This window comes from Ciconia boyciana, chromosome 10, assembly GCF_034638445.1.
Source record: "Ciconia boyciana chromosome 10, ASM3463844v1, whole genome shotgun sequence".
Taxonomy (NCBI): Eukaryota; Metazoa; Chordata; class Aves; order Ciconiiformes; family Ciconiidae; genus Ciconia; species Ciconia boyciana.
This window is the reverse complement of record NC_132943.1, coordinates 29,902,089-30,030,677: the sequence shown is the minus strand read 5'-3', so window position 1 is coordinate 30,030,677 and position 128,589 is coordinate 29,902,089. Positions and strand designations below refer to the sequence as shown.

Genomic DNA, 128,589 nt, shown 5'->3' with positions numbered 1-128,589 from the left:
CTGGAGACCAGATCCTCTTCATCTTGTTTTCTGGTTTGAGTTTGCAGAACTGTACTTGAAATATAATTTAAGGGGCATAGAATAGAATTTTGTCTTACGTTGTTATGTTTTCTGAGATTTAAAAAATACATACCTGCTTCATGACCAAAACTGGTAAGTTGGAGTTTGGCGTTATTTTGAGGATTAGCATGTGGATGAGAAATGACGGTTGCTGAGGTGCTGCGGGGCCCCGGTCAGCTCTCGGGCAGGATTGTGAGGCCAGGGCATGGCTGTGGGGACCACCTGGGTCGGTAAGACGCTGGGAGTTGCTGCTGCCTTGTTCGGACACAGACAGCTGCACCTTGGGGAAGAGCTGCCGCTCCTGCCACTCTGCTGTGACCGGTGCGAACTAGACTGCCTTGGCTGGCACCGACCCCCTTCAGGGTTTGCTCTCTGAGAGCAGCTTTTCCCCAGTAGCTCGAAGGATGTCCTCTGTTTAGACAGCACTACGCCTTGGACACTTTGCAGTAAGTAGATAGTTGCTGCATCTTCCTCTCAGCATTTGTTTTGAGAAGTCTTCCCCTTTGCTTTCTGACATGAGAGTATGTGCTACAACTGTATTTGCTTTGCTAGTCTCCATCTCCAATGTGTTTGAGGTTGTGACTTGCAAGGGAAAAGCAGTCGTGTCCTACTTGAGACCATCTTCCAGGTTCTGGTTTTTTCATAAGCAGTCTCACTTAATGCTGCCCTGATCATCAGAATAGCTATCAGCAGAGATTGATGAGAAGGGGACTCAGTAATTTGACTTTTCTTTTTAATGAACAGTGGCCCAGCCATTCTAGACAGTGTAATTAGAGGTGCGTTTCAGTGCCTGATTGTAATTCAGGCCGAGGGATAAGCAGTGACAGCGAATGATATACTCTTCCGTGCTAACACACGCTGCAAAGGTTTTGGGGCAAAGGATGGAACTGGTTTGTGCTTTAATATCTTGCCTTCCTGGGAGATAGGAGTACACTGAAAGTGCCGCATCCAGACATTTGTCAAGACAGAGCGATGACGGAAAAGATCAGAGGCTTCAAGTAAACAAAAGGAGAGTCCGGCAGCAGAAGTTCAATCCAATGCGGCTGGAGAAAATCTACCTCAAGCTTGTCCATTCTAGGGAATGTTCAAGGTTATGGGCCTGCGGCATTTGGACGTTATAGGGGTAGTAGTGACAAGGCAGTTCTGGGCTGTTGATGCAATTCTGGCTGTGCACGTGGATGTCGCAAAGTTGATCCTAGAAAGCGCTCCTGTCTCAAGTAGCACTTGAAGTCAGAATAGTAAGAGGTGGAAGACTTGATTGTTACGAAGAAAATAGTTGTTAGAAATCTGCTCTTAACAAAACAGCAAAAGTAAGTTGCTACTTGGTGTAAGATTTGAGGCCGCGATGAGGAGTAAGAAAGTGGAAGTTAGGAAAATGTGGGCCCTTCCCTGGGGATGACTCCCTGGCAGCAGCAGTTGCCTGGTCTAGCCCCAAGCCGGGCGTTCTCCAGTGTGGGCTTGACGAGAGATGGGCTGAGACTCCTCTGCTGACTAAGGCAGAGACCAACTGAATCACCTGGGGTTTTTTTCCAGCATTTCCATGAACAACAAAGAAATGCTGCTCTTAGAAAATGATTGCATGGCTCTCGGCCTATAACTTTACGAAAACAACCGGTCATTGTTCTAGTGCCACATTTCGAAACGCAAATAGGTTTTGTTTGAAGTATCAATTCAGGAAGAATGTGGTACATCTTTCTGTGTATTTTGACAGTCCTCTCGAGCTCCAACAGTAAGTAGCCTTTTAATAGTTGGCAATTATTTTCTCAGGAAAGCTCATTTAGTTTCTACTTGAAAAGCAGGTGACATTTTGTTACAAGAGCAAGTGTTGCTCCTGTATTCAGTGAAGCAATTGGAAGGAGAAACTTTTCTCAAATTCGGGAGCTGGCCTGCAGAGGTGAAGACAACCTCTCTCTCCCCCGCATGGTCCGTGGGGGGGGCATCTTCCACACTCCCCCCTGGAGCCTACACCCCAAGCGCAGGGCTGGTGCTCTGCAGCTGTCACGTCTGAATTGGAGGTATGAGATGCTTGCTTTAAGGGGCTAGGACGCGGTGGTTGTGTTTACTGGCATGAGGTTCAGCCCAGGAATGGCTGCCTTGTTTTACTGCTATTGCCAATTTATGACTTGTGGAAGGTGCCAGTGAAGAGTCTTGGTACCCCTGAATCTAGTAAGAAAATTGAAGTGGTGTACTAAAAATGTCCCTGAAAGCAAAGTAGCTTTCATATTCAGATGTATTCCTGTGCTTCTGCAGGGGAACAGTGGTACAAACTTTGACAAGAACTCCTTTGACAGATGTCCTTAGGACTTGCATGTCCTGTTCACCCCTCGCATCTCCCTTGCAATGGCTGACATAGCCACCAGCGTGGAGGGGAGTCCTGTAATGTGGACTCAGTCTGGCTCTGCTGCCTGTTTCTGTTCAGCTTATACACCAGCTTCAGGTTCTTGATTGTTAACATTTAAAATTTAAAGCCTTTGCTTTCATGCTGTGCAACTCTTGGTGGAAGAAACCCCCTGTAACCAGCCTGCAGCTGTCCCGGGGGCTCTTGCGAATATGATCTGCGGGGCCCTCTGTACTGTGGGGCCTACCAGAAAGCTGATGCTGGTTAGGCTGCTGATACAGATGTAAGTGCTGTCATGCTGATCAATATTTTCTCACAGCTCCCCTGTATTCTGCAAGCCCATGGTTCCTGGGAGGCTGTCATGGACTACAGCCACTTCCAGCTTCCCCACTGCAGCCGCGGTGGATGCAGTGGGCTTCACAGCAGGAGAGAGTGCTTGGTGGGGGGGGGAGAGGGTCTTCCGGGCCGCAGACCGGTGCTGTGAGCCCAGGGAGGACAGTAAGGCTTGCAAGGAGTGCAACTGGCGTCTGACACAGCACCCTCCCCTGTCTCTATAGTCCTTCATCAGAGCATCTCTGTGGTACCTGGTAAAACAGGGTATGGCTCATGCTAAAAAGAATTTCACAGATGCAAAAACCCCTTGATTTCTCTTGGTTTCTAAGTGTGTTGGAGCATTTCTCTTTGGGCTGTGGCTTTCTTGCACTGAGGCTTTGCATGTGCTGAGGGCAGCAGTGCTCACGAAGAAATGCATTGGGCCCAAACTCCAGCTGAAGGGGTAGCATCAACCTTGCCTCACTCAGCTGGTGCCAAAGCATCAGCAAGAATAAAGAGCCTGATTAACGTCAGATTTGGGCCAGGACTCTGCCAAAGTTTGATTTCAAGCTGTGAGTCTCAGTTACAACACTGCCGCGTTGGCAGAGTTGGTCCATGTTTGTGCCAGTGGAGTTTGTGCAGAACTGGACCCTGGAAGTGTTCACGAATATTTCCCAAAGTGACTATTGTCACCATTTCTACATGGGGCACGTGGTACCCGGTTACAGCTTCCCTGTGTCTCTCCACAGCCAGCCTGGTGGTGCGGGGCCCTTCCAGTCCTGCGAGAGCTGGCTGAGGGCGGGGGACCTTGAAGCTATTACCGTTTTTGGGCAGATCTTCAAAATAATGCCTTTGTCAGATTTTATTTTCCATTTGCTAATAAAAAATGTTCTTTGCCATCACCCCATTAGGATGAACCCAACTGGGACGGGCAGAGAGGTTTCAGGAGTGATTCTTTAAGTGCCTAGAAACATACAAATGGGTTAAATCCAAGACACATTGAGGCATCTGGGGTTCTTCTCTGCACATTCCTGCTGCCCGGAGGTGCAGACATTTAAACTTGCTGCCTGAATCAAAAGACATGTATTAGCATCAGTAGAAGATATCTCCCTAAGTGTGTAGACTTCTATAATTTGTGCTCTCAGTAATTTGCATGCATTTGCTACGGCTGCTTTAGTAAAGAGCTTTTCCAGTCTAGCTGAGTGTTCAAAGTCAGTAAAGCCACTTGACTTATATCTGAGAGCACTTGGTTGTTGGGTGGGTTTTTTTGCCCCAACCAGTTTAATGCCTTGTTTAATCCTGCAGAATTTAATTTTTCTGTTAACCAGCATTTGCTCAGTGGAGCCAGCCAGTTTCCTCTGTTATTAATCTCAATTTTTCTGCTCTCCCTTGGGTCCTACTGTTTAATATAGCTTTTGGGCGGTTTTTTTCTCCTCTTTTTTTGCCCAATGTTTTTCCCATTCCGTACAATGTTTTTGTCTTGTCTTCTCCATCTCCTTTCCCCTCAGACTGCAACTAAAATTGTTGCTGAAAAGATTCCGGTAAGCAATATTAGATTCCTAGAACTCAGAATTGTTCCTTGTCAGACCTTATCCTCTTCACTCAGCTCCTTTATCTCTACCAGCTCTGCCCAGGTACAAGGCCTTGCTTGGCAGAGCTACTCCTAATACACCTAATTAAGAAATTAGAATCAGTCAATGTCTTGTACAAATATATATGTTGTCTGAGGTAGGCCCTTTCAAAGATGATGGAGATGAGGATCTTGACAAATAATCTCTCTTAGAAAAACTCGGCAAAGCTGCTGCGATATTTTGCATGCCTTGGAAAGCTGGCTGCCTGTAGCAAATTTCCTGTGATGACACGCCAAAAAGATGATGCCTTTATCAGACACCGTTTCCCATTAAAAATGCTTAAAAAGCTAGCGGTCTTGCTCGTATGGTTCCTGGTTTGCTGTGATGTCGGCTGCTTTCACACAGCCCCGTGCCGTGGGGAGCAGAGCGGTTCACGAAGACGGCGCTGTGTCTCTGAATACGTCCCTGCCTTTGGGCAGACTCTGCCCACAGGCAGCACTGCTGCCATCTGCCTTTGCCAGGTGACAGAGAGCGGGGCTGGTGGGTGGCAGCTTAACTCTTACTCAATTAATTGAATACTTGCAGGCACTCTTTTCCTTAATTTCCCCCCAGTAACACGGGATATTTCTTTCTACCTGTCTCTTCCTGCTTCTTCCTGGATTTTGTGACTGCTGTTCTTAACCAGTGCCAGAATCTGTATCTGGCTGCTCTAAGCTGAGTCTGTAAGAGACAAGCCACACACGGATCTTCTAGTGGCTCTAAATGTAACCTAAACTGTACAGAAAATGATGGAGGATACCAGCAGAAAAGAGCAAGTGAGTCCATGTGACTGAATCTCTTCAGTATCAGTGGGTGACACAAAAAGACACGGTCCTTATCTTTCAGTTCTGGTGCCTGCATGTGTTTTGGAAGCTCATCGCACGGGCTCTCCGTTGTCCCACACACCTCTCTGTCCCTGTGGCACTTGGCAGCACGGGTGGCTTCACCATCACCTTGCATACTCTTCACTCCGCCGCTTCCTCCTTGTCTATGTGCTGCCCGGCGGCTGTCTCCTCTGGTGGACGCCCTGCAGATTCTGCTGTCTTACACCCCAACCTACTCCAGTGGATCCGAGCTCTTGCTGGCAGCTCTCTCTGGTCTGCTTTCATCTCTTGTCCAAAGCTCCAGTTTGCAGTCCGTGGAGCTATGACAGACAGTATTTTTCATCCTCTTGCTGCCTTATCAGCCCCCCCAGCCCACGTTACTCACCCTGTCCTGTATGGGCGGCCATCCAGGTGTGAAACTCCCTGGCTGGAAAACTGGTGGTTTTTAAACATCGTGTTCCCTCCATGTTACGCTCTGGTCCTGTAATTGAAGTGCAGCCCATGGTGCATAATTCTTAAATACATCAAAACTATAAAAGAAAATCCTCTTTGTACTTTGGTCATCTCTAATGCCATAAAAATAAAGCCATATAATTCATAATTCAGCCTTGTTTTCCCTCTGCCTCCTGTTTTTCCACCAGCTGTTTGGGACGTGATTTGCAGTGGAAGGTGTTGTTTGATGGAAGGGATACACTGATGAGAGCAAATGACTTCAACCTCTTGCACTCGGAGTATTAAGTTTTATGGCTTTCCCAGTGCTATAAAACCAACACATCCTATTTTATTTTTCATTTTGGACATCATTCTGTTTATTTTTCTTGCAAGGTTTTATACAAAGATAAGCGTTCTCAGAGGTTTTTGTTTACTCTGGGAAAATGGCTTGGCAAAGGAAAGTATTACTGTGCAAGGCTTGCATTATGAAATTGGTTTATGGCTGTAATTTTTATGTGAAAGATGACAGACTGTTAACAATCAAGAATTAAGTTTTCTACTTCTATTTTCAAACAGGTAATTTGCTAATTATTTATCTAGGGATTATTCCTTGCTATTGGCCTATCTGAGTCCATGTCATACTTACAATAATCCTGCTGTCATGATCTATGCAGGAGAGAAACGCCGTTCCTGGGGTAGCAGTGGAGAAGGCAGGCAGTGGCGAGAGGAGAGCAGCGGTCCGAGAGCTGCCCTGCTCTCCTCTGCAGTCACCCTGGCTGCCTTGCTGGGGGATGCGTACGGCATGCAGTGGTCAGCAGAGACCCATTTTCTTACAGGATGTAAGCTAGCCTTAACGCTGTTAACCGCAAAGGTCGGTCTGTCCCAGCTGCAGAGCAGGACCCGGGTGGAAGCCTGCCGGGTTGCTGTCCAGGTGGAAGTGGCCTGCTTGTGCCCACACAAATGTGCAATGGTGGAAGAGCATCGTCATTGCAGATTCAAGCATGGCTAAGGCAGGACTGTAGTATATTCTTGCTTGAGATTCAGGCTATTTTCTGCAACCCAAGACCGGGACCTGAAAACCATGTTTTTGAATCATTTTAACTTCATGGTTGTAGTCTACGTTGAGTCTCAGACAGCACCACAACACAACGGCCACCTGTCAAACTCACTCCCTGATGGCAAGACCTCTCTGTTGGATCAGAAAGCTTCAAATCAAAAGGTCTGAATTTCCTTTTTTCTTTACCGATGAAAACTTCCTGGCAGTGTGACAGAGCCCACCTGTTTAGTCCCCGCAGGTCTGAACTACACCCAAACGGAGCTGTGTCCTCCAGACCAACGCTGGTGCCGAGACTCCTCCCGCCTGTGCCAGCCTGGCAGGGCTGTTTGAAGGGACCTCAGTCAGAAGCACGGTCCCCAGCAAGCGCGTGGGAACTGCTGAAGGTGGTGCCAGGCGCTGGGAAGGAGCAAGCGGCGAGACCCCAGGCAGACGGCCAAGGGCAGGGCAAAGGTGCTGCAGCTTGCCGCAGAGGGAGACTTGACCTACCTTGTCCATCAGCTTCAGTTTTGCATTCCTGGTTTTATTTCATTGCCCAGACTCTGCAAGGAGCAGCAGGCCGTTGTAAGAGGGTTTTGTGATATAAGTATTGCCTGAGTTCTTAATAATCAACTCAAAGTCGTTCCTGACCTGCGCCAGGTTTATTCCAGAGGGGCTGTGCCAGGGCTGCCGGTGAGCGCCCGGCAGAAACGACAGTGACAGCGCGTGAACTGCGGGGCTGGGGCTGTGCAGGGGACGCTGAGGAGCAGGATGGGGCACTCAGTTCCAATTGTTCTTTTCAAACCCAGAAATTACATCCTGCAATATGTGGTATAATCTGTGCAGAGGCTCACATGTGCAGAACCGATGCTCCCCAAGCTGCGTGAGATAAGGGAAAACAAGGGGAAGTGGAATATCTTTATTACTTTTTTCAAGGGGAGATTCTCTTTCACTTTTCATTTCCTCTTGCGTTTCCTTTCTGTATTTGTGCTTTAACATTAGGTTTGATTCTGTCTTGATAGCATTCAAGTGAAGGCTTACATATTTCATCAGGGTTGTCTCTTTTGTTTTCAGGACTGAAAGTCCCAAACAATATGAAGCAGTCACAGCCATGTACACATCTGGAGTCCTTTCATCTGCTCCAAACAGGCACTTTCCTTTATTCCTATTCACCCTCATTACTTAATTTCCTAAAGAGGCTGCAGCTCTTTAATGCCTGAGTGACGTATGTCAAAATGTCTCGCTAGGCTCTTCCACTATGTGATAATTCAGTATATCCTGTTTCCAGAGCTGAGGAAATACATTTCCTTCACTTTAGCTCATTACTCTTTAGGAAATTGCTTTTCTTCAATTATCCTGACAACCTGGATTTTGACAGCTCCAGACTTGCTGGGTGAAGCTCCTGCAGTTTCTGCAAACACTTTTTTCCTTGAGGCCTCTCTGTCTGTCATCTATCATGTCCTTCCTAGAGAGGACCTTTTATGTGGGACTTTTCTTACGTCTGCCGATGGAGGCTGGGTGTCAGGACACAATTTACAATGCTGATCCTGAAGGTTTACAAAAGACTGGTTTACTGTCCCCTCTCCGAGAAGGTAATGCGTTGCTTTGCAGGCTCACGGAGATCTCCATAGGTGAACTTGTATTACCCATTCCTGTGCTAATGTAATTTTTATGACCAAGTTTTATAAAAAGAGCCACCACTTGTGTTGTCTGGAACAGGATCTTAAAGAAAGCATTAGCAAAGATAAACTACAGGGAGCACTCCTCAGCACTTTCTAATCCAAGAACCACTTAACCTATCTGGAGGAAAAACCTCAGATTATCTTGCAGAGAGCTGTCACGAGAGCTTTCACTTACAACCAAATACAGACGAGCCCAAACTTTGACAGTCTGAACCTCACTCTCCTTCCTCCTCTGCGCTATTGCTTGTGCATGCAGAAGATGGGCTACCCCTTTCCCACACCTCGTGGTCCCCGGGTCCCCTCCCTGGCGGCAGCTGGGGGAGCTGGCACGGCCCTCGCTGTGCTGGTTTGCTTAGTAACTCCAGCAACTTCTTGCTGGTCCTGTCCCAGCGCTTTGTGGTGTGCTCTGACGTTGTCTTGGGAGGCTCAGGTCCAGAAGGAGGGTGGCCCCATGCTGAGACATCTGGTTATCTCATGGCTAAACCAGAAATGTCCTGTGCTCCTGCACGTGCTTCTTGATGCTGTAGGCTGCTAATAGCACCTTCCTACCTCTCAGGGACATCTTGAAGAGAAAGTATGTGACTGTGAGGAGTTCCCATGCCATGCGAGGGAGGAGGCAGCACAGATGGAAATCTAGACCAGTTCATAAGAAGAAAACACTATACCAACACAAGGAACTATTTATACTTAATGGGAATCTTGCATTTGAATCCTAGACCTTAGTAAGCCCATTTTTTCTTCAAAACTGCTTCACTTCTGCAGCACGAGGATTGTGACTGCAAACTGCCCAGCCTCTCCTAGGGGCTGTCCTGACCCAGTCAGTCGTCTGTCTGCTGCAGGAATCCCATTTGCAAGCAGAGAGATTCTCCTTCTTTTCAGTTTCCATCAGCTGTAGGTGACAAGTTGGAGAACGGCAGTCCATAGCCTCCCCCAGCCTCTCTCGGGAAGTAAAAGGCTCCTGGCTCTTCCCTTTCACCATACCCCACCAAGAATTACATGTTTTATGGCAAAGTTTCCCCTTCTTTAACCAGCCCTCCGCTGGCGACACTGGGTAAGAAGCGTTTATTCCCTGGAGACCTGCAGACACATGTTGACATTACTCCCTTCCTAACTGCTGCTCTGAACATGTATCTCATTTTCAGGTGTAACGAACCTCTCTAAGCTTCTCCTTGTCTCATCTTCGACTCTGAATATTTTTTGGCAGTTTCCTGTGAGAGTCTGATGGGAAAGAAGCTTTGCTAGATGAGCGTACTGCTTGCTGATTGTTTTTTTCCTCTTTTGTGATGAAAAAGCTCCCGTTGGGTATGCATCGCCTGGGCTCTCCTTCAGGAGAGAAGACAGACTAGCCGGTGGCAGCTTCAGCATTAATGGGCTCTCAGGTAAGTGGGTCCCGTGGTCCTTTTAGGGACACGGCAACTGTGCCTGCCCGGCACTGCAAGCGGCACCAGCTGCTCTGTCCTGCTGGTGTGGCTCTTCTGCAGGCTTCACCAGCTTGCCTTAGGTTGGTCCTGGGTTTCGTAGCTGTTTTCTGGCTGCTTTTAAGGCAGTCTTAAACTCGCAGGTGTGCTCTCCTGTTGACAACTCTTTTGCAGTTAAAACCAGACACCAAACTGTGGGGAAAATGAATGGCACCTGCAAATTACATGCATTTAAATACTGAGCTGCTTCATTTGCAAGTGCAATCAGGTATTTTGGTATCTGAGGTCTGTGCCCTCACGCATCTGCATATCTTAAGCATATAAACAGCTGGAATTTGCTCCGCAGACCTGCTCGGGTTGGCAGGCAGGCGTGCTGGTGTGGCTGTGCACAGCGTGGTGGAGACGGCTCCTCTACGCATCCAGCGCTGTGCATGCAATGTTGGTGATCCCTGCCAAAAAAAGCAGCTCCTGCTCTTCCTCTGTCCTCCAGTGGCTTTGGGAACGGCTATCTGTGGTTCCCTCCAGCACACCTGATTGTTGCTGAGGACCCAAGACTCACCTTGGACCTTGCCCCAGGGTACCCTAGTCCAGCTGAGATCCTGCACCACAGCCAGAAGGTGAGATTTAGGTCTGGGAGACCTGCCTGGCCCTCGCCGAGCTCAGCACAGCCGTGGACACTTACCTAGAGGACCCACATGCCCTCAGCCAGGGGTGCAGTTTTCTGGAGCCCATCAGGCCCTTTAGATTGCCTCAGCTCTGCAGAAGGGCAGCGTGTGTGTGGTGTGCAAGCAGTTAAATCAAGCAGGGATGTGTCGCTCATCCTCTCTCTGTTGTTTCCCCCCAGCTAATCTCAAGTCATTTTGAAAGCTCATATTTTGGTCTCACTGTATACAGCAAACATAACAGCTCCGAACCCTCATCCCGGCAGCACGCGGTAGCACCATTGCTGTGCTTGCCATCAGCATGCACGGCTTTCTGCCACGCCCTGGGGCTTGGGGCAGCAGGCAGTGCTGGCTCTCGTGCTCCCAGGCTGGTGAGGGGCTCAGACAGCTCCAACGCCCTCGCAGCCCATCCAGCGGAACCTCACATTGGGAAATACGGGTGGAGGTCACTCCCCAGCCCCATGCACCCCTCAGTGATGGGCAGTGACAACAGCCGCTTCCTTGAGGAGTGGGGAGAGGGGAGCTTCAAGGTGGGACGGGGAGTGGGGGTCGCATCGCTGGCTGAGGCAGCAGCTTGGTGCAGCCATGCCCGTGGCAGCCCCGAGCATTTGCTCATGGGGCTGCTGGGGTGAGGGACATGGGGATTTCCTGGAGAAATGGAAACGCTGTTCTTTTTGAATCCAAAACGAGGTTTTAGGCACCTCGTCTGCCAGGTTGCTTTGCGGGTAGCTGGAAAGTCAAAGGCTTGCGGCACCGCTCTGTCCCCCGGGCTCTCTGCTGGCCTGCCGGGCGCTGGATGCCCCAGGGACACAGCTGTCCCCAGGGCTCAGTGCAGGGGCCGGCAGGGTGCGGGACCAACACTGCCTCTTCAGCGTTATGAACACATGGAGTACAACACATGGCAAATCCTAATTTTAATTCTAACATTTCATTGCTAGAGCAGCTGCTCGACCCCCACGCCCCCCTGCCCTCCATCCCGTAGGGGTATGGCTGCAGGGCTGCCTGCGCTTCCTCCTGCAGCTGAGGCTGGCGATGTCTCCTGGTCCCTGTGGGGCAGCTTTGATGCCCAGTGGCAAGCAGAGCAGCCCTGTGCTTGGCCAGGGGATGGCAGCTGCCCTCCTCTTGCCCCAGCTTCCTCCCATCTCAGAAAGGCCTGAGGCTGCTGTCACCTCCGTGGTCTGGCCATGAGCAGTGCCGTGCAAGGCTGGCGTTCACAGCCTCACGGCCCAGCCCTTGTGCTGGATACAGAGGAAAATGTGTTTCCGAAGCTGAGTTGCTGAGAAAATGCTGGGCTGAGTGCGCAGGTGGGACGGGCAGAGCGAGCTGCCGTGGAGGCGGCTGCCCTGCAGGACAGATGGACGATGTGAAATCATTAGACAGGCGAGTGAGCCGTGATCAAACGGAGCAGAATTACCTGCAAATGCAAAAAATCAAAGCGTGTCAGGGAAAGTGGGAACACAGAAGGGATAAAGAGCTCAGCATTAGCCTCCTCTTGGGAAGAGCGTCAGGGCAATAATAACTTGCTGGGGCTTTGATTTCTGGTGAGTGCCTACGACGTGAGTGATTTGTTCGCTGCTGGCGGAAGATTTTGTTGGGGGTGAGGAGACCAGGGGGAGCAGCCCACGCTCGTTGGCTCTCTCCAGATAAGGAACCGTTTGATGTTGCGGCACCTCTGCCGTTGGAGCAGGGAGAGCTGATGGGCTGCTCTGCATGGGCGCTTCAGTCCAGCTGGCAGCACGCAAGGTCCTTTATTACTGTTTCTTATTATTATTGTAATTGTTGTTATTATTATTATGACGACAATTATTTGTTATTACGGACACCTGCCAAGACACATAGGCCATTTTTTCTGCCTTCCTAAATGCCAGCACCTATTTTGTTAGCAGTGAATCTGTGGGCACGTATCTGGGCAAGCCACAGCCTACCCTGCCTGCATGCCGATGTGGGGACATTCATGGGGGCTCCTCGGCGTGAACTGGCCCAGGCACGTGGGGGCGTGTGTGCACATCCATAAGACAGACTGTCATTTCTTCACCTTCTTGCTCTTTCCTCCACACTACCATGCTCAGACCAGGCAAAATCCAGTTCCATTACGTGGAGAAATGCGTTTCTCCGTACCCTTTTGGATGCCCAAGCCTTGGTGTCTCACAGGGCTGCGAGCTGGGTGCGTTTGTGTCAAGCTTCTGATACATCTGTGGAAAGTCAGAGATAAAAGACTTTAAAGTGGTGATGTTTCCAGATGCAGAAAAACTGACTAAGACCATTTGGCATCCTCTGCATGGGACTCCTGCCCTGGAGCTTCAAAGGCAGTTTGGGAATCAGGTGCCCAATGCTCTTCACAGGGAGGGTTGATGTACATTTACATCCATGCCCCACACCACACAGACAAGGGTAACTGGGGTCAGGCCCACTTAAAAGCCAGGCAAGACACTGCAGTGACTTAGCTGGCACGGGATTGAGCCTCAGGTCAGGAGAGGTGTGTGGGTGGAGGGATCCATGACACAGCCTCCATAAAACAAGGTGAGAGCCAACGCTGCTGCGGCAGGCAGACAGCCAGGGCGCAGGCAGGAGCACCGTTGGCGAAGCTCTTGCAGACCCTGATTTACACTTGCTGCTGTCTTTCCTGGCACAAAGGTGCATGGATGAGGTGGGTGATGTCTGGCTTCAGTTGATTCACAAGGTGGAAGCAGGCAGCCAAGGTCTTCCGCAGCGCCTGAGGTCTGTGTGACGGCGCAGCACCCTGCTAGCTTGGCCATCAGCCCTCCATAGGCCCTTTCCAGCTGCAGGTATGGCATGTGGCACCGGCTCTGAAACACACCGCATGCAGTGGCAGGAGCACTGCGAGACCGCGGGAAAGTCTGGGTCGCTGATGAGGCTGTTAGCGCTCTTTCAGTCGTCTTAATGTACAAGTCCTTATGAGAGGACTCTGGCTTAATCTCAGCTCAACTGGAAAAATGCCGATGACTGGAAATGTCATCAGCTGCCTGTGGGCCAGGCTGGCCCTGAGCTGATAAGGAGCAACGCAGAATAAAAATGTCAACACAAAACTGGAGAAACACAGAGGCTGGTTGCATCTCTTCTCCATCCTGCAGGAAGCAGGGCCCCTCTGCTGCCAGCCCTTCCAGCAGTTAGACTTTCCCTCAAGTCTCAGCAAGAAACTCGGCTCTCTCTCAGAAAGAAGAAAAGTGGCTGATCTCATGGCTGCAGAGAAAAACCAAAGCTCTTGCCCCATAGACTCAAACAAAGAGGGTAAGTAAACCCAATTTTTGTTGCTTGCTTTAACTTTTTAAGGCAAATCTTGTGATGTTCTGGGTTAGAACCTTGTTTTCTTGAAGCTCTGGTAGATAGATGGTGGGGGAAGGAGACACAACCAGAAGGAGAGCCAACCCACCTCCCTCGTTGGCCACCTGGACCGTGGGCTTGGAGCACCACCTGGGCACAAGGTTTGAGCAGCAGCTCCTCTCGCCCCTTTGGGGTAAATGCAAAGCGTGCACTCCGGTCCCCACTGTGGCCCTTGGGCAAGGAGTAATGCCAGAAGTAACACTCTAATGTTCCCTCTCTGGAGGGAGGGACGTAAATTCTCCATGGGGAATGGGGTGCAAAGCTCAAACCTTGCAATTTCCAGGGCAGAACAGTGTCTGAAAATGTCACCCGGGCCTTGAATCTGTCTGTGTCCCTTCTCCACATTTACAGAGAAAATAAAATCTAAAGAAGTTTAGGGAACTATACTCACACAGCCAGCAGATTATAAGTAACCTATGAACTCATGAAAGCAACCTGTGAAGGTTTCCATCTGTGTTTTAGTGAGGAATCTTTGAAAGAAAGATAGGAGCCGGGGAGAAGAGAGTCAGAGGGTGACTTACAAAGGCTGCAGCTGGCATCAATGCTGGCTTTATGTCTCTAAAGCACCAGGTTTAGGATGGACGCATTCTTCACCCCGCTGGATTCCTTGGCCAAACTCCGACCCTGGGATTTGCCTGCTCTGCCCAAGGCACCGGAGCCACCTGGGTTGGTCTCCTCATACTTTATCATACCAGCCCTGGTGTCAGCTCTGCCCTGCGAGGCCCCGTGGGGGGCACCGTGCATCGTGCGTACGTGCCCAGCGGGCAGCGAGACGTTCGTGGATGGTCTTTTACAGGCTAGCCCTTCTCTGGCCGGGCGTGCCGGGACGGTCCAGTGGCAGCTCCAACAGACCTCCCCGACGGAGTTTCCCGCAGCTCCCTTGGTGACAGCGTGGGCTCTCATGCCTACATTTACGGGATCGTCTGAAAGATTAAACCCCCAAACCCTCTGCCGCGTTCCGGCCTCATCTTCGCCGACACGGGCCCCGTGGGCGGCGGGGCGGTGGCTCCTGGTTTACAGCGGTGTCGGGGGGACCCGGGAGAGGGCTGGCAGGTCCCGGCCGCGGAAACGTCCCACTGCGGCCGGGGGGCCCTTGCGCGGGGGGCGGCCGCCGCCCGCCCGCTCGGCGCGGCTCTGCGGGCCGCAGGCCCGGGCCGGGCCCCGCTAGGTGGAGCTCGGGGCTCGCGCACCGGCCCGCGGGCCCCGCGGCCGCCCGCCGCCCGCCGCTGGCCCGGCCCGGCCTTCCCCCGCGGCTCGCACCGCCCCGCTGGCCCGGCCGTGCTACGGCCCGGGGCCGGGCCGAGCCGAGCCGAGCCGAGCCGAGCCGTGGGGGAGAGGGGGCTGTGGGCGACGCCTGCCCCCCCCCCCCGCCCGGCGTGCGGCGCCGGAGGGGAGGATGGAGCGGGCGCGGGTGCTGCCAGGCCGGCACTCGCCCCGGCATCGCCTGCTGCCGCCCCGGCCGGGCGCCTGTGCCACGCCGGCTGCCGGCCCCGGAGCCCGCGGGAGGCTGGGGGCCGGCGGCGGCCAGGCCGACCCCGTGTCCGGACCCCGCCGGGGCAGGCGGGCGCCCGCGAGGGCGGGGCTGCGGGCTGGTCTCCAGCCGCCCTGGCTGGTGCCTGCTCTGCGGGGCCCAAACGGGAGCGCGGGGCTTGGGCGGCAGCCGCCAAGCAGCGGGCAGAAGGGGGGCTTGGGGCGGCGGAGGGAAGTGCCGCGGGGGTGAAGGTTAGCGTGGAGAAGTCATCCTCGCTGTGGGCCGCTGCCACGTGTCTTTGAAGCGCTGTGGCGGGGAGGAGGTTTCAGGAGAGATGTGAAGGCGCACGGAGGGGTGGCCCCGCAGGCATCGGGCTCCTGATGTGTGGATGGCGGAGAAGAGAGAAAAGCTTTGCTAGAACTCTTGGTTTTTGAACGGGTAATTTAATCAGTGGCATTAAGTCCTCCCAATTATTTCTTGCCACGGGTACCACCTATTTATTAATTTACTTCATATAAATCCATCAAGCAGTTGTCACACAGCAAGTAAACAAAAGCACCCCAGAGTTTTGATGGGACCGCATACGAGTAATCGCAGACGTTAATTATCGCTGTTAATTACTTGCTTTGCAGGCTCGGTTGCGCACAGCACCGCCTGGTGCCCTCGGTGCTCGAAAGCCAGGGCGATGGGGCCGAGGCGTGGGGCAGCAGGGCCGGAGGGCAGGGAAGCCCGGCCGCTGGCAGGACGCTCATGGAGGGACGAGGGCTGGGTGTCGGTATGTCCAGGCCGGGGCGAGGAGGTTGTGGGGAGGCCTCTGGACACCCGTGGTGTGACCAGGAGCCTGTTTCCTCACCTACCAGGGTGATTTGCTTAATCAGCCTTGACTTCTTGCTGGATCAGCCGGCTCCTCTGGCAGGGCAGCGTGGGCAGAGGGGCTGCGAGGGGCTGCCCGGGGAAAGAAGAAGGTGCAGAGGCTGGAAAACTTCCCCTTGGAGGGAGCCGTGAAGGAAGTTTAAACTAATTTAGCATAACAAAGGGAAGGTTCAGAGGTGACTGGATCATCATGTCTAAGTACTTACTTAGGAATGGGACTTCTGGGAGCAGAGGGCTGTTTAATTTGGAGGACAAAGGCATAACAACATACAATGCCTGAAAGATGAAGACAGGCAAAAAAAGGGGCCTCTCCCTGGTTAATGCTTAAGGTTATCTACTAATGTACTCGGGGATGGTAGAGTTTCCGTCCTTCAATATCTTTAAATCCAGATTGAAGATCTTTCTAAAAGACACGCCTGGGGTCAGACAGAAATTATGGACTTGTGATTCTGTGGCCTGTGTCTTGCAGGAGTTCATATTAAATGATTTTATCTGATCCTTTGGCCTCAAGATCTGTCCCTCTCCTTGCAATAACTAACAGCTGCTGCAAACCTGCTAAATCCATCTGGTAGTTTGTAGATGACCGTGACGTGGTACACTTTGTGTCCGCCTCACCCCAAAACATGGTCCTGATGTACAGCCGGGACCGCTGTCCCATTGCAGACAGCAGGGCGTCCCTCGAGCCCCCCTTTTCCCTCAAATGGATTTCAGTGGTGCAGCATTTTCCCCACAGTAGTTTTCTGTCCAGGGATGGCTGAAGACTTGCTGCTGCACAATTTGATGAAAGCGTGTTTTGTGGTCTGGGCTCTGCTGTTTGCCGAGGACTACTGAGGTATACGGCACCATCTGCAGAGGCTGTACAGCTTTGTTTCTGCTGAGCTCTGGCTACTCTGAAAAGTGACCGTCACTGAAACAGTGGGAACCAATACCTGCTTTTACAGAAAACTTTACAGTTTGGGAGAAGGAGTCCTCTCTTGCCCCCAAGAAATGTTCAGGTTTCTGTTGGCCAAGTCCAAATTTGCCTGATGAGGGCACGAACCTAAAGCTCTCGGCTGCCAAATCCTCCTGATTTAAAGCTGCTGCATGGTTTGAATTTCTTCTCCTTGGAGTCCTTGAGTTGCTCAGCTGAGCGTTGTGTTAATGCTGGGCTTTGAATTTGCTATTCCTCCCTTGAATTGCTATGCTCTGTTGCCCAACCATGCGGTAGTTCCTCAGCTGATGTAAATCAGTTTAGCTCCGCTGCCTTTGCTCCTCTGTCACGTACCCTGGCTCACGCTGTCTCCCCGCAGCCCGGCCCTGAGGCAGCCACCGCAGCAACCTCGCTTGCCCCCACGGGCCCTGCATGGCAAGGTGAGGTTTAGCTGCAGATGCCAATTAAAGCCCAGTTGGCTTGGGCAGAGCTTTGGTGGAGTGGTGCTCTTGTCATCTCCGTCCTGGGGCCAGGACTGGGCTCTCGTATCTCCCACCCCATGGAAGAGGCAGGTGAAGTGTTGCTGTCTGTCAGCCCCCTCAGTGCTGGCGGTGTGGAGGATTCGCCCCGGGGAACATGGCCACGAGCAATACGTAAGAAGGCAGCGTCCCTGCGCTAGGTCCTTTACTTCAGCAGGCTTCCTGGTGGATTCAGACTTCCAGCATGACTCAGGGTATTGTAGTGTATCCTTAAGATAACGTCTTTTGCTTGCCAACATGTAGGCTGGCTGCCAAAGGTGGGGGAGGAGATCTGTTGTGAGTCTTCTGTATGTGCTCATAGTAAATAGATACATGCCAAGTTGATTGCACTTGCCTTTCTATTTCTCCGCTAGGAATTGAAGGCAGGGAAGAAGTAGTTCCCCGTGGTCTGCCCCAAACCACTGCCCCACACCGCTTGGTTCCTCAGGTGCCTGCAGCCGCCCGCCACTGCTGCAGCCAGCTCGCACCCCAGAAACAGCAGCATCGGGATCCCGTTCTGGCAGCTTGGTTCGAGATCCCTGACTCACCGACCAGGATGCTCTCCCACTCTGCGTCTGAACATACTGCTGGGTGAGAGAGGTGCTGGTGTCCCTGGTGATGGGTGAAGGGAACCGGGGCGCAGCAAGGCAAAGTGACACGGGGTGCTGCTGGCCGAGGTCAGAGCTGCCCGCGGCGGGGACACCCTGCCCAGGTCAGCCCTCATCCTGCAGAGCTGAGCAGCGTGCTGGGCCAGCTCAGCCCCACCTCATGCCCTTGGCCCTTGCCTACTTGCAAAACCCCAGGACAGCATCAGTTTTTGATCTACTGCCTCGTTGCCAAACCATTAACTTTTCCAGTTTAAACGCTTAATACAATGGCCTTATTTTGAAGACTGCCAGCTGAGCTGCCTCTGCTTAGGACTATCATTTCCAACTGTTCTCTGGCAAGATGCTTTCTCAAATGATTTAAAAAAAAATAATCAAAGTTGTAACCACATCTGTGGCTGCCTTTATCTCTAGGAGCAGGGAAAATTAGCTCGGAGGCCGTGAGGTGCTTTCTGAAATGGAAGTCTTCTCCTGCAGACGGCACAGCTCCTGGCGGCGGAAAGACCAGCCACTAATGTGGCTCTCGCTGAAATTTCTGGCACTGGTGTTCTGCAGCTGAGTGAAAAGAGCAGCCTAAAAGCCACCTGATTTAGGCTGTTATCCTAAATCAGCTGTGGGTTCTCTTTATGCACACCACCCAGCTGTGCTGATACATTGGCAGGCCGACCCAGTGAGGAGATCTATAGTGTTAGTGAGTGGTTTTACTTAAATGCTTCTCTTTTTCTATTAGTTCTTCCTAGGCTGCAATATCGGTCCTCCACCCTTTCCTAGCACAGCCGGCAGAGGAGGAAGCAACACAAATTTTTGCCTCAGTGGAAGAGAACGGCAAAGCTACAGAGCACATCTGGAGCCATGTCCTGTGCATTTCTCCTGAATTAGCAGGCCAAATTGTCCGCTGGTGTAAAAAAACCCACCTCAATGGCATACCAATGAGGTTACACTGGTTTACGGCAGCTGAGGCTCTGTTCCCGTCATCTCTAGGAAAAGTTGATTAGGTCCAGTGGATTGCTGACTTCTTTTATAAAGAAGCTGTAAAAAGTTCTTTTCTTCTGCTAGTGCTTCTCTCTGGGGAGTTGTTGGCAGAGAGAGGCGAGTCTCTCAGCAATAATACATTTCAAAGTTATTATGACAGCAGAAAAGAAACACAAGGATTTGAAGCTGGTAATATTTTTTTTTATGACAGGCCAGAACACTAAAGGGACCCCCCGGCCCCTCCGCACAGACCTCCCCGCGTCTGCAGGGCGCCTGGCTCACTGTGCCATGGGACGGCGGTGGCTGCGACCGGGACCCTGTTTCAGGGCTAATCCGGGGGAAGGTGATACGTGCGGCTCTTGGTTTCGGCGGCTCAGTCCCACCACCGAGCCGGCTCCCGCGCTGGCTGGGAGGGATGGAGGTTTGTACGGAGCCTGCCCGGCCTCTGGGCATGTCCTTTCTTCTGCTGCGGACAGACGGGGTCACCTTCTCCCTCCGCCCTGCTGCTTTAAGGAACCTACTGGTTGCAGTGACGCATTTGGGTAGTGAACAGTGCAGCTGAGCCCGAGCCTTTTGCTGCTGTGGTAATAATAGTGCTTTCACATAGGAAATGAGTGAATTGTCAGCTGAGGCTTCCTCCTTTTGTAATGATTAACCCTCTACTAATGATTTGATATAATATCAGGCGACGTTGAGCGCTGCGATATTGATGTTTAATGTGGTCCAAAGCAAGGGCTCAGGAAGCAATAAAGATTTACTCCAGCTAATGTGCGAGGGCCGGGTTGTCCCTGGGCCCTGTGCTAGCCGATGGCCTGACACGTTTGCTGTGGCGTGGCAGCCCCCCCTAACAGAAGCGGAATTTCTGGCTAATAATTTAATGAAGGCTTCGCTGTATTTCTGATTACTGGAAAAAGCCATGATTCTTTTTTTGCTACGTGTTATAAAATCAGCCCTGCATACTCCATGGAGCCAGGGGAGAGCACCTCATCCCTCTTGCTGAGCTCCTAATCGGTCCTGCAGCAAAGCCTGCCTGCTCCGCAGCACCGTGCCGGGGCTGTACACAGGTGCTGCCCGCGGGCTGGGTGCCGGCTCCCAAAGGGAGGAGGGTGGCAGAGGCAGAGCACCGCACCAGGGCACCTGAACCCTCCTTGCCCCGCGCACGGCTGAGGTAGGTGGAGCTGGCGCAGACTGGTGCCACAAATAAGGTGGCGTGGGAGGAAAACTTGGAAGGACAAATCGAGTATTGATTCCCCCGGCTGCTTGCAGAGGGATTGCATTTAGCAACACTGCCAATGACATTGTGTGCGGGATCTTGTCCATGGCTGGTTTGGTGGCATTAAGAGAATTACTTTGGCCTGATGAATAGGAATAAGAATATTTCAACCTCCTCCCTGGAAAGTAATGGTGGATCATCAAGTGTGCAGCCAAGTTCAGGTCTAGTCACTTGCCAAGTGAATGCAAATGACAGGTTGTTTTATTTAATGGAGACCATGGTGTGTTGGCCAAAACTGTTGTCTCTTTTCTCTGTGGATTGGTTCCCCCCCTTCTAAATCAGACTTTGTCTCTGCTCCCGACTATTTTTTTTCAAGCAGAAGAGATTTTTGCTGACTCTTGCACTGAAATCTGTCTGTAGATTGCACCAAAACTCCTCAATCAGCTGTACTTTATGCTGCGCTATGGGAGGAGGCAGGAGCTGGTGTGCGGGTGGTGGTCACCGCCAGCCTGCAGTGGAGCCGGAGTTCCTCGTCTTCTTCCAGCTCGGAGCTGGCGAGATGCTCCATCGGTGTCACTGCTGCCCCATCCCACCGAGACCACGGGGACATTGTGGAGCCCCACACCCTGCCATCAGGCCCTTTGCTGGCATGGTTGGCGTGGCAGCACCGGGACTGCGATGCACTTGAGTTTGGACAAACCGCTCTCTCTTGCAGCACACCAACACCTCTGCCATTTGGCTGCCGTTCAGCTGGGCGCCCTCCAAAGCCCATTCCTCCTCCTCCGGCACCGCCGTGGCAGTGCCGCTCCCCTGAGCCACTGCTGTTAACCAGAGGTTTGCAGGGCTAAAAGCCCCTGCGAAGGGCCAGCCCCTCAGCTGCTGTACACGCACACGGCCCGAATGCCAGGCAGCTGCGCTGGGCTGCAGGGTCCGGGCGGTGTAAAAGCAGGGCTGAACCCCCAGCTCAGTACAGGGTCCAGCAAACCGAGGCCAGGGGGGCGGGGGGCGGGGGGGCCCCATCCGGTCAAGGCCTTAATTTATGCTACGCTTACACCGACTTACTAAAGTCTTTGAACACAGGCCGTGCCTCACCACGGCTCACAAACTAGATCAGCGTGAGACAAAATACTTACCATCATGAACAAGCATTTTCAGATGGGCTGTGGCGTTTTGCTTCATTCAGCAGTGATGATTTGTAGCAGTCATGGCTGAGGGTGGGTTTTTTCCCTGTTCTTTTGTAAAAAACAGAAAGTGTTTTGCAAAGTAAACTGACATTTTAGCTACAGGCCAGTCACCTTTCAAATGAAATGGCGGTGACTGCTCACCGGCGGTTAATCCTTGCATGGAGATTTTTGCTTAAAGAGCTGGAGGGCGGTGGGGAGTTTGTTTATTTGTTCAGAATCAGGGTTCTTCCCTAATTAATTTTTTAGTTGACAGGGAGAACAGGTTTCTGCTTTGTTTCGCCAAGTGTTTTGATGTACAAGCAGAGATGTCGTGCGGGATGTGTGTTTGCAAAAGAGGCTGACGGGAAAGATCAAAACCGATTTGTTACATTTGCAGAGAAAGAGGCTCCGTATCCACAAAACAGAGCAGGGAGTGACTGAAGGCCCCAGCCACCAGCATTTTGGAGCTGAAATTGTGGCTGCAAGCTGGTGACCAAAGTCCTGTTGACTTTGCAGAAGCCATGATTTCATGCCAGGTGTCTATCATGTCCTGGTCCCCCCTCCCAGTCCCAGTCTCTGACCTGCCCCGGACAATGTAACTCAGCACAGCTCTGGGCCCTTCTCCTGCAGGATGAGCCCAAGGGCTTCTCCTGCTCCAAGGCTGGGCAGAGCAGGGGCTGCTGGGCGGCTTGGGAATGAGCTGTGCTGGGAGAGATGCTAGACAGGTCTCCGACCATTTGCAAACAAGCTGCAAAATCATGCTGACAATAGGCCTGCAAAGCCGCCTTTTGGCTGGAACCATGCCTGGAAAATGTATTTCCCAAGCGGGGACTTCAGCAGTTACGAATCCCTGACTGATGTGGTCGACGGACATGGCAAACACATGACCCGTTACCATGATTCGCCGGGCTGGATCCCGCTCATGTGCTTGTTTAACCCTCTCTGACACCACCCAGAAGCTTCTCCCTCCGAGTGCCGCCAGCGTCAGCCCTTCCTGGCGCAAAACCCCCCATCCCCGCAGGCACGGGCAGATGGGAGCTCCCTGGAGGAGAGCTGGCTCGGCTGCTGGGAAAGCAGCAGTGGAGAGCATGGGAACGAGCGAGGAGCTGGCTGCGCCGCTCCCACGGAGAGCCCAGGAGCGGCTGCTCGGCGCGAAGGCTCACCAGGGCGGTGGCACTGGTGCTCCTTGGGGTGGGGCGGGGGATTGTCACCTCTTTCCTGACATGTGGCTGCTTCTGGAGGCTGTCAGTCCCCCCAGCTCTTTTTCTGCTGCCTAATCCTTCGCTTGCAGCCTTTGGCCTTCGTGGCAAACCACTGCCAGGGTGGGTGAGCTGTGGTGTGGGGTCTATGCTGGGATGGATGGAGGTAGGGTGGAGGTCCTGCTTGGGCTCCACAGCCAAAACCTGTGCTTTCTGGGCATGACAGCATGGCTTTGGGGACCCTCAAGGGGATGGGCACCACGTGGAGATCTCCCTGTCCCACCCCGCTGCTTGCTGAGGACGTTCACCTTCACGGGCAGGCAGCAGCAGCGAGCTGCCATAGTCCTTCAGGAGGCATCCTAAATTGTCTCGAACAGGTCTCTAACAGCACAGCCCTCCTGGTCTGATTGTCATCCACAGCAACACCATGGCTGGGCCTGAAGTTGGTGCCGGCTGAGGTGTGCAGATGTGGAGCTGGGTGCTCTCGCCTCTCCGAAGAGCCACGGTGCCGTGTCCTGACGTTGGCATGAGCCAGCGCTGTGCTTGGTGAGTTCAGGGGACGTTTTTACACAATTGGGGCTGGGAAGGATTGAAGAGGTTTTCTTCTTCTCCCCTTTTTAAACAATAAATAATGGCAAAATCTACCTCCTGCCTCTTTTAAAAACAGCTCCTTTTCCTGATGGATAGATAGATATAATGAGATTCTCAAAGTCGTAAATCTGCTGTGACTTTATTACCTGCATCTGTTGGAGATGATGTGAAGAGAACTTCATACAGAGAGAACTCTTGAAAGGTTACAAAGGGAACCAGTGGTCTTCAGAAAATCTTCATCTAGAGAAAACAGCCAAGAAAACCTGCGCAGAAAAAAGCACTTGAGCTGGATGAATAGGTGTCAGGGCTGCATGCGAGCGGCACTGGCAGCAGGGCACCTTGCCGTGAAAGCGAGCTGAAGCCAGTCCCCCGCGTGGGTAGCCCTGGTGCAGGAGCCGGCCTGCGGCTGCCGTGCACAGCCCTCAGCCCCAGCACCGGGCACGCCAGGGCTGGCCGGCACCCCTGCCCTCGCAAATGGCCAGCCCGCGCTGGCGAGGGGGGGCCACAAACAGTGGCAGTGTTAAAGCAAAAAGCAGATCTCAAATGCGCTGTTGCTTTTTTATTTGCCCTCCGGTGAATATGCCACCATTTCAGCCTCTGCAGGGAGACCGGTGGGAGGCAGCCCCGGGGCTCAGACCCTGCTCGGGGCTGCTGGGTCCACCACAGTGGACAGCCCCGTGGTGGGGTGATGGCACATCATGGCCTCACCACATCCCCACGCTGCCCCACCTTCCCTCTGGGCTCTCACGAGGTCACCAGTGGGTGCGTGACATGGGAATGGGGAGGGGTGCAGGAAACTGGCACAGAAAATAACCATTTTTCAAGCTGGTCAGTAGATGAGTGGGGATCGGACCGGCTCCCAGGTGAGCTGGTGGCAGGTCTGTGCTTGCTGTGGAGCCCTGGGGCCCAGGGACTGGCAAAACCCTGGAAAGATCCCAGTGACTTCCGAGCAGGGTGGCCATTTCTCAGCTGGGACAGGTACCCGCTCGATGTGGCTGCGGCCAAGAAAGCAGCAGGTAAATGGGGATGTCCCAGCCCATGCCTTGCCACGGGGCCAGTCCCGGTGCTGTCAGGGGGACGTGATTGCCAGCCAGGGGACTGCGGTTGCCAGACGTGGTGAAAATGGGCTGGAGATGGTGCTGGAAAGTGCAGCCTGCTCCCGGAGCACAACGAGCTGTCGTGCAAGGTCATGTCTGCAGTGTGATGCAATTAAGTCTTCATGATGTCATAATGCAAGCTGGCAGTTATTTTAGGGGCAGAGAGTGAGGCTTAAACCTTCCTCTCCCCGTTGCGAGGGGGAAGACAAAAGGAGCTTTGCTTGCTGGCTTTCCTGCCCGAAGTAGCCTCTGCTCTCGCTGACACCTCGCCCTTGCTGAGCCAGGGAGGCAATCCAGAAAGCAGAGCTGCAAGCAGGGAGAGAGCAGACGACATCTTTAAGCTGTGGTCGTTGAAGAATATTAACTGATCTTGGGCTTTGTGACTGCCAAAAAGTGATGCTTGAGCAACGTGGCGCCAGGAATCCTGAAGTCACTTTTGTAGCCTTGGAAAATGCAGCTGCTTTGGGATTTCAGCCCAAGATGGCTGTTATTATCCACTGTGCAGAATGAAGCTTCTGTTGGGAGCTTTTACAAAGGCCATCAGTCTTCCCAAATAGTGGTTGTTTTTATCACCTGGCAGTAATGGTACTCTCTGGTCCCTTTAATATCCGAGTGTGTTCCCAAAGTGCAACCGGGAAACTCATTTAGGGCTCGCACCCTCCGAGGGAAACGGCTTACAATTTTCTGCCAGGTAGCCCTTACCGTTGTGAGAATGGGCACGGCTCACCTAATAAAAACCTTGCTGACAGACACGACCTCCTGGAGGTTTATCTAAGTATTTGTTGCGGAGCAGAGCAACATATATCACTGCTGAAATGTGCGCCAAGCAGCAATCCTAATGCACGCCGTGTCTCTGCTGTAATTGATTCGCAGGCAGGACAAATACCTGCTGGAGAATGTGAGGAGCTCTGCATACTCTCCCGGCTAAACCGATATAATGGTGTGTGAAATGGTATTGCTGAAGCCTGTGTCTAAAATCCAGCTTGTGGGCTGGCTGGCTGTAAAACCACATCGCCCAAAATATGCCCATCCCTGCATGCTTTGGCTAGGGAACGCGGGCTCCAGTTCAGAAGGAAACGCATTAAAAACTGGATCAAAAGTGATGACTTTTGCCAATAATGTGTGTGCAGCATCGCGTGTGTGTTGACTTCCGTTTTTTGGCCAACGCTGAGATTTATTTTTCCACCAGGTAAATGTCGAATGAGGAAAGGCTTTGTCCAGTTTCTTGTTTCGGTCAGTAAATGCGGCGGGTGCCCTGGGTAGGAGGCACTGCCGCCTGCCATCTGGGACCCGTGTGTCCTGACCCCCCCCCTCCCAGAGGTGGGGGCAGTGATGGGACTGACGCCACTTAAAACTTAAAACACAGGGAGTTGTGAATTTTAGGGATGGCTAAAGTTGACGGGGTCAGCTTGGTGTGGCATCGTGGTTCCTCTCCCACCCTGGCTGTAAAGCACGGGTGGCTCTGGGCACACCCAAGTCCCCCCCACTAGGAAATAGCCTTAAATGTCATCGCTCATCTGGCACCTCGTATGCGCAGGCAGGGACAGCTGCGGTACTGCCTCCCCATCGCTCAGCGACTGCAGGGTGTGGGGCGTGGAGGTGCCCGGAGAGGTGTGAAACCTCACCGGACACCCCTAAGCAGCCTCCCCAAAAATACGGGCTGGCTGGGGGAGCCAGGCGGGGAAAGGCTGCCGTCTCCCAGCGAGCTGCTTAATTTCATCGACTGCACAGGGCTGCTTCGCCACGTGTCCCCCCGCACGGGATCAGGCGGAATTAGAGACTTGATCCTTGGGAGGTGCTGGGGGAAATGTCTTACGGCGCGAAACTGGAGGAGCTCAGCCTGTTTAGCTTATTAAAAAGAAGATCAAGAGGTGACTTAATTGTGCTGTGTGAAGTACCGTCACGGGGAGAGAAAGGCAGGTATTAAAGGGCTGTTTAATCTAGAGGAGAAAGGCATCGCATGAGCCCGCGCCTGGAAGCTGAAGCCAGACAAATTCAAATTGGGAATCAAACAGACCTTTTAGAAAGTGAGTGTTAATAAAGATTAAACTACCCAGGAGAGCGGCGCATTCCCTCGCCTTTGATATATTTAGACCCAGACAGGATGCATTTCTGCGCCATCCACTGTAGCCAAGCAGGAGCTATCGGGCTCAGTACAGGAGTAATTGGATGCCAGACTCGGCCCTGCGTCAGGGAGAGGTCAGGCGAGATGATCTAATGGTCTCTGCTGGCCGTCGGTCCTCCTGTGCCCGGCGGCTGTGATTTGTGTGCCTGCGGCCGGCCGGCTGACGGGGATGTGGCTCTACCAAGAAAAATTGGTGGGGAAACGCAAGGAACATGGCACTGTGTCAGCAGGGACACAAAGAAGACAGGCGAAGACTGACAGGCGTGTGGGGAGAGTCAAAATGTTAGAAAGGAAAGGCTTTTAGCCAGAAAATGGCTTTTTAAAAAAAAACCAGATGAACTCTGTGGACATTAGCAGACATGTACATTTTTTGTGCATAGCCATCCCTAATTTTTCTCGCAATTCCTTAAAAATAAAACCACCTCTCAAGTTTTATGTTGACCAGAAAATCAAGGTTTTAATAGGAAAACCTCATCTGGGGAAAGAAAAAGATAAACCATATCCCAATTTTGTGTAAGAAGGGTATGGTAAAACGATACCTAACAACCTCAGTGAGACCCAGGAGCGGCTCAGGAACCACTGCTCACTTGACAATGCTACGTTGTGAACTTATTTTCCTCTTTATTTCTATTTTTATTTTTACTCCTGAGGGCTGGCAGGTGAGTATGGCTGCAGAGAGGAGCTGCCTTGGGTTGCCCCTTGTAGTTTTTAATAGCACTGTGATTCGGCGGAGCTCATCTCCCAGTCGGTGCCCCGAGTCGCTGCCCTGGCCCTGCGGGACGGTGTGCTGGGAGCAGGATTTTGAGATGCAGCGCAAAAGCGTGGAGGGACGCGCCGAGCCTCAGACACCCCCGGGCTGAGTGATGGGCTCCTTCAGCAAAGGACGGAGCCTGCGGAGGGCTCTTGGCGAGAAGTTGTTGTTCAAGGTGCTTTTCATAATGTTTAAAAAATGTGTTTGCTTCCTCTTGCAAATGTTCAAACATCTTTAAAGTGTCTGTGGTGCCAAGCTGCTTCTCGCCCTGTTTTAAGAGAAAATAAGCTTTCTTTAAGGAAAAGGAGCCACAAAAAGCACAGCAAGCCCAAAGTTAACAGCGAGCAGACCAAAACTAAATTAACACCAGCAAGATTTCAGCTGCCCCTCCAAAATATTGTGTCTCACGGCAAAGGGTCCGGGAAAAGATGGGAGAACAGATTGTTTTAGTGCATCTTCACGGTGTCTCTGCAGCACAGATGAAGCTCAGGCTGGGTCCCCTTCCCCTTGCCAAGCCTGCAGAGAGGACGCCCAGCCCCCAAAAGTGGACGGTCGGAGGTGCAGGCTCGGCAGTGCCGTGAGAAGCTGTGGGTCCAGCGCCGTGGGGGGACGCACTTGGGACACTGCAGCCCGCCAGTTTGGAGAAGCATCACCTGCAAAACTGGAGCAGGAGCCCGAAAAAGGAGCCTGGTGGCGAGCCGGAGGCAAGGGCCAGCGCAGGAGAGCCTGGCCCTTCTCCGCTGCCATAAAGGTGGAGGTGAGAGCGCGGGAGTGTTAGCCATCGGCCATGGTGTCACAGCTCCGTGCGGATTATGTTGGCCAGCTTCAGCAATGGAAATAGGCAGCTAACAGTGAGTTCCTCTTTGTAGCAGATAATAGTCAAAACAGCTTGAAAACTATTCATAATGAGAGCTCTGAGAACAGCCAATGCTACACACACACACAGCGAATACTGTCATTAAGCGCTCTTTGGATGACAGTCCCAGCAGTTCATTATCCCCCATCACTGCTTGGGGAGGGCGGAGGAGGAGAGAGAGGGGTGAGGGTTTTTTTAAATAATGCTTTTCTTTTTTCTAAATTAATCTCCACTGTAAAGCAGAGCAACAAAGGAGCAGTATAAAGATGGCATCCTGCCTCGCCAGTGCCCTCTGAGGCTGGAGCGTGGGGCCCTTGCAAGAACCAGTCAGGAAAACTGGGCACTTACTGGTAGGGGAAGGGACGGCCTCACAGCGAGCAGGGCTGCAGCCCGGCACGGGGATCCGCTGCCGTGAATGTGAGTTAAAGGTAGGGCTGCAGGGCTGCAGGGGCTGCAGCGGTGGCACGGGGAAGGGACAGGCCGGGCTGTGGGTTAGACACGCGTGTGCGAGTCTGGCACAGCTAACAGCAGCCCGTGCACCTGTGCGGCAATTTGTCACACTCGCTCTGCCTGCCTGCCACGGCACGGCACGGCACGGCACGGCACGGCACGGCACGGCACGGCACGGCACGTGGGATGCCTCTGGGCAGGCAGCCTGCTCTGCTCTGCTCTGCTCCCGCACCCCACATCTGCGTCCCAATGAGTTCACCCTGCGCTGAGCCAGGTGTGCAGCGGTGCCAGGGGCACGTCAAAAACCCGCACAGGGGGACCATGGTGTTCCCGCTGCTGCTGCATGTCCCCTCGGGGCGGGGAGCTGGCCGGGGGCTCCTGCCCGAGCCGTTTGCCACACGTGCAGTCCGTCGCGGGGTGCCCGCAGTGCCGCGCCCCTGATGGCAGCCGGCAGTGCCTGGGCTTTCGTAGCGCGGCAGGTGGGCCCTCGCCACTTGGCACAGGGCACCTGGGAAGGGGCCAGGTCTCCGGCTCTTCCTTTCCCTTTTTTTGCACGGGTGTTTTTTGTTCAGCCCGCAGCTGGTGCTGCCACAGCTAATCGCACCCGTCCCTGCCGGCTGTGGAGGGAGAGCCCGTGCAGGGCTCCGGCCCTTGCGGCACATCCCCGGCAAAGGCTTTGCCACTCGGTGCCACCAAAACACAACTCCAGCCTTGCTTCTATTTAATTAATTTTGTTAATGAATTGTATTTATCTCCCCGCTTTCCTTCTTTTTTTTAAAGATATGGTTCCTGGGTGTATTTTTTTTCCTCTGGAAGTGCAAACAAAAGTTTACTTTTAAGACCCTGGCTAACATTTCTGACCCACATTAGGCAGCTCCAGCCCCACCGCCTGTTCACAGCAAATGATGCACCAAGCGCCAGGAGCTGCCTCCTCCATGCAAGGATGCTGGCGAGCAGGTTGCGACTTCCTCACGTGGATGCAGGGGTTGTCCGGGGCTGCGCCTCCAAAGCCGCTGAACGCGTGTAGGGCCCCCTCCATGTGGGGACTGCGGGGCAGGGGGCAGCCAGGAGGAGCCGGGCGCCCAGCTCTTGTCCTGCGGGGGATCAGATCCCGTAGGTACCTGTGCTCGGAGGAGGCGCAGGATGCCGAGCCTGGTGCGGGCGCAGGGCTGGCAGCGCGGTCCACGTTTGCAGACCGAGCCAAAGTGTATCCTGCCTAGGCTGGATGGGGGCATCGAGAGACGATGTTTTATAATTAGCCTCCTCGTTTGAAAAAGAAGTGTTTGTTTTTGCCAGAGACAGCGTTATGGTGCAGCTTGGGTTGCCTGACCAGAGGTTTTTAAGATGTGAAAATCCCCGTATACCCAGAGGAGACCTCTGTGTCCTGCTCGCCTGGTTGGAGGAGCCTGGCGGCCTGCCACTGCCATCCAAATTTGTCAGGGCATCCCTCGGGCATCAGGAGGAACGCGGCCGGGGTTTGTTAAAACCTGTGCAAATATTTTCCTAGCCTGCCAAGTCACCGGGGCAGCTGCGATGAGTCACTGTGGCTGCGCTGTTCCTCTGCCCTGCGCTTCGTCAGCGCTATTTCTCCTTCATCTCCAGTATCTTGGGGAATCATCATCCCTTATTCCCGAGTCAGGATGCTGAATCTCTTCTCTTCCAGCAACATCACTGCATTCACAACCTTGTCATTGTCCCGAGGCTGATAACCTCAGGCAGAGATGTTCATGTTTTAAGTCATTGAGCAATGTCCTGTTTGTGACACTGTGGATATCCAGAAATACAAGATATGGCACCCCTTTCCATTCTCCCAAATCACCTGCCGAACCCTCCACTGTTCGACCCAGCCTCACCATCCTGCTTAGCCCTTGAAATAGATCCCGGTTTAGAGCAGCTCGGCTGCAGGTCACGTTACAGCCCCCTCCTCACGTGCCACGATCTGGCACCGCTGTGCAGCCGGGCCTGCCAGGGACTGCAGATCGCTGTTTTAATGGTTTTGTCATGACACCCAAAGCATTACACCGGCTCGTTCCCAAGTGTGGCAGTGCTCTGTTTTAATGAGCTTTGGAGATTGCATCGGCAGCGCGGACCCGGCTGTTTGACGGCGGCCAGCAGGGCTAATTAATCTGGTGTGCGCCAGAACCCCGCGCCTGCCTGTGGCCCCGGCTGGGGCAACGCCGATAGCACGGCTGGGCTGCGACTGAGACGTGAAACTGCCTTTGGAAGTGTGCTTAAAGGGGCCTGTTCTCACCCAGCTCTCCTCCTTAAACTGAGGCTAACGCTGTTTCTCATCTCAAAGTCTAACTTCTTCCTTTGAAAAAAGAAAAAAACACCCCACAAAACTATTTTTGAAACAGCGTCCCAGTGAGACTCTGCGACTCGCTCCGTAACGCCACTGGGCCCAGATGAGGATGCTCCTGGCTGGTACCTGTGCCTGCATCTGGCCTCCGCCGAGCTGGCGGGGCCGAGGCGGGGGCTCCCCATCCCAGGGAGATGGGCTAATGTGCTGTGCACCCCCTGCCCCCAAAGCCCCGAGCACACAGCCCTCGGGGGTGCCTGCGGGAAGGGCTGACAGCACGGCTGCCTTTGCCTTTGGCCGCTTCAGCGTGTTTCCTTCTGTTTCCCCCAGCCCTTCGGCGCGTGTTGCTGCTGAAGCTGGAAGGAGCTGCTTGGACGGTACCGAGGTGTTTGTGTATTTGAAGTTCAGAAAAATTGCCGAGATGGCTTTTCCTCTCCAGAAGGAAAGCCAGAGCCAGGGCTGGGCTTTCCTTCCTCCTCCTTTCCCCTAAACCAGAACAAAACCGAGTTTTCAGCTGCTTCGGCAGTTAATCACTGCCTGTGTGTCAGAAAGAGCCGTGGAAAACCCCTTTTGCTCCGTAAAACCCAGCGGCAGCCGCATCCGTCGCCCTCCTCGACACAGCTGTCCCGCCACGTGTTGGCAGGGAAGTGGCACCTTCCAGGCGCTGGGGTTTTCTTGCAGTGACAGCGACGGGCAGCGGTGACAGGGCAGCCCGCGGTGCGAGGCGGCGCGGCTCCCCGGCCTGTCCCCACCCTCAGCCCTCTCCGGGCCGTGAGGGACGGGTGGCCCCAGCGCGGTGTTTGGCTCGGCCTCGGCACAGGGCAGGCGGTGTTCGGGCAGGGCCCCCAGTGCCCGGGGAGCCACCTGGGCAGAGGCTGGGCTCCCATCGCAGCCCCGCGCGGGAGCAGGAGAGGGCTGCGGCGGGGACGGGTGCGTGCGAGCCCGCGGCTCCCGGTCACCCTGGCTGAAGCGGCGCGCATCACCCATAGGAAGCGCCAGGGCTGGTTTTCTGCATGTTTGCAGTATATGTCCTCATACAGCAAAATAAATAAATAGATAAATAAGAATTGCCGGGCGAGACGTGGTGGCAGGGTGCCAGTCCCAGCCCAGCCAATTCATTTGCAGTTCTCATTAATTTGGGCTGACCTTTGCTCACATTTCCACCACAAGCACGTTCAAAACAAGGCAGACGTTTAACTTTGTTTTGGGCAATGTTACTCTAATGTGGCTTTTTTCTGCATAGCTCTCTCTTTTATGGTAATCAAATGTACTGCCAACTTTTCTCTTGCTCTGTACACCAGCGAAGGGAACCAGATGCTTCGTGTTTTCCTCAGAAATGTATCTGAATGTTGTTTTTTGTTTAGCGTTTCGGAGGGAGGGCTGGCTTACAGACAGCATTTCGTAAATCCAGCCCTCGCTGCACCCTGTTTCCCAACGTACGGCGGGTCCTGGCTGTGGCTGCCGGCTGGGTTTGCAGTCTCCCCTCGGCACGTGTGGCAGCAGCCCCTGAGGCTCTGCGGGGCCGATGCCCGGCTGTTCTGGGCTCAGTGGGGCACGGCTGCCGCCGAGGGACACCCCGCGGGAGGGGTCCCTGGTGACGTGGGGCGAAAGGTGTGGGGCTGGGCAGGTCCATCCCGCTGCCTTCTTGCACCAGAGAGCATCCGCAGCCTGGCCTCGTTGTGCAATCAGCCGAGGCTCTCGGGGAAGCTCTGGGTCAGCCCAGAGCCACGTCTCTGGGGAGCCGATCCCCAGTTCCGAGCGGGTCGTGCTGCTCAGGGGGAGCAGCATGTGTGGAGTTGCCTGGCGAGTGCTGGTCTGCCTCTGGAAATGGAGGGGTTTCTCTCTGGCACGCCCGAGGACGCTGGGGTTGTATGGGGCTCCCCGCGCCCACCTCTCCGTGCTGGGTGGTTTAAAACTGGTGCTCGGCGTGGTAGGGGCTGCTCCTCCTTATATCCACCCAGAGCCTAAGTTGTTGAAGCCCACCCAATGGCTTCTTGCTGAGCAAGAAAAACAAGCAGTCGCAAGCAAGATTGTCAAAAATACCTGTGCCACTGGGGCACTTCTGGCCATTTTTAATAATTTCTCTCCTGTACCTCCATCTGAACTTCTGCTGCTATTTTTATAATCGCTTCTCTGCTTTCAACTCCTTATCTTCTTTAGCCTTCCCTCTCCTTTTCACTCTTTATGCCCTAAAATCTTTTCATCGCCTTCTTTTTTTTTTTTTTCTTTTTGGGTCTGATTGGCCTTTATTTCTTCTCCTCTGCCAGATTTATGTGAGTTGTCAAGTCCAGCAGCCGTTTGTCTCTGCCTGATGACAGACTTGCCTCCCCCCCCCCCCAAATCAGATTCATGGCTGTTCTTTAAGGCCCTTTAATATTTTAATGCTCCGACTATAAATTTCATTTTCTTTAAGCTTCAATCCTTCTGCAGGCCTTCCTGCGGCTGGGCTGGCGGCTGCCCCCCCGCTCCCCGGCGTGATTTGCGGCATGTCGCAGGCGGCGTTTGGGGCGGCTTTGCTCCGTGCACAGGAGCGGAGGGCAGGGGAGGGGAGCGTAGCAGGAATTCGCTTTTCCTTAAGCTCAGACGATTCTTCAAAACTTGACAGGAATTGACTTTTTTTTTTGCTTCCAAGCCGTGATTTGTTGTGGGCTTGTTGTGCTTTTTATTAAAATGCTCTCGTGGAGTGCTTAAAAAGGTTGGCTTTACGGAGCCCCAGCTTCCTTCTTTAATAACTGCAGCCTCGGCTTACAGTTTTTCCCTCTGATGTGTCAGTTGGGGGACTTGCTCTCCATCTCAAATGCACCCAGACTGCTTAAATCATCCTTATTTCTCTCGGAGGGAGAGAGACTTTTTGCTCTCTGAAACTTTTCACACCCTAAGTTAATAAAACTTCTCTGCTGAAAGGGATGGATGTGACACTGTGCTGAGGATTTCATGGCCGAGCGCTGGATTATTGCTGCGGTGTAAAGGGCTCCCCAGCTCTGGTAAGCACATTGAATGTCTTCTTAAAATATGAGGTTGACATTCATTTGGCAACGGCTGTCCCTGAAGGAAGGCTGCTGGAAGAGCTTCCCACCTTTGCTGGTGTGGCAGAGCAGGACCCCTCCGGGAAGGGCTTCCCAAGGGGCAGCACAGCCCAGGGCTGCCTCCACGTTGTCCAGCCCGGCCCACCGGCAAGGTGGTGGGGCGAGAGAAGAGCTGCCCCCTCCCTCTGCCGAAGGCCGCTCCGCTTGGGAGTGTGCTTCCAGGGCTGCCAAGCAGGCTGGGCTTGAGGCCAGGGCAGAGTTACTCTCTCTGTAAACCCAAGAGACCAGGAGGGCAAAAATAGCGCTAGAAATTTTGACGGCGTTTGTAAAGAAGTCAGGCAACTCCGTTATTAAGCATGAGATTGGCAGCTGATCCGAAGGGTGACAAAGCAGCCCCGCACCATGCCAGGAGGGACCTGATAGGAAATTATCAGCAACATCTGGGACAGCTATTTCCTCTGGGCTTGTAAGCATTTAACCGAGGAAATGTTGGCGAAGTCCTTTGCAGCCAACACTCCTGAGCCACCAGCCCACGCTGGCTCGTCCCGCAGCCCTCCACCCACCGCAGCAGCACAAGGAAGCAGGGCTATATTTCTTCCCTTGATTTTTGGCACCCAGGCCAAGGCAGGGGTAGAGCTGCTGAGTGTTTAATTCAGTGCTTTCCATTTCGGATATTAGTGGTGCAACAGAGTTATGATACAGGAGCCTAGAGAGGAGTCATTCCCTCTCAACACGTTAAGGATTAGTTATTTTCCTATTAAACTGCTTTAGTCATGGTGAGTTTGTTGCCTTAAATGGGTCGCTGTGTGTAACAAGCATTGATAGGAAAGCTTAATCCTACCTGATCAGTGCGAGTGACAATACGGACCTGATGAATTCAATGCAAATTTTGCTATGAACGCGTACTGACCAAAACGCGGGGTCCCCTCCGTATTTACAGCCACAGGGCTGTGCTGAGCGCCCGCCGTAGCAGCCAAAGGCTGAGAGGACGTGGCATGGGCACAGCAGGGGTGGCACCGGCTGCAGTGGGGTCCCCAGCGCTCGGCTCACCAGGAGTCAGGGCTTGGGTGTTCACCATCGCCTCTCACATTTGGGCGGGTTTGGCCCATCTGGGGTGTAAAGTTGGGAGGAGTGAACTACGTCAGTGCAGCTACAGTAAAGAGTGCAGTCAAACTTCCCCAGGGAGGGGCAGCGGGAGCTGCCTGGTGAGAGAAGGTGCCTTTATGGGTGCCAGTCGTCATGGCGTGGGTCTGAGCGTAGGGAGCCTGGCAGATACGGAGGTGTAAAGGCAACGTGCTGCAATGAGTGGGCTCCCCGTGGTCCCTGCGGGGAGGGGATGTGAGCACCAGCCTCCGTCCTGCCTGCCAAAGTCACTGTCCACGGCAAAGCCGGCACCAGGGTTTGCTCAGTCCCTTTGGATGGTTGGTGATAGCGCCAGGGTCCAGGAGACAGAGGAGCTCTTCAGAGAGAGACAGGGGAGAGAGAGGCGACGGGAGGCTCCACTTGCACCTGCCTGCAATTAATTAATTACGAATCCACTCATTAGCTCAGCCCCATGGCTCCCCCTCACTGCCAAGCCCCCAGCTGTCCAGAGAGCAAGTCATTATTTGAAAAGATTTCCCATTAAACCTGAAAGCAAAGGAATATTTCAAAGAAGAAGGGGTGAGAGAGACAGCGAGGGTGCGTGCACGATTGCAATCAGCTCTCGAGGACGTGCTGGAGCGGCTGGATCCCCCTCTTGGAGCAGGCTGAGAATGAAGAAATCGATTTCATTAGCCCGCTTAGCCGCTGATTACTCTTGTGCCACGTGAAGTGCCCCGTGGTCCCCCACACTCCAGCCTCCGCTGGTGGTGGGTACCTGCGTGGGCATGGCAAATGCAGGTGGGCACCCCCCCCGGTTCCACCCCACCCTGCCGGCCGCAGAGCAGCCCACCCAAATGCAATCCCAGCTTGTGCTAAAAACCCCTAAAGATTTCAGTTTCCTGAAGTGGGTGCCGGCCTTGCCTTTGTGCCCAGGTGGCAGCTGCAACCCCGCTATCAGGCTTTTAACCCAGCCGGTACACACATCTGCTTCGCCACCCATTTTTCTATTACCTGCTTTCTGCTCCTCGCTTTAGCGGAGGCGCCTCTTTAACCGCAGTGATTTACAGGCAGTGTTACGGCAGGACAGGTCTGACACTGATTGAGTCGCTTATCTGCCGTCTCCGTCCTGCTCTCTGACAGCCTCTCCCCCAGGTATCAATCTGCACCTCAATTCTTTATTCCTGGGTGAGGCGAGAGCTGTCAAGGTTGCAGCTACACTGTCATCTTCATCTAAGCTGCCAGCTGCCCTTCAGTGCTTAAAGACCCTCTTTAACACACGCGCGCCTTGGGAGGGGGCCACCGCGTTGGAGGTAAGGAGATGGCAGCAAAATTTCATTTGCTCTGGAGGTACCTGGGGCTTGATGGATTGGCTCTCGTTTGTCAGGGTGCCCGTAAATAAACAAGTTTCCATGCTGTAGGTTCAGCCCCACTGCTTCTCCAGCCGGCTCCCTGCAGCCCTGCACTGGCTCCCAGCCGGCCGGTGCAGGAGAGCGGCAGGGCGCTGGGACCCCTGCGAGATGCGAGGCTCACCCTGGCCTGGGGCCACCATCAGGGTGGTGGGACAGGGTGAGAAAGCGTGGAGAAGACAAGTGTGTGGCAGCAGGCTTGGCTTTGGGGTTTGCCGTGAGTCCCTGCTGTCGGATGCCTCTTGTGACACCCAAGGATGTGGCTGAAGTCAAACCACAGAGGACCGTCCTGGTCCGGTCACTGCCCGCCATCGCAGGGCCGTGGGACCAGGACAGGGGCGTGCTGGCACCTGGCAACTGCACTCCGGTGAGGTGGCCAGGCTGGGACAGCCTGGCGCCCCTGCACGCCCCTGAGGCTGGCTGGAAGGAGGCAGAGAGGGCACAGGTTGCTCCCTGCGTGGTGCCTGTGCCGCCGCGCTGAGTCACCCCCAGCCCCACGTGCAGCCAGGGTGTCCCCACAGTGTCCCCCAAACCCTCATCTCCCTGGCTGCCATTACCGCCTTATGCGGCTGCACTGCAAAGCCTTGACTGCACCTTTCCGCTCAGCACCGAGCCCTCTTAGTCCTAAATGATGTTTTTCTTTTAGCCTAAAACCGCACTCGTCTCTGGGATCACCGGCAGCAGGGTGGCAGGAAGGGACCTGTGTCCGCTCTTGGCTCTGTGCTCGGGTGCTGCTTTTGGGCCAGAGCAGCTTCCAGCCATCCCTGGCTGCGGGAGGAGAGGCCGTGTCCCAGCAGGGACGCGTGTGTGCGCAGGGCCCGCGTTACAGCCCCGCACCTCCTCGGGGTGACAGGCAGCCCGGGGTGACCTGCCCAGGGGGACGGGCAGCACGCAGCAAAGGAGGGCGGTGGGCACGGCCCCACATACCTCCAGCCGTGACTCAGTTTCCCTGGGGGTTTCTGGCTGCCCATAACCCTCTCAGTTTGGTTTTCTTGTTGTTGCTCCTTCATAAATTAAAAAGCCACTGAAACATAATCTCTACCATAATGTTTATTAAATAGTAATTTTAAAAGGTTTTTATACAAATCATATAAACACAGTTTGATTTTTTTTTTTTTTTTTTTTTTTTTTACACCGAAGAATCACAGTAAAAGCTCTTTAAGTCCATAAGTCCTGGCTCAGCCAGTGAACGGTCAAATACCTTGAACTGCAAACCCTGGAGAAGTTCCATTTCTGCATATAATTTCTTAATGGTTAATTCCCATGCTCACCCCCGGCACCTTCACACAAAATGAAATCACCCAGCACTACAGCCTGCCCGGTAGCAACATGTCCTCGCCATGGGAAGGGTGTGGAGGCAACAGCCCATTTCAGCAACGGCATTAACACCGATTTCTTTTTTTTTTTCTTTTCTGAATTTCACGGAGGGAATTGCGATCAGCAAACCTAACCTATTTGCAGAGGAGGATGCAATGAATTGAATGCACAGACGACTTTTTTTTTTCCCTGTTGAAGTTACAATCAAACACAGTTTTCTGCAGAACAGTAAAGCACCCAGCAGAGGTAAGTGAGGTATCGGCTTTGCAGCATTATTGGCCTGCTCCCGCCCGGCAAGTGCACGCGCGTGGGCCCTGCCCCATCTGGAAGGGGCAAGTGGGACACGCAGGGCGGACGCTTCACTGGGCCCATGCCAAGTTAGTGCCAAGATCAGCAGTACTCTCCTGCCCCAGATCAAGAGATATATTAACACGAGTCAGTCCCACGGAATAAGTCACATACACGACACATACAGAGAATTCACGTGCGTGTGCAAACACACTATTTCGGAATATATGTATATACGAACTCTTCTCTCTGTACGCCTACTAGACACCATAACGTCACCTTTTTAATTATATATTTTCACCTATTGTTTGCCTAACTCGACTTTTCTACTGTATGGTCCTTTTCCATTCATCCTTCCCCTCACCTGTGATTTGAAGGGGATAAAATCGTCGAGCAGCAGCAATCCAGCTTTGAAACGGTCTGGTACATTTCCTCTTACTGCCTCTGTTTCTTTTGTACAGTAAAATAACACCCCTGGGGAATTTGTCCACGAAGAATGCCAAAAGAAATAAGGTGATTGAAAGGAGAATCTAAGATACGTTTACTGCCATTTCTGTTGGGCGCACAGTGTGAATTAAAAAAATGAAGGCCTTTGTGTGTGCGCGTCTCTGCGTGTGCATGTATGAACCGTGGATGTTTTGATGACACAGCTGCTGGTATCTGCTTCCTCAGTAACACATGCGTCTTTCTCACAGTGGAGAAGCCTTTTTTTTTCCCTAAAAACTTACTGTCTGATGGAGCTTTTCACGAAACACTAGACAAATGTTCCTATTCCCACTGCACTGAGGAGCAGCTGTGGCACTGTCCGTGCTCATCTCCTCTCCAGATGTTGCTCGTCTCCCCGAACACCTGGCCTCCTGCAGGATGTGTTTGCAGGGGCTGTGCAAACTGAGCTTCACAGCACATCACACCTTCGGCGCTCTGCGGTTAGCGAGGAAAAAAATCTGTCCCCAACCCAAACTATTTGCTAGGCAAAGTGTAAAATCAGGACATGTCGGGTATTTCCAAAGAGCCCCTGGAAAAGCAAACCCAGTGTGCTGGAAAGGTTTCTTGCTTACAGATGTGCAAGCTGATAGGGGCGATCCATCTGCACTGAATTGGAAATGAAGGCATTGGTTTGGGGCCCAGCATTTGAACTCTTTTTCTCCATTAAATTGTTTTCATAACACTCCTCTCCCACGGCACAGTGGTAAGTGGAGAGGTGTCAGCTGCCAGACAATGTAGCCAGACCACTTGAAAGTAGAAGGACCAGGCTTCTTCAGCCGGGCTCTACCTGGTAGAGAGCGGTGAAGAAGAGCGTTTTGCTGGGGAAGGATGAAGGCCTCACTTGTTGTTTGATACAGCACTGATCATCAGATGGAGGAAAAATACTTCTTCTAAGGCACTTGTTCAAAGTAAACCAAAACACAGCTCATAAATAAAACTTCGGGTTTTTGCTGCTGGCCAGGAGCAGCGCAGCTTTGCTCCGAAGGGGATGCGAGGGCAGCCGTTTGGTCCATCGGTGCTGACAGTGCCAGCTCGCACCCCCCGGCTCCAGGGAGAAGGGGAGCACCGCCAAGGCGAGGGGGGCCGGTGGGTGCCATGGCTGGGCTCCCAGGGCTGTGGGCACGGCTCCAGCCTCCTTCCCTGGTCATTTTCCCTCCCTGGCACTTTGGAGAGGCCTTGGCGCTGTGCCTCAAGTCAAACCCCGAGTGAAGCCCCCTTCCCAAAGCCGTGGCCTGAGCGCCAGGAGCCTGACAGGCTCTATCTTTTGTTTGCTGCAATTTTCTCATTATAGCAAAAAAAAGAAAAAAACCAAACAGGGCAAGATCAAGTGGGGTGGGAGGTTCCAAGACAGGCCTTCCTGATGAAGGCCTCAGCTGTTGCAATCCAAGATCTGGATTTAATAAATGGCTCTTATTCACAAATCACTTTAAGGCTCTTCAGCTTCTCTCAAAGAGGTGCTTCTACACATAGGGTTTCCTTTCTAGTTTATTTCTTAATGACTTCAGAAAGCGCTGTTGTTACCATCAACACTAAAGCCAGTATCCCACCTTTCCCCCCTACCAGGAGAAGGAAAGTTGAAGGTAACAACATGCTTCCATTTTCAGGACTGCAAACTGCAGCTTCCTGGACTTAATGTGAAGTACACAAATCCCTACAGCCAAAAAGGTATCTGGACGGGGTCTAAAATGGACAGGGTCTCCATGTGTGTGTGTTATTTCTAAAGACAGGGTGGCTGAAGAGATCCCTCAGCCTTCTCAGCAACTCACCAGAGAAACGCGGTGGGAAATAACAATCAACAAGTTTCTCACATCCAAAAGGTACACCAGTCTCCCTTGCCATGTCCCAGCCACTTGCATCAGCAGAAAATGAAGATGAACCAACAAACAAGGGTCCCGGTCCCCCCTTGCCCAGCACAGTCCAGTATGCGGGAGTGCCCGCTCGGTCCTGGCAGAGTGCGACCCGCTGGCGGGACCCGGCAGCAGGAGCAGTGCCTCCCCTTGCTCCTCCCGCGCCCCTCGTTCCCCATTATGGCATTCAGTTCCCATAGAAAACAGCAAAAAAAGTAACCCCCGCCAGCCCACCTCACCGGGCGCAACACTGAGGGTGATCCCCAGGGCACCCATCAGGCCTCTGAGCAGCACTTCTGGTGGTTCATCTTGACCTTGTGCTTGATGCCGTCGTACAGCTCAAAGTTGTAGTTCTCCAGCGTGGTGGAGCTCCGTGAGGACAGCCCGGCGTACGAGCACGTGCAGTAGAGGAGCAAACCGGCGCAGATGGCCCCAAGGAGGACACCGAGGGAGCTCATTGCTATGATGGTCACCAGGATGGGATCCAGGGTGTAGAGCCAGCTTTTTTCTTTGTCCAGCTTCGGGGTTCCTGGAGAGTTAGTAGAGAACAGTGTGTCGTTCCTATCCGATCCAAAGTAATCTGCAGTGGAATGGGCACTTATTATCCAGGGATCACTGTTTTTTCTGCCCACCTTTACGCATTTCTTACTTGGAGTTGTGATGGCCTTACAAGAGTATAAGCTCCCCCATAGGTATATCTCAGCAGTATGCTCTAACCCAGGTCTAGAAGTAATGCGAAGCACTGAACTGCCAAGAAAGTTAGGCGCCCTAATTCACTTTTGCACCTCAGGCTACGTAAACAGCATGCTAGCATTTTACACTCACTGAAACTCTGGCCTTTCAAGTGCCATTGGGTTCAAAACTATGGAAACAATCTGTCACAGCTCCCAGACTTAATTTTCTCCATTTACAAGTCAAAATGCCACGCAAGCAGCAATTAATGTTTGAAAGATCAGTTCCACTTGTCCTAACACAAATACAATATATTGACTTTGCAAGGTTGCTTGCTGTTGAAAAAGGAAAACAAGAAAAGAAAACTAATGTCTTTGCCCAGGCACTGAGCCACCACTTGAGTGTACGTTCTCAAGCGTATTCTAGCTCCTAACCCCCATTAAAGCTGAAGTTTGTGAGTAATTGTAGCATCTGATACCGAAACACAAGCTGCCCCAGATAAATTGTGGCATTTAGTACCAACCTGGATCATCGTTGTCTTCAAAGTCTTGCTCAGAGATCGGAAAGTCATCCTCCATTCTTGGGAAGTTCACTAGAACAACAAAATGGGAAGCACTGTTTGTTTAAAGAGGCCTTTCGGGGGCCTTATTGCCGCTAGTCACCGGATTGTGACACTACCCAGAAGAAAGCAATAGCTGAACTACTGGAACTACTGCGAGGCTCTTCCTCATGGAAGGAGGAAGAAATCTTTCTCTTCTTCCTTTGGCCAAAGTCAATGAAGACTCTTGCACACTCGAAAGAACAGGATCTGCCCACTACATCACATTTCATGACCCCCGAATGAGGAGCTTTTAAGAAGAAAAGAGAGCGAGCAAAAAGCAAAGAAACCGGATAACTTGAATAGCACTAAAATATTGTCGTTGGTGCCTGCATAATGGCCATAATTCACTATTAACATGCTCATGGGTATTATCCTTACAACTTTGAATAGGATCTTAGTGCCTATCATTACTTGCCACTAATGCTAGATCCATTTAGCACACTCTACTTTTCATCTTTTCCCATGCATCTTACTGGGCACAGAGCTTCAATGACCCAGTTTCTCTTTGGGTTTCAGATAAATTCACAGTAATTTGAGGAAGTCATGTATCATCATTACATGTTTTAATGCAAAAGCTGGTTGAAATGGGGAGAGCGGCAAATGGGTGTCCATATCTAGGCATTTATGTTAACATTTCTCTGATCCAAATTCCTTTTAGTGGTGACATTTCTTTTTATTGTTCAGCACAGATGAAGCACTAGTAACCAAATGCACATCCTGTAATCTGAGCAGAAGAAAGTTATTTTCCTGTGCAGTCTTCCTAGCATTATCTCTACGTATAGTCACCATGTTTTCAGTTTCTCTGAAAGAAAATGTCCTTTCATTTTGATTTGCTTAGATTTTTCAAAGCTGACTGTAACTTGGGGTGCTTAACTGAGAAGGCACCTCAAAATGATCAGGAATGCAGAAAATCACTAGAACACCTTTGAAATAGTTGTGGTTGAAAACCAAGGCTACTTCACGTCTTGCACAAAAACAGCAAGAAGAGTTTTAAGAGATTACTTAAAACCAACCAAAACCAAAGAATGTAACTTGTGCCTAAAAAGCCACATGCAAAGAAATTATTCAAAATCTTATAAAAGAGTATTTGTGCTTATTTGCACAGAGATTTAGGACTGTAAAAGGCCCCTTGAGTTGTCAAATCTATTTTTTTGCTATCCTAGGCAATGGTGTCATGCAATCCCCGCCAGTGACATTTCAAGGTTCACTTCCAGAGCAGGGGGCTCTGCTGAATGCCACGCTGCCCCAACACCACCTCACACCTGAGTGCAGCGGTCCTCCGTGCTGCTACTGATGATACCTTCCCAAATACCCATTCTTTGGGCAGAATTGTCTTTTGCCCGCCGCACTCAAAGGATTAAGGGATTTCTTTGAATTTTCAAGCAAACCTGGCAACAGAAACACACAAAACCCAGCACTTGCCCCTCCCAGGGATGAGCTCTGCATCTAGTGAGCCAGGTAATTAAGCCAACTCGAGGCTGCTGGTAGCTTGTTGAAGAAACATAGGTGCACACCATCTTCTGTAAATCCTCACTTTAGCAGTAAGTTCACATGATTTCTCAACACTTCCAGAACTGACAGGCCCAGATGGCAACATCTTAGGGCTGGGAGAACTGCCTGAGGGCCTCTTGCAAACGTTTAGAGCTGAACATGTGGAAAAATAACTTGCAAGGCAGTTCACACGCGGAGACGTCTGCTTTGCTAGTCTTCCGTCAGAAGACAAGCAGTGAAATTTGCCATCCATGTCACCCACACAACCCTACGGAAACTGTAGGTTGCTTGAACACGAGCAAAGGTGGAAATTGGCCCACGGTCTGCCCAAGGAGCCCATGTGCGGGGAAGGGCCATTGGCAATCTTTTGCCTTTCCGTATTGTAGCTCCTCTAAATTTTGTGTGAGAACAAGCTAGCATTTTGGTGCTTTTTTATTTCCCAGGGTAGCCTTGAGGGAAAAGCCAGGAAAAAACAAAGTATTGGTTAATCAACACTTTCAAAAGAACACCAGTTCTTCCAGCCTGAAAGGAAGGAGCGCTGGGAAAACTTGAAAAGAGAGAACATTTATACAAAAAGCCCAGCCCAAAATCTATTTACTCTTCTAGCAATTTTCTCAATTCCCCATGCTAATACGACTCCAAGTCCTGCTTAAATGATATCTTCCTCCTCGCCCATTCTCTTTCCTCCTCAGGCCCATGGTAGGCCCTTATTCTTCTGCTCCCCGCACGCCATTTCATTGCTATCAGATTGTATGTTGTCACGCAGGGCTCTACGCTGGCTCTGGAAAAATACAACTCGATGTTTCTTTTTCCATACTGGGGTTTCTCGAGTCATTAACAAAATCAGCTCTGGCTGTGTGGCTGTCTGTGGGAATTGAAGCTGGTGGTCTCAGCTCAGTTCCTAGTGGAGATGATTTCCCGTCACAGAAACTAGCCTGCTATTTGTCATCAATTAGGCTCCTTTGTGACAAATCTGAGCAATATTGTTGCAAGTGGAGCAGGCCATGGAAAGTGACCCCCTTGGAAAGCGGTCCCCACAAAAGCCCTGCAAGCTGCCGAGCAGAATGTGAGAAACATGCGTCGCCCTGTGCTGTGGAGAGCTGCTTCCTTAAAGGGCAGCTTTCAGGCGCAATTTACTTTGCATTTTAAAAGGAAAAAACATATACTGGAGAAGGGTAGACAAGAAAGTTAGGGGGAACTGTATTTAAACAGGAGGAGCGCTTTCTCCTGAGTGAAAGGCCCTTTTTAAAGCGTGTGTGCTGAACGAGGCTACGAGCACCTAGCTGGTCACGCCCAAAAGATGATGTTAGCGATGCTGTTGGAAACGGCCAGATGCCGAGAAAAGGCTGTTATCTGTTGGATCTGAGAGCACTGCCAGCTAAAAGGCTAATTTATGGGACCTGAAAAAAGAAAGATGAGATTCTAATCAAAGACAAGGAGCAACTTAAGTACCACGTTCATATGAACTCACATGGAGGGAGAGCAGGAGAGAATTAGTATTTGCAGAGATTAAGGAGTTTTAATGTACATCTGTTTTAAAATAGTGGCAGGTGCAGGAGAGATTGGGACAGGGAGGGGGTTACTGGAATGGGGGGTGACGTGCTTGATATGCCTTGCCAGGGTGGACAGGGGAGGCACAAGAGCGGATGAGGTTCTCCAGTGTCCCACCACAGACATACATTCCTCTTGCAGGAAAGCTCTCCAACCCTGCCCAAGGCAGCTCACCTCTGCAAAGCAGAGCATCATATGGACTGGCACGTACTTCCCGTCACCACACACGCTCAGTGCCAGCCTGCCTGCATGGGCTTACCAGCCGTGACCACTGCCTCAGGCAGAGACCTTTGCACCAAGCCAAGAGCTATTGCTTTGGAGAGGACACCCAGTCCCAGTTGCTGGAGCCTAGACATGTTCCGCCAAGGCAAATGACCACCATCGAGAAAAAAATTGCTGTTTATTGCTAGACTGACTTTGGTTTAAGTCTGGGCACGGAGCACTGCCTCCTGCCGGGTTCCTCCATCCCAGGGCAGAGGTCTGTCTATCACCATGCATCTCTCTACACACAGGCATTTGCAGATGGTGGCCGTGGCGCCTCTCGGGCTCTTGCTAGGTGAACAGAATGAGCCTCTCAGCAGGAGGTGCCTTTCCCAAACAATATATCAAACTTGCAGCGATATATCAAACATATATCAAATTTCCAGACCTTCTTGCTGCCTGCCCGCAGCCTCTCTGGTGCAGGGGAGCCTGGCCTGGAGAGTGCCCTGGGGATGTGCTCCTGCCATCCCCATGCTCCTGCTCCCCACTTCCCGCAGGGGTCCACGGGCTCTGGGGCCAAAGGGGATGCACCAGGTGATGGTGGCTTGTGGGCTCTGCTATCCACTGTCTTTCACTCCCCAGCAACACCCGTGGCTGTGCCTCCGGGTACAAAAGAGGGGTAGCCAACTGCCCTCTGGTCCTTTCCACAGTGGGGAAAAAACCGTGTGCTGCTCACTGCCCCGAAAACAGCAAGTGCCCTCCTACGTGCTCACTCCTCTCTCCTGCTGCCACAACAGCCATCTCGACCAGTGCTATCCCGCCCGGCAAGGGGAGTGTTGGAGGTGCACAGCGGCTCTGCTGCCAAACAGGGCCCACGAGGGCCTGACACATTAAATCCAGCTAAGCCCAGGAAAACGGGGTCAGAAATTACCGCTCCCCAGCCTTGGCAGAGAGAGGCAGAGCTCCAGCTCCACTCTGATCCCCACTTTTCTCCCTTTGCTCATTCCCAGCCCTTTTCTCTCTGCAGCAATAGCGTGACTCCAACACACATCATTTTGTTTTGACATAGCAGAGCAGCCGCTGTGGCCTCGCCTTGACACTGCTCCGTTTGGCAGCGGCGCAGGGCTGCTCCTCCGGCTGGGAGCCCCGGGGTGGGGGGGCAACGCCTCCCGCCCCCGGTGAACAGGGAAGCGCTTCCCAAAGCAGCAGCACAGGCACCAGGCAGAAACACTCCCTCTGAATCCCCCACTGCTCTATTTCCAGCCGAAAATCCACCTCGCTTCTCTCTTCCCCACTTCTCCAGAAACACAGAACGATTTTAGTTTACAAAAGGGCTAAATCCCTGCCAAATATCAAATTAAAACTGTGCTTTGGCTACAGCTGAGCATTAAAGAAAGCAAACAAGCAGCCTCTCCCTTGGCCCAGCTGCCCTCCGCAGCGCGGGAACCCCCGGACCTTATCCTCAGATTGCCTCGGGGCTGCCCCGGCAGTGGTGCACACCGCGGCACCACCTTCAAACCGGGTGGCATCCAGGAGCCTCTCGTGTTCCTTGGGCTTCCCGTATGCAGAGAAGATGGGGAAGCGCGGCTGGGCAGGTGAAGACCCCCACTTGAAAGCACTCAGAGACGTGAAGCCGGGCTGGGCACTTGGTGCGGAGGCAAATGCAAGCAGGCAGCTGCCCTCCGACCCGTGGAACCCTCCAGCCCCGGCACTGCCCTCCGATGCGTGGAACCCTGCCCTCGCCGCACACAGGCAGACGGCCAAAGCGGCTGCCCAAATCAGGGACCCTGCCAACCCTCCCTGCAGCAGCCACGTCCCCTGTTGCAGCCCGACCCTTTCCCTGGCACCTCCCCGGCGCGTCCTGCTTTTGCACCTCTCCTCGGCACCGGCGCAAGGCCAGGGAAACAGCGGCGGCAGCGTGCATGCATACGGCATTACAGTGACATTATACAGCGTGGTTTTCCTCTCCCTCTCTATTAGCGCTGGACTACCTGGGTAAGGAGCCGCTGTTCGGGTTCGGTGCTCCGTGCCGGAGGTCACCAGTCCCAAACCAAGCAGCTCCTCGGCACGAGGGCAGCGCTGCCAGCCCGCTGCCACCGCACAAGGGCTCAGAGCTGGGGGAGAAGCCAGCAGCTCTGCAGCATCCTGATATGTTTATCGCCCTCCCCGTTGTTGCTGTTTGTTTTTACAGCGGCAATGGCTAACGACACTATTCCTCAAACTGGCAGTCACGCCTGCAATCGCTGCTAAGAGCCGCCAAAGCCATTGATGGAAGACCTGTGGCGGAAAGCCAAGAGGCTGTCCAAGCTTGCCTCAGGGCCCTCGCCTGGTGTCTGCATGCCAAGCTCTGCTGCCCTGACATGGGGTAAGCTGGGGCTGGCCCTGGTAGAGTCAGCAGGTTTTCACAGGGTTTCTAGAGGGGCAAAAATCCCAACACAGCCCCGTGCATCATCTGGTTTCTACCTCATTCCCTTGCATTCCCAGTGGAGGCATTGCAACCCGTCCCTGCCCAGGAAAAAGCCAACCTCGCCCTTACAGGCCAGGGGAGAGCAGCCCTGGGTTCCCTGCGCCAAGCGTCATCTTGCAGGCAGGAGGCTGACCCGGCTGTGCGTCCGGCCTCCGGATGAACGAGCACTGCACTTTGCAGCCTGCTCCTGAGCGATCATCCGTCTCGGGCACACTGACATTGCCTGGGCAAGGCACAGCACAGCCCTTCCCACGGCACCCTTTGCTTTGCCAGGCCATCGCTCCCTCTTTCACACCCGTTTGCCACCGGCTTTGCCCCATCGCTTACAGAGAGTGCCCGTGGGCCCTCTCCTGCCAGCCCCACGGAGTCACTTTCCCTACAACACGACAGCAACTGCAGAGATAAAAAGCCTGACAACATCACCCCACATACAGCTGGGGGACTGCATCCAGACCCTCCCCGTGGCACACGGGAGACATCAGGCTTCCACCCCCAATGCCGCTCCCTGAAATATGAAGCCCCTACTGCTACCCCAAAAACTTTACCCTTTTTTTTTAAGTAGACTCTTAAACACCTGAAGTTACCTGCAGAGGAGGCTGCATCAAAATCACACTAAGTTGTATTTATTTTCTTAAACAAAGCGTGCTAATTTTAGCTGCTTTCTTCCCTATGATGTGCTGCAGCCTGAGCAGCACCCAACTCTCCAGTCAATCTGGCTGCGGCACACATACGGAATAATTAAACCCTGAACGATTCCTCCCTTTTTGTCTGTTTACTTAACAGAATTTTTTTCTTCCTCATTGGGAAGCCATCAGCCAGTCTCTCCCTCCCTGTTTTTCGCATGTGCGTATTTGTTTTGAATTTTGCTTGGACAGTCACTGAAGTGTACAAAATGCAAATTACAAGTGTATGGGCTTTGCTGTACAATTAGAGCAAAAAAAAAGGCAAAAAGAAAGTGGCATGGGTCCTCAGCTTTGCTTGTGTTTGACCAGCCAAAGCGAGGGATCACATTTGAATTATTTTTTTTGTTGATAGCCTGAATTCCTAGTAAAGCCAGGAAGTTTCATTGCATAGCTGAGCTGTATGCCAGGGTAAAGAGTATGACAGAAGGAAAATAAATGCAGGAGGGAAAGAAAAACCCAGTTAGAGAACTGGCAGCAAAATGTATTTCACATGAAATGTGATGCTGCTGACTCCTCTAAAGGGGCGAAAGGTGCACCTGAAGAAGATGGGAAGGACAAACGCTGCAGCAGAGGTCCCTGTAACAAGCCGGGAGGACTTGGGTGGAAGGAAGGCAGGGGACGCACACCTCTGCAAACCCTCAGTGCCGCAGCACCCAGGCTGCTCCCACGCAGCTCTCCTCTGCAGTCTGACATGCAGAGGCCTAGCAAGGATTTTACGGAAGAGGAACGTGTTGCCATTTTCATCATTAATTTTGGTAATGGCTTACCCAGTTTTCGTTGTGCTTGGGGACGGAGTGCACGGCTCAGCTGAGCTGGCAGCCAAGCCGGCCCCCGGGGTCCCGGGAAGTCAGATGTCCTGTCTCCAGGGGCCCCGGCCAGAGGAATTCTGCATAATCACATTGAGCAATTTAGCACTTAAGCAACGTTGGTGAAATCCCCAAACGACCCTAAGTGTCAGTCCAGCTGCCCAAAAATCCCACTAAGGACTGGTACAAATGTAATGGATCTAAAAGCCGCTATTAATGGCCCGATCCTGAGTGCAGCGAGGCAGGGTGTGCGCACCAGCTGTGCTGTCGGGAGCTGGGGGTTAGCTGCGGGTCTGCGTGCAGCAGGAACGGGAGCTTCACTTTCCTAAAGTATATGGCCCTGATACTCTGAAAGGAAACATGGAGTTCTGAATCACCACTTTGCTTCAACCGACAGCGTTCTTGTTAGCAAAGAAAGAAGGAAGAAAAACCCCAGATATTTGTATAAAAATATCATCATTTTATTACATTCCACACAATACATCTTCAAAGAGTTTCAAATTTCCACAAGATATTTTTCACACACAGGCAACTGGGCAATGCTGGGGATGTCAGGGCTCGAGGAGCAGGGGAGAACTGGGAATAAAAATCTTGAAGTGACCTTCTGTTTTGTCTTTGGTGATTTTGGTTTGAAAGACAGGGTGCCACATTCTCCTCTCTGACACACCGATGCACGCTTGCTAAAGTCCATGGGGGTGAACCTGGTCGAAGCGAGGGGATCATCTGACCTAGGGAGCCTGAACTGACTTTGGAAACCTGACAGTTTCATCTGCTGACATGGCTTGGCCTGACCTGAAAATGCAGTAAGCGCATGCCAATATTTCACATCTGTTTTAATTTGCAGCTGGCTGAGGGGGGTGGGATTTCACATCACAAACCATATGCACTGCAGCACCAGTGCTACGTAACAAGGAGGCTCGTGAATAAAGCACCCTGGAAGCCCCTCTCTGGGGACCGCTGGGCAGCACCACCGGGTCCCTTCCGGCTCTGCGGAGACAGGCATGCCCCTGCCCCCCTCACAGGGGGTGCTGGAAAGCTCGTGGGAGTCAGGGCCCGGGGGATGCTGCCCCGAGCACCCACCACCCCTGACATGCTCACAATGCCAAATCACCCTGGGTTTTTCTGCGCTCCCTGCACGTTTTAGGCGTTTGCTGCTGCAGCTGAGGGGGTCCCGCTGAAATCTGCTGAATAAAGGGCACAAGGGACTGAAACGGGCTGCGTGAATAAAGGCAGGGAGGGAGGGGAGTGTGACACCCCCATCGACAGAGATCCCCTGGGGAGAGGGTTCTGCTGTAATAGGGGCCAATACCATGGCACCAATTGTGTTTCCACTTTTTCCCCCGACCAAAAGGGAGCTCAAGACTGCAGGGAAGTTAAGAGAGCTGCTCGCCTCGATTCATTTTATGCAATATTCATGGGCAGAGGAGGGGTGGGGAGCACTAGCAAGTTTAGGAGAGGGCAGGGAATCTGATCACTCATCACAAATGAACACAAACAAGATGGAGAACCTTGCTCACTGGAGGTACTTTTTTTGCCTGCAAACAGATTAGAGTTAATGATTCAAACCACTTTTGCATGTCATCATTCAGTAATTTATATAAGGCATTTCCACTACAATATGCTGGGCCATTCAACAGTCGGAGGCGTGTTGGAGGCTCCATCTCGCCTCCCCAGTTAAAGCAGCAGCAATAGCTGGGCCCCCCAGGCGCGCCTGCTAGGCTTTGCTTGCTAAATGTTACTGATGCTTTAAGAAGCAGAACATTAGCAAACGCAAAACTAATTGACATTCTAGAAAGTCAACTGGCAATTTTTAAAATTCAGCAGCTATGAATTGGGCAGAGGAAAAAACCAAACCCAAAACTCAGAAAGGGGAATTATACTTGTCCCTTGAACATTTCTAGCAGAAAGACAAGGAGGAGCCCTCTCCCCCTTCCCTGTGTAAAAGCAAAACCATCAGCACCCAGAGTGAGGATACTTACAAAATAAATAAACCTTCAATTCTCAAGAAACTACAGTATTTAGCATCCACCTTAGACCTGCTGAAGTCTATGTGTTACCCTAAGGCTGGCTTTAACAGATACAAACAAAACATTCATTATGAGCTTCTCTGATATAAGGCAACTTTAAATAGATTCACTTGCGGGTGGGGGAAGAGGAGGGTTCCCCCCCCTTCCAAACAATGGCTGTGTTATAATGTTGGCTGCAGAAAGAATAAGATGGAGAGATCTTACTTTTTGGACGTCTATGAACCTCTCTGGATTCTTCTAGCCATCTGAGGTGGACATTCCTACTGTCCAGCCTGGCCTCTTCTTCTTGTTTTGCACCCGAGACATTAACGCTATCAAACAAGAAACCCAGCCAAAGCTAGATAAGGCAACAAAAAAAAGCATTGCTCTCTTCCCCAAGTAAACAAATCAGGGTATTTACCATAAACATGTCCCAGACCTTCCAGAGGGGAGGCGGGAAGGGGGGAAAATAAAAAATAAAAAAAAAAGGCATTCCCTGTGCAAGTGGAAGCAACAACAAGCAAATTAAAAAGGGGCTGTTTCTAAATATACATTCAGTCAGTCAGACGCACGCGCTCCCATGCACACTTGCATACACAGATTTAGCACACACGTGCACGAGCCACACACACAAGCTTCCAGGCTCACCATCAAGTTTCCTTGCAGGTTGCCTACCAGGAGGAGAAAAAACCAAACCAAACAAGCCTACCAACAAAAAAGTACTCCCCAAACAAACAAACACAACAAAACAAAAAAACCCACCCAACACCCCAAGAGTCCTCGAAAGGTAATCAAAAGGGAGCATTCACTTCTGAAGTGAAGGGGCGGTGTGTCTCTTCTGGTGATCCAAGATGCAGCATTAGTTTAGAGTTTGTAAAAGATTCGGGGAGGGCTGGGGGGACGGAGAAGGGACGGAGATGTCTAAGAGTTCACACGTATGCTAGGTAAGGAAAAAAGTGCAAAACTGAGGCAACGTATTTGAAGTCTTAGTTTCTGTCTGTCTGTCTGTTTTGTGTTTTGTTTGCTCTCTCGTTCCTGTTCGGCTCTCAGCAGCGTGAGCTGGGGTCTTGCTCTAGTTTTATGGTTAGGGTGGGCTCCACGGCCACGGGGGCCCCGTTGGCATAGTGGGAGGTTTTGTAGGTGATGGAGTGATCGCTCTTCTTGGCCGCATAGCGGAACCGGTGGTAGTGGAGCACAAGGGCCAGCGCGACGGAGACCAGCACCACAACAGCACCTCCGGCGGCAATAACGTAATACCAGTAGGCTGGGATGGGCTGCACTGACACCGTGTCCACTGTGGGCTCGGTCCCTGGCAGGAGGGTTGCCCCTGGGGAGGAGACACAGAACAGGGTTGCTAGGTGGGAGGCATGCAGACGCACAAAAAGAAACACACATGCTTTCAAGAGTACAGCACGGAGCAACACGGGTCCCGGGGCCGCCTCCGGATGCGGGGTGTGCTCCTGGGGGGGAGCACAGCCTGGTGTTTGCTGAGCCCGCATATTCAAGTGCCTTTTTCTTCCATTTTAATTAATCAGGCTGCCTGGATCGCAATACAAATTCCATATGCACGCTATTATTACTGTTATTTCTGGCATCAACAAATGGTTTTTTCCCCTCTTTTTTTTGGCCCTCTCCAGATCAGCCGCCTGGTTTTGTCTCCACATGGCAGATGTTGTCAAGCAGTGACAAAACACATCACGTTCCTAATTGGAGGAAGAGCGTAATCTCAGATGGCCGAGGAAGTTACCGCAGGAGACTGGGAAAGAAATTACAGGGAGAAACATTTGTCGTTCTTACGGAAAAGACAGAGAAGAAGATCTCTGTCTGAAAGTGCTCTGCACACAGATCTCGTCTCACTAGGTGCCCCATTCACAGACTTACAGATTTCCATATTATTTTTTAAAGCGAGAAAGGATGGTTATGATTATTTACATGGCACAGGCTGTGCAATTCAACCCAACGCTCACATAAGAAACTCATGCTCTCTGCAGCTTAAGCAAGCCAGGACTATGAATTCATGCCAATAAAGCAAACACACCTAGGGAGGGCTGGAAAAGCACCTGCCTCCCTTGAATTCAAGGGCAGGCAGCGCCCAGGCTCAGCCCAGTGATGGTTAACCCTTCCTACTCTTGCAGCCGCAGCGTGTTGGGAGGCAGGACATGGCTGCAAGGTGCTGCTCCTGCTTCCCAGGTCATCCCAGGACAGCTCGGCGCACATCTGGTGATCAGAAGCGCATAGGGCCTTACCGCCAGTCCGCAGAAGCATGCACGCACACGTGCCTCCAGCAGGCACCGAGGAGAGGAGCGCCGGTGTTTGCGCTCACGCCCACGGCCCGAGAGCGGCTCTGCACTATTCCTCCTGCACACGCTGCTCCCACCTCCCCAGCTCCGCTCGCAGAGGCGGGCTGTAAATAACTTGGGAGAGATGCACTTTCACACCACATTTATTTACTGGCTACTTCAAGGGGGACAAAGTCCCCGGGGAAACTCTCCGAAGGGTTCGCTCTGCTGCGGAACACATTGACCCCCCCACTGCGCTCGCCCTCTCCTCTTGCCCCCCGCCCACTGGTGGGGGGCAGCCCCCTGGCTGGGTGCCAGCAAGCAGAATTTGAGGGGCTCCTGCAGTTTGATGTCAGCATATCATTGAGCTCTGCGCTAACCAAACTCCAGCTTGGTTTCCTGAGCAGGCTCGGAGGATGCCAAGGGGAAAAAACAAAACAGTGCAGGATGCACCCGGCTTTGCTAGCAGCAAGGGCATCTCACAGCACAGCCTCTGCCCTCCCCTCCAAACACTGCCCTGCCAGCAGAGCCATCAGCTGGCAAATTTGGGATGGCGATGGCTTTTCTGCTGCTGGTGGCACAGGAGATGAGGCCAAATGATGGTTCCTCCGCCAGTCACAAGGCTTTCCTTCCCTCCCCATCCCCCAAAACCCAGGCAGTAAAAATAAGAATGAACACTGCACCCACATAGCTACAACAAAAAATCCCCTCAAAACCAAGAAAAAAAACCCACACAGGCAAGACAAATCCTGCTTTTACAGAGCAGGAGGATGGGAACCACCCACATATTTGTCATTGTAGGCAAGAAATTCGGATGTCTCAGGAGAAGCCTACCTGCCAGATACACCACCCTCGCCCCGTCTCACCCCAGCCGCCCCTCGCTGCCAGGAATGGGGGTGGCCCCGTCCCTCGTGCCCCCTGACGGCGCCTGGGGAAGGAGGGTCCAGGCTGGGCCGTGTGTTGGGGATGGTGAAGGCAGGGAGCGTGCAGCCCTCTGACCTTCTCTTCTACCTCCACTGACCACTCTGCCGTAGGGGAACGGAAGCGGCGCATCCCTGTGCCTCCCTGAGCGGCTGCTGCCCCTCACCCGGCTGCACAGGGGGTGTCAGTCTGGGACATCCCATGGGGGCCCCCGCCAGCCCCCCGTTGGGCTGGGCATGTTCCACACCACCCTGAGGTTCCCCGATAACCCACCACTGTGTCCCACTGCAGATCCAGCCGGCTGAGCCTCCCCAGACCCGTATGCATCCCACCACCATCCCCAATGGATCAGCAACACCTTGCCTGTGCCTGACAGCACCGGGGCGTGGGGCCGACCCCCAGGAAGATCGCGGGGTTGCTCACTGTGCAGAGGCCACTCGTGTTTATACTCGGTGACAGTCTCTGCTTACACAGTGCCTTGCTCCAGCGAGAGATTTACAGGCAAACAGCCTCTCACACCACCGATATGCATCCGGCCTTGCCAGTGGAAACTGGGGTGGGGAGAGGGGGCAGGTGTTAGGGATGCTGATGGTTCCTGAGCCTGCAGGGGAGCAGCACTCCCCTCTGAAAAACAGAGGGGAGGAAGGTTTCCATGGCCTGATGGCTGTACGTTGCCCGGCGCAGGGCTGGGAGTACAAAGGGTGGGTCTGGCCGTAGAGGAGCATGTGCCATGGTGCCCAGCCTGCACCCCCTGCCCCTTCCCCATGCACCTCTGCCCTCTGCCTGCCTGGGGATGGAGGGAGGCAGCGTGATGTGCCCCAGATGATCCCGCTTGTGGGAAGGATCCGTGGGGGATCTCAAGGTGGCTGCGGGTTCAGGACAACTTCTGCTTGGCTCTGACCCGCTCCACATGTCCCCATGCAGCAGCTGGGGCTGCAAGCATGAGGGTTGGTGCAAAGCCCCTCCTCAGCCCCCATTTCTGTACCTCACAGCTCTGCTGAGGAGATAGCAGAAGTCTGGAGAGTTCATTTAGCAACTGAAGTCATTAAGGAATCACACTCAGTTGTCTCTAAGCCCTAACAAAGCCAATTCCCAACATTAATGATTGTTCTTCCTTACACTGTCAGCCACTAAATATAGCTGCCCATCTACTCAGCACACAGCGCTGATGTTATCTGCTCTGTTTTTACTGGCTCTGCTGCTCTCTGGAAGTTTTCTCTTATATGAGTGGAAAAGTTCTCTGCTCAGGGAGATGGAAAAAAAAAAATCCATCTTCTTAACTTAATAATTTTTCCACTACCCTTTGCCTTCTCACACACACACACACACACACACACACACTCTTCCCCTTCCTTATTTATTCACTAGGGCTCTCGTCTTAATAAAGAAATGCCTCCTGCTGTTGCTGTCAAGTTTGCGGGTGCTGTGTTCATGCATGGCTTGGGACATCAGTCAGTGGAAATCTGGTTTAATCCCTACAGGGTGGATGATTTCATGTGGGTGTGCTGCTGCGCTCACACCTCCAACCTGGCCAGGTACAGCCCCCTCCTCCTCCCAGCAGGGAAGACTCTACAGGGACCAGTTTGAGAGCTGTGTAGCAGAAACCAAAACCCAAAAGAAGCCAGAGCAAAAGTCATCTGGGGAAAAAAAGGAGAAAATACTTTCCAGAGAGCCTCCTAGAGGGCTGCCTGCCTTGCTCTGCCACTGCCGTGTCACAGCTCGTATTCCTCTCCAAAATCACTGACATTAACCGTTGTGGACAAGCAACACAGCTGGACTTTTCATAGATGGCACAGATGAAAGCGAGTATTACACTTATCTAATCTGAATGCCACAAAACCGGTGTCAGCCTCAACCCCTTAATTGCTACCTGTCATTTCTCCAGGAAGATATCCCTGTCTTGATTTCAGGATACCTGGTGTAGGAGAATCCACCAGTCCCAAAGGCAAATTCTCCCCATGGTTTGTCTCCATGCTCTTTGGAATACATCTCTTATTTTTAGCCTGGTATTTATCTAAGTCCTTGCTTCCAGACACGTTATACCTTTTCTTTACGGGTGAGATGCATCAACTCTCAAATGCAGCACAGTTTAAGCACACTTGACTGGTCTTGTAAGATCCCGACCCACTAGCTGAAAGATATTCCACCCACACAATTCTCTTATTATTTGCCTTGTGATCCTGGAGCCTGTAAGGTGCACATTTTCAGCTTTGCTCCCAAGCCAGGAGAGGAAGGATTTGCTATTATTTTTAATGGCATCCGACTTTTTCAGCTCAACATGTAATTGCAGGAGTGGGGGCTACAACATCTCAATACCTCCTGCACAGTCTTTCCTCTTGAGCTCCCTTTTTTTCTCCAGCCAGGGACTTCTTGCCCTCCTTTTGCCCTCTCCTTCTGTTGGGCACCTCTGTCTTCCTCTCATTTTAATTGCTATCTTGCTTTCTCCAAGCTTCATCTTCACTTCTTCATGTTTTCCCTTTGCATTTTGCTCCTTCCCTGGTCACTCCATCCCTCTGCCCCATCTATTCCTGCCTGTCAGCCAGGGAAACCTTTTCAACCTTTTGCTGCAATTGCTCCCCTGTTGTAAGCAGTGCCAGGATGTCCTCCAGGGAGCTGGTGATGGGCAGGAGCCCACTGGCACAAGCTGGCGAGCTCCTGTGCGAAGGGGAGGTCTGCCTGCAACAGCATCTGCCTGTGGTGCTCAGGGGCCTCACGGTGCTGGGCACAGCAAACGCTGTCCCTACCCAGCCAGCGTGCCCTGGAGAATACGACAGGGAAATGGAGGCATACAGGCAGCAGGGCATGGGGTGAAGGGCAAAAGAAACAACATGACTTTGGGAGAGACTCAATGTGAGAACCCAAAATGAGGTTCAAACTGAATACGACATGTGTGTTATAAGCCCCAAAAGACAAGGAAGCTGTTTGTGAAATAGGTACCAGACCAGGCCCAGGAGAACATAGAGAGATGGTGTAAGTGAGGAAGGGTCGTGAGGCTTTAACTGTCAGCTGAGAATATTGCAGCAGCTTTTCAGTAACACCACAAGCCTGAGTAGCAGATAAATAAGCAGCCTACAAACAAGCAAGCCCAAATTTCTAGTTGTTACACTATGGGTATGACTGTAAAATATGGTGTTACGCCCTGCACATGTCCCTCCTGTTGGTAACGCTCCACAGCCTGCCTCACATCCCAGGGATGGAGTCGCACACATGACTTCAGTCTCGGTGTCTACTTTTCCTTTACCGCCACAGCTCCCACCACACATACCAGAGACAGCTTTGCCCCGCACAGAAATGCAGCTGCTTCTAGGGTAGAACCCAGCCATATCTTACAGCACACCAGCAGAGTAGGGGATGGGAAGAGAGCAGACACATCCAAGTGAAAGCAAAGGGCGCATTGACCGAACTGGCAAAACAACTTTCAAAGTTAAGGGGAGCCCCAAGTTTGCCCTTCATCACAACACAACCCCCAGACACATTCCTGAAGAGGCAGGCAGGAAAACAAAATCCAAAACCAGAACAGGGGAAAAAAAACTCTCAAATGGACTAAGCTGATCTTCCCCGCAAAATCGGATTGCTTTTCTCACCTCGGAGCAAGTCAAACAGCATCCCCACTGACTGCTCAAAGAGCGAGGCAGTTTTTCTGAGTTCCTCACCCTTTGTCTTACTCTGTAGATTTGATCAGAGAAATGCCGGTTTCTATCCTTCAGGCTAGTATTAAGCTATTAAATGCACCATTTCACCTTGTTTTCCTTTTACTGACTGTCACCTTCAGAGCTCCTCATGGCAGTTTGCTCTCCCACTTCTACCTCTCAAGTCCCTTCCCCTTCCAAGCAGACACACCTCACCCTCCTTCGCCAGCAGCTTGACCACCACCACTGCCAGAGCATCTGTAAACTAGAAAATAACCTTCCCCCACACTAACATAAGTCATTGCCACCTCATTTCACCTTTAATTAGCTACTGGTTTTTCATTTATGTCTGTTGATAACTACCCTTTATTCCTCAGCCTTCCCATTTTGGGCTCAGCTGCTCTTCAGGAGGCGGGTGCTTGGTGATGGCAGGTTTCCTAATGCTATTCAGCCCCAAGACAGTGGGACTTGTCTGTTTGCCTGCTCCCTGTCACCTAGCAGGAGTCAGAGGGTGCCACCTCCTGCTGCTGCGGCGTGGGAGGTTTAGCACACGCTTGCCATTTCACTGCTCAGAACGTTTGCTGTTTGTACAAGCACGCACTTCACTTTCCTTCAATGTAAAAGCCCATGCCAGCAGAAAGAAACCACCGAGAGAAGTGCAGTTTTACCTGGAAAGTAGTTCTCACCTGGAAAAGCTGTGATGGGTTCTGCAAAGGGAAAAAAAACACCTAGTATTAGAGAGGGGAATGTTACACACAAGGCCACAGTTCATGTCTTTGTTGATTTGCAGTGGCCAAGAGGAGCAGGTGTGTGGCTGTGCCCCACAGAAGCCACTCGCTGGAAACAGCGCAGAGTGCTAGCCAGCCTCACCAGGACGGGGAGAAGCCCTGTCTCAGCTGAGGAGTGACCAGACACAATAAGCTCCAACTCAGATGCAGACTTCAGAAAAAAATATATCTGAAGTTGAGGGTCATTTGGATTCAGCTGCCTGGCCTGAGTCATCCAAAGACAAAGCCCCACCTGGCCCAGTGATGAAACCCTGAAACTCCCTAAAATTTCCAAGAGCAGCTTGGTTTCTGGCTCGACTCTGGCATCGTTATTCACATGGGAACTGTGTTACTTCTGGGCATCAATGCCATGCTCCTCTCCATGTCTCAGTGCCAAGAAACAAAGGCAAGTGATTTTTTTCTTCTTTCAAGATACTCTGAAGTAATCTATTACAAATTACTGGATCTGAAAAGCAATAATCAGTACTTATTACTGATTACTTGCTCGCAGAAGCAATAGACTTCTGATTATTTTTAGATTACTTCTGCATTATGCCTGTGAGTCACAGAAGCAGACTCTGGCTCTACTGAGTGCTATGAAATCATCACTCAAGTTCAGAATGCGAATGACACATCTGTCAAAGGAAAAAATTATTGTGACTTATTAGCGTTCTTTCACGCTAAAAAGGAATCAGATTACTTCCCAGGATTACATTTGAAAAAACAGTAGCCTGTGCTGGAGTCAGCTATTCTCATGGCCCTGACAGAGAGAGAACAGCACTGTATTTCTACTGTTTCATTATTATTTTGGTGACATCGGAAACGACCCATGAGTTATGTTAAAGTTTGCAGTGGGAGTCCTTTGTTAGAAATTATCTGAAACAAACTACCGTTATCAGTTTTAAGATTCCCACTCAACTTCCTAGAATGGGACAAATAATTTTGTGTAGCAGTTTGGTGTTATTTTTAGGGCTGGCAATGCTTGAAACTTTGTAATTTATTAATGCTTTTGTTTTGAAATATTAAGCTTTAGGTTCATGAGGCCCAAGATACAGTAACACTGGAGCTAGGTGAATTGCTGAGCTTAAAAGAAGTTAGATAGGAAATGCTATTGGTGTTAATCATCAGTCTTGCTTCTCTTTAATGCCATAGAAGGCAAGGGATTAAAACACCACTGTCAAGCCTTAAATACAGAGAATTTGACATAGGGAGTACTAGGTCCTTTGGCAGATGGGAGACCAGCAGAATTCAAAGCATCAAAGAAACTGCGACCGACGGCACTCAAGAGCACCTCTGGGGCAGTCCCTGTACTCTGTTCTATTATTAATGCTGGTTCCTGCACCATCTTCACCATTGCCTGCCTGCACAGGATGGCAAGCGACATGACCAGCCCTTCCCAGGCACAATTTGTCCCATGCCTCCTCCCCTGAGATACACCCCTCAAAAGAGAGCGTCTGTCCTGCTTGGGCTGGGAGGCACCGGGATCCTCCCCCTCCCTTGGTGGGGGAGAGGAGAGCAGCTTCACTGAATGGGGCCTTTCGAAGCCCAAAGTGGAGAGAGGGTCTCCTCCACCTGACTTTTTCCACTGCCTTCAGGATGGGTCGGACACTTTGTGGGTGTTTAACAGTGAAACATGCCTCCCTCAGGTCACGCAGAAGAGCAGGGCCTCACTACTGTAGGCAGCTCTCAGCACAGATCCCACTAATTGAATACTGCTGGTCCCATCCTCAGCTGGATGGCTCTTAATCCACATCCAAGCTAGATGGCGACTAGAGCCATCAGAGTGTGTGCGTGGGTCTGCCAGCTAGAGGAACAGGGCAGGGCAACAGCTCCATCAGCAAACTGCTAATACACACTTTTTTCTCTCTCTTTTTTTTTTTAAAGTCCTCTCTGTCTTTCACATTGAATGAATCCACCTGGCTTTTGGCCTGGTTTGGGGAACGGTGAATTCTAGGACAAAAATTTCTTTTGTTATTCTGTTAACATTGCTGTAAAACCCCTCTGCTATTTCATTTCTTATTAGAGAAGACTCCTTTTGAAGTCATCGGCCCCTCTACATGTGTAATACTGACTGACAGCTGGTTTCTTTTGTCCAGCACTTTCCTTTTAAATTTGGTGTATGTCCTTATCACATAGAATAGCCCTCAGTAACCCTCAGCTGCTCTTTCAGCTTTGCATGGCAGAGACATGTGCTTCCTGCCTCTCACACCAACACAGTCAGAGCCCCCATCCCTCAGAGACTGAGTCCCCCTCATTTCTTTTGTGGGCAAGGAAAGTCCTAGCTGAGATCCAGAAACTCCCGGTAACTTAAGCAGGGGAGAAGTGGCCCACTGGCAGCCTGCAAGCAAAGGCTCTCCAGCCCCGGCTGTCCCCACTGCCATCCCCGACCCCGCGGCCGGACACAACAGCACGTACCCATGCAGTTCTCCAGCGGGATGTCGGTGCCTAGCCGGATGTCATCAAGGGCGAGCTCTCCCGAGTGGCCGTTGCGTATAAATCCCTCAAACACAATCTGTGAGAAATTGGGACAGAAATGTTAATGCTAAGCTGGGAGGCAGAGAGCGGCTGCTGCTCCTGAGGGAAAGGGCAGGAGATCTGCTCCTGGCATTCCCTGCACACCTGGGGATGACCTGAGACTAGTCCTGCTTCCTTGCCCTGCCTCTGCCACCCCTTCCCCAGGGAAAGCTGCTCTGCAGGGATGGGTTCAGCAGAAAGATTGTTACCTGGCCTGGCAGCACTCAGCTTGCAATTTGTTCTTGCAAATGTCTCTTGCATGGAATAAAGACTCAGTGAATCAATGTTCAGCATTGCAGGCCACCCTCCGGCCCTTGCACAAATGATGCAAGTGGCATAACACTGACTTACAGCAGCAGCAGATTTGGCCCATGGTATTAACTGGACTATGAGCAAAAAAAGGAAGAGAAGGACACAAAATGCACAGCTACATTAACTGTAAAGTGCTGTTGCCATCAACATTACATAAGGAGTATTGAAATGTTAGAGGAGAAGGGTCAATTTATTCCTACTTAATCACAGGCAAAATATATTTACAAAAATAAATAGAGTCGTTAGCTCTAAGAACTGCTGAGCGGAGAGACTGGCATTATTTACATAATGATGCTGTTATTTAGCTAATGCCGGTATATTCACGTTTAACGCAAAGTAGTCAGCCAGTGCCCAGCATTCTTATCTGTAGGCATATTGCGTTTACTGGTATTTTATTAAAAAGCCAAACACACACATGCAAACTAGTCACGCAGCTCTGGTGCAAAGCTTTTGCTTTCTATCTCCCTGGCTGCTCTCGAGGGTCCAAATAGTTTCCTAGGGCTACGTATTTCACAAACCTCCTCTCCTCATTTTAGGTGCCCCCTTTCTCAGGGGTGGCTGGGCAGCCCAATCCTATGCCTGCCTGCGAGGAGCCCTCCCTGAAGGGCTGGGTGTCCGTCTGCGCACAGGACAGAACGTCAGAGCTGCTGGTCCGAAGCGTGAGCCATCGGCCCGTGCAGAAGGCAGCAGTCTGGAGGGGTCGGTGGCCTGAGAGCAGCAGCTCCCCCGGTCAGGGTGGGGACTGGGAGCCAGCCAGAGCAAGGGACCTGCTGGGGTGGTCGTCAAAGCGCTGCCTCGGGCCTGCAAGTGAGCGTTTCCTTCTGCTTCGGAGGGTGCTGGATGCCGTGCTGATGCTCATTAACAAGTGACAACAGCATCCCTGGCTCCCTGGAAAACGGCGTGCTGCCTGGAAGGGCTAACCACACCAAGGGCACTCCTGGAAGCAGCAGCCTCTCTGTGGGGCACTGGCATGGCCGTGCCAGCGGGGCTCAGGCGGCTGTGGTGAGCAGCGCCGCTCCCTCCAGCTCATCCCTCCTCTTCTGCTGATCTCCTGACAGTGGGACCGGGCCTTGATCCCACAGCGCTGCACCCAGCCCTCTGATCTGGTCTAAGGCACCCGAGAAGCGGATTCACAACCGAAGCCGCGTTCCCCCCTCCTCCTCCCACGTCAGCACTTGCAGCCGAGGCTGGAGAAGGGCTGTTTGCTGCCTGCCCTGAAGAGCTGGCCGTGCCCCCTCCCCACTTCCCGCTTCTTCTGCCTGCAGGGGCTGGGTTTGCTCCCTGGAGCTGCACGCCTGCCTCTGGTCAGACTATCCGATGGCCACCAGCTGGGGAGGGGGAAAGGCACAAAACGAAATGAAAAAAAAAGAAGGGAAAATATTTGCAAAGTGGAGATTTGAGGAATATGAAAGGCAACAGGCTGAACAAAGGCCCAAGTCTGTGCAGAAAACAGGCACTCTCTGAATAACAAACAGTGTCGTTCAGTTACTATAGTAACTCGAGAAACACAATGCAAACAGCCACATTCCCTAATGATCGATGGGCCCCGGCTCTGAAACACTGAAATAAAGATGCTGGAGATGCCTGCCTGGCCCAGCACACCTTCCCCGAGCATCTTACCCGGTATTCCATGTCGTAGCTCGGCAAGATGATGCGGCCTTCCCTCCACTCCTCCCCTTGGTCCTCCGTGATGACCCACAGCGCCTTGTGCTCCTGGCTGGCTTCCCGCCAGACCCTCAGCATCACCCCACTGCTGCCCCACGCCTGGTACTGGAAGACCATGCAGACAGCACTCCGGGGCAGGTAGATGGTGGGGCTGATGAGCCGGGCTCGCTGGCCTTCCCTCCTTCTGCTGCTCTGCAGCTGCAGGTAATTCTTGCCGTCTGTTCAAAGAGGAAAACACCAGTATATTATTTTCTGCGGCCACTTGCAAGAAGTGTCTCGCCTCCTGCCAGGCAGCTTTGGCAGTGCTGGGCAGGCTCTCACACCCATGCCTGCAGGAGCAGGGTCTCACCCCGGCACCCTGTGTGTGCAGCAAGCCGTGCCACTGCTGCGCCCTGCGCAGCCTGGGCAGGGCACCGAGGAGCACACCTCCCTCACCAGCCACTACCGTCTGGTAGGAGACCAACAGCAAAACCAGAAAGCAGTAAGCCGAAGATCGATATAATTTGGAGAAGTTAAAGAGCAGTTATTGTCAGAAGAAGCGACGCCACAATAATGGCACTGGGGGGGTGTGTGTGTTTATTCTGCTGGGAGCTTGTTCAGTGAACAAGCCTGAGGTGGGTTTTTCTAACTGCCGGTGCTGAAAACTCATCTTGGGATGGGGATCTCAAGCTGTGTTCATCCTGCCTCTTTTCATCCCCAGCGGTAAATACTCCACAATCAGGGTCTAGCTGACAATTTTGTTTCGAGGATACGCATGACAAAATGAAAGCCTGGCTCTTGGTTTTTCTGTAATGCAGCAAAACAGCCCCGAAAGCACAGCACAGAGGAAGGATGTGGTCCCAGTGAGTGAAGTACGCACAGGTGACAAGTGGGTAGCTGCAAACTTGAACGCAGCTGAAATACATACAGCAGGGGATTCACTTGCTTTAATATTACATTTTCAATTGTGCCATGCTTTTTGCCAGTCCTCAGGGAGGAGATTTGGTACGTTTGATATCCCAGGAGAAGTTCAAGGCTGAGGCTGGAATTGGAGATACTTGATCTGAATACCAATAGCATCAAAAGCCCATGGATACAAATCCCTGGGCGCAGCTGATTTGGTCTGGAATCAGTGGTTTCCAGCCCTCTCAGATGAGAAGCCTCCTCAAGGAATTCCCCATTTGCAGCTTGGATGCCTGAAGTCCCTTAGCACAGACTGAAAGCCAAGTGTGTAGCTGACCTGATCCTGCCCCCTCCCATCATGACCAATGGCAGGACGGTCTCTTGGGTTGTTCCGACTGCAGAGCCTGCAGTACAAGGTGACACAGACAGGCCAACGACAGATATTGCTGTATTTTGCATTTCACTCAACAAAGGGATGAACACACTTGCTCTTGCTACACAGTGGGCAAGCGTCACTGGTGCTTCACGCCAGCATGTGTGAGCCCTCCTGCAGCCCAGCGGGGTTACCTCTGCCCCAGGACCACACCTAAGGGTCTGTCGCTTCCTTTCGCCATGTCTTAGCCCGCTGCGCTTGACAGGCAAAGCTCTGAGCAGCAGCCTGCTTCCTGCTTGCCCTGCTCCCTCTGCAGCTTCAGTGCCCACAGCAATGGCAGAAGAGCAGCGTCTGCGCTGAGAACGTTTGCAAAGTGTGCCTAAAACACCTCCAAAACTTAAACCAGAGAGATCTGAATGTAGAGTCCAGTTCCCAAGCAGCGAAAGACAGGTCCTACCCAGAAAACAGCAGCTGACCTCACTGCCGCTCAGCAGTCCGGTGACATCCCAGCCCAAGGGAGATGTATCAGTGGTTGCACAGCCACTGGCCCTGCTGCAAGTTTGTCACTGCCAGAGAGTTGGGCTGAAACCAACCACCGTGAGCTACACAGCTTTCTAAAATAAATTTAGGACAAGATAGCAGAAAGATTTGCCATCACTCTACTCCTGGGATGTATGATCAAAATATTGCAAAAGCGTATCCACTCCATATGAACTTTCACTGATTTTGCTGCGTGAAGGACAAATCTGTCCCTGACCGGCCTCATAAAGAAAGAGCAACATTTTCCAGCAATATTTGCCAGCACCGATGAACTGTACTTGGGCCACTTGGCACTTTATGCCAACAAACAGTAGCAGAAAAAAAGATGAAAGCATTTTTGCCTACTCTTGCTTGAGTGAATCACTTGAAAAAGTACCATGCCGTTCTCTAATGGAGGAGTGTTCTTGTGATTTACCTTGGAGTGGTAGTGGTGGAGGAGGAGATGTGGGAGATAAACAAGTGGAGGAAGAAAAAAGAACAAGCTGTACTCCATGCCTAAGGAGCAATAAGGCATAATAAGTCATCAAGGTCTCCTGAATTAAAATCCTCTTTTTGCAATTCACTACAAGCCTCTTCAAAGAAAAAAGCAACAACAACAAGAAAAAAGCAGCAACAACAAACAAGGTGGAAGAGCAAATCAGACTACGATCATACAATTATCTCACAGCTGAAACGGTCTCACAGGCAAATCCTTAATAAAAGCACCAGCCAGGCTCAAGAAGGATCAAATCCAGATCCTCAAAGTTCAGGGCCAACCTTTGGTGCCAGTATCTAGGCAGCCTGACTGACTGCAGGGATGCGAGCCACCCTTGGATCCACCCAAAGCCCACAGCTGACCGCAGGGGACTATGTTAATTGTGCAGCTGGACACCCCCCACGATCCACACCCCTCACTGGGAGCCAGTGGTACCCAGCCGTGCTGCCTCCGCCGCTTCAGCAAAAGAGCCTGTGTGCCTCTGAGTCACATCCCTCCCACCAGGGATGACACCGACCTCCAATTTGTTCCCATTCCTATCAGGCTGTGAAATCAAAGAAACTCCTGAACCGCAGCCAAAACCAATGCCCCCACCACCACATAGGCTCTTTCTTTCAGAGCTGCGGGAGCCCTCCCAAACCCTGCATCTTCTGTGCTCCATGCCCAGCACTTGCTGGGGCCCACAGAGCTCTCCAGGACCTGCTGGCAATCCCAAGGGCTGCGGGGAGGCTCAGTCTTTGGGTGATGAGCCCAGCTGCTCCCCTGCAAGTGGCAGTGGGTTTAGGTACCACACGCTCCTGCTCCTGGTAACAGGAACTTCTGGAATGGAGAGCGGAGCGCAAGAAAACACATCTTTCTGTGTCATTTGAAGATGAAATGGCTGGATCACTCTAATGGCTAGTTGGATCTTCTGAAAAGCCCCGCAAATTTGCTGAGATTGACTGAACACGGGCACTGTGGAGCTAATTGTTGGAACAGCATGTGGGAGCCCGGTGGTGCCAGTAGTTGCTCTGTTTGATACAGTAAATGGAAGCCTTTGGCACAGAAAGCACCTGAAAGGCTGATTTCCCCTGCTTAAAACATTTGAAGGGAGCCTTCCGACAATGAGCTGATCAATTCTTCCAGGATCAGAAATGCATTTTAATCTCTTTCCCAGAACTTTGCTTTGCAGCCTCTATTCCAGCTAACACGGCAGCTACATCCCCCACCGAACTGGCACTGGTAGTTCAAAGCGCCGGCTCAGAAAAGGCAGGACAAACTTGCTCAGGCATTTTAACCTACCGCTGTTTTTGCAACTGATGCTACAGCATAAATCTCATGGAAGATTTATGGGATCATCTGGATGTAGGGGAGCCAGAGGAGCATGAACACGCAACCATCCCCAGCCAGACGATGGCAGAGTCACTTGTATGTGCACAGCAGTGAGTCCTGGATAAATCACCAGCTGGGCCCTGCAAACAAACCATCTGGCCAACGCAGTTTCCTCTTGGCGCGCCCGTCCCCTCCTGCTAGCAAGCCATCTGAGAGGACATTAGGGGCAGCAGGGAATGAAGCCTCATGGTTTGGGTCAGGCTGCAAGCACGAGCCACGGCAGCCACCCCCTCTGCAAGGTCAGCCTGCCTGTGCTAGGGTCCTGCACATCTCACCCCCTCTCCCAAGAAAAGCACCTTCCCTCATCAGTCTCAGCAGCACATCTGGAGGTTTTCCAGCAAAACATGTTGGGCAGGAGGTACACAAGCAATTACTGCGATTTCACATTCCCTCCGCATTTCCCCCTTGCTGGACATCGTTGAGTTACAGCTGCTGCTCCTGTGGAGGACCCATGCTGAACTGCCTTCACTTATGTCCCTCCAAAGGTCACCGCACTCTTCTTCATTGCAGAGCTTGTTTCATGGTGTGTTTTAGTCGCAGCGCCACAGCCCACCAGCAGCCAGCTCTTGTCTGACAAATCCCATAGGTGACATCTCTGCTCTGGGCCCTGCCTGCTGCCTGCACAGCCCCAGATGCCACCCCTGACCATGCTGTGTCAGGGCTGGGGAGACGTCCCAGCAGGGCCAGATCCTGCCGTCCTTCTGGGGCATGGGAGCTGGAGGCTGCATCAGTCCTTGCCTTTCCTGGGGAGCGGATCAGCTCAGATCCCCTCACGACTGCAGGGTGCTCTGGTAGCAGGGGGATGGCAGCTGGATGAATATGCAGATTGAAATTGGATAGTTATTATATTTTTAATTTTTTTGGCAAATCATGCAAATTCACCTCAAAAGGCTGCCGCCGTAATTTCAGTGACAGGCCTCTCCTCAATGACAGACTTTCATTTATGAAGGGAAATCAATCCTCCGTAAAACTAATATTTATATTAACTAGATCACTGCATCTGCTGGAAAATCCCCTCAATTTTGATTATGTGTTAATTAGTCTGCCAAGTCCCTGCCATTTCAGTCTCTAAATCAGTCCGTGAAAAGGCATAAAACCCCAAACCTGCCCAGAACCAAGCCCTCCGCCTGCTCTCCGGAGCCTTTCTAATGGATGGGCCATTACATCCTCTCTCTTAATTAAGCCTCACATCCTCAACAGCGCAGTGCAATTGTGAGTCCCACTGCCTCCCCCCGGGAGCGCAGGGAGGGCATGGTGTCCCTGACAAACCAAATGCCAATTAGAGCCTGACATTTATGCTAAGTGAGCTGCTTGCCACTGCGCCATGTCCACCGCCAGCCTGGCAGGCACCCTGCATGCCCCTACATGAAAGGGTGTGCGCAGACCCCCCCGCCCCTGGTGTTTGTGCATGCACAATTAAAGGCATTAACTGAGCCGGCGCTTGCATTGCGGCTTGCTTGCACGCGTGCACGCCTTCCCGAATTGGGCTCTGTGACTCACAGGCTGCTAAGTCACTGCTGCGAAGTGATGGAGTGATGCACGCACTAAGATTTGAGAGACAGTGTCTTGCTTTCCAGAGAGCATTCCAGCCCAGTTTTATAGGCAGTGTGTATCACTGGTGTTTGGGTCCAAAAAGTGACTAAGGACTCAGGCGAGCAGCAAAGAAACGGGTGAGCCCCAGACGAGTGGTTTCTTCTCCTCTGCCTCCAGCCCAGCCCAAGCGAGCAGGAGCTTTGCTGGCAATGCAGGGACAGACTGTGGCCATGCCCCTTCTCTCATGAAAGACAGTACGGGCACGAGGATGGCCACAGCCCAGCCATGGCCTGGCCTTAGCCCATGGCCAGGGCACTCACACAGCTCAGCCGACGCTCAGCAAACCTCCTGTGATCTGGGTGCCGGGGCATCCTAGCTCCACCATGCTGCTGGCGGCTAAGGCAGGAACGACTTTTTAGGGTCTGCTGTCCTCACTGTGCAAACGAGGGTCAGGAGAGCTGCGTACAGCTTTGCTGAGAGGCAATCTGCACCACACATGGGGGGAGCGGGGAGAGCCAGAGCTGGGTATGTGTTCTCCTTCCCGCAGCGTGCAGCTGCTCACTCATTGCACAGAAGTGCTTGATTTTCACACCACCCTGCATGCAAAACTCCCTCCTACTTCAAAGGGGACAGGATTGACCCTAGAGGTCAAAATGTGTCCCCAAGGCACAAGCCCTAAGAGGAAGTCTCATGAGAGTAAGTGCAGACCCAGTTCAGTCCAGCCCTGCTCCATTAACACCATGAAAACCTTTCTGCTGGTTTGGACAGAGTAGGATTAAGGCCTTCAGGCAGAAGTTCTCATGGATTGCAGGAAAAATATGAAACTTTCCCTTTTAAAGATCCCATGGGAAAAACACAGGAATGGTAAAGGGTCACCATCAGCTTAAAAACAGCTCAACATTTGTTTTCCTTAAAAAATAAGCTCTTACGAAACTTCAGAGCACTACAAACATTCCTCTGCTGGATACGCTTTGAAACAAATAAACCTTTCCCTGCAGCGCCTGCAACCCGAATGAGCAGCATTCCTGACCCTCAAAGCCAGCAAGGCCATGGCCCACAACAGAAGCTCTCGGTGGGTTTTTGCAGCCCAGCCCAAGAGCTATGCAGTCAGGAGAGCTGCAAGGTTAAAACTGCTTCCTTTTCTGTGTGCATGTACAGCTGCCAACATCCGAACAACATGGGGTTCACAATGCTGCCAGGGCTCTGACCCTGGCACCATGCTCATCTGAATGAGAAGCAGCGCGTGGTAGAGGTGCAGACCCCACAGTGCTCTCCTAGGACCACAAGGAATTTACTTAATGACCACAAGAGGAGGAGAGGGGAAAAAAATGGGCAAAACACACCGATTCCAGCTTTTCAGCGCTGGCTTACTAGTGTAGCATCAGTGAGAGAAACACAACCGCACCTACCAGCTAAGGATACGACCCAGGATCTTTACACCCTTCAGGATCAAGACCCCAGTGAAATTCAAAGACGGGGAAGAGTTGAGGTGCCCAACTTACCAACCCAGATTTATTTTCAGGTCTTAAGACCTCTATCTTGACACCAATGGCACATTGCCATTGCGTGCAGCAGGAGAGGGGATGAAACCTCATTGAAACCTGAACTTGTTGCTCCTTGAAGCTTGCTAGGTGCAGCTAAGGGGAATCTTTCTACAGACGGCAAGCATCTGAAGACCCATAGAGGGAAAAATCCTGGCAATCTCTTGTGGGGGCATGGAAAAGGGAGGAACAGTATTTTCTAGGCTTGCAAAGGGCAGGGTAACAGCTGGAATCATGCTGGGTTTCTGCTGAGTTGGGCACTTTGGGTCCACTTTCACCAAGGGGTCCCCAGACGTGTAACAGGAGCCTAGAGGAGAGGACGTGGAGCTAATCCATGGTGCGAAGAGCCCAAGGAACGCAGGGCTAAAAAAAGAAATGCAGAGCTGCCTGAAAGAGTATCTTGGAAATAAAAATAGTGGAATGAGAGCAGTGGGTGTCTTGTCAGTCTCGAGAAGTTCTCTGCGCCAAAGATGAGGAGGAATTGCATGCAGCGCATAAAATGAAATCGGGAGATATCTGAGGAATTCAGGCCTGTCTCTCAGCAGACTTTTCTAATCAAGTGCCTCACAGAGGATATTTCACCATGGTCATTTCCTCCCCTCTCTCTCTCATGCAGACTGAGCCAGGGCTCCTCCTTTCATTATTATTTTTTTTCCCTTTTAATTTTAATTTTTGTTTTGCCATTTTCAGAAGAAATAGAAACACATCCCACATGGCTCTTAAAGGCACAGCGTATTTCCTTGCTACCATGGAGCAGCCACATCCTCTAGCCTGGGCCAGCACCTTTAAATCAGAGTAAATTGGGCTCCAGTGGCTTTGAGTTCCTGTTAGTTTTTGCCCCTAAACCAAGCACAGCTGCTCTCCTTCACCCAACTGCTCACCCCAGGGTGGGGAATTCACAAGAAAAGACCACCCCGAACAAGGGCTTTTCATTCCTTGCTCCCTGGAGTGTGAGGATGAATTTTCTAAGTAGAAACAAAGTGCTGGAGGGAGCACGAGGGAAAGGCAGAGGAAGAGTGGGGGAGCATGAACCAAACAATGCTTCGATTCTGTCCCCGCCGAGGGACTGGCATCGCCTCTTTTTCATGCTTCTTGAGTTGCTTTTAAAAGCTGTGCGGGGAGGAAAAAAGCAAATAGTTGTTTCCTTTTGTGTCATGTCTTCTTAATTTCTAAGAGCAGGACCAAAGTGAGGTGCAGCGGTGACGCCTTTGCATGCCGGCCCCTCCGCAGCCCGGCACTGCGTGGGCACGGCTGCCGGGAGGGCGCATTCCTGCCTGACCCAGCCAGGAGGCTGATCCCACGGCAGCGCCAAGAACCATCCCTCAGCCTGTGCCTGGCGTCCGCTGCTGACTTCCTCCACCACCATGGGCAAGTCGCTTCAGCACCCTGGAACTGCTACCTCCTCCTCTTCCTCTGCCTGTACTCCCCGTGACTTGTTGGGCAGGTCCTGAACCTTGTCGGTGCAGCACTGTAAGGGAGAGCTCTCCACACTGGCACAAAACCAGACCACTGAACTCAGTAGGAAAACGTTGCCCTGGCCGCAGATGAGGTTTTGCAATTCATAACTAACTAAGAAAGAGAAGAAAGGGTAGAAGGGTAAAAACCAGAACTGTGTGCTGAGCTGTCTGAGGCAGCACCAGCCTCTCCCGGGCTGTGCACGCACACTCACAAGCGTGCGCACGTACAACAGAGTCTTCTAAGAAACTATGGCCAACTAATTGTAGGGAGACTCGGGGGAGAGGAAATGAAATGAAAAATTGAGTCTGAGTTATAAAAATAAGTAATTTTTATCCTACTTGCAGGAGGCTTATATTAATTAAACATTATTACAGCGAATGAGATGGGGAGGGTTATTAAGTCTGGGGCTGGCTGTAAGTGTTCTCTCCTGTTGCCTGAGGCTCCACTGAGCTCCAGATATTAATCTTCTAAAGCACTCAAATGCTGAAGAGATAAACACTTGAAATATGAAAATGTTTTTCTCCATAGCAGACACTGTGACCCTATGTCACACCAAAGAATTTGTCAGATGTCCATATAGGCTGCACTTACAGCATTACCACGTCTCTTAGAAAAATGCCAAGCACCTCAGGAGCTGAATAAAGAAATGATGTGTGCATTTGTGTGGGGGTGATTTGTGTGTGGAGATGTAGCAGATTCTCTTCTTCCCATATGTTTCTGGAATACATATTTTCCTCTTTAGCACTGCCTACCAGGTGTTGGCTGCACGGCTTTCCAACTGGCTGGCGGCACTGCCAATCTGGCCAGCGCCTCTGCCAGGTGGCTAACAGGTTCGCCTGAATGTTTGCATCTCGAGACTCAACCTTACGGGGGGGAGAGGGTGGGGAGGAGCCCACAGCATGCACGGCTCCCTGGGCGCATGGCATGCAGACACTGGAGTCACTGGGCATCAGGGCAGAGCTGAAGACAGGTAAGATCAGCCAGCTCTCCCTGGGGGAGCCTTGAGTTTCATAAGCAATGACTGATAGTGAAGAGAAGTGATGCCATGGTGACGCAGGCTACTGTTATAAGGAAACTAGCAAATGTTCTTCATACCACCCGTGCACAAAGTCAACAAGGGTATGGAAAGGGCACTAGTCCCAGGGCGAGTTCCAAGGTGTGAAGCTGAACTTGATCTATCGACCACACTGCCAGAGGCAGGCTCCCTCCCAACCCATGCCAGCACATCTCAGTGATGTCCTCCATAAATTAGGCTCTGCCATGCTCATGCAAATCTTTTGCTTCCAAAGCACAGAAGAGAAAAAGAGCAAAAGTCAAACAGCAAGAAGCTGGCATATTTCAGCATTCTTAGGGCTTAGCTCATCTTTCACTTGGAGGAGGCTGAAATCCAGCCTATGCAAGCCCAGAGAGCAGAATAGCTGAAGACTATAGGCAATCCAAGCAACATATGGGAGGAAGAAATGCATCTCTAACAAAAGAGGAAATGCATTCTGGGGAAAAAGCACTGGGTCCTACAGAGGACATTTGGATCAGGAGGTGGAACAAAGCCCGGGCTAACCTTCACGGTCATAGGGGATTCAAAGCCCAGTGTCTGATTCAAGGCTATCTCAAGGGGATAGTTAGTATAATTCAGTGCCAGTGGTCGCAGTCCTATAAATAAGTCATGAACCACACAGCAAAGTATCTGAAAGCTTCCACAAAAGAAAACGTTCAGCTCTGCACAGCCTTCACAACTCTTGATAGCTGTGCAATAATCAGTCATACTGTTCACGCGGAGAAAGCCCCATCAGCTCCCTCTTCCCTGCTTTGGGATGGTATTAACCATCTTACCAGGCACAGTCTCAGGGCTTGGTTCAGAGTTGCCAATCCAAGTGCTTGTAGGCTGAAAAGACCACGTATAACCTGTTGCCAAGTCATGTGACCAACCACAGAGGTCTTCAGGGAGATCAAAGTTGCAGTTGAAGTTCGCAGGGAGGCGGAAATCTTATAAAAAGAAATAGAAGCAAAATAAAGTCGGATTAAAAAATGACCTACCCATGAAGGGTTGCTATTAAAAAACAACCCAAAACTAAAATAGCTGGCAAGCCATAAATACTGAAGAAAGCATGAAATCTCACTCACACTGATGCTTTTAACCTATCTCACATTTCATCAGCTCCAGGAATCAGCCTTAAGTTCTGCATCATCAAAATGCTCACACCACGTCCTGCAGCTAATCCACCAAACTAAGCAAATATAAAAGCAAGTACCAAATGTTTCCAGACTCTAATCAGCACCTTCTCTTCCTCTCCTATAGCAGTCAAATATTAAATGCCTTCTTAAATGTCAGGGAAGAGCACTTCCTGAGTGCTCTGTGCTCATCGGTTCCTGCTCTGGCTCCAAAAGGAGAATCTCAAGTGCTCCAGAAACCCAGCTCCTGAGTGACAGATCTAGCCACTTGCACCAGACGGGAGCTGTCTGTCAACGTGGCGAGCTGTCACTCACCACTTCCTACCTTCTCGTGGAAATGCTACCAGGGGAAATGTGGGGTCACCATGAGCTCAAGCTTTTGGATTCTGAGTGAAAGGAGCCAGCCTCTATTTCTAGCTCCACTATGGACTCACCACATGGTCTTTGGGCGAGTCATCTAACTTTTCATCTATGAAACAGGAACAGAGCTAATTCCCCTGTGTCAACAGCTTTAAAAGCTCTGGAGAGCCTTCCTGCAGAGACAGGTCTGTGGGCAGGAGGGCACATGCCAGGGGCTGCATGTAGCAGCGAGGCAGCTGCTGGCTCCTTCGGTCGGGGAAGCAGCCATAAGGCACGGAGGCTGCAGAAATGGTCTGAGACCATCCCAAGCACTCAGAGGACATGCACGTCAGAGCCCAATTATAGGCTGGGTTTTTCCTGAGCAAAGAGGAAGTTTTAAATCACAGTGCTCACAAAGTGAGCAATAGCCAGAAGGAGGTGAGTGACTCAAGCGATAGGCATCAGGGGAACTTTGCTGTGAGGAGCAGAGGGCTTTCCGTACATGCTCCCACTTAGAAATAAAACAATGCAGATCATGGATCCTTTTATTCCAATCTAATCTTGTACCCTGGAGAGCAGCATTGTTTCTGTTTGGCTGTCATAAATCTGATTGTCCAGAGAAACACACTCATTGTTTATGGAGTATGAGAATGAAAATTGTTGCTAAATCTGAGGGAAGCTGATGGGGAGGCTGATTCCATGCTTCACGGCATACTCCGCTCACTCTCTTGCCCTGAACTGCACCCAGGAATCGTGTTGTTGCAGAGACTATTACTGGCCTAAATTTCCTCTCGGCAGCTTCCCAAGGGCCTCAATGGTAGCAGGGTTGCACAGGCCTATCACTGAGGCAAAGCAATGAGAATCAGGCCCTTTGAGCTACTTCTGCAACTTGCATTTCCAGAACTGAACTACAGCAGAATCCCGATGGGAGGTGTGAAAAAGCCAATTAATGTTCTTTTTAAAATTTATTTATTTTAAAAGCCATTAATTTTTTCTCTGGGACTGGAAGCTGAAGTGACAGAAGTCCTAGGAGCTATCTCCAAGGATAGCTTTTCTTCATGAGATTTCTCATAGAAGTCCTTGTGTAAATGCCCCAGCCCCAGTGGTAAGGCCCAGGCTCTGCTGTCGTGCCCAGGGGTGTGCATCTCCTGCACACTGCACTTGTACAACTAACCCTGCGCAGCTCTGCCATGCCCTTTCCCCTTAATCTGGACATTTCACAAACGTTAGATGCTCACATCCCCCTTGCAAGGAGCAGAAGAATATGACGTCTGCTTTTACAGGTAGGGATCTGAGGCAGAGAAGATTAGTTCCCCCCAGCACTGGCTCTTAACAAGCACAGCATGTAGTCTAAACTAACATTCAGCCTCTTCTATAGTCAGAAGAGGCAGGCAAGTGCCACAGATACCAAACCATTCCCTGTACATCCGATAGCCATCTAAGACTGTGGGGACAAACTCCTGCCTGGAGTTAGCGTTCCCCTCTCTCTGCTGCCTGCACAAGGAGCCCAGACCGTCCTCCTAAATTTTAAGCAGCTGATATTAGGGAAGATGATCCTTAACAGATAGGTGTTCAGGACATCAGCCTTCTCTGTGTGTCATGATTTACTCCCACAGTTGTGACCTCTGCAAAAGGAGCCCTGCATACCAGGCAGTCTGAATCTCTCCCTTCTGAATTTATGACACCCGGCCAAGGGGATCTGGAACGGAGGTGGCTCTAAACAGGGCGCTAAGTGAGTTTCTTCAGGTCACGTAAGGAAGCTGGGAGAGCAGCTCTTCAAGCCTCGTACCCTAGGGACTGAATTAACTGCTATCTCTTGCTCTTGCATCCTTCCTTGATATAACTTATCAGATTTTGGCAGGTTTTGTTTTTTTGTTTTTTTTTTTTTTTAATCTTGGCCTATCACTAATAATATTACTCTAAGCTTTCCAGGAATCAGCCCCATGCATAGGAGCTAATGGGAAGACAAGAGTATTTGCTTAGCTCTTAACCCATCATTTATTGAGATAAAGGTGTGCTGCTCTGATACATACCCTCCTCTTCTCCACAGCTATCACCACACTCGGTTGCCTCTTCATCAGTTGGGTATGGGGTGGTGGTCTCTTCGCTCTTCAGAGTTGGCACCAGTGTCTCTGCAGTGGGCTTTACATCTGAAAAAAATGGAATAGAGATGCTGTTTGCAACAGACAGTACAAAAAGCCCAGGCAGGAGGAAACAAAGCAAAAAATCTTTTTCTCATGTTCTTGTAATGGCAGGAAGAGATAGAACAAGAATACCATGAAATTTCCACGTGCTACAAATGTCACCATGGTTTGAACTTCAAATGAACTGTCTGTTTCCATATGGGAGTTCCTTTGATTTAGAGTTCCCATTGGACAAGGCTCTCCTCTAGACATACACGCTACTTTTTCTCTTAATTTTTTAATCTACACTGGTGTTGGCAATCCGCTTAGCTGTCATTACTGGATAAGAGAGATCACAGGCAGAACGTCTTTTTCTTTCATAAAGGCATATGACACGTTAAAAAAACACACACAACATTCCCACCAATTGTGACAATTTATAAAACAAGTCACTCAAACCCACAAATGACGTAACCACAAATGGACCCGGAGGATCCCCTAGTGCGCTCTGGCTTGCTGCAGAAAGTGTCTGGTTTCACACTCCAGGCTCCTGACTACGCTTTCAAAGGGTCTCTGTCCAACTTCCCTCTCTCCAACATGGCCCGTGTGAAACAACCTCCAAGCAGGTGTTAGGGGAGATTTAAGCAAGAAAGGGAAGGATATTAAGATCAACAGTAAACGACATTAGGTTCCAGCAGGCTCTCCTTTTATGGGTGCATTAACTGGAGCACAGCAGCCTTGATTCTTTCCACTTCTAAAAAGAGGCTGCTTTGCTCAGTTATGCATGATTGTGTTTCTTTGTCGGCACCCTTCAGGATATCATTTAATAAAGCCAGAAGCAGGAGGAAATGGCTAAATACATTGAATATTTTCCATAGGCTCCTTTCTGCCCTTTTATTTTCCTGTTATTAAACATGTTGCACATAAACTCTCAGGATTTTTTTACTTTTTTTTTTCCAGTGGCTGTCTTTTGTTCAGGATAAAATACCAAATAACCTCAAAGTCTTTTAATTTTTAAGTTCAAATTTGTTACAACCCCATAAAACTCCAAATGCAACCAAGAAGCAAATTGCAGGCAGCCAGGCACAGAAAAATGTCATAAAAAAGAGAAGAAGAAAAAAAAAGCAGCAGGTGAAGCCAACATATCAAAAGCTGCAAGTTATTTAGAGGTGGTACATTTTTTTAGGTTGTTTTTCTTGTATATTGAGATTTATAGCTGAAATGTGACAATGTGGAAGGACCTTGAAAGCCAAGTCCCATACGGGACACAGATGCTGAGCAGATGTAAATCAACAGTGTTGCATTGCCCTGGACAAGCCGCAGAAATATATCTTGAAAAATCAGTTACCATGGCAGAGCCGCAACACGATGGTTACAAGAGATAATGAAAATAGCAGGGAGGACAACGTGATGTGTGAAATGGAAAGTGAAAAAGAGAGGTCTTGCTTGCTCGCTTTCTCTCTCCCGGGCCCAGCAAGTGTCTGTGCAACTGGTGGTAACTGCTGATCAAAATGCAAAGTCACTGAGCAATTGAAACCAGATGTTTGGAACTTCAAAGGAGAGAAAACCAGCTGCAAGTGAACATTCATCAATCTCCACTCTTCAGAGGAAAAATTTTGGCAAGTCTTTGAAAGAAGCCAATTGCTGACTGTCTGCTTCCCAATTTTTGAGTTACTAGCCAAATAGTTTGTGAGCCCAGTTGCTGTTAAGTTACCTGTTTGACTCAGTAATTAAGATGCTCGATGCTGATAAGAAATAGAATCAGCTGGGCAGGGTACACATGGGCTTAGGCTCTCACTTGAAAATATTTTCAATCAGCTTGTTTTAATCCATCTCCTAATCTTGTTCCCAAGCAAGTGCAATTGCCTAGGTTTTCACAGCCAGTTCTGTAACATGCCTGGGTCCTCCCAGCAAGGGAGGGCTGTATCTTGGTGCTGTCAAGGACTGCTGCATGTAGCCAGCCTGGATTTAGCATGCAGATAATGCCATGGGCTATCTCTGCTGCCCAGGTTGCAGCAGGGATATAAATGCTTTTTATAACATGGTGAATCCACAAGATTACAAGCCCTGCTCTGATTACAAAGCTGAATGCCTGTAGATCAATAAAGCTACGAATATTTATGACTTGGCAGTTGAGTTTTAAACATTAAAATGTGCAAATGATTAGACAGCCACACTGGGAAATGACCATAAAGCACCCTGCCTGGAAAAAACACAGGCTGTTGCTGCCGATATTGAAACTGAGCGTGGACATAGCTGTAAAAGGAACTTTGAACCAAAAATAGCACAAGAAGTTGAGGATCCCAAACCCCTCTTATTCTCTGATTTGGAGGAGCGCAATGGAGGGGCTGACATGCACATGGTGGGAGGTCTTGTGCGGCTGCCTCCCTTTGCAGCAGTGATACAGCACTGTGATGCACCAGCCAGCAATGGTCTGCAGAGATCTAGCAGCTGGAGACTCCTGGGAGCTGCAGGAAGCAGCCATGTGGGAGCTGCCAGACCACTTCTGCATGGAGCCTCAGCTCCTGCTGCTTGCATGAAAGCCACGCCACCTGCTTCTCCTACAACATCCCAAAGATGTTGTAAGATTTAAATTAAGATCTAATCTTGATTTAAAGTTTAGATCATTTACAATGGATTCCCAGTCCAGGGGGAGATTTGCCATTGACTTCAAAGGTGACAAGTGATCATTATTAACTGTGTGTACATGTGTTGTGTGATTTGCTATTAAGTGTTTGTAATGCATCTCACGGCACATCACAGGAGGAAAGGGTAGTAAAGACTCCACAAAAGGGTGGAAGAAAGCTCTGTGTCTTTTAAGCTTCCTAGAATGGAAATTCTTACAAGAAAATGCCTTCTACAGATGTGTTTATAAAATGGGAATCATACCTCTTTATCACTGACATCTGGACACCAGATTCAGATTTAAGCAGATTATTAAAAAATAAAATAGATTAAAAAAAGGGACAACTAGCCCTTGGCACTGAAAAGCTAGCATCAGACCCAATGAGCTGATTGGGTGCATCAGACCCAATGAGCAATGATGGGTGCATTTTTGGCTCTTGGGGGTGAAACTATGGAGCAATCAATCACCACTGAGCCTCAGAGGGTCAGAGGCACAACCTCTACTGATCCTCGTGAGTGTTAGACAGTTTTCACCTCTGTACTAAAAACAATGGTGGCTGCAAGGCATACCACTTGTGAAAACAGGTGGGCAAAAGTGAACAAACTTCCCTGGTCTTACAGATGTTGTAGAGATGTTGTAGAGTTAAATCCCCAACCTTGTCTGCAAAAGGATTTCCACATGGGGTTCAATGAGAGAGACACAATTGTTTTTACAGCAAAGCCTTCTTGTGGCAGCTCAAGATACCTGTAACTGGTCACTACGCTCCTCTTCTGCACCTCTGCTTCTCTTCCTACTTTTGGACTTATCCATTTGGATTAAAAAGCCCAAACGTTATCTAACACAGAGACTGGGAAAGCCCGCACAACATCCAGATAAAAGAACTGAAAGGAGGGAGAAGGGAGTTGGGGACAAATCCCACATGGGGCTCTGTGTGAAAGCTTGGATTGGGGTCCAAACATTGCTGCTACATTCTGCATCAAGGCCAGTTCTTTTCCAGGTGGAAGTAAAAAGATGGGGTCAGGCCACACTGCAGGTCCTGCCTTCATGGCTGCAGTCTCCTTGCCATGGCACGGCCCTGAGGTGGGACAGCAGGGAGAGAAATAAACTTGCACTTGCCCCTTGCTGGTTTAGTGCCTGCTGTGGCCCCGATGGAGCCAGTGGGCAGAGGCACAGGGACCCCTACCTGTCCAGTTGCAGCCCAGGACCTCCAGGCGCATTCCTATTCCCGCTGGGGACCACCTCTCTGGGTGCACTCGGACGTACTGCGCAGGAACAGGGTCAAACCTCCGGACTTCAGGGATATCGTAGTGGATGTTACCTTCAAAAAGCTACAGAGAGAGAGAGAGAAAAAAGTGATGTGTGCATTCCACATGCTCTCCACCAGACTTGATAATTCGGGTCTGGCAGGACGCAGCTACAGTTTGAAATAGTTTAGCTGTCCGACTCCAGGCCATCGAGTCCAGCTGAGCAGAAATTGGGCTGTTCCTCCTCAGTTTCAAGAGGACCAGACAGGCTGTTTCTAAGAAACTTGTACAATGTCTCTTGGCCTCTGCTTTATATCCAGGGGTCATATTCTGATCCAAGCCATGCAAGGGAAGCCTGCGGAACATCCACTAACTTCACATATAAATAAGATCAGATTTGTCCTTTGGCAAATAAAGAAGCTACTGCATGTTCTAGGATAATGTAAACGCTCAGTTTTCCTCACAGTCCAAGTACTGCTGCTTTTCAGCTTATGTGCACGAACTCAAGTCTGTGGGGAATAAACAGAGGGCTATAGATAGCATCAGGCCTTCTAAGACTCATTTGTAGGATCAGGAAAAATTAAAACCCAAATTTTCAGAAGCAGATGAGTTTGCATAAAAACAGAACAGGCAGTAGCAGAGAATTAATTTATTCCTCAAGCCCCCTGCCACTCCCATACTGCTAAGCAGAAAGTTTATGGGGAACTCCAATGATATGGGAAAAACACAGGGATTTCAGGGTCACACCAGTTTGGCAAAAAAGACTTCAGATACAGCAAATTTCCCAAAGAGAAGTTGTGATTCATCTTCCTCTTCCAGAGGTTCAAGCCACAACAACAATACCCTTCCCCTTAAAATACGAAATTAGTTTGAGTCAAACATAATTGAACACACCACCTTGTGGGTTCTGACCTGCAGGACCTGGGAGGACCAGAAGGTGATGTCCACATCCCCAGGCCTGGTCCACAATAAGAAATGAAGGGAAATTGTCATCCCTGGGGCAAGGTGGAACCTACAGACTCTAGTACAGCTTAGGAGCAGGACCAGGGGACACAGCCTGGGATTTCATGGTGACAATCCAAACTCCCAAGGTCTCTGTGGGGAGACAGCTGATTTCCCAAGACCCCATCAGGCAGACTGAAGATAGCCAGAAACATATCTCGTTTTGCTGCTGCTCCAGGCAGTGCCTACCTTGGCTTGCATTGTTTTGGGGTCCTGGATGAAGTCCCAGTCCTTTCCATTCATGCTGTAGGCCACCTTAAACTTCTTCACAAAGGAGCGGGACTCAGTGGCGGTCACGCTGTCCCCTCCGCGAGCCCCCTGGATAATGACGCCTTTGATATTCTTCGGGACGCCAAGGTCCACCTGCAGCCACTCCTCCCCAGGCTGGGCTTGGGGGATGCGGGGAAACCAGCCCGAGCGGCTGCTCACCAGGCGGGCCATGCTAGGAGACCAGTCGTAGCCTCTGATGGAAGAGGCCGAGATCTGCGAGTCAGGGATGAGGCCGGAAAGCATTCCCAGCAAGTTGGAGCAGGGCGAATCTGCAGGGAAGGAAAGAGCATGAACAGCCAGGGCAGTTGAAGGGAGCGCTCATGGTTTTCCCCACAGGTTTAAGCTCTGGGCATTAAACCAGCACCAGCACTGGGCACTTCCCCCTTGCCTCCAGGGCCTGGGTGCCTGTCCCCCCAGGCGCATCCCTTGGGATGGGTGCCTCCACGCTGCTCACAGTGTCACCTTTCCCACCCCAAGCAGGCATGACAGCTCCGGGGGACAGCACCCAGGACAGGCTGTCGGAGGGAGAGAGAGGAGGGCTGAGGCTGAGGGGAGGAGGGGACCCTCACCGGTGATGCGGCAGCCGTACAGCTCCAGCCTCAGGGCAATGCCGTTGTGCCAGCTCTGGGGACGGATGCGCACAAAGCGTGTGAGCACAGGGCTGTGGATCTTGTTGAGAACCACCTCTGTGGCGTCCTCGTTGGCCTGAAATGTCTGCGAGGGAGAAGGGGCACAAACACGGTTACGTCCTCTCCAGGCAGAAAGAAATAAACAGATCAGCAGTGAAAATAATCTCAGCAGGGAAAACCGAGGAGAGGCTTTCTGGGCAGGGCCAGCCTCTGGCCAGCGCAAGCACCCAGGGGCAGGCAGGGAGAGCTGAGCCGCTGGCAGGACAGCATGGTGGAGGGACTCGCCCATCAGGCAGGAGACCCAGGAGCTTGCTGTCCCACTGCCTTTCAGAGCACCCCGAGGCACCTCAGACTACCAGGCCACAGCTGCTTCAAGCTCGCCCCCAAACCTAAAGCTGCTCCAACGCAAAAGGCCAGATGTCCCCGAACGCTGTGTGAGACCTTGCCTCCCCTCCTCGGGTAAACGGGCTGACATCCTGACATGCCCTCGCACCAAGCTCCATCGGGAAACATCATGTGCAAGCAGCAGTGTGAGCAGAGAGGATGCTGCCTCTGCCTGGGGTGACAAGCCACCGTCCCAGCCAGCCCCTTGCCCCTGCCTCTCCGGCACACATGCAGCCCACCACACAGAGACAGCTTTTCAGGAGAGTTTATCATCTGACATGATACGAAAAGCCTGCTGCCATACCAGATGGCCATAATCAATAACTACCAGATGGACGTTAGATCCACCCCTCTGCCCATTATTTTAATAGGCTGGACAAGGATTGGATACTTGTGCTTCTGTTTCACGCTGCGGAGCCATAGCGCGGAAGAAAAGGGGGTGAAAGAGGAAATACCCAACCTGAGGGTAATTTTCAACCCTTTCTCTGCCCCCAGCATAAAGCACTAAAGCTCACAGACCGAGGCTGCAGGCACTGCCCACTTTCCCTCCAAGCACGCAGGCCCTCAGGACAGGGTTAGAGCATCCTCCGATCTCAGCCAGGAGCCGCATCCACACTGAGACGTCGGCTGGGCTCTTCTGCAGGCTCCTACCCTGCATATGCTGTGCTAAGCACAGGAGCTCCCGCTAAGTTTATCTCAGAGTGAAGCAGGAGAGTGTAATCTCTGGCACCGATCTTCTGTCGGAGGCAAGAGTCAAACAATTCAACTGCAGATCCCTGTGATCCGGGACAGAAAAAGGGGTGAGGCTGTATCCTGGCCTCTCGCCTTGAAGGGCGGTTAAGAAGCATTTTATAAGCCTCCCACTGCTCTAGGCCTGCAGACGGCACACGTTACTGCTCTCTTCCCAGGACCCAGGGTGCGCAGAGGGTGTTCGCAGCGGGGGACTGGCTGTCGGCAGCACACGACCAGCGCGGGGCTGCCCCTGCACATCACCGCCCAGCCCGGGACGGCGGCACTCCTGCCACCCCACAGAGGGCCTTGGTTGCAAATCTGGCTGGTAATTGGGATTTGGGGTTGATGTGAACTTGAGCAGAAATGCTAATCTCGAGAATATACATCATGCTGCTACCGTTTAGCAACACAGCATGGTTTATGTGTTTTTAATATCCTATTTTATCCTGTCTGACCCCACTTCCCATCCTTTTCCTTGCTCAGCAGACACCAAATACCCTTTTTTCCAGCAGGAGGGCTATAAGAAGAGTGGTTCCTGTGAAACACTCTCCAGGCATGTGTGTGTGTCTGTATGTCTTACAAACCTGTGGGAACACACACACACACAGACTGAAAGGATACATTTCCACACCACAGCAAAGCCTCCAGCTTTATGTCAACACAGAAGCTGACACACAACACCTTACCTCTGAACCTAACACCGGAGGACAGGAAATGTTTATCTGAGCCAGCGCAACTATTTTAGCACGAGGAGCAGCACATCAGGTCAGCCCAAAGGTCCCTCTGTCCCAGGGGGTGGCTCCTGATGGTGGCCCCAGCAGATGCCTGGGGGCAGCAAGCCCGGGGGAGTCTTCTCCTGGCAACCTCTCTTCGCTTCCCACAATCAGCAGTTTGAAGACTCCATGAGCCAAAGGTTGCATATGGACCAGCATGTTTAACAGTCACTGACGACGTTTGCTGCTCTTTTTGGTTTAACATATTTCCAGTTTTGTTCTTTTTTAGCTCACTTCGCACATATGAGCATCAGGGGCCAGAATCCAAATTTACACCAGCATAATTTGTTGCTGACTTCTGCAAAGTCAAGCTTGACAGAAAGCAGAAGCAGGACTGAGCCCAAAAACTTTATCACTACCACATGCATTGCTGAAAGCATCTCTTACACGACCTTAGTCCCAACCACCTGCTTCCAAGGAGAGCAACGTCAATTCTGCTTTAGATTTGGGCCCAGTAATTTCCTCAGACTAGATCACATTCAACAAGCTACGTAACGCTGAACTGGGGCCTTGACACTCCGGACTGCCAGTTTATGAGGGCAGAAACGGCACCTGACTGCCAGCTCTATTATCAGCTGCGTTGGCAGGATCTGCCCCAGTGAACCTTGTTTCTGAAAGGCCCCAGCTGACCACAGCAAGTCATTGCTTCACACCCCGTCCAGCGTAACAGAAAGGGGCCATTTTCAGGGCAGGGGCTAGTGCTGTTAGAGAAGCGGGGTCCTCCCACGTGCCTGGACTTTCAGCCTCCTTCCCAAGTGGAAATGCATCGCCAGCCCGCAGGTCCTGACGCTGCTGACCAGGGTCTGACCCTGAGCGTACGGTTTCTCTGCACTGAAAATGCTGACCCCGGAGTCCGTGCGCACCATGGAGAGAGTCCCATTGACTCGAACAGGCTCTGCATCCTGCCTCAAATTAGCACTCAGGGCATGGGAAGAACTAGCAGGAAAATGTGTGAAATTGGGAGCGCCAAGAAAGCAAAGATTTCTTCCCCCTTACCAAAATAGAACATTGCTATTCCTCCCATCCTATCTGCTTCTCATCCCACTCAGCACGTATTTTGAGCCAAGTCTTCGAATGGTGTAAATCAACATATCGCCATCGAAGTATAAGAAGTCACAGTAATTTACACCAGCAGAAAAAAAAAAATCTGGCTGTGATCTAGGGAGATAGATATATACACACTCGGCAGAGAGCACACATGCGCATGCGCGTGCACACGCACACGCGCTGAAGGGTGACGGAGCCAGAAGACGAATGGGAAAACCATTAACAAATTAAAAGCGCCTTCCAAGAAGCAGTCAAGGGAACTCATTTTCACTGCTGCATCAAAAAGCTGCCCATCCCCTCCCCGTATACTTTACGTTTACTTGCGTTTTAGTCCAGTCGGCAGGTCTACATGTAAAATTAAATTGATAATCAATGAGAGCTGACCTGCTTAGTTAATTTGCTGCAGAAAGCAAGTAGTGGGCGATGATGTCTAGGCTAGAGGAGGATTGGGCCAGTTTTCCATGTGCACGCACATGCAGGCTCCACACCAACACTTGCAAGTCGTATTTCTGACACACTGGAACCGCCGCGGGGTGATGGGGGGCATTTCTGAAGCTGCATTAGTTCCAGTGGGTATGGGAATTGTGCCAATGGCAGAGTTTGGAGTGAAGGGAGTGAAGGACAGGGAGACAAAAAGCACCGTGAAGTCAAAGAGGCAGCGAGTCAGGGAGGGGGCAGGAGGTAACCTCTCTCCTGCTTTATTTATTGTGCTGCTTGGCCACTATGCAATTTCTCGGGGACCTAAAGAAAGCGGCTGGGGGAGGCAGAGGAGAAGGCCAAGGATGGCAGCAGCCCTGCCTTCGTCTGTATGTATGTGTCTCCCTGGACCCACTAGATTTACTGCAGGATTATGTTACTCCCGTGGAGACAGAGCCCTGGAACAGAGCATGCTAACAGGATTAGGGCTTCAGGATTGAGACAGAGAAGCATGAAGGAGAAAAGTAGGGGAGATTATTTTCCTTGTCAGATAGGGAAGGCATAAAATGGGGCATGTTTGATGGTGGGAGGATTCTGGCTCGAGTGGAGGATGGATAGTTCTGGATTTATTAAATCCAGGAACAAGGAGGTAAAAGAAAAATGATACTTGGCAACACTCAACAAAGCACAGCCGTCTGGGCAAGGCACAGCATGCTGGGCTGGGCTTGCCAGCGCCGTGTCTTTGAGAGGCTCTACTCAGATCCGGGAGTCACCAGGGACAGGAGGAGTGGCACTCCGCTAGCCTGCAAAGGAGATATCAGGCCCAGAAGTACGAAGCTGCAGCCTTGCCAGGAAAGCCAGGGCTGTAATTCTCCCCTGGTACTGCACCAAGGGTGAATGCACAGGGCTGCCTTTCCCAAAGCCTGACGTCTTTGTCCTGCCTGCAAAAGCAGCAGAAGCAGGCTGGGACCTGGGGATGCTTCTGGGCAAACCCTCTGCACCATGATGTCTCTGTGCAGAAGTGCTTGTGGCCTTCTGGCTGATTATGCAAGCTTTTCCTGAGTTTTCCAGATAAAGAAGCCACAGGACTGAAAGCTTTTCTCTCCCTTCCCAGGTGAATGAACACAGGAGACCTCATTAAGAACCAAAAGGACAGAGAAATGCTCCTAAGAGAAGGCACAATGGTCTCCAAAGAGTCATCCTCAATATTCCCTGCCAGCACCAAACACCTCTGACATCTCCAGCTCCATGCACAGCTGAGATATTCAGCTCTTTGCAGCAATTCAACCTGCCTTCTTGCATCCACCTGAAGTACCACCCAGGAAGGTTAGCTGATAACAAGCACAAAGCCGTCAAAATGAGTAGGAAATGGAAAATGTGCATCAGCTGGATCTTGCTGCCATTTCTCATCCATTGACTTATACAGGTTCTCAAAGCAAATGTTTCAGTTGCATCCTCCCATTTTACATACAAAGCAATGGAGGCAGTGAGACCACCCATCACATTCCCAGCCCACCCTGAATCCTGAAACCCATCCCGTCCCTCAGTCCCTCACCACACTAGATGATCCCCATGAGCTGATCTCTGCAGTTACTAAGACAGAGCGGCTCAGACCACACGGGAGCTGGAACCCGAGACCCTACAAAGAAGGAAGTGCATCAGAATGGATGAGCACTTTGTTTTCCAATAAAATCCTCCTAGTTGAATCTGTCCGAAGAAAATGGCCAAAAACAAAAGGTCAAATCCTGCCAGGTGCTCTTTTCCTTCCTTGGGTTCAAGAAGGAGTTGTTGTTTTCTAAAGACATTTGCAAACTGCTAGATAAGATCTTGGCGCACACACCAGGGTCGGTGCCTGGAAGATAACCTCTGGGGCCATCGACCACGGATGACACAGAGGGGGATGCAACAGGGAGGGCCAGAGCCAGAGCAGCCTTTCTGGGGCTGGGGTTGTTTGGTCCTGTCCCATGGGGATGCGCTGGTGGGTAGTAAGGGGAGAGCGTGGGGCAACACATGGTGGTGGCTGCTCTCCTCCCTGTCTCCTCTCTCAGGGGACACACAGGAGACAGCTTTGCACCTTTGGCCAGGTCACTGGATTAGCCTCTCCTCCTGGCCCCACGCCCCAGGCAAGGACAGAGCATCACCCCCTGAACAGGGGGCTGTCTGGGGTGTGCTGGGCTGAGCTTTGTGGGGAGCGGGCTGCCAGGCAGGGGGAATGCCTTTCCCGTTTCCCTCGCTGTGAGTGCCAGCAGCTGGGGACTCAAAGGTGAGCCATCACGTTTCGCAGGCAAACACCCTGGCCCCACTCTCCTCCGAAACACCGGAGGGAGGGGAAGCGGGGGGGCGAAAGAGGGGAGGTCAGAGCTCCCCATCCTCTGCAGAGAGCGCCAGCCCCTCCCCGCCCCTCCTGCACTCACTGGTTTTCTCTTGCTTCAGCTCCCTGGTGAAGATGTACGTGTTAGCTGACCCGCCTATAACATGGCAGAGCTTTGCTTTTGGCCCACACAGCTGGCAGAAATTCAGAGCAGTGTTTGATACACCCCATATGCCTATGTGTGCGTGTGCATATATATATATGTATGTGTGTATATATATATGTATATATATACGTATATATCTGCATGTATAGAGAGGAATAGAGAGTCCCTGTCTGTCCACCCCCTCCCCTCCCTCCCTGCTGCTCATGGCACCAAATCAAGCTGCGGCAGACTTGACAAATCTATTTGGCATGGTTCGCTCCACCGTTGCAGCCTGCACCGTGCGGAGCGCCGCACTGACGCAGGGAGGAATCTGCACCTTGAATACAGACATCTGGGAACATGCCTAACGCAGGAACGGCGGGGATTCACACGGGTGGGGAACGCGGGCCCAGAGCTCCCCGGCACCAGGCCTGTGAGCCAGGGTCTTTGCCCTGGCCCCGCTGGCTCGGTGGCTGGCGGCCGGTCGTTCGGTGGGGAGGGAAAGCAGTCACCCGGATGCAAGGGGTAGGCGAGCCACCAAAAAGCCATTACTTATCCTCCAGCCTCGGGAGGTGTTGGCTAAATTGAGGCCAGAACATGGGAACGAAGCGAGACTGGAATAAAGGAGTAAAAAAGGAGAGGTTTGATTTTTCTTCTTTTTTGTGAAGAGAGAAAACAGAGCAGAAGAAAGCTGATAGGACTCGAGGGCCAAATCCTGAAATAGTGGCAATTCATGTGGCTATGGGACTGCTTTGGGTTGACACCAGCCCGGCTTTAGGGTCTTGCTGGAGCGATGTGAATTGGCCCAGCAGCACTGAAACCGGCCACGTTGTCCTGCTCCACCCTGGCTGAGGATCCAGTGTCCAATGGTCTGCATGGCCGGGATATCTACTCTCCCCTGCGACTAAAACCACCCTCCAGGCCAGATTCCCACCCCAGTTAGACTCCAAAAGGTAAATTTATTGCCAGTGGTTATTTGAAACTCTGAACTGTGTATTTAACCCACCTCTCTGCCCGGCGTGTTGCCAATCTCCCGTCTGCCTTGGCTTGCTGAAACCGTCCCAGCGAGACCTCAAACTCCCCATTTCCACGGGGTGCCCGGGGTGAGGAGAGACGGCCCCTGTTCACAGAAAGGTCTGCCACGGCCAGCGGGTCCTGGGAGAGCACAGAGCCTCCGCACCAGCACATGGCCGCTGCGTTGGGGTGACGCTGAGCTCTGCCATGAGCTGCGGCCCGGAGCCAGCCCGCCCCAGGTCTGGGGGAGCCCAGCTGCTGACTCTCCTATGGGGTGCTGGGCTGCCCTGTGCCTCTATTTCCCTGCCTCTAAAACAGGGGCCTCTGCACAGAGATGACTCATTCTGGGAAGCAGAATGAATTTGAACCGTGAGACACACTTGTGGGGAAGGGGAAATCACACAGCCTGGAAGGGAAGGAAACGTCTGGATGAATCCTGGACAAGGCAGGCTACGGCATTTCATGCCAGCAGCGCCTCTGCCAGCAAAGGGAGGGGACAGCTAATTTAACAGAAACGCTGAGCAAGCAGAAATTGCTGGGACGTGTGTGCGGGGGGAGGTGTGTGGGACCCCAGCCACCGAGTTCATGCAGACAGATCATGGCACATCAACGGGCAGGACCTGAGCCACGGCAGCAGTGCTGGTGGGCACCACAGAAGAGCAGGGAAGGGCTTTCTCAAGGTGCCCTTAACCAGGGGACAACCACACGACCACGGCAAGTGACGGAGCAGGACCAGCCTGGCACCATGGCTCCCTTAACCCCCCTCCCTGTACACCAAAGCTCCCATGCAGACCACCTCGAGCTTGCCTCGCCTGGCCACGCAGCAGCACCCACAAGGCTTGGAAGGGCTGAACACCCGTATTTACCCTCCCTCCCCCTCGCTCCCATCTCTGCATGCCTCCCAGAAACACGGTGAGAGTGTGCAGCAGCTCCCAGGGCTCAATGCATCCTTGCCGACTGCGCCTGCTAGCGCAGATCCCACAGCTCTGGCAGCCTGAATTGCTCCTCATTATTTATTGTTCATTTTGTTCTCTGGGATGGTGCGATCCCCTCTTAGGATTTGTGCCCTTTCATTTCCAGGCCTCAATAACTCCTGAACTACGGTTTCATGTGGTTTTGTGATTGTTAACCCAGCATGCAGATGGGGCTACGGCCATAAAAGCTCAATGCATCTTGTATGGCAAAACACAGACTGTGAAAGCATTTTCTCCTTCATTTGCAGTCAAATAACATACTCTCGCCACCACGAAAGATGCAACAGCAGCCAGGTTTTCCAAGGAATAGTGTTTCCTCATTGCTGTGCAGAGGAGGAAGGACTATTTCTGCTCAGAGCATCATCAGTCTATTAGCCCTCATCAGAAAAAGGGTCCCTCACAGATTAAACTCTCCGGGCCTGTAAAATCTCTCTGTTCTATTCCCTCCCGTTGGCTGCAAGACTCACCAAGGTGCATGCAAAAGAGACAAAAAGGCCTTTACCTTGTGGTTTTTCCCGTGTCGGTACATCATCCAGTCCTCCCCATTGGTGCTGACCTCCAGCTTGTAAGTACGGACATAGTAGCCATTCTGGGTTTCTCTGGAGATGGCACCCTGTGTGGCAATGGCTGTCAGCACAGTCAGGAAGTGGAGGTCCACCTTTCCAGGGGAAAAAGGGACAAGAGAGAGAACGGTGACCACCTGAGAGCCCAGGCTGACTAGTTAGTTCGTCCCTCTGTCTCTGAAACATGAAAAGGTGCAAATTCAGTCTGTCTCATTCCATCTGTGGGTGCACATTTCAACAAGCACAACCCCCCTGGGCTGATTTCTGCAGGATGCTTGCAGATAGGACCATGGGACAAGAGTAACTAAGGATCTTGATGTCTGTCCATATGGGACCATCACAAAGCCTTCTTCCTGCCTCAGACCAAGCAACAGGATCTGCACAGAAGCTCATGTCCATTAAAGCAGGACAGAGGCTGACTTTTTCCACATAAAATAAAAGCATGATGTCCAATTAGCAAGTGCTGCAGTTCCTGGTTTTCCTTTGCTCTTTTTTTTTTTTTTTACAATGTGGATTGAGAAAGGTCAGCAGAGCTGGCTTGGTAGCACTGCCATGAATGAAGAATGAGACGTCTGCTAGAAGCAATGACATTCACCACCTCCCGTTCCTAGTGCCCTTTAGCAAGCAGCGTCTCAAGGTGATGTGACACAGCCAGAAGCCCTGTGCGGACAGAGACTGTGGATCTAACCAGCTCCCAGGGAAAGCCTTTGCTCTGTCAGCCCCCTACCTGACGTTAGCCTGCTCACACTCCCTGCATCTCTGAAGAGATAAACATTATTCTAGTTGTTTTACCATGCGCCTCCTGGAGACTCTGGTCCTCAGGCCAGTGGCGGAGTCAGTGGCCCTTGTAAGTGGCAGAGGTCCCTCAGTCTCTGTCAGTATACTGGAAAGTCCATCAAGGTTTTGGGCAGGAAGGAGGGAGTGGGAGATAGACAGCGGGTCAAGCCAGCCCTCGTGCAGGCGTGCTAATGGGAGAGCCAGCCTGTCGCATTTCACGGAGACACTGCAGCTCCCCTGCTGCTTGCTCCCCGTGAGCCACAGAGGCAATAAAAAATTCAACAAGCCTTATGGTCAGTTTAACAGCGTGACACTCCATTTGGTGGGGGAAGAGGCGAGGGGGCTGGAAAGCATGCGTACCTGGAGGTACTCTTTGTTGCTGTCTACATTGGGGGTCCAGCCGTTGTCATCGCTGTTGAGCCGGCTCTGTTGAGGGGTCCATCGGCCATCCGAGTAGGTGGAGGAGGCACTGATCTGCATGTTGGAGATCCTGCCAGACTCCATCCCCAGTGGCACGTTGCACTGGAAGTCTGGAGCAGACACACACATGCACACACAGAGATCAGCTTACAGTCTCTGTACTCCACTCCCAAGCGGAAGGCAGCCCTGAACTATCCTCCCCAGCTAACCCCCAAGCAAAGCTGCCTGCCTAGAAAGATGAACAGATCTGCACCATCTTGCAGGCTGTGTGTGCTCACAGACTGCACTGAAAAATTAAAGATGGGGCAGCTTTATGTTTGCATGGCCCTCTGAAAACTAATACAGTCCAGATCTTTCTCCCTTTCTCTCTCTCCTTCACCCTTGCACAGTTTTGACACAATTCTGTCCCTTCCCACGCACCATCTCCACCAAGATGTCCCAAGTCCCCTTGCCACAAAGTTCCCCATCTTCTTGAAGGCTGGAGGTGAAATCTAAGCACTGACAAAGCAAGGAGTATGGGTAGGCACAACAGGAGGGTGCTTACTGCTGTGCTGCCGGCAGGAACGTCAAGGTCTGGAACACGAAGGTCTAAAGGTTTTGTGTATGTGTGAGAGTATGGATACATGTGTGTATGTGTCTGTGTATATGTGCATGCGCTATATGTGATATCAGGCCCACAAGAATTAACCAGCCAAGAATATGAAAGACTCTGGTATGCTTTCATTTGGGTTTCCTCACTTCTAAGGCTTTAAAAATCACAATTAGTTCAATCTTATTGCACATCTCATATATTTTATGGCAGCTGTCCTGTAAAAACAATAGCAAAGAAAACATTGATAGGAAATACTGCATGGGCCCAAGTGTGCCGCTGCTGTAAACCAGTGGGGCTCCACCAAACTGCCTGTGTTTTTAATGTGGCCAAGTCAATCCTAGGTGGAAATGATGGGCCAAGTTAAGATCTCAGTGGTATTATTAAAGTTTCAGTTTTACACCAGCATAAACCAAAACAGGCCTGGCCCTTTAAACAGCTCTTGTGCTTGATTTCTCAAGCTTTGTGTGTCATTGACATTTTATTTCCCAATCCTTTTAAAGAACCGAATAGAAAGGGGATTAAAGAACAGATCAACTGAGTGTGGATATAGGTAATGGTGAAGAGCTCATGCTTGTCTGTAACTCTCTCAGCCTCAGCAGAACATCCCTAACTCAATCACAGAGCAAGAGCCCGTAACCCAGCTGCCCTAGTGCTGCACAACTCCTACTCCACCCTGCTCTCTGTCATGGGTTTTCAGTGCCGGGTCAGGGACCCCCTCTCTTTCTCTGGGACTGAGGGGTGTCCTGAAGGCTTCTTCTGTTGTATCATGGGTTCACTGCTAACAGAGGTCGAGAACTGTAGCTCTGATGTAAAAATACCATGGGAAAACAAACAGAATCTTTCCTCGCCTGCAAGCATTATCACAAAGAATCAAAATGCTCTTCATTCTCAAAACACACAACTTACTTCCACACTACACATAGATTTACCTCCCTTAATAAGGGATCTGAAATAAATTTTGGTTTGAAATTCTTAGAGCTTTAGGCATTTTTTAATTAGACAGGCAAGAAATTCCAATTTGTAGTTCAGGGCTGTGAATTTTTGGAAAACCAGAGAGAAGGAGAGAGTATTTTCCCCTGTGCTCTAATGAATCTGCTGCACCCGCTGGGCTGAAGTCTTCCCCTAAATCCTTTGGGCTGAGCATATACATGAAGGATTCTATCCCAAAAGGTATTGAGAAGACTTCGCAAGCAAGTGAAAAGTCAAAGAAAGGTCAGAAAGCGTGATTCTTACTGAAATCTCACTTCTATGAGAAACAGAGAACACAGCTAGTGTAACTGCTGTCTGCATTGCCAGTGGGGGACCAGCCCCTGGACACACTCCTGCCTGCTCACTCTCGCATGTGCCAAGTGAAAGACTTGGGAAAAACAGGTGACACGACTGCCTAAAGTCATACACACACGTTTCCAACTTACTTTCTGGGACTTCCTGCTGGATCAAGTAGTACTGAGCAGAGAAACCATCTTTAGCCACTGCCAGATCCGTGTGGAACGTGAGCGAGAGGACGCCGGTGGTTGAGCGGATGTCTGACGGCATCTTAGTGCCACAGTACCTGCCTATCAAGGGGCCAACTGCAAAAGGAAGAGCAGCAAAGTTAACGCCTGCTTCTCCACCGACCTCCTGGGTCACCAGCAGATTGGCATCACTCAGCGGGGATGCCTTAGTGGGACTGATCGGGATAAAAGAAAAGCTTTGGGGATGGGCTATTTTTTACATCCGTTGGCCCAGTGCCATGCAGTGCACCGTGCAGAAATATCCACTGCAGCAGGCGTTGCTCTGCAATTGCTGGGAAATGCTCCAATCTGCTCTGTTTCTTGGTGTTGGTACGCAGTAGGGAGGTCCTCCCAGCACTGCATGAACCCACTGCCCTTCCCTGAGGGAGGACCGGTGGCATCTTGGAGCGTCCCATGGGGCTTTTCAGATCAGTGGTTACAACAGAGCAGTAGTTTGGGGTTTAATGCATGCAGCCTTCTGCAAGCGCACTGTCCCCACTGCTGGCCACGGAGTGCCCCGATGGCAGGCTGCATGCTGCAGCCACGTCTGAGGTTAGGCGCCTTTGGTGTTCAGACACAGACCGCACAGTTTTGGAGCTTTGTGAGACACCAAGAGAGGCTGAGGACAGCAGCGCAGCACCCCATGGCTTACCCTGAGGAATGCCGTCCCAGATGTCCAGCCAGTCGTACTTGCAGTCTCCTTCCCCTGCCTGCAGTGGATCGTGCTCGAGGTCAAAGAGCTGGAAGTGGAGGAGGATTTCTGTCTTTGGCTTGGCTATGATGGTGAAGACACAGTCCAGGTTGTGTGGATACTTGTCAGGAAAACCTGGAGACTCAATAGTGCCATTGGAGGCAGTGAAGTTTCTGGAACAGTCCTCAGAGCCTGTAGTGGCAGGAAAAAACCCGCGGCCTTAGCAACAATGCAGCTTAATGCCAACAGCTTGACACACTGTGGAAACCCCATTTTGAGCTTAGAGGGGTTGTGTATTCACTTCTGGAAATGTCCTGTAACCCAAGAGCTGTGTGAATTCCTGCAATGACCGAGAGGGTGATTTTCAAAACTTTCCACAGGTGGAGAGGCAAGGTCCATGTGTTCACTGGAGTGGACAGCATGTGTCTAAATCCCTCAGACAGCTCTGCAAATGTAACCCACATGCCGCTGCTGATCCCCCTGACAATTACTCCAAAAACAGGAGCAGGAGAGTGATCCCATCCAAAGCCACCCATAAGCACGGCTGCAATCTGGCAAGTCAGCACCCTGCCGTGTCCCCCACGCCAGTGGTGGTGGCCCTGGTGGGGAAGGGAGGCCATGCCGAGCTGGGCTGGGCTTCCCCTGCCAGCCCTACCCACTGTCCGCTGGGCTCCCCAAACAGGGACCTGCCGGGAGACCTGTATCTGCCACCCCAAGGCCCGCGGAGGGGCCGATGCTGGCTAGCGCGCAGGGGGCTGTTGTACATGGTCCTCGCTGCCGCGGCTGCCACCAGCCGGCTATGCTGGCAAAGGGCCACAGCAGCTCCAGACTGGATGGAGGAGCACCGGTTCAGGGAGGGGGCTGCCTGGGAAGGGGCAGAGAGGAGTAACGGCGATGCCATCTCTTTGGAAAAAGCTGTCCCCAGGGGCTGGTCTCCTTCAACCTCTCCCCCTCCAGCATGGACATCTGTGCCTCAGTTTCCTCTTGAGAAAATCAGGAAGCACAAATATTTACACAGTGAAAGGGCCCGGGGGAGGGTGCCAATGTCTCCACTGTTAGATGGAAACCCTCGGGAAGCATGCAGTTAGCCTGCAGACCCCCGAGTCCCACGCAAAGCATGAGGGGCAGCTCCAGCATACGTCCCCACTCCACAGCCGTGGCAAGAGTGGGGGTAATGGGGGGCATCTCTGCTGAGAAGAGGAACAGAGCCCTCTTTCTTACAGACTGAGCCGTCCACACCAGAAATGCAAGTTATTTCTATCCTTAAGGAAGACCTTTGCATGGCAAGGAGGGCAGACAATGTTCCCTCTTATTTATTGCTGACCTCGGCACTGGCCTCGCCTGCAGCCAGGCCAGCTCCATGCCCCCTCTCACACAGCCAAGGTGCCTCAGGGTGGCCGGGGAAAGGGGAATTTGTGTCGTATTCATACCACGGTGACTTTGAAACCGCTGCACTGTGGAGACAGGACAATAGGCAACAGAAATCTGCAGCCTGAAGCTATCAGAGGCAAAAGGGGATGTTAGAGAGGCTGCTGGCCACTGCTGCAACCCGGCATTAGCATTCGCAAAGGTTTCTGCTTTGGTTTTACTGGGACACCCTCCTTCTCCTCTACAAACCCTTCTGCTCCGGCTCTTCCAGGCAGCACGAGCCTTCCTGGGACTAATGGGAGACTTGTTATTCAATTCAGCATTAACCTACAGGAGTCAGGCCAGCAGCCTGCAGTAATAGCAGGATCCCGGCACTGCATTATGCAGCGCCTAGCTGGAGAGCTACTCGGGAGAGGCTCTTAATTGACTACCTAATGAAGCAGCCAGCTTTTCTGGTGTGAACCTGTGGGGTAAAACACAGAGGCAAAAAATAAGGCCAAACACAAATCACAGCATAATGCCGGGAACAGGGATAAGGGTGTACTTCGTTCCAAACAGCTTGAAAGACAAATAGATAAATAGGGAAAATAACACAAGCTCTGAGCTAGGGAGAATATCAAAGACTAAACCCAGAGTCAGGGACTGTCCCCTAGAGACAGGAGAGAGATGTAACTATGTCACCGCATTAGACAACAACAGTTTCCTCATGTGGGGGCTCTTTTTGTGTTTGGCATCTTCGTCTACAGTTTGGCTGATACCAGCAAACACAATGATCAGGTTTTTTATAAGGAAGCTGCAGATAATCAACGGGAGTCATGCTGGCTCCGGCAGCATGGACCAGCCTGAGAGGAGACTTTGATGCCCAGCGATGAGAGCTCAGGCCAGCTCTGCCAAACTGACTCACAAAGTGAGCAGCAGGGAGGCTGGACCAGCCAGGGCAGGCGGCTCTTTTGTCAGCCCACAGACCGCTGACTGATACCCATCAGGGGATTCAAAGACTGGTATGCAGCTGTTTGTATGCAGATTGCTCCTCTCTCACACCGTGATAAGGGAAATTTAGCACAAGGTGTGGAAATAAATGCTCAGTTGAAAGGAGCTGGCTTTTTAGGTCACCTTTAAGGAAGAAAGAAGCTGCAGCCACACTGCCTTTACTGATGTGGACAATGACAATCCGATGACCTTTAAAGCTGGTGACACCCTTGCTGGCTGCGCTGACAGCTCAGAAGGAAACTTCGCCCGTGCCTGCCTGCCTGCAAACAACAGGCAGGGTCTGCTTGTAGCGCGGCGGCCCCAGAGCCAGCGCTGCCCACCGCCCCCCCGGGAGCCCCGCTGGCGGCTGGGCTGGGGCGCTCCCGGAGCGCGGCCTCATCCCCGCTCCTGCGCCCGAACCTGCCTGCGGGCCTGCGCTTCGTGGGCCGTGGCTGGAAGAAAGCGGGGCTCTATGGAGAGGACGGCTGTCTCTCCCCTGCGGGGGCGTGGGGTGGCTAAAGGAGCCCAAACACCACTTCAGACCTGAGGGCAGCTCTGCAGGGACCTACGTAGAGGGGGACACACTCGGCTCCAGCCTCCATCCAACACCTGCTCTCTCCCAGAGCAGCCCTTGCTTCCTCTCCCTCCCTACCAGCAGCGACAAAATCTCCTTTCCCCATGAATTTGGCCCTTGCTGGCTCGCAGCCAGGCAGCCAGGATTCCCGCCTGCCATCCCTGCCCACCAGCCCTGCTCAGCCTGGCCCGGCCACTTCAGCCGGCTGGACCACTCCACATCGCCCCGTGCCTGACTCAGGGCACGGTCCCGATGTGAGGACAAGCACAACCCAGTGCAGTCTGCTGGGCTGAGGGGGGGCGCGCACAGGGAGGGAGAGGCAAGGGAGGATGAGGTGGGTCGGCAGTCGTCCCACCTGAACACAGGCATTCTTTGCCATCCTCCGTGCTGGCAACTGGCCTCAGCAAACCCCAATAGCCCGCTGAACCACTAAACTCCTTCAGGACTAATCTGCGTCCTAACCATTAACAAACAGTGGCGGTGAGCTGGCTGCACCACAGCAGCTCAATGGCCGGTTACACAGCCCAGGCAACCACCAGCAACTGCACTTTCCTCATCCACCTGAACCTCCAGACACCTCCTGTCCTCATCATTTCACAATGAATTTGGGGAGTCCCATTCCCACCCTCTTGCAGCAGAGTCTCCACATTCACAACTACGTGTGACCAGGTTGCGGGCTGCCTGCACAACCTCTGCCTGCCGCGCAGCTGGGCCAGGGCCCCTGGGCACTGGTGCCTGTGCTCCCTGCCTTCCCTTTGAAGAGGCTGGGTAAGTGACCCTGTTGTGCTCCTTTCTGGTTCTTCACCAGGCACGGGCATTTTTTTCATGCTGGATACGATGACATGAAAGCTGTGTGTGTGTTTTCTTCCAATGCACCACCAAGGAATGTGGGCACAGCGCGGGCACCCGCATCGCTGTGCAAAAAACACTCTTGTTCCCTCGGCACGCAGGCACACCTCTCTCACCTGCACACACAGAGTGCACACAGAGCGGGTTTTATTTTCTCAAGCCTCCTTCTTCCCAGACACACAATTCTGGCAAATATTTAGACATAAACACTATTAAAAGGCTTTTGAGCAGCTTGTCCTTTCCTCAATAATAGTTTGGTATTAAACAGAATTATGAATAGTTCCTCTTATATCTGCCTGGAAAGGCACCATCTCAGCTCTTGACAGCACTGCTGACAGCAGTTCCTTGAAAACCAGAGCTCCCCAGTTACAAACCCCGCTTCCAGGGAGAGAAAACACAGCATCATTGATCAGCCCTGAATTGCAGCTCCACAGGAGGGGGAGCTCCATGCTCCCCTAACCGAGGGACAATCCCCAGTTAGCCCTAACAAGCTCCACAAATGCCAAGGAGAAAAGATAGACGTTTCTAGTCCTCGAATACAAGAGAGCATTTAAGGAGGAACCCTGCTTTTGATGCCACACTGTGATCCAAAAATGCACTATCATGCGCCACTAACATCTTTACCTTCTTGGAAATGTGATGCAACAGACCTGCTTAAATTAAAAAAAAAAAAACAAAAAACCCAAAAAAAACCCAGAGCCCTTTATCTCTGGAGAACATGCTAAAAATCATATTGAAAAGGTGGCCAAAGACGTCTCCTTGTGAAGATCATCGTGGCAAACAGCCTGGGAGACAGGCACTGAGTCAGACACTCACCTGTCTTGTAGATCTCGTAGCGCAGGGAGAAGCCGGCACCTTGCCGTGCGTAGTCCGAGGTGAACTTGATATAGAGAGAGGGGCCAGAAGAGATGATGGTAGGAGGTGCTATGTTCCCACAGTGCTTGCCCAGCAGGTCTGCCGCTTCACTGTCCCCATCTCGGATCTCAATATAGTCATACCTGTGGAGGTAGGTGAAATGGCAGTAAAACCATCTGTCAGGGAGATGCTTCAGGATGCCAGGAACAAACACAAAACACTTCTTTATATCCGCATATTTCACAGAATATCTTCCAGACAGGTACCCAGGACTCTATCACTCACACCACACCACACCCCCCCCAATATGCTTTTTCCCTTTTGCCTGTCTGGCTACATTTAAGTCCCTTCCCCCGTTGCTCCTCACATCATTAATTTATTGCAGCCACATCCACTTCAACTTCAGAGTCAACATGCAAAATTTAGGACACAATTTGCCTCCATTTCCACAAGACTCCTTCGGCACGGGGAGAAGCTCAGATACAACTCTCCTGGGGCTGCTCTCCTTCCCTTGCCACTCTCCTTAAGTGCCATCGTGCTACTTAGCACAGCTCAGTTTATTCCACTATCCAGGTGGGATCTGGCCAAGCACACCCCAAGCATTAAACAAATAGTCAATGCTCAATCCACGTGAGCGGCTAGCTATTTTGTGCACTGTCTGACACCACATTGGTCCTTTAACAACTGTGGGTGGTACACTTACTTAGCACTTGCACAGTGATACTGATCCTCTTCTATTAAGTGCTATCAAAGATTTCTGTGGATGAGAAGTGCTGCATAAGAGCTCGGCGACCCCATTCACCATTGCCTGATCCTTGTACAGCCTGTAACCGCAACCTGCCTTTGCTAAACCCCATCTGGCGATGCCCCACCTGCCCTCCGGCATGGCTGCTGGGCATCTGAACCATCTGGGGGAGGAATCTGTAGGTTTGGAAGAATTGCCTCCTGGTGCAGAGACAAAAGCTTGTTGCAAAGTCTGGCTGGAAGGTGAAACTCCCACAGACTCCTTCATATTTTCTAGGCCATGACTAATGGCAAGGTAGTATCAGGCTCTGTGTGCTGTGAAGAAACAAACAGCTTTTACGTGAACATCTTGTTCTTCAATTGCCTTCTAACACCCGCGCTCTCCCGCCCCTCTTCTCCTCTCTGGCCAGCACGCTGCTATTTACAGAAACTGTCCATCTCTCTTCGACTGTTTATTCGCTTTGTATCAACCTGTTTGAACAACATGCTACAGCTCTTCTCACGGGGCCAGGGAGGGAAAAAGCATTTCCAGTCTGCCAGGAATCTGCTTTTCTTCTTTGTCACAAGATCTCCTGTTTGGGAACGGAGAGTTGAAAGGAGAAGTAGCTTGCTGGATACAGAATGATCCTCATGTGACTCATTCCTGTTCTGCAAAGCACACATCGGCAGGCAACAACCTCAAAACAAACTTACAGGGACTCAGTGTGCTCCTCCACAAAGAAAAATGGCCGGGACGGCTTCAGTTTCACTCCTTTCTGGGACTAAATCAGGCTGAGAGCCAGAAGCAAAATGCCTGCAGATAAAATCCTGTCTACGCTGGACCAAGCCCTCAGCTAGCTGCAATCACCCAGCCTTTAACTTCGTTACAGACTCAATTGGCTTGGCGAACGTGAAATCCAAGCGGTCTTGAGAAGAGGCACTCGCACAGGAAGAGCATTTAGCTTAGCTGGTGGGTGGACACACAGCGATGTAAATGAAGATCTGTTCCCTCTGCTCTCTCCTCAGTTCGGTGCGGCTCCCTATCACCTCGTGACCCCTTATTACCCTGACACCGTCCCGCAGCACCCTGCCTGACCCCACTAATGTCCATCATGTGTGGCTTGATCCCACCATCTCCCCAGGGAGGAGGAACACAGAGGGCGGTGTTAGTGCTTCTTTTAAGTAGAATTTTTTCCTCCTTGTTTGTCTATTTGTTTAAAGTAGCACTGAGCAAACAGCGGGGACATTTTGTTCTCTAAATAACTACTTGCTCTCTGCACTTGCAGCCCTTCCACATCTGAAGTACACATCTGTGCTGCAGGACTACTGGCTACTAGTGAAATCGTGAATATGTGGCAAAAAATTAATTTGGGGAAAACATGAATGTTGGCAAAACACAGTTAACGGAGCAGACTGTAAAAGCTGCCATTTGCATGGCACAGGCAGAGGTTAGCTGCATCCCAGGGAATCACATCTGTTTGTGTCCTTCTGGGGTTGTAACTCGCCAACACAGTACACGGCTTCAACTACTTGACTGTAATGATCACAGCTTCTGCTGCAGCCAGCACACCAAACATCCTAGTGCTGTCCACAGGGCTTCTCAAACCACCCAGTGCTGTAGGAGCCCTGGCAATTTCAGAAGCAAATTCTGGACTAAGAAATATTTGCTTATTGAGTGGGTGAATAACTTCCAATAATACATACAATTTGGGAATATTGCAATCTGCTCATGGGCAATCTGCAAATGGAAAATTAGAAGAATGAACCTAGTAAGTAAATAACAACGAAATATTTGCCTCTCTGAATTAAACCCTGTTTGGCTTCATCCAAGCATCTAACTGAGCTTTCTCCTACTGGAGCTAATCCTTAATAAATCAAATGTTACAAACAACTAAAAAAGCCCCCAGGAGAAGGTCAGGGAATAATTTTTGCCAAATGTAAAATGAATATAAATGCATAAGAGTTTTCTTCCCTAGTTAAAAAAATCTTGGCCCAAGCCCTCCGCTCCTCATGACGCAAAACTCTCTTCAGGTCATATAAACACAGTGTGAATTGGGAGAGTATTACACTCAGGAAATAACTCCTGCCCAGATGAGCAGGAGCACCTACTTCCTCTCCAACATAGCAATTAAGCTGCAGGCTTTCAAAATGAAACACCAAAGACATCCGGTCCAAAATGTGAAACTTTCAAACTTCAGCAAGAACACCAGCTAATCCCCACCACAGACTCTTCTGGCATTATGTGCTTCAGTCGTGTCCATGCCTTGGCCCACAATCAAACAAGCTGATAAACCCCATTCTCCTCACACTGGGTCACTGGCCATGTTAAAATCTAGTTGGCCAGACCTTTGCTTCTGTTAAGCTTAAGCATGGTTTCCAGACTTTGTTCTTCCCGTGTGAAAAACAAGAAGAAAAATTGGAAGGAAAAAAACCCAACCCTGGGGATGCTTTCTACTCTAACCATTTCATTTCCAGATAATTACAGACCAAGGCACAGCTGGGTGGGACATATTTATGCAGCGATGGCATCCAAACTGTCTTGACCAGTGCCCAGCAATTTGCATTTCACTCATACAACCAAATCCATTGTTTCAGTCAACGTGCACCAACATCTTTGTGGGCTGACCTCTCTGGCATCACCTCCACTGGGCAAGCCGCCATCTCCAAGCACATTTCATGGCCACTTCGAGGCACTGCTCCAATGAGCCAACCATAAACATGTCAGGGCAGGGTGCAGCATCCATAACCACAAGTACAGTCAATGGATTAACCAAGTCTTCTTGCAGGGAAGGTGACTGCAGTTGGCTGCTCCTCCAGCGGCAGGGTATTTTCAGCTGCTGCTTGAGTGGGAAGGCCAGCCAGTTGGTTTGAAACCGCCTCAAACAGAGGCTTCCACCAGGGAGTTTTAAGGCAGGGAGGCAAAGCTGAAGTGCTTTTAACTGCCCAGACAATGGGGGGTTGAGAAAGGAGGGAAATGCATTGCTTAGACACTCTTCTTGGAGCTGTTTAACAGAATTAAATGGAAAACATACAATGCTTACAAATATTGCTGCGGTTTTATTAAAGATTTTTAGTAGAAAGTGCTTTGCTGATGTTAAGAGAGCTTTTATAAACTAATTATAAAGCACTTCTAATGCCTGTATTACTCATGCTTGCTTGCTTGCTTTTTCCTCCAGTCAACCCTCTCTGCTTCCCAGTCTTTCCTTTCTCTCTATTTTCCCTAAGTCACTTTGCTGCTGGCTCTCCAAACAAGGCTGAGAGGCACAATAAAGGCAAACAAGCCCCAATTGCAGTGATTATGAGAAGACCTCCACCTTTTCAGTCCTTTTCTGTTGTGAAATAGCTAATCTGCTCCCTGGCCATTGAGCTGTGCTCCACCGTCCCCCGAGGCCAGCGCAGACCTCCCAGGTGCCCACCCAGGCACTGGTGAGCTCCAGAAATGCTGCGACCCACCTGGGGAGCAGCACCGGAGGGCCTGCCCCATTCCTCTGGGTGCTCCTCTCCTGAGGCACCCAACGCAGCACAAAGCACAGTTTGGGGACTCACACTGCTCCACGCACAATCAACAAACCTGTTGCCCCGCAGCCCCAAATCCTAAGAGATGCCGAGTCCTCCCCACTGCAACGTGCTTCAAGGACATTACAGGGACATTAGCTTAGGATGGCGAGAAACACGAACAATAAATCATGTATATGTTCACAGCCATAATGTAAGTCCTCCTGATACATAAACTTGTGTGAGTCTTGCTTCAAAGCCGAGGAGGGCTGGCTCCCCAGACCAGGCTCTGACCTAGCTGGCAGCTTTCTCAGTCTCTTCCCAGAGCTGTGATTTGGAGCAGGTGATGGCTTGCATGCAGCTAAGCCCCGTTTCCAGTGCTTGCCCGGGCCAGAGAGAGTCGCAAGGCTCTAACCTGAACTTCCCCAACGTTTAATTTGGAGCTGTTATTTATAGGCATTTGCATAGGGCTCATGACTGCACCTGGCAAACAGTAATGATGGGATCCTCACGAGAGCCTGAGAGGTGAGAAGGCAGAGAGGAGCAGTGGCTGGCCCAAGGTCACATAGGAAGTTTGCAGCACAGCCAAGAATAGAAGCCAGCCTTGATTAGACAGATTATATTATATCGGAGGAGCCTGGCCTAGATAGACAGAGAGACAAATAGGTACTGACTGCATGCCAACAGCCCCAAATTTGGGAATGCCCAGTGTTGACTTGAGCCTTCGAGGCCTCTGGTCTGCTTGAACCATATGTCTCGGTGTCTCTAATGCATCTGCTGAGAATAGGAAGAGAAACTGCAATTCTAGTGAAATTCAGCAAGCGTTAATACTCTGCAGGTAGCTGGGGGAAGGCATGGAGAACCTGCTTAGCCATAACGTCAGCTGGTAAATGCAATTGTTCCCTTTGAAAAGGTGGCAGGTAGTTCATTTCTCAGAAATTGTTATAAAAAGCATAAGGTTTTTTAAACATCCTCTAAGAAAAGGATGTTTCTTAGAAATGAAATACCAGCTGCAGTATAGAGGTGGTTAAGAAACAGTGAACCAGAAGCTCTGTGCTTGTTTTGCAATCAAGGGGCGGCTAGAATTAATGTCCATGACATGCTAGCTGGCTTAGTTGATTTTTCTGTGTCACCACCCATCTTCATACACCACCTTCAAACCAAATCCTTATTTCATGGGTGGTTACATTGTGAAAGACAAGAAAACTTTTCTGTGATGTTTATACAATCTTGAGCAACTGCAGGACACACCCTTCAAAGGTTAAATTGCTGCAGAAACTGTGGGGGACTTTTAAATGGTATTTTTTTTATAGCCATGATAGCAGAGTCAAGCACCTCTGCTGTCTGATGAAACAAGAGCAATGAAGTTTGATCTTAGCTGCCAGCCCTTAATCAGAGCAATTAATTATAAATACAGCAGATGAATTGGATTCTCCTTTGACTTGAACTGGTTTTACACATGTGTAACTCATCATTTTAAGGGTAATCACTCCTAATTTATCCTGGGGTGAGAAGAGAATCAGTCCTCATAGACACAGATCGTGATACAAATTTGTGCACAGACCTAAAAAGCTGTATCATATCTAGCTTTAGCCAACTAAACCTCCTCTGCTCTCAGTGGAAGCAGACTCCTCACACCCAGCTTGGGATGGGATTAATTGCTCTTCTGCACCGACGACAGAGGTAGTTTAAATCACTCTCGCTGACTGGACCTGGACTTTAGGTGGCTGAACATAGGAGAGATGAATCTCTTCTCAGTCTGCAGCTTGTGGGGCCGTTTTTGCCCGTGCTGAGGCAAAAGATGCACACAAAGCAGGCAGAGCTTGCCCTTGTCTTGCCCTGATGGAAATAAATGCCCCTGGCAACAGCAGAGACAAACAGGCTATCATTGCTGTGAATATGAAGGGATTTCACTGGATTTCAGTGACTAAAATGACCAAAATCCGGTGGCAGCAGGGGGAGGGCCAGGCCTGGGGGGGGCATAATTGCTTAGGATTTCTCGGAAGTTTGTTTTGAATTGGCTGCATCCACTTCCATCTTGTGTAATCACAGTATTGTGGGGTTTTGTAATCATTCCGCTGTGCTTTGGATTATTTTCTTATCTCCTCAAAAATCTGACCAGAATTTCTGAGAAATGAGAAAAATCCAGTCATCCAGTCAAAAAAAAGAAAAAGAAAAAGAAAAAAAAAAAAGAGAGACAGAGAGAAAATAACCCTAACAGATTGGAAAACTTCTTCAAAAATGCCTTGAAGACAAAAAATGGAAACTACAAATAGCCTCTATTTATACTCCTTGGGTTGTTTTCACCCCCGTACAAGCACCACCGATGGGAAAAGTCTTTCAACAGTTACCGTTAACTTATGCAGGGAAAAAAAAAGGTAGACAAAATACATCTTGCAAAGGGAAGAATAAAACATAGCTGCAAACTGCTCCTGTGGCAAGTTCTGATTCAGGAGGGAACTTCAGCTCCTGGCATGCTGCATGCTGCTGCCCCCCGCCCCCCGGGACGGGAGAGCAGAGGCTCCCGCGCTTCGCCGTTCCTCCTCAGGCTGCCTTCTTCAAGCTGTGTTGCCAGATCGCTGCGGAAAGGCGCGTTGGAGTAGAGAAGTGCTCTCATCTGGGGCATGTCTGGAAAACCGTTCATTATATAAGAAAACAAGATGTGCTAATGTGCACTTTAGGGGTTTTCTGCAGGCTGTTGTTCAGGAGTTACACATGGCTGTTTAATTTTATTTCTGTCTCCAAAACCCTCTCTATAAATTCCTCACCCTTCTATCTTTAGCTGCAGGGGTCTTTTGTTGCAAGATGTCTTTGGTATTCTTTGGAGGGAAAAATCATGGTGAAACCAGGAATAAAATATATAAAGCATGTTAAGAATAGCCCCCCTTTCCACGGCATTCTGCCTTCTGTTGCTGCTCTGAGGGAACTGAAGCAACTCACAACCTTTTCATACCCCAAAATGCAGGACACTTGAGAAACTGCATTTGCACTTTCCTCCTTCTGCTACAATCCATCTGTGGAAAAAAATAGACTTTGGTTTCTATGTCATTTTACTGTCACCACTCACAGGCACTTGATCACTAAGAGAAAGAAAAAAAATGTACATAATAAAAGATAACAACCACAAGAGGAAAATTTACTGCCGAAAAGCAGCAGAGCAGGGAGAAGGCAGGGGGCAAATGCTCACTTTGCAGTGGGGGGAACAGGTGAACAGGCTCCCATCTCCCGATGGGATCCAGTGCCCAAAGCCCAGGCAATAGATGGAGACCAGTTTGGGCCAGGCTGGCCCTGGTGGCTGAAGGTCTGGGGACTGGCTGGCAGGTGCTGATGAGGATTAGGGGACGCTCACATACTCCGCTGTGCCAGCCCTGTTCCCAGAGGAGAACACCCTCCACGGAGCTGTAGTGAGGGATGTCCCATTGCACCTCGCTGGCATGGTATCAGTCATGGCCTTAGACACAACACGCCATGAAGAACGAAAGAGCTGGTAATAACTGGGATCAGATGGGAGCTTTGCAGCTCGGCTTTCCACGTATCACTCATTTGCACTGGCTTTTTTCAGCACAAAACTGAAACAAATACTCATTAAGCACCAGTTGTATAAAGGAGGTTGCAAGAACAGAGCCCTGACCAGCCCACCCTCGCGCTCCTGGCTGCCTATATCCCTTGTTAATGACGGATGGTCACCCTGGGACCAGCCCACCACAGGGCAGCTTTCTGACCCTGCGGTTTCTCAGACACAGCCTGTTCACAGCCCAGCTCCTGCCTTAGCCCATGCACAAGTAAGCAAAGCTTTGCCGCCAAGACTGGCCTGCAGCCTCCGCTATTTGGGCACTTCCACAACCACCCGACCGTGCCAGCTTGTAGGAAGAGTGGTTTCTGGGGCAAACAGCACACCAAACCTGCCCGATCCCTCCTTGCATGCTGTGTAGGTAGCACAGCATTTCCTATCCCCTTCTCCTCCCAAAATATGGGCACTTGCAGCTCAATAGCCATCTGAACCAAGCCTCGCTGAGGGCCTGAGCACACTCAATGCCTGGACAAGGGCGAGCGCTGTGCCATGCACACGTCACGCCTTGCTGTGCATTCGCGGCAGCACTGGCCTCCCACCCAGGTCTCGGAGGCAGCAGTATCTGTCTGCGGGGTGTGGGAGGAATTAGCCACTTGCAGGGCTGGTCGGTACCCCTGAGGTGAGCTCAGCCCTGCCTGGGACAGCAGGTTGGAGAGGCAGCCATGCTGAGATGGGAGAGGGAGCCAGAGACGAGGGAGTGGATCTGCTGCATGAAGCTGCTTGGTACCTTTTCTCCTTAATGCATGCTGGGAACAGGGGGATGGGAGCGTCCCCGTTTCTCCCCCAAACAAGGGCCCTGCCACTGCTTTGTTCAGGAAGATTTTCTTGGAAGCAACCCTTTGTGTCACCCTCTCGCTCAGCTGTGGCGGTGCGTCTGCTTTGTCCTGCCAGCTCAGCCATGGAGTGTTTACAAGCCTCCCTCACCCTTCCAGGCTGTGGTTCAGCTCCATTGACACTGAAGGCAACAGACTTCTCTCTCGGCGTGTGATGAATCAATTACTTCCTCTGACACTCTATTACTATAGCCCTTACATCTCCAGATTGCAGATGAAAAGACAGGCTGAGAAGGGGGACAGGGAAGGGGAGAGGTCTCCTGAGGTCTCCTTCAATTGAGTTGTTGGACATCTGAAGAAATCCCCATCTGCCATATTTAAAGACACAGAGAGATGTTTTGCTCCTGAACGGCAGAAAAATCAGAAGGTTTTCACAAAAGAAAACCTAAGAAATCAAATGGGTCAAAAAACTTCAACAAGATGCAGTGAACATAGATCAATGGTGAGTCAGTCCCCTCTGCTGATGGAGATCCCAGACCTTGTTCCTGCCCATGATTATCAGCCAAACATCAGCATTACCAAAGGCACAACGTGCGAGAGCCAGGCGTTACACCTTCCCTTTTCACTGCAAAATAACAATGTAAATGAAACCTCACACTAACACTCGCAAAAGAGGAAGGAAGCTGAGCACATGCCTCAAACTCTTGTGCTGCTGGCGGGGGGGTCCTACTCCCTGTTGGACATCCGTCAACAACCCCAGCTCCGAGGGTTCCCTGGAGGTTTCTAATACGTTGAGCACTTCCCATGCAAACACCCTGCACGCGGCACTGCCTCGGCAGGCACGGGGCTGAGCGCAGGGGCTCTCCCACCGCCAGCGGGCGAGTGCTGCTTGCCGCAGCAAAGGGGGACCCCACCTCAAAACACAGGGGCGTGCCCGTCCTCACGCTGACCGCAACGTGTTCTGCACCTCTGCAAGAAGTGACATTTGGGGCAGCCACAGCACGCACACACAGCAGCCGCCCTGCCAGTTTCTGTGCCGTTTGTAACAGGACTAAGTCCTTGGCATAGGATTTCTGCTGTCAGACCCCACTGCTTCAGGCTCTGCTTCTAGCAATATATTAAACACTAATATCTCCATGTCTGACCCAGTGCTACTTTAAAACTACCACCAGACTACTGGACTGTGATTGCTCAGCAACGCTCTGTGTAGATACCAAAAATTCCTTGGGATTCAAGGGGGAAAAAAACCCAACAGAAAACCCCAGGTTATTCACTCTTTCTAATGATCTACTGATCTACTTGCTAAGCCAGCGTAAGGAAGGCTTTCTATGGTGTGTTTGAACTGATATATCAAAGACAGTTGCTTAAAACATCCTGGCTGTGATTAGTGGACCATGACTGCTATTAACTTATAAGGAATTCCAGGATCACCAGGCTGTGGTTTGCAACATATTATTACATTGCATTCAATGGTGGTGTGCAGCCGCTTGATTTAAAGAAAACGGAGAACTAGTCTCAGACTAAAAACTAACCTCCCCCAATTCTTTCAGATAAGCTCTGTGCTGAGCTCTGGCCAAAAGCAACCAGAAATTTCTTCTGTTTTCAGTCTGCTCTTTGCAGTCTGTTCTTTTTATTCTGCATTCATATTTAATTGCAGAATTCACACCCGGCCAGAAAAGGCTGGGAACGAACCAATCATCATCTGCAGCGCTCTGACCTGCTCCTGTGTGATGCTGCTATGCAGCAGCCTTTGGAGAGGAGTGCAATGCACTGCTGCTAGCTCGAGTGGGTTTTATGCCTGCAAATGCCCAGGTCTTCTCTTCTTTATAGGGCGGGGAATTTAAAGTGATTTGCCAAAGCAGGAACAGTAAATCAATAGCAGGGAGGGGGAAGAACCCAAATCTCACATCTCAGAGTCTGCCACTCCCCTGTTACAGCCTGACAATAGGGATGATATCCATTAAAAAGGCTGCGTGTAGCTAAGGCAAACAGTTGCTCGTTAAAAGCCTAAACCAGTTCCTACGGAAATCAAGGTAAAACCTCCTGCTGCCTTTACTGGGCTTTGCATCTGGTCCTTAACAAAAAAAGGGTAATTTTTAAAAATATCATTCTGGCACTCATTATGTTCACTAAACCTTCTAACTCCCGCATCCAGACAGCAAACCCGTGACACGGAAGAGCACTACTAACCCCGTTGTGTGATGCAAAAAAAGTGACCGAGACTCACATCCCCACAGACATTTAGGCTCCTGAGGCCCACCTCTTTGGGATGAGCCTCTGCGAATGGTGTCACCCAGTGAGCTGGAGCACTGTTGCAAAGACAGCCAAGGGCCTTGGGCTCTTTGCTGAAAGCACGAGCATCTCAACGCTGTGGTTATCATCAGGCTGTTTCAGTGGGATTGCTCTACTACTGTCCTATGGCATCTGTGCTAAGCGGGGTCAGCAAAGACGCAAGGGGCTTAGAGCTGGAGTGTGGCTTGCACTGCACGCTCACAAAAGGCAGAGGTTTCTGACACTTGCAGCTGGATCCTGAACCTAGTTAGTGAGGAGTCACCACAGCCAGCCCTGTGCTTGCTCCCTCCCCAGATGCTGTGGGGGACCCACAGGTCCTGCTCCCTCCCTCGCTGGCCAGAGAGGCTGAGTAAGAAGCGAGTACACCACGTCGTCGTCGTCGTCGTCCTCCTCCTCCTCTTCGCTAGCAGGAAGGAGGGGATGAGGTCTCTATCTCCAATGCTATTGTTCCCAGTGTCACCAGCTGGCCCTCAATTTGTCATCATGCCAACAGGAAACAAGGTGCAAAACCAGATCTGACTCCTACGCACAGGATGTTGGTGAGCCGGTGGGTTGTAGGAGACCCCAGGAGAGTGCCTTTGGGGCCATCACCTTCTGCAGAGCCTGGACTTGGCCTGTGCCCCCAGGGAGAGGCTCTGGGGCACAGGAAAGCACAGCCACGGAGTGAGCTAAGCTCTCACAGCTCTGCGGATGGGCAGCAGAGAAGAGAGATGTGAACAACCTGGAGCTGTTAACTCATGTGCTGGTCTGACACCGTCACAGCTAACCCATTCATTGATGTTTCATTTTGGAAAATGACCTGGGCTTGATGGGAATTATGAACCATACAGCGGATGCCGCATGGAGTTAAAAAATGGTAGAAGCTCATTTGAAGACAAGTTGAGCTGCAGTGTCATGTTACCCAGACTGAATTATTTCCTGTACATTAGAAATGTTGCTTCTGGCTACCCATGCCACAAATGTATGAGCAAGCAAATGCCTTCCTTAACATCTCATCTTTGACTTCCCCTCTCTGCAAAGTTAAAGCTTGACTCCCCCAGTGTTGCAGGAGATGCAGTCACTTCCCCTTGCATCCCAGCAAAGAACCCCCCCAAGCCCTGGCATTCTGTAGTGCTCCAAATACGTTTCTCTTTTCTAAGCATTTTCCCAATCTCAGGATGAACTGCATTGTTTCTAAAATGTTTACTAATAAGCTAATTATGCATACTTTTCAAAGCATTTACTAATTAGCTGTCCATAATTGCTGCCTTGTCTACTCTTAACCTTCGCTGATGGAAGGATGTCTTCTTGCAGTATTATGCTCTTGTTTGAAGGAGATGGTCAAGAGAGCCAGGCTGAATACTGCAGCCACCAGCTGCCTGGCTGTCTGTGGGCACTGGGGCTGGCTGCAGCTCCCCCCACAGCCTGAGCAAGGGACTCGGGCCAGCACCTCTGCTGCTCTCTAGGAAGGATGCAGAGCTGTTTTGTTCCAGTGACCAGCTTCCTGGAAGCACAGGAGATGGCCATGCTGCCATAAGAGGCCTTCGCTGGCTAGCCGGGCCCGTGTGTCCCACCCTTGGTACTGTGGCCCAGGAACACCAGCACGTTACTGCCAGTGTCCCCTAGTAGGCAGCACCCTGTGAGACGGGTGCTGGGAGCACGGTGTCTTCCCTTGCCAAACCTTGCTCCCCTCTGTCCTTCAGGCTGGGAGCAGGGGCATCTCCTGCCATGCCTGCCCGGTATCCAGCACACGCCAGGGTGCTGAACTCGGTTCAGTTCTCTTGGCACCACCGTGGCGCTTACGAGGTCACAGCAACAACCGCATAAGTTTCCTCATTACGGTGGCCCCAGTTCCTGTTTCCGGAAACCCCCAGGGCTTGACACGGGGAGCCAACGTCAGGAGGAAGAGCCGGAGTGTGCAGCTCCGGGCTGTCTCCAATCTGCCAGCTCCTGCCTGGTTTTGGAGCCCCGGGCCCCTGTCTCCAGCATTTGGCATGTGCCACCAGAGGGGGCTGCAAGCCACGGCAGCGGTCCCCCAGATCCTCCCCAGGCAGGGATCCCACCGATCGCAACCCAGTTGCTGCATGTGTCAGAAAGGGCTACAGAAAAACCCGCTGGCACGCTCCGATCGTCAGTCGGGCTTTTGTTTTTCAAAAGTAACGTTCCTCTGGTGCAGATGTTGTGACTCAGCTGAAGGGTCTTCTGCTTGCAGAGGGAGCACGAGCCCATCCGCTGCAGCCTGGAGGGAGCGCGCCTCTGCCGTGTGCGTACAGCACCGTCCCGGCACTCAACGGCAGCTCTGCCCAGCGTAATCCTCCGGCAGAGTCAGCCGAGCGCAGCCGGGGATGGCTGGCCGTAGCCAGTCTCGGGAGGGAGCTTTTAACGGTCCAAAGAGAAGCCCAGCAGCGGGAGGGAGGCACGAATGGAAAAGGTGGTTATAAATGCAGTGATTCACACAGAGCTGAGGTTTCTGACTTGGATTTTCCAAGCAAGCGGCGCAGACAGAACAGCAAAATGGCAATTAGGAAGGAGTGGGCAGCTCGGCTACGTGACTGTGCGAGCCGGGGACAGCCACCCCTATTGCACACCTATTGCAAACGGTCCAGGTCAGTCCTGGCATCACAACTGAACCCTGGCATGCACCAGGCTACCCAGCTACCGCCGTGCCACGCGGGCAGTGGAAACACTTCGCCACAGCAGCAGCAGCGTGCTCTTTTCCACTGGATGCCACTTCCCCGTTCAGAGAGCAGATACCAACGGCGCAGGGCTACAGTGCCTGAGCAACAGCTGTGCTCACAGCACGGAGAGGAAGAAACGGCGAGCAGACAGGCTATTACCATTATTTCCAAATAGTTTGGCAGGTCTTTTACTGGAGCACCAAACTTCCCTTTTGGCTCTGCCATTACTGCTGTGGCCCCACGGCTGCAGGACAGCACAAACAATGGCCCGGGTCCCATACTCCCTGTCACAGCGTGCCCACCCTCCTGCAACAATCCCTGCTGTGCTGGCACACAACAGCCACAACAGCAGGAAAAGGCCAATTTTCTTAACCTGAAGTGCCTTCCCAAAGTAAAGCGCTTCCCTGGGGCACAGATGAAGCAGAGAGAGAGAAAGTGAGAGGGAGGAATATGTTCTGGGGCTTCAATTACACCAAATTATTCCTTTCATGATGGTGGGGGGGGGGAGTGCAGTTACTGGACACAGCTGAAAAATAAAAGCCCAGATGTGCCTCCAGAAAAACAATAGCAACAATCAGCAGCGAGCAGCCACCCCTGGCTGCCACCTCCCGGCATCCACCCCTGGCTGATGCTCCTACCTCCAGGCAGGGAGGGCCGGCTGCAGAACCCGCTCTCCGCAGCCAGCTCTCGTTCCGGCGTCCGGGCAGCACCAGGTACACAGGCCCTTTCCGGCCAGCTGCCCGGCAGAGGGGAAATCACTGACCTTTCCGCAGAGGTCCCCTGGGGGCCAGGCACTGTACAAAACACAGGAGGAAACGCCTCCTGTCCCAAAGGGAAAGCTAAAGCAGATAGAAGGAAGGCCAGAAAGGACACGGTGAGACTAAAAAGACTTTTGCAGATATTTTTGTAGGCCTTAGAATGGGTTTTAGGAATGTAAATGTTATGCTTTATGAGGGAGAAACTTTAGCCTAATAAGGTAAAATGAAATGTCGAAGGAAGAAGCAACAGAGGAAAGCATTATGGTGTTTAATTCTGGCAGCTGGAAGCACAGACCAGCCCCGCTCCTGCTCCGATAGCTGCCAGGTAGCAATACCAGAGTAGGGGGAACCTTGTCTGCCCAGAGACAGAGTGCCACAATGGGCTTCATCAGCCTGTCACTTTTGTGTGAATGTGCTCTATATTAATGATCCGATGTCAAAAGAAGGGCTCTGCCCTGAGACTACATTTTCTTTGATGCTGAACTCCTGTTCCTGTTAAGGTTCTCACCTGCAGCTGCAATGAGGCCTTTGCTTCTTCATAAAATACCCTCTGACACTCAGATGAGACTTATTACTAGATGGTCATCTATTAGTACTGCTTAATGCCCAAGCATTACACAGTGTTAATACTTGTCTCCTTCTGGTAGGTCACTTTAAAAAATTTTAAAATCTCCCTCCTATCAGTTTCTTTCAGGCAGTGTTTATCACGCACTGTTTTCATTTTTTTGGTTATGCTTCAAGCACTGTCCATGAAGTTTTTTCAAACCTGCTCCTTTGCAGTGCTGGCTCTGGGGAGCAGGCACCCAGACTCAGCTTGGCTCCCAGCTCATACCTGTGGCCAGCAGAAGCCCAAGTGCACTGTGGATGAACCCTGTTTCACTTGCACACAGGTGGCAGCTGAGGGGATAGAGGTGCAGGCAACTTTGCTTTCAGGAGAGGTTTGATGTTAATACCTGGTTTCTAGAAAGCAATACTGCCACAGGAGCTGAACTGAATCAGAGACCCTGACAGACCCTCCACCATTCATGTCCCACATGGGGGACCAAACCTCTCCAACTCAAACCTTTCTGCTTTAACTAAAGCCTCCCTCATGCACATACAAGCAGAAAGGGAAAGGGCGAGACCACGTATCAGCCAGTCAGAAGATCTGCCGCAGTAAAGTAGAAAGCAGCGAAGGGACGACATCTCCAGTGCTCAGGCAGCCTTTCCAGCACAAACCACCTGCAGCTCAGGACCAGACCCTGCTCTCTCACAGGCAGCAAAACATGGCAAAATTTGTCCAAGGTGCTCAGAGCTAAAATTTACAGCTTCCTACACGTAGAGGAAAAGCCACGTGCCCGTGGGGGTTTCTGGCTCTCCGGCCAACCTGGCTTTGCTTGCCCAAGACCTTGGAGAGGCAGAAGCTGGAATCCCTCCTGCCCAGCTCAACCCCTGCCCTGCACACAACATTGCCCTGCCTGATACATATCGCATACTCTGCTGACTGCGAATATAGGCCTATAAAGCTTTTATTACTGTGAATTTGGGGCAACTGCATTAGCTATGAGAAGGCTACACAGTTCAGCCTGTACAAGCAATAATAAAAATCTGATAGCAACCATCATTCTCACGTGCACTGCCAAGGCCTTGTTGTGTTCATCTATGCCCATATTAAGCCTTTCTCTACCTTCTCCCCTCTCTAAACACAGGCCTGATCCTGCAAAGTGCTAAACACCTTGCACACACAGTGACTTCAGGGAGAGTTCGTGGTGCTCGAAGCCTTATTAGCACAGGCTTTATCTGTAGGGGGTGATGAGATCCCCAATGACATCAATCAGCACACCTTCATTAGAGTTAGAGGAGCTATGCTGATTTATGGTAGCTGAGGATCCAGCTCCACACCGCATAACCTTCAGTACATCAAACCCATGCTGAATTCTTTGTTCTCCACAGGACTGATTCTACAGCCCCATAAATGCTTCCCCTGTCCCTCTGTCTTTTTTGCAAACAGAGTTCCCCTCTCCATATATAACCCCTTTTCAATCAACAGGACCAGCGTGTCTTGCAAGACTGCTGTGTCAGGCCCGTTTTAGGAGACCCCAAGCTCCTTCACAGCTCAGGCATCCCTGTAGCTGGCTGTGGATTCCAGATTAAACACACAGGTTTATACATCTGCTGAGACCATGTTATTAACTCAGCCTTTTATGGTGCCCTTTGATGCCGTTAATTATTCTTTACTAGCTGTTAATTGTTTTTCCCCGGACATCTAGTTTCCCTCTAGTTTCCCTTCATCTGGAGTTCCTTCTTAGAAAAAAGAGAAAAAAGCAAACAAAACCAAACCCCCAGTTTACCAGACGCAGCAGAATAAGCACTACGGAGTCAGATCCAGCCCAAGCAGCTCGGACCCCCAAGCCCCCAGCCTCACGCAGCCCAAGCCTGGGTCTCCAGCCCCAGGGCTCTCTATGCCATACCTCTGCCTAGTTACACGCCAGGAAATTGCTCTGCTCTCCCAGTACGGCTTAAAAGGACAGTGAGGCCACTTCAGCACTGAGAAAAACAAGCTGCCTTTTAACCCAAGTCAAACGTGGGTTGAAAGCCAGTTAGCTCTTGCTTTCAGGTGATATCAGGCTGAGTTAAGAACCATCAGTTCAATGCAAAGTAGGCTCATTCTATGTGTCCAAAGCAGCATCTTATAACCACCCAGTCGGTAGAGGCACACTTGCCCCTGAAATGCAACGAGATGCAGCGCTACGGGGGCTCAGGATGATGCTTGTTTTCACACGCAAGGAAGCACGAGGCCCCCATACCGCTAGGCAAAAGCGGGAAGAGGAGGTGACTAAGTACTAGAGAGGAAGAGGAAGGCTCTTACTTGCAGTCGTGCTTTTCGATTTCAAAGTGAGGGTTGAAGTTGAGGATAATCTTCTGGTTGGATTCAGGGGCGTAGATGACCCACTCGCAGTTCTGGTGGGAGGGGTAGTCATTGGGGTACCCCGGGGAGGTGATGTAACCGGCATCCTTGGAGTTCAGGCGGCCCCCGCATGGCTGAGCTGCAGAGAGACAGAAGGGAACAAGGCATTGAAACGGGTTCTGGGCATCGGCCGCGCACAGCTGGTCCCTCTGGGCCACTGCTAGGGGTGGTCTGATAAAGGCCATTCTCCAGGCCGTTGACATCCGTTTGGTACTCTAATATTTCATATTAATCTCTGGGCAAGGGCAGTTATTCTACCCAACAAACCTACTCCTTTTCCCCTCCACCTTCTGCCACACTTACATACTACATTTCACGCAGACCAGAAAAGATAAATAAATGCTTTCCCAAGGCAATTACAGAGCCATAAAGTAAGAGACAAGTTGATATCAGATCATCTGGAGCCGACTCATTTTATCCCTTCTTTTGCATCCTTTGCCAGCTGCTCTGTGGCAGTTTCCCACAGCTGCCTTGAGAGACACCAAAATTTGGACACTTATGACCCTCAGTACAGCTGCAGGAGTGCAGAAAGCTTTGCTGGTCCCAAGGAAGGAAACTGAGGCACAGCAGGGCTGATGGCCAGCCCAGGCCCACGGGCCCAGGCCCACGAGGACAGCCCTTCTCCTCTTGCTGTGCTCTCCCTCCCCAACCCCGCCTGCCCCCACCACCCCATCTCGGCAGACTGGCCTCCCAAAACCTTTCAAGCTAACCCAGCCGTTGGAATTGCAGACGCGGATAATCAGCAGTGGTGGTTTTGTGGGGCTAGCCCACAAATGGCTGGCAATGGCTGCGTGGTGAACGGAGGAAGCACTCTCAGCTTTGGGTTAGAACAGGCCCTGGAGGGTGATTTCATCTTCAAAAAAACATTTAATCTCATGAACGCTGCAAATCAAATTTATTATTGCATTACTTGCTGGGAGGAAAATCTGCATCACAGGGTCAATTGATAACGCACTGCAAATCCCAACAAAGTCCCTTTCTCCACAGGGCCCCTACTGCGTGCCTCTCGCTGCCCCCCTCCCCTGCCACCGCCCCGTCCCAGCGCCACAGCCCCACGGGCTGCCACAGCTGCCCCCAGAAGACAACATTGCCTCCTCACACCCAGCAAAACGGACAAAAACCAGCAAAATGGGCAAAAACCACCAAAACCCTAAGCCCCCCCACAGGGCAGGCCGGCAGGAATGCAGGGTGACCCTAGTCCCCTGTTGCAGAAAGGCTTTCCCCTTCCTGACAATAAGCAATGGGGTACAACATGGGACGCAAACCCTCGTGGGTTGTCCCCACTGCGGGGCTGTCCCCACGGCCTCCCCGCAGTCCCAGAGGGCACACGTCCTGCAGGAGGGTGCAGGTGGGCTTTCCCGGGGCCCAGACGTGCACACCTTGGGATGGGGCCTAAGGCACATCCCACGCCCCCGGGGCAGCCGAGGCACAGGAGGAGCATCACCCTCCTGCAGGAGAGTAACCAGACGTCCCGCATCCCATCGGCTCTGCGGGCCGAGGGTCTCCCGGGCCGAGGGTCTCCGCGGTGCTCCTCACCGCCCTGGCCCCAAGGGATGTTCCTGTCCCTCCTGCGGCGGCACTCGCTGCGAAGCCCTGGGACCGCCCGGGAGAAGCAAGGCGGCGCAAGACTCGTGTGGGCTTAACCCCACGCAGCGGGTCTGGCTCCGTCCCTCTGCCGTGGGGTGCGCCAGGCCCCAGGGGTGTCCCCTGCCAGGCTGTCACGAGTCTGCCTGCTCTTGGTGGGGACATCCCAGCCTGTCCTCAAACTGCCCTCTTGCCGGAGCCAACACGAGCAGCAGGAGCGAGGCAGGACCCCTCAGCAGCAATGCTTCCTGGAAAAAAGCACTTTGAATAAACAACCTGCTGCCTGCACGCTGTCTGCACACTGCCTGCATGCTGCCTGCAGAAAATGCACGTGCCCTGTGCGGGAACAAGGGCAACAGGAGGGCCCTTCGTGGGGGAGCGAGGCTTCCTTCGTCATGAAAAAGCACTGTCTCAGTTTCCCCCATATTTTTCATGCCCTCTAACACATTCATTCTTCAAAATAACTTTCTTCTCATGCACCCAAAGGCATCTCTGCAGCCTTCCCTTTTTTCTTAAAATAACCCTGTAAGTATCCTGAAAAATATGAGGGGAAAAATCACACCACCACCATGGAAGAGCTGAGAATACCAAGAAACATCTGGTTTTGTTCCACAGGAGAGCTTGCTCAACACACAAACATTTACAAACCTACGTTCTTGCACAAATCTCTTCTCTCAGCAAGGCATATTTGCCCACACACGTGTCTATGTGGGTTTGGGGGGGAGAGAGGGAGAAAGAGAGACCTTCCCGTGGAAGGAAGAAATTCACGGACTTGTTGACATCAATGTACAAATAGACGTGTAATTCACACTTCACTCATGTACGCACTTTCACACCTTCTCATAAAAATTCACACCTCGTTTGCACACATGTCCACCCCCTCCAGCAAAGAGAAATATTCAAGCTGCAGATTATTTTTCTTGGAAAGGGCAAAGTCTCGAAGCAATGAAAATACAGTCAATCCTTCCACACCTCGTCATCCCCTCCCCGTCTCTCCAGCTCTCACACACATGCTACCCGCTAGGCTGATACCACCAACATCACCCACCACTCAGAAGTTGCTAGCCCCTTACTCGCGCTGGATACTATGAATACTCTGTGAGCCCTTGCAACTCAACCAGTTGGAGGGGAACTGCAATGTGAACAGGGGTGTCAGGCTCCAGCTTGCTCTGGCTCTTCCCTGGCAAATGAATTCAGGAGCAGAAACCCAGGTTCACCGTGATCTCAAAACCTCTCCCTTGCCCCGTGAGGCCATCGCAGGTCAGCGGGACGGAGCTAAGGAAATCCATGGGCTTGATCCTGATTTCAGGCCAGCTTGGTGCTCAAGTTAAACTGCTGGTGCCAGCGAGGACAGCCTGAGTGAGAGGGGCTGGAGCCCAGCTCTCTGCAGCTGTGGTCTCTGCAGCAAAATGGGACAAGCAGGTGAAACCCCTGAGCGGACAGGAGCACCAGCCACATCCCTCAGGTGTTCAGATACCAACAGGAAAATTTCACCATCTTTCTGCAGCAGGGAAAGCCTTCCACCTGCAGGAAAGCTTATCTGTGCCTCTCAGAGGAACAGTTTTTGTCCTCTCATTCATCCCTCCCCAAGAAGGTCCAGAGAAATGAAGGGGGCTACTTCAGTACAGCGCTGCCTTGTCCATGCACAGCACCAAGCCATGTGGTGGGCAATAGCGTACCAGGGAACCCGGTGCTTTTTAGAGTTACCTGAAGAGGCAAAACGACTTTAGTATCTTTGTAATTGTTCTGTCGGGCTTTTTCTGTTTTGATTCACTGGTATCTAGCAGATAAACACCTGCAACAACAACAAAAATCTATCACTGTGCCCCCTGACGGGCAAAGGGTTTGCCTCAGCAGACATGCCACAAGCCACTGGCTTTCTGTATAAAATCAGGCCTGTTTTGTACACAGTAGAGGGTCAAGCTTCTACATAAATGTGTCCTTTCAAATTGATGCATTGAATCCATGCAAAAATAAAAAAAAAAAAAAGGTGAGTGGCATGGCTACTGCCTAGGCTGTATGCTTTGGAAGCAAGACGTGCTCCATAGCTAATGGGCTCTGGCAGCTTTTGCCAGCCCTGAATTCACTTAATAAAATTAAAATTAAATTGTGAAGTATAAGCCAAGACTGCCAGGTGCGTGGGACATCCCGTTGCTCAGTAAGCAAAATGCAGGCGTTGAAAGCAAACTGCCAGCCCACATGTCGGAGGGGCCAGTGGAGTGCTGTGCTGATGGCAAGGCCATGGGAGAGCAGCCGGGCTCCTCAACGGAGGCTACAGAGGTCAGCGCTCCCCGGCAGTGTTGGAGCAGGCCGTGTTCAGGATGGGAAATCCCCAGATCCCTTCCTTCGTTAAGGCCCACCACACGACTTCCATTATCCCAGCAACCCTCTCCTTGCAGGACCACCCCAACAGGGGAACTACACCAAAGGACGACAACCAAGCCATAGAGATGGGAAAGGAAGACCTGGAGAAGCTCATGAGGGCAGACTCCTGCAAACGCCGCAGCGTATGGTGGGCAACTCCAAAGTTTCCCATGGAGATGGTATCAGCAGCTAAGCTCCTCACCCTTTGCAAGGGGCAGACCCCTCTTTCCCTGCCCTGACCTGCTGGAGACACCCAGGCTGACGAAGTCTCCCCCTGCCTCCCCTGGGCTGCAATGAGCAATCATCACTCAGGGGACCCCAAAATAACAGCCAGACCCCATCAACCTCCACCCACGCTTGGGGTTTTGCAGCTCTGCAGCTCATCAGCACACGCTGAAACCTTAGGCCGGGAGCAGAGTGTTCTCCTACTTGAATTTCCTGCCGATTAAACCCCTCTGGATTTCCCTCACCCCAGGAGAGCAGGACTCACTGTTATTGTTGGACCTTCAACACAGAAACGAAAGCCAACTCTGCCTGTAACAAAAATAATCATCACCAGAGAGGCCCATTTCACAACAAACACACATACTACAGCCTCTCAGAGCTTGTAGCATCCAGCAGAAAACTATCACACGTTTTGATCTGCTGGGTTCAGTTTACTTTGGGGATGTAATTCCGGGCTGTGCACAAAATGTAAGGCGTTCTTGTTGCCTCAGAGGCAAGCAGCAGCATCAGTGTCAGTGCTACTCGGAAAGAACAGCCTTTGGGGCAACCCATGAGGGCAAAGGAGCAAGGGAGAGAGCTCCCGGGATTCCCGCGGCAGAGGGATGCAGTGCCTGGCCTCATCACTTATTTCTGTTCCTCGCCTGGGGCCCTCACAGCAGAGCTCCGCACTCTCATCCCACCACTGCAGGTTTCTATGTCCCGGGATTCAGCGCTCGGCAGAGGAGATTTACCCTGCCAACCCTCCGACAGCGCAGCTAAATACGAGTCCTGGCACACACGACCTACCGCTCTCAGAGCTGCTGAACTTGGCACGAGCCCTGTGCAGCAAACCCCGCATTTCAGTCCCGTTAGAGTCAAACAGCTCTTCAAGAAGAAGAGTTTTTCAAGGTCCACGTGCGTCCAAGCGCTTTGCCAAACCCTGGCATGGAGGGGAGAAACAGATCTCTTCTGCCACGGATTCATGACTATTAATGTTCATCCTGCCTCATCCCCCAGGCTCTGGCCCTGGGGGAGTCTGGGCACGGCTAACGTGGCAGGGGCTCTCACCCCAAACCATACGGCAACTTCCACATCAGGCAGGAACACAAATGCAAACTCTTGGATTTAAATGATACAGCTTAGCCACTGGCCAAGCAGAGAGAGAAATAGTGCAGAGGAAGCTAATAAGATTAGATATTTTATCCCCAGTAGCATAGATCATTTTAGCAGAAGCGTGTTTGCTTTGGATTGTGAGATAAAGCTTCAAAGGCTTCCTGAACAAATTAATGGACAAACACACCCAAACAACACAAAGCACTTACACACACATATCATCCCAGAGCGGTACCCACATCCACGTCTTGGGATATCACACAACCCGGGAAAGTCCCCTGAACATTTCATTGGGGGCCTTTATCAGTTTAACAAAAATTTCACTTAAAAGTAGAGGCACAGCAAAGCAGAATTTAAAGACTGCTTTTGTGATCTGAACTAGGATTTTGTTTGATTCAAAGCGTCTCAAGCCTGTCACGAGACAGGCTCATAAAAACACTGTCTGGGCTCAAGCAAGAAAGGAACACGCCAATCCATCAGTTGAGGAATGCAGCCATTTGACCACTTCCTAAGGCAACTGGGGAGGGATGCAATATATTCACTTTATAGCGCTGGACAGCAGTGAGGGGGGAGCGCCAGAAGGCTCAGCAAATGGAACATTTTAGCTGTGAGCCTTTGCAAAAAGAGATCATTTAAAATTATTTTCAAATAAGAAGGGAGTGTCGGAGGGAGGAAGAGAGAGAAGGAGATTTGGAGATTTCTGATATCTGCACTTTCTTTGCCATGTTAATCCACAGAAGAATTAAGTGGAAACCTGAAATAGAGACCTACTCAAGCTTCACCATGGAAAATGAGAGGCCAAATCCTGCTTGCAAATCCAGGTAATTTTCTTTGAAATCACTGGAGTTCAGCTGATTTCCACCCCTGTGGTTCTGGATAGCCGCTTTCCAGGGGCTGGCATCGCCTTGTACCACTTGAGTCGGTGGCAACCTTGACCTTTAAATGTTGCCACTTTGGGGTTTTGGTGTTTTTTTCCCCCTCAAATCTTGTATCTTTGATGAGATCCCGGTTTTACATGGTGCCACCTCCACTAACTTTGTTATTTGTCATCTTGTATCACAGGAAAATGCAATTCCAATAGGGCAACCGGCTTAATAGTGTTAGTCTTTATATAGATATGTGTGCACACAATTCTCCTGGCTTGCCTGCGAATGTAATCTGAGGGTCTGGAATTACAACTCCTGGCTACTCTGGTAATCATTCAAGAGAGCGCGTGAGTGTGTGCGCGCACGTGCAAGGGAGGGGAATAATTGCATACTGAACTTGCAGGGATCATGCCTGTTTCTCCTGCCTCTGTGTTAGGCTCCCAAGGGTTTGAAATCTCGTGGAAACACACTGCCGTCTCCCAGGAATAGGTGGCAGCTTCAGAAGACCTTCAAGCTGCAGATCAGGCAGTTTTGGAGGAAACCTCACCAGTACTGCAGGCAGGGAAACAGAGACTCGGGGAAGCTGGAAGGCTCAGAGCAGAGGCAGAAATAAAGCAAAGGCTCCCTGCATGGCAGCCTGCCACCCTACCTGTAGGCTACACCAGGAAATAATAAGAGGATGAAACAATTTGCTGAGCCACCCTCATGAATGCTATCAATAACAGGCTGGTTCGAAAGCCATGGAAGAAAAGCAAGAGGCTTTTCTAATTCCACACATTAAAGAGCGAGCCACAGATTCACCTAGGATTTCTGTCTAAAGAGCTTCAGGCTTGATGAAAGGTGTTCAATGCCTCCGAAATACTAATTAGTATTGTTATTACAACAATTCCGAGACAAAAAAAAAAGCCTATCTCATCTCTCATCTCCTGTGCCCTCCCAGCTCCCTCACACCTTTCGAGCCCATCTGTCAGGGTCTGTTCTTCACAAAAACTGAATCCTGGCTTTCCCCACCGGGCAATGGCAGTTTATTCCTGCCTCTTCCCAAAGTGGCTGGCAGAGTCTCTCCGAATCCCGCACCACCCCTGGCTCAGCCCTCCCTCCCAAGGGCCCTCTTGGAGCCGCAGAGCAAAACCCGGTACCTCGGCAGGGGACGGGATGGGAAGGGATGGGATGGGAAGCAGCCCCTCTGGAGCCACCCGGGGAGAGACCCTGCCGCAGCTCCCTCCGCACACGCTGCTGAGCGGCAGCGGCTTCAGCCTTTATGACTGCTTGCTCAAATCCAGCTACTGCTGAGCCTCACTACTAGCGGCGAAGTTATTACACATTCTGGCGAGTGTCTTAAACACATTGTTTCCTGCTGAGCACATATTCAGCGGTCGAACAGAAAGAGAGGAAAGCAGGAGCGAGCCTGGGGGTGTGCATGAAGGAGAAAGTTGCGGAGGGACTCTGGGCGCAGGAGGGAGAGCGCGGGGAAGGGAAGGAGGCAGGAGTGTGTGCGTGGCAGGCAGCAAGGTGGGGGGACTGGAGGGGCTCTGTGTGTAAGAGAAAAGGTAGAGATTTGTGTGCTTGTGAAGAGAGAGGAGGAACCAGGGAGACAGTGAGTGTGCGCGTATGTCTCTATATACACAAGTGGTTGGGGTTTTCCTCCCTCCTCTCCCCACAGGCATCCCCTAAAAACCAGAGTCCAAAGGAACCTTTCAACAAAACGTAAGCAGAGTGAAAGGACAGCGTCCCTTTGGCTTCACCATGTTCCTAGGAGGGATGTAGAGAAAGGCAGGCATTCAAGCCCCACACAGACAGCACTTCACAGCTAGGGGTGACCCACCAGAACAGCTGGGGCAGATGTCTTGCCTTTGTCTCAAATGCACGGGGAGAAACGAGGGCAGGTTTCAAAGACCCGGAGCCCAGCACTTCATCTCTGGGGCCCATTTTCTTTGACTCATCAAGTATGAAGAGAGGGGGAGAAGCATTCAGACAGCAAGCCTCTGCAGCCATCCATCCCTGCAAGTAATACTTTGGGCTATTCTGCATGCCGAGTCACTGCTTGTACCCCTTTCCGCAATCTGTTTGGGAAGAGGCTGCCTCACCAAGGCTGCGGTCGGGGCCCCAGCCCTGCAGCGTTACCCTAGCTGTCCTCCTCTATGCAATCCACGGGCACCGCCTGCACGTAGAAAGGGTTACAGATCCGAGTTGTGATTTCGAGTGTTTGGCCCTGTGCCTGCCGACCTCATGCTGACAAACCTCTCCTCTGTGTCTGCGCTTGTGTCTTTTCACTGCACAGGCATCAAGCCTGGCTCAGGATCCGGCCTTCTGAGATTGCGATTTGGCTCAGGCAGGGAGAAGGCTGACCCTTTGATTCTGAGTATGATTAAAACCATGCTACTGTAGCGCTAAGCCGTGTGCAACACTGCTAGCAACAGCCCTGATTTATGTTGTTGCTAGTATTGCGGTTTCCACCAGGGTGTAGACAGGGATTTCGAAAATAGCCCAGCTACCTCTTTGTCTGTGTGTGTATTATAATTAGAAATGTGTCAAAGGGCTGTTACAGAGCAAGGGTAGAGCTGGAAACATTCACAGCCCGCTTCTGCCCCCACCTCCGTGCCGACACCGTCAGCCCCAGCTTGGGTGTGTGCAGGCACATCAGCTCTCCACACTTCCCGGATTAGACAACTGTATTCCTGAGACCCCATGGGGACGCAGTGACGGTGACTTCACCGCACAATGGAGAGCAAGTTTAGCAGCTTCCAGTTTGCTCTCAGGCTGCTGCAATCTGCCCCCACCATCGTGGCTAAATGCCGACTTCTTCTATTTCGATTTCAGATAGGATCACGGGTCTCAGATATAGACGATTTATTTTCCTAGCACAGCTGGTCTGTCAGAGGTCATATAATTTGGCAGCAATCCCGGTGCTTAAAAATTAATTTTTCCTTATTAATACAACTGGGGATCCCACAGGATAGGATCCCAGCCTTATCTGAACCTGACAGCTTCCTAAACCCCATGAAGGATGCTTTCTCCTCCCAGGCTATCTGTGATACAAGGCCACCATGTCCTGGAGCCCAGCGGCACTGGAGTTTTCTGCTAGGAAACCAACCTACTCGCCTGCCCGGAGCGGCACGCTGCTGGGACGGGGAGCGCTGCCTTCTCCGGCCCAGCAAAGCGGGTTGCTTTCTCCTTTTAACCTTCTAAGCCGTGCACAAGGTACCAAACACAGAGTAAATACTGGGAAGGAGGCTGGGGGGGAGAAGGAGCAGGGCAGGGAGATGGGAAGCACCTCTGTAGAGCCCCCTGGGACCAGTATGCCTGCCTGTCACTCCAGACACCACGCACCATGATTTTTCTGTGGCAGGAAAGTTAGGAAAACAAAATGCAGCATCCTAACCTGGGTCAGAGCTCCCCACTGAGCTTGTATCAGTCGTTTTCAGTGATGCTCCTGACAACTGTCTGAATCCTAGCTAAAAAAGCTTTTGTTCCCAGTAAGAGCCGAGTTAACAGCACAACGGGCAAAAGGCATTACACTCAACGCTTGCGTGGGTGTGGGTGTGCATTTTTGCATGTGTGTGGCCGTGTGCCTGCTTGGCAGCAATTTGTTTTGGTCCCCCTCCCCACCTTGCTACATCTCCTAAGTCATTACTAAAAATACTAGCTTTTAAGCAAACTATTTGGAAGGCTTCAAGAGTGAGCTTTGCTCGGAGCTGCATAAACATTGTCTGAACAGCTCAGTACTTGGGTCACTCAAATCTGTTACTTTCTTACTTGATTGCTTTTTACGGGAAGATGAAAAACACAGAGTCATGCAGCCTTCAGATTTATCTTCCAGGGTCTCCCACCCACTCCCCTCCATGGTTATCTCAGGGTTTGCTTGGCTACATACAAATTGGCAGCTGCACTGTTTATCTCTTACTGTAGAAATATTGCACGAGGGTTTTTTCCATGTGGATTATCATATTATTGTCTATTAAAAACATCTCCCCTCTCTACTAACCTCCCTTAGGGAACCTTAAGAGGGATTTTCATAATGGGGGAAGGCTTTCAGATACACCAGACTGAAACATAAATCCATCTACCTCCAGCATGTTTTTCTTACTAGGCTGCCTAATTTACTGGAGCTGAGCATAGCCTGATTCGCGTCCTGGTTCCCCATACCTTTCCTCAGTCCCCCATACCTTTTGCCCAGGTTCGCATCCTGTTACCCCATACCTTTGCTCACTGGGCTAGCAATAAAGTCATTGGACTGGGTCTGCAGCACCACAACAACGTCTCAGCAAACAGCTGCTGGTGTCAGCCGCAGGGAGACAACTTCCTTGCTGGCTCCAACACCATGTGATGCTCTGCTTAGCCGGGAAAACCCCGCGTTCAAATAAACATTTCTTACAGCGACTGAATGGCCTCAGAGACATGGGTGGCTCATGAAACCCTTCCCAGCTAGAACTCCTGATCCCGAGCCCGCTCAAGGATAGAAGGAGGTGCAGGCACAGACACAGGCTCGGCAGCCACAGGGACCGCAGCCAGGCTGGCCAGTGCACCCTCAGGGGCGAGCCTCGGGTTACAGCCCGACCTGCCTCAGCACAACGCCCGCTCCCGGAGACCAGACGCTGCCTCTGCAACAGGGACCATCTGAAGAGACTGCCGCACGCAGCCGGGGCCTCCCAGGACTTTGCCCTTTCTCTTCACCCCACCGAGAGCCTATTCATTTGTTTTCCTATTTGAACAAAAGATGGGATTTTTTTCTTTCCTTTCTAACCATAAGGAAGGAGGCGATGCCAGCCGGCAACTGACTGTACACGGAGCGTGTTTGCCGGGAACGTCTGTGCTCTGCTGTTGCAAAGAGGGACTTTCTCAGGCAGCAGAGACTCCCCGCTTCCCTTTCCAAGGGGGAGCTGGTGGCCATGCCGCTTCGGGGCCGGGGCAGAGGCAGGGACCAGCGCAGGCACACCGCGCCTTGCCACCTAACGCTGCCTGGCCCAGACCGCGGCTCAGGACCCTGCGTCCCCGCGGGCTGCCGGCGGCACGTCCCGAGGCTCCGGCTGACGGGAAGGAAAACCCACAGCCCCGCAGCTGCTGGCTTGGCACCACCGTCCTGCCAGGCAGCTCCTGGGCTGCTGACTGCCGAAGGAGCCCCGAGAGAGCGGTGGACGGCTGGGTGAGGCATCTCCTTTTCCTCCGGTGACTGCTCCAGGTGGAGACCCTGCTGCCCCCCATTAGCCAGACCCAAAGCCAGTGGCCGGGGAGCACACGGCCCAGCCTCAGCCCGCCCTTGACCCTCTCCTGTCCGCAAGCCGAAGCAACGGGAGCGCCGGGGCTTAATCCCAGTGCCTCCTGACAGCCCAGCCTAGCTCTTAAGCGAAGAGCAGAAAAACATACTCGCGCCCCAAAACCTGCCACGAACCCGCCAGGTCCCGGGACACCCCGGCCTTTGCAAAGTAAGTGCGGGTCCCGCACGTACCGCGGGCGGGCTTTCCCGGGGGGCTGCCCGGAGGGTGCCTCCAACGGGCGGGTGCCGCTAAGCCTCGCCTGCTCCCAGCGCCGCCCTGCACGGCTCTCGGCTGCCTGCTCCCTGCCAGATGATTTTAACTGCTCACCTAAAGTTTCCCGAGGTTGCAACCGGGCCCGGGGCCGCGGGCATCCGGATGCGGGTGTCCGGGATGCGGCTGGTCCCTGCCGCTTCCCCTCCCTTCCCCGTGCCCCCGCCCCCCCCCCCAAACCAGCACGCAACTTTCCAAGGCGGCTCTGTCCCCTCGCCCCTTCACGCCGGGCGATGGGAGCTGCGCGGCTGCACCCGCTGCGCGCCTTGCCGGGGGGGCTGCGCCATCCCCGCCCCGCCACACGCACGACCCCCCCCCAAAGCCCGTACTGCCAAGGCTGCGCGCCGCCGCCGCTCCCTCGTTTATGCCCTATGCGATGCCGGAGGCCGGGCGAAGCCTCTGTGCGTGCGCCCGGGACCGCGCACGGGCACCCGAAACTTGGGCGGGCGGGGAGGGCTCCCTCGCCCACGCGCGGCCGGGGGCATCCCCCGCCCCGTGGGACGCCTTACCTGTCTCCGCCGTGCCTCCGGAGCCGGGCAAGCACAGCCCTAGAAATCCCCACGCGAGAAGAAACGTATCCATCCTTCGGAAGAGATCAAAAAAAACCCCGACACCCGAGGCTGCGGGGCCGGGCTTCGCCTCCCTGCCCCGGGCGCGCCGCGCCGCGCCCCGCGCGGGCGCCCCACTCGCGAGCGGGCACCCCACTCGGGGCTCAGCGGGGGGCGGCGGCCTCCCCCGGGCCGGGGCTGCGGGGCGGGCGGTGCCGGCGGAGCGCCTCTCCCCTAGGGCGACCCGCGGGGCCGGCGCCTCGGCATCCCCCGGGGCGCGGCGGCTGCGGTGCGGGCTGGGGCGCCGTCTGCGCCTCCTCTCCCTCCCCGCCGGCGCCTCGCAGCCTTTTCAGGCAGGGCGGCATGTGGCTGTCAGCGCCGAGCGGCGGCGCCGCCCCCCGCGCCCCCCCGCGCACCGCCCCGCGCCCGCGCACCGCCCCGCCGGGCCGCGCCCCGCCCCGCCCCGCCCCGCCGCGTCCGCGGGGAGACGCGGAGGCTCCGCGGCGGCTCCGCGGCGGCGGGGGGCGGGCGCGGGGCCGCTCCGCGGGGCGCGGGGCCGGGCGCAGCCCCGGCTGCGCGGCGGCCCGGGTGCCGGCCGGCCCCTTCCCCGGGCGCTGCCGGCCTCGCGGCGCAGGCAGGAACCGCAGAACCCGACCGAAGTAACCGCAGAAGAGCAGGGCTGTGCGAAGGGAGGCACCCAGGAATTGTCAGATGGGGGAGCGTCAGGACAAGGATTGTCCCTGCTCGTGGGCTTCCGCCGCTGCCGGCCGAGACCAGAAGCGCCGTGCCTCGGCCAGGGCCGCCGTGCCACGGCGGGAAGCG

The 128,589-nt window shown here is 51.8% G+C and overlaps 1 protein-coding gene and 1 long non-coding RNA gene across 5 annotated transcripts; both read right to left on the bottom strand.

Moving 5' to 3' along the window:
- Positions 1-11,354: 11,354 nt before the first annotated feature.
- Positions 11,355-14,733, bottom strand: LOC140657657 (uncharacterized). The gene is made up of 3 exons (XR_012044422.1): positions 14,235-14,733; positions 12,490-12,563; positions 11,355-11,785 (listed from the first exon to the last, which is right to left on the bottom strand). It is a non-coding gene; the product is annotated as an uncharacterized lncRNA (long non-coding RNA).
- Positions 14,734-37,400: 22,667 nt separating this feature from the next.
- Positions 37,401-128,133, bottom strand: NRP2 (neuropilin 2). 4 transcript variants are annotated; one of them, XM_072874986.1, is made up of 17 exons: positions 127,729-128,132; positions 115,465-115,642; positions 98,309-98,490; positions 93,694-93,924; positions 92,964-93,119; positions 90,897-91,066; positions 89,699-89,854; positions 81,340-81,484; positions 80,690-81,039; positions 79,438-79,582; positions 75,539-75,655; positions 72,828-72,980; positions 62,780-63,042; positions 60,749-60,845; positions 58,253-58,273; positions 41,455-41,523; positions 37,401-40,839 (listed from the first exon to the last, which is right to left on the bottom strand). In XM_072874986.1, the coding sequence occupies exons 1-17, from the start codon at positions 127,799-127,801 to the stop codon at positions 40,535-40,537; spliced, it is 2,811 nt and encodes a 936-aa protein (XP_072731087.1). In that variant the 5' UTR covers positions 127,802-128,132; the 3' UTR covers positions 37,401-40,534. The 4 variants fall into 4 exon arrangements, with proteins under 4 accessions (XP_072731087.1, XP_072731088.1, XP_072731089.1 ...); XM_072874987.1 differs by having other exon boundaries at positions 37,401-40,788; XM_072874988.1 differs by lacking the exons at positions 37,401-40,839; positions 41,455-41,523 and adding an exon at positions 50,959-52,064 and having other exon boundaries at positions 58,235-58,273; positions 127,729-128,133.
- Positions 128,134-128,589: the final 456 nt, after the last annotated feature.

Excerpts from the sequence above, each read along its gene's own strand:
- NRP2 (XM_072874986.1), bottom strand. The coding sequence starts at position 127,801 with ATGGATACGTTTCTTCTCGCGTGGGGATTTCTAGGGCTGTGCTTGCCC. Across the intron at positions 93,925-98,308 it reads CTACGAGATCTACAAGACAG|GCTCTGAGGACTGTTCCAGA; the intron begins GTGAGTGTCTGA and ends CTGCCACTACAG. Across the intron at positions 63,043-72,827 it reads AAGCCCTGAGACTGTGCCTG|ACGGCAAGAATTACCTGCAG; the intron begins GTAAGATGGTTA and ends CTCTTTGAACAG.